A 137,700-nucleotide genomic window follows, 5' to 3' on the forward strand; every position below is an offset into this window, starting at 1 on the left:
TGAAAGTGGGTGGTGGGAGTGACTGAGGGAATACATGTAGGACACTGCCACATCTGGCCAGCAGGAGTCACTGCTGTGGTGGTGGTGATTATACACACAGGACATTGCCACATCTGACCACCAGGTGTCACTGCCCCAAAGGGAGGGATATTCAGCGGGGGGACTGCACCCTAACACACTCACACACAGAGAGCTGGGTGAGGAGGAGTGTGTCTATAAGTTATTTTGCACTTTAAGAAATGAGCCAAATACTGCTGGTTATCACAGACTAGCTTTATTTTAAAATTGTGATGAAGAACACGGTAAGTTACAACCCCCACCTTGCCAACCCCTGCCCCAAGCCAGAGCAGTCTCCTTGATGACAGCTGAGACCCCAGAACATAAAGCCTCCAAAGGAGAAACAGCTTTAATATGAAGCAATGAGAATCCACCTAGGTACTCTGGTTAGGGGTTGTGGGGAAGCAGAGGAAAGGCAAGTAACTGCAATGGGAAAAATCATAATGCACCAGGGAGAAAAAACAGTTACCTACCTTTCATAATTGTTGTTCTTCGAGATGTATTGCTCATGTCCATTCCAAGTAGGTGTGTGCGTGCCGCATGCACAGTCGCCGGAAGGTTTTTCCCCTAGAAGTACCCGTCGGGTCAGCTGTGGAGGCCCCTGGAGTCGTGCCTTCACAGCGATGTATATAGGTCCCTGCTGACCTGCTGCCTCTTCAGTTCCTTCTTGCAGGATACTCCGACAGAAGGGAGGCGGGTGGGTCTTGGAATGGACATGAGCAACACATCTCGAAGAACAACAGTTATGAAAAGTAGGTAACCGTTTTTTCTTCTTCGAGTGATTGCTCATGTCAATTCCAAGTAGGTGACACCCAAGCAGGAGGAGGGGTTGGAGTTCACCGAGTTGCAGACTCAGTGGCATAGCCAGGTGGAGAAAACAGGGGGAGTGGAGATAAAAAAGGCGCCACCCACTTGTACTCACCCAGCGGTGCTCCGGGTCTTCAGCGGCAGGTCAAGTGGCGCTCCGGGTCTTCAGCGGCACTTCCGTGTCGGGTCCTTCACTCGCTCTGGTTTCTGGCGGGACTGAAGGACCCCCCGCCACCAAAATGCCACCGAAGACTGGAGCGAGTGAAGGACCCGCCGCCGAAGTGCCGCTGAAGACCCGGAGCGCCGCCTGACCCGCCGCTGAAGACCCGGAGCACCGCTGGGTGAGTAAAAATTTAAAAGGTGCCAAAAAATTAAAAAGGTGCCACTTGTGCTCGGTGGGGGAGTGGCTGCTGCCCCACTCCCCACCTAGCTACGCTACTGTACAGACTGTAGCACTGCTCTGACAAATGCAGCACTGTCTCTAGCCTGCTGTGTGATGGCGTAGTGCGACATAAAGGTGTGAATAGACAACCACGTGGCCACCCTGAAGATGTCTTGAATAGGAACCTGCGCTAGGAATGATGCAGATGAAGTTTGTGCTCTTGTGGAGTGCACTGTTAATGCTGGGGATGGTATTTTTGGTAGGTCATAGCCATGATCCATGAAGAATTCCTTTGGGATGACACTGGGAGCCCTTTCATTCTCTCAGCAATTGCAACAAAGAGCTGTGTCGATTTTTGAAACAGCTTTGTCCACTCAATGTAAAAGGCTAACGCTTGTCTGACATCCAGGAAATGGAGCATGCATTCCTGGTTATTAGTATGCAGCTTGGGGAAGAACACTGGAAGAATAATGTCCTAATTCGCATGAAATTGCGAAACCACCTTCAGGAGGAAAGCTGGGTGCGGCCGCAACTGCACCTTGTATTTATAAAAGACAGTATAAGGGGGCTCAGACATCAGGGCCTTGAGCTCAGACACCCACCTGGCTGAAGTTATAGCCACTAGGAATGCCACCTTCCAAGAAAGGTAAAGTAGAGAGCATGTTGCTAGGGGCTTGTGAGAGGGCGCTTGCCCTGCACTGGCCCTGAGAGGGTTAAAACCAGCCTAGGGAGGCTGAGTGGCAGGCAGCCAAAGGAGGGGCTGCAGGGGAAACAGCCAATTAGGGCAGCAGCAGCAGACAATTAGGGAAGTGGCAGCAGACAATTAGGGCAGCAGCTGGACCAGCCAATCAGGGCCCAGCCAGCCCATATAAAAGGAAGCTACAGACTAGAGTGAGTCAGTCTGCTGCAGGGAGTCCTAGGGAGAAGACTGGCTTCCTAGAGGGCTACAGAGAGACCAGCTCCTGGGGAGGGGCAGATGCTAGCAGGGATCGGCGGAGCTAGGGAGAGCTCCTGACGGGCTGCAAGGACTTACAGGCTCGAGGCCCTGGGAAGAGGGCAAAGGAGCTGGAGCCAGAGGCAGGGGCAGAAGGAACTGAGGCTGCGGGGAAGTGGCCCAGGGAACAGAGACAGTGAGCTGGAAGGAAGAGGCAGCAGGAAGTTGCTGTTTCCAGGGTCCCTGGGCCAAGGCCCACAGTAGTGGGCAGGCCTGGGCCCTCCCCACACCAGCTGCTGAAGAAGCGGCCTGGCACTGGATTGCTAAGCCACTGCGAGGAGTGGCTGGACTCTTGTTGGAGGAGTCCCCCGGAAGTGGGGAAACAGGATGGTGACATGACCAGAGGGCTGTGCCATGAAGCATACGCTGAGAGAAAGGAGCCGTAATGGGTCTACAGATGGAGGCGAGGATGGGAGAGCCACCACCACCTGAGGATGCACCTGCTGGGAGTGAGCTAATTCCTGAAATACCCAGCAGGAGGCACCAGTGTAGTGACTGACCCCATGACAGGGCTCAAAAGGAGGGCCCATCAGCTTTGAGAGCACCAGGTTGAGATCCCATGGGGGAATCAGCTGTTAGACTATACCCTCAAGTAAATCTTGCCCTTTGAGGAAGCAGCCAACCATGGGGTTAGCGAATACTGACTGTCCAGCTGAGCCAGGATGAAAAGCTGAAATAGCGGCCAGGTGTACCTTTACTCACAATACCACCAGGCCCTGTTGTTTCAAGTGAAGTAAATAGTCCAGGATGAAGGGAATCGATGACTGTAACATAGGAGTGCCCTTCTGCAGTGACCAAATTGAGAACCTCTTCCACTTAGCCAGATAAGTGGCCCGAATGGATGGCTTTCTGCTGCCGAAGTACTGTTTACCAGAAGGTATGATGCCTCCAAGTGTATCAAGTGGGCGATGCAGAAGTCCCACAGCTTGAGGGCTTCCTGATATAGGGGAGAGGAGCGAGCACCACCTTGTCTGTGCTGTTGATGTGCAGCTAAAGTTCTGCCTGGGACCAAAGACCTTGGGTCCTGAGTCTTCCTAGGTGCGCCCCCCAACCCATCGCCAACACATCTGTGACTAGGGACAGCAATGGCTGAGGCCTGGAAAAGGGTATTCACGCACATACTGCTTGCGGGTCGAGCCACCACCAGAGGGACTCGAGGAGTGGGTGTGACAAGGGCAAGTTTGTCTAGGCAGTCTCAGTTCAGCCTGTATACCTGATCTAACCAAGCCTGAAGGGGATGGAGCTGCAGCCTGGCATGCTGTACGACATGTGTGCAAGCAGCCATATGTCCGAGCAGTTTCAGGCAATTTCGCGCCTTAGTAATGGGGAATCTTCTGAGATCCTCTATGATGGCACCCACAGCGAGAAAGCAAGATACCGGAAGGAGTGCTCTGGCTTGAGTGAAGTCCAAGAGAGCCCTGATGAACTCTATCCTTCAAGTGGGGATTATGGTTGACTTTGCCACATTCAGAATGAGGCCGAGCCTGTGGAATGTCATCCGCATCAGGCTTATGTGGTCCTCCACTTGGGCCTGGGAGCGGCCCTTGATTAGCCAATTATCTAGGTATGGGACTACTTGCACTTGCCGCTTCAGCAGGAAGGCTGCCATGAGCTCCGTGCACTTGGTGAACACCTGAGGGGCCGCTGAGAGGCTGGAGGGGAGGACCATAAACTGATAGAGGGTGTTGCTGACCATGAAATGGAGGAACCATCTGTGGGGATGGGATTATGGACACTTGAAAGTACTCATCTTTCAAGTCAAGGGTGGTGTGCCAGTCCCCTAGATTCAGGAAGGGAATAATGGAAGCCAGGGGGAACATGTAGAACTTCTTCATGAATCTCTTTAGATTTCACAGGTCAAAAATAGGCCTGAGCCCACCCTTGGCCTTGGGGATTAGGAAATACCGGGAGTAGAACCCCCTGCCCCTGAACTCCAGAGGGACTGCCTCTACCGCCCGGAGTTGTAGGAGCATTTGCACCTCCTGCACTAGAAGTTGCTCAAGAGAAGGGTCCCTGAAGATGGACAGGGAGTGTAGGTGGGAAGGAACAGAATTGGAGAGAATATCCCAATTCTACCATGCTCAAGACCCATTGGTCTGAGGTGATTTGAGCCCAGGTATGGTAGAAATGGGATAGATGATTCACAAAGGGAGGGGAAGAATCCAGAATTTGAACTGGTGCATCACCCCTGGGTGCATCTTCAAAAGTTTGGTTTGGAGGCTGAGGGCTGCTTCGCTGTGCCTTGGCCCACTGCCTTGGCCCTGTGCCTATTACGCCTACCCCGCTTCCTGTTATAGTCCTGCCTAGAAGGAACTGAATAGAAGCAAGGGGCAGATTGTGGCTTAAAGGGCTTTCTCTGCGGGGCTGGCGTACGAAGCCCCAGAGACTTCAGGGTTGCCCACGAGTATTTCAGGCTGTGGACCCTAGTGTCTGTTTGCTCTGAAAAGAGTCCTGAACAGTCAAAGGGCAAGTCCTGGATAGTGTTTTTGACTTCGTATGGGACTCGGGTTGGAGGGCAATGTCTAGACAAGGCTGCTCTTCCGTCTCTGAAATGATGTAGTAAGCTTCCACACACACCCAATACACCCCCATCCTTAAATACTCACCATCTTCATCCAGGTGTTTATGTACAAGGGACACGTGCATAGGGATGTTCCCATATTGGTCTGCTCTGCTGTTCTGATTGCCTGAATTGGCCACCCTTTCCATTATCTCCTTTATTTAATAAATCAATTAGTTTTAAATTCCAAACATGTTTTGATAACTATGTATCCAGTATTTTTAAGATAGTTTTATTTAATAATAAATTTTAAATGCTATTTTTGTGCATTTTAAATTACATTTGAATTTCCATCCAAATAGAGCTTGACGCAAATAACAAGTAAAAAATTAATCATGTAGTAAATAAGAATGTATCATTCATCATTTTATAAGAAAAATGTAAAAATTAAGAATCTGAATAAATGTAAATTAAGTTATGTAACTGCTTAAATAAATGTGTACAGCTACAATGTAACCTCCTGGTTAGCAAAAAGAAACACCAAATTTAGTGTAAAAGCTCCCTATATAGTTGCAAATCAAAGTGTTATAATGGTTAGCAACTAATGAGACAAAACTTTCTTTAGGAAAATAACTAAAAAGTACAAATGCAAAACATGATTAAAATCTATGATCTAACAAAGTTTCCTGCTTGCTAATTTAGATCACTTTGATTTAAATCAATCCACTCCGCAAGTGTCTCTAGATTATTAAAACTATAAACTTGGAAAACTATAAAAATATTTTTTGTCATTTACATAGTGTTTATTTTTTGGATTTCACTCAGTTGGGGGAATGCAACTAGTCTTGTAGGTTGCCTATTTTGGTTAACATGTACTAGCACAGGGGTGGGCAAACTTTTTGGCCCGAGGGCCACATCAGGGTTGCGAAACGGTATGGAGGGCCGGGTAGGGAAGGCTGTGCCCCCGCAAACAGCCTGGCCCCCGTCCCCTATCCATCCCCTCCCACTTCCCGCCCCCTGACTGCCCCCCCAGAACCCCTAACTCATCCACCCCCCTGTTCCTTGTCCCCTGACCGCCCCCTCCTGGGAACCCCCCCACCCCTAACCGCCCCGTCCCGGGATCCCATCCCCTATCCAACCACCCGTGCTCCCTGTCCCCTGACTGCCCCGACCCCTATCCACACCCCGCCCCCTGACAGGCCCCCCAGGACTCCTGACCCATCCAACCCCCCCCTTGTCCCCAGACCGCCCCTTCCTGGGACCCCAATCCCTAACTGCCCCCCCTAGACCCCACCCCGTATCCAATCCCCTCGCTCCATGTCTCCTGACTGCCCCGCACCCTGAACCTCCACCCCATCCAACTGTCCCCTGACTGCCCCCTGGGACCTCCTGCCCCTTATCCAACACCCCGCCCTTACCATGCCACTCAGAGCGGCAGGACAGGCTTATTGGAAAGCCTGGGAGGTGGGCAGGTGCAAGCTGTGCGCGGCAGCATGGCTGCTGGGGAGGGGGACAGCTGGGGAGGGGCCGGGGTCTAGCCTCCCCGACCTGGAGCTCAGTGGCTGTAGTTTGCCCATCTCTGTACTAGCATTCTGCCATTTGCTGTAAATTCAGACTTTCACTGTGACACCCCACCCAGCCTAAGAGGGCACAAGCCCTACACACCAAGATACTCATCACTAGGGGTGAAACCATGGCCCCACTGAAATCAAACAGCATGCAAACCATAACCCAGAGTTCTGCAATGACATGCATAATATTTCCCACATGCATTATTTAACACTACAGGAAAATATTAGGTATGGATTTAGATATCTAAAGGAAAGGAAACTCCACTCTTGTATCATTCATTCCTGAAGGCACCTATCTTTGAGCTTCTTATATAAAGAAAATGTACCTCCAAATTAGTCTGGAATCAATAGCATTATTTGTTAAAGCTTAAAGTTAACTAGGTGTTTTCATAGGACTGAAAACAATGTTTGTAAAGCATTTTAATTGGGTGACCCCTGGTTCATGTGTTGTGTGAAGGAGTAAATAACACTTTCTTATTCATTTTCTCCCCACCATGCAGATTTTATAGACCACTATCATATGCCCCCTCAGTCTCTTTTCCAAGCTAAACAGTCCCAGTCTTTTTAATCAATCCTCATAAGGAAGCTGTTCCATACCACTAATCATTTTTGTTACTGTCTCTGTACTTTTTCCAATTCTACTTGCAGTTTAGTACATGCCAGATCTGGTAGCAACTTATACCTGCTGCCATTTTTCTCCTCATCTTTTTGGGATGTTGCTGTGCACGAAAATCATCCAAGTTCTGTCTGGTAGACATTGATGGAATTTCTGTGTATGCAGTATGTATGCAAAACTGCAGGTGTAGCGTTTCTATAGGGTTCTATCCTTTTAGATGAAGGTTGTGTGCAGAGCAGGAGGAGATGAAGGCAGTGGTGAGCTGGAGCTGGTTTGCACAGGTTGGCTAGAACCGGTTGTTAAATTTAGAAGCCCTTTTAGAACTGGTTGTTCTGCGAGGGACAACCGGTTCTAAAAGGGCTTCTAAATTTCACCGGCCAAAAGTGGCACCTTAGGCGCCGACTCCAAGGGTGTTCCAGCCCTGGAGCACCCAAGGGGAAAATTTAGTGGGTGCAGAGCACCCACCAGCAGCTCCCCACCCCACCCCTGGCCCCAGCTCACCTCACCTCCGCTCCGCCTCCTCCCCTGAACGCCCCCCCCAGCCCCAGCTCATCTCCGCTCCGCCTCCGCCTCCTTCCCTGAATGCGCCGCCCCGCTCTGCTTCTCCGCCCCCACCCCACCGCTTCCCGTGAATCAGCTGTTCGCGCAGAAAGCCGGGGCAGGCTGAGAAGCAAGCGGCAGCTTCCAGCTCAGGCCCAGGGAGGCAGAGCAGAGGTGAGCTTGGGCGGGGCGGGGCGGGGCGGGGGGGGACGCGAGGAGGGCCGCCCGTGCAGCAGCAGGTAACCGGGGGGGGGGCACGCAGGGGAACCGCTCCCTGCCCCAGCTCACCTCCGCAACCCTCGGCCTGCATGGGAAGCTGCGGCCTGCTTCTCAGTCCTCCCTGGCTTCTCGCCGAACAGCTGATTCGCGGGAAGCCGTGGGGTGGGGGGGCACGGAGAAGCAGAGCGGGGCAATGAATTCAGGGGAGGAGATGGAGGCGGAGCAGAGGTGAGCTGGGGCCGGGCGTGGGGCGGGGAGCTGCCCGTGGGCGCTCTGCATCCACCACTTTTCCCCGTGGGTGCTCCAGCCCCAGAGCACCCAGGAAGTCGGCACCTAAGGCGCCACTGTTGATGTGATCAGTGGGGGGAATGGCCGCTCCCCCTGCTCTCCCGCAGCTATGCTCCCCCACCCCTAGGAGCCAGAGGGACCTGCCGGATGCTTCCTGGGAGCTGCCTCAGGTAAGCACCGCCGGGACTCTGCACCTCGCCCCCCAGCAGGTGCCTCTGGCTCTTAGGGGTGGGTTGGGCACCCACTACAGTGGCCCACAAGACCCTCCTGCCAGGTTCTGGGGGTAGTCAGGGGACAGGGGTGGATGGGGCAGGGGTCCTGGGGGGGCATCAAGGAACACAGGGGGGTTCGATGGGGCAGGAGTCCCAGGGGGCGGGGGTGGGCAACGACCCTCTCATGGGCTGAGGAGGGAACCCATTGTTAAGATTTTGGCAGCTCATCACTGGATGAAGGTGCTATTAAATACGCTAGCAGAAGTCTGAAGGGGGTCAGGTCTGAGACATCTAGGGCCTAGGAGCCTTTGACTGGCACAGAGGATCCACCTGGTTTTTACAGTTTCTGTAGCCAGGCTGACGCTTCCTGTATGTTAGCCATGAGGCTGGGGTTGGGGGCCTATGTTGTTCAGAGATGGGGCTGCGGTCCGGGCTCCGATGAGGGGGCTGATTCCGGGCCACTCCACGGCCTCCAGGACTAGGGACGCACGTACCCTCCTCTTGAGACCGCCACCCACGGTGGCACGCTCCCCCACAGAAACCACCCGAGGCCCCGCCCTTCAACCAAGTGAGCCCCACCCCTCTCCTCCCTCTCCCGTTGCTAGGGAAGTGAGGTCACACAGTTATGGCGGCTCGGGCCCGGAGACGCTGAGGAGATCCGTGACTCTGGGGAATCCGCGTCCATCCGACGGGGAGCGGCGCCGCCCGCTCGTCTCACTGGTTTCGAGCGGCAGGACTGGGGGCTGCAATGGTCACAGCAGTTGCCGGGCTCTGAATTGGCATCCGTGAAGCCGACTTGCGGGGGCAGAGCAGCCGAACTGGGCCGCTGCCATGGAGCTGAGAGTCGGGAACCGATACCGGCTGGGCCGGAAGATCGGGAGCGGTTCTTTCGGGGATATTTACCTAGGTAAGACGTGGACGTGGAGCCTTGTCCTGCAGGGTTCTGTCTCTGCGCTGCTTGGGCAGCTGTCTTGGGGCTCACGGGCCTATCGCGAGGGGTGAGGGCTCTTGGAAGAGTCTCACTGTGTTCTCCCGGGCTGGGATAGGGAGCAGGGGGTGGGGTGAGAGTCCGTTTATCCTCCGGTGCCGCCCGAGCTGTTCAGCTGCCAAAGAAATGCCCCCAAATCTCAGGAAGCTTCTTGTTGCCACATACGGAGGACGGACTAAATTCGCATTGAAGCATCACGTTCTAATTTAGACAGGGCTGACAGCCAGGTCTCCTGGATTCTGTGCTCATTTTTTGCTGATTTACTCCCTCTGTGACATTGGGCAAGCTGTTTTCATACCCTGTTCCACTGTCTTCCCATCTCTAAAACGGGATAAGGATACTGACTTACCATTTGACGACTGCGTCAAGTGACTTGAAAATGAACCATGAATGTTGGTGCTAGATATCATGATAATTGCTATAGAGTTGATGAAATTGCTGTGATTTTGTCTACGTTTCTGATTGGCCTATAAGAAATTAGCCAACTAATGATAATTAGGTCTTGGCAAAAAAAAATCAAACCCTTTAAAAACCATTATAATGTAGTGGGCCTCTGTGACTTTTCATGCCTTGTGTATCTTACTTACCCAGTCTTGTCTTAAGTTCTTCAGGGCAGGGATTGTCTCTTCCTCTGTGTTCACACAGTACCTATCACGGTGGTTCCTTAGTTCTGACTTGGGCCTCTAGATTTTATTAATAATTTAAATCATAAGCAGACTTGAGAAATTGCATCTTTTTAAACACATTTTTAATGTGTTCTGAAAAAAAGGTCTCTGGATTTTTATCTTTGGAAGGCTATTCCAATTTCGATAAGCAGACACCTGTGCAAACATGCTACATATGGGATTTGTTTTCAAATTTTATGTGTAGCATGTTACCACAGATGTCTGCTTTCAAAAATTGGAATAGCCTTCCAAAGATGAGCCAGAAAAACTTACTTCCCTGCAACCACTGCTGGGAAACTGTAGCCACCTAGATTAAAAAGAATATCACTGATTTGTGTGTGTATCAGCTGTATCTGTACACAAATTAATTTACTTTTCTACACTACAATATTTCTTATTGCAGTGGACAGCTGTTCCTCAGAACTAACTTCTAAACTAAAATCACTTGTTCACAGGCAGTGAATATTGATTATCCTTGAATAGAACACGTGAAATGAAATCTCCATGTTTCTAGCTGAAGGTCTGCAGTATATATAGACAGAGATCAGGATTCTATGGGTCTATTAATGTATTCATTTAGAAGGCTGAGGATGGTAGTATATGTTGCTACGCACATGTAATACCAGTGCTCCAGAATCTGCACTGGCTACCTATGGGTTTCTGGGTGGACTTTAAGATGCTGGTTTTGCGGGGCCTGCCTACCTAAGGCCTTGTCTACACTACAGGGGAAATTCAATCTAAGGTACGCAATTTGAGTTACGTGAATAGTGTAACTCAAATCATCATAGCTTAGATCTACTTACTGCGGGGTCCACACTATGCGATGTTGACGGGAGATGCTCTCGATCCAGTGGAGTACAGGAGTCAATGGGAGAGTGATCTGTGAAGACCCACTAAATTGACCGCAGATGCATTGATCGCCACTCTCTGCCTCTCACCATGCAATACTGCCATAGCTAAGATCAGCAGAGGCATTTGAGTTGGAGTTCCCATAGTATATTCAGACCTGTAATTATCCACTGTTGCAGTTCCATCTCTGGGGGTGATGGTAGAGGCAAGAGAGCAAGCCAGTGCTTGTCATCCCTATCTACACTAGAGCTTCTGCTGGTGGAGCTGAACAAGTGAAGTATTAGTCCTGTATTTGCTATCCTGGACAATCCCTTAGAGAGAGTTGTTTGCAGAATATCCTGCATGAGAGTGACCCCTTCTTTTGGTTCAGAACAACCAACTAGTTTGAGTTCACTGTTAGGGCATGCTGCTAACAAACATGATGTTTTGGCAGACATGTGGGGAGAGTTTCAGTTTGAAGGAATGAGGCTAATTATGTAGACTTTTTGGGGTGGGGGGAGAGAATCTGTCCCCACCCTCCCCCCAGGAGCTGTCATGTGATGTTTTTGTGAATAACAATTCTTAGTTTTATTATGTGTGTGCATTCAGCTACCTGGTAGGGTGTCTAGAGCCTAGAATAGGTATTGTTTGTCTAAATGTTGAAATAGAAACAAATATGAGCTGAGTCTACACTGTTTTTCCTCCATGTTGGGAAAATAACATAGGACCTAATCACATCAGCCACACCATCAGAGGCTCATTCACCTGCACATCTACCAATGTGATATATGCCATCATGTGCCGGCAATGCCCCTTCTGCCATGTACATTGGCCAAACCAGACATTCTCTATGCAAAAAAATAAATGGACACAAATCAGATGTCAAGAACACTTCAACCTCCCTGGTCACTCAATTACAGACCTAGAAGTCGCAATACTCCAACAAAAAAACTTCAAAAACAGACTCCGAGAAACTGCAGAATTGGAATTAATTTGCAAACTGGACACCATTAAATTAGGCTTGAATAAAGACTGGGAGTGGATGGGTCATTACACAAAGTAAAAACTATTTCACCATGCTAATTTTCCCCCTACTGTTACTCACACCTTCTTGTCAACTGTTTGAAATGGGCCATCCTGATTATCACTACAAAAATTTTTTTTCTCCTGCTGATAGTAGCCCACCTTATTTGATCAGTCTTGTTATAGATGGTATGGCAACACCCATTTTTTCATGTTCTCTGTGTGTATATATATCTTCCTACTGTATTTTCCACTGCATGTATCCGATGAAGTAGGTTTTAACCCACAAAAGTTTATGCCCAAATAAATTTGTTAGTCTCTAAGGTGCCACAAGTACTCCTTGTTCATTTTTTTAAAACTAGTTTCTTCTCACAATTGTGAAGCCAGTATGAATAGGGCATAACTTAGTCAAAACAACTTTTAAAATTATTTAAAACCTATTTCACTGTCTAACCAATAATGGCTTTTAATATTCACTCTGTAGATTTTAAGAATCCACCCAAATTTTAGATTGGGATTTTGATTTATTTCCCTGACTTATCCTCCTTCACTACAAATATAGGATGTGCTGGGAGGTTAGGGCCCTCTCAAATGACACTTTTTAGACAGGAGTCAGCAGTTCTTCCTCAGTGACTTTGTGCTTTCAGATTCTCTGCCTCATCCTTCAAACTGTAGGTGTTTAGAATCACATCAAGCTGGCTGTGTGGGACTTGCAGGCAGAATTTCAAAATCCAAAGCACTATCTGAAATAAAACCGTTTGAAGTGGGAATTTAAAAAGAACTAAGAGTTTAATATGCCTAAATCTTTTGAAATTGCCCCCTTGAAAGGAAAAGGGAAAAAAAAGTAGAATGGATTCTCAGATGGTATTTTAAATAGTCCCAAGAATGTACAGTATACAGCTAGAGAAGAATAACAAATTTAAAATAGATAGCTGTTCTAAAGTTTAATACGCTAGACCAGTCTTTGGAGTCAAACCAGTATAAATGATGACAAAACTTGGCGCACTGTGTTTCAGACTTGTGCATGGCGTTTGTCAGTTTGGCAACTCCTTATTCTAAGTCAAATGTTCACAACCCCATTACATTTACTATTAAAAATAAAATTTTAAAATCTATACTACTGCTACGTTTGACCACAAACCATGAAGGCCACCCCAAAGTTATTCTGGAAACTTTCTTTTCTTTAGAATTGTAATAAAATGCCTTGCAATTCCCTGATCACTGTCAGCAGTCACACTCCACCACTTGGGAAACACTGTTCTAGAGTATAACCATGTATCATTTAATTCTTACATCTAAATAGGACAGAATAAAACCAAACATTTTCACTGATGGATATAAACATTGAAAAGTATCTAGATTTAAAATGAGGGAACAGGGAAATAGGAATGCAAAATTGTATGGGTTAAAAACATCACCTGCCTTTGTTTTTATTAAGTAAAATAAAGCCTTATAATGTAACACTCACTTTTCACTCTTTCAAAAACTGAAGTTGAGGTTTTTTTATACTGTCTCATTTATTGTCTGTCTTTAAGGTAATAGTTTATTTGGGTTTATACAAAGAGTGCCTATACAAGGCTCTTAGGTGCTCTTTATACAAGTTATGAGGAGAAATATTAAATAGCAGCTTAACATCATATCCAGCAGAACTCGATCCCGTACAAAACACTGTCTCCACATGGATCTCATCCCCATCAAATCCTATCCTTTGCAGCAGCTGATGGAAATATATTCATGTGGCATGCCCTGAAGGTTAGCAGACCAGGACTGTTTCTGACTAGGGTAAGAAAGAAGGCTATTTCTAGAGGTGATGATCCCTAACAGAGAATGCTTCACCACCAGTCCTCTCTCCGTCTGGAATTCTTTTACTGATTGCAGCTGTGGTGGTATGGTACAGGATGGGAGCTCACAAGAGCTTATGCTCAAATAAATTTGTTAGTCTCTAAGATGCCACAAGTACTCCTTTTCTTTTCTCTGATACAGTGGTTCTCATTCTGTGGGCCACCCGATTACCACACAGCTGCAGCCCAGCTGTGTGCTAAAAACTATTCAAAATTTGCCACTCTGGGCTAGCAGGACGTGGGGCCAGCTGAGGGGGAGAGGGCATTAGGCAGCCCAGCCCTGCTGGAGCACTATTGCCAACAGTGGGCCTGGTGAGTTCAGCAGGGAGGCATGGTGCGTGGCAGTGGGTCTTGGGGGGTGGAGGTCTCTAGGCAGTGAGGGGTTTGTGCGGGGTGCTGGGCAGCGTAGGCCATAGTGTGGGGGGGATGCTACAGCACCCCCAGGCTTTACTTGGGGCTCCACTCCTGACACCCTGCACCCGGGGTCCTGGCTGCTGGCCCTGCACTCCCACTCTGTGGAAGTCTCTGGGTGGGAGGTGCTGGGCATAGGGGTCTGTGGGAGAGTTTAGCTGGAGGGGCACTGGGCATACAGATCTGTTGGGGGGGGAGGGGGTGTCTCTGGGCAGGGGAGCACTAACTTTAAGCGTGTGAGAGAAGACTGGTATTTCTCTCCTGCCCTCACTTCTCCCACAACATATAGTCCTCCCATCCCCCATTTCCAGGTCACCTTTCACTTCCTGTCCCATTAAGCCATTAGCACTTTAGAAGAAAAGTGTGCACAAAAAAAGTTGGTAAAATCTGTGAATGTTAAGAAATCTTTTTGGAGGAGGGCTATATTGCAGGAACCCCCTTGCTCAAATTTTGATTGCTAACATTACCCCATTGTACCATGAGCAATAGCAAATTTCAGGCCAATCTGAGCAAGCATATAGATTTTGAGCACTAAGAAGAATCATCCTTTCAGAAGACTTTTCTGTTTAATCTCAACTGTAGTAGAAGTCATGTTCTGCTGTAATATTGTATGAAATTAATTATCAACATCTGCTTTGCTATATCCAGATTCCCAGCAAAGGTTAATCCTGAAAACATAGGAGGCTCTGAGGAGGTATGGAGTGCTTATAGAATCATAGAATATCAGGGTTGGAAGGGACCTCTGGAAGTCATCTAGTCCAACCCCCTGCTCAAAGCAGGACCAATCCCCAATTTTTGCCCCAGATCCCTAAATGGCCCCCTCAAGGATTAAACTCACAACCCTGGGTTTAGCAGGCCAAAGCTCAAACCACTGAGCTATCCCTCCCCACAGTGAGTGGCCCATTCATCTCAATGAGATGTTCTCAGATGAATGGGAACGCCCTGTGGACACAATTACAATTGAAACAATAATTCAGATGTGTGAACTGCACCATTCATCTCTGAGTGCTCTCATCCCACACCCAGTGCTATTTCTTTAAAACCAATTATATGCATCAAGCGTGCACATTCTTAGCTCCTTACCCAGGTCTTGGCACTGTATGCTTCATGCATGCTCCCAGCAGGCCTCTTCTCATCCCTCACTCCAACTCCAGAGTGACAGGTGACCCCCAGACCCCAGCACACCCACAGGAAGGAAGAATATAGGCTAACAGGTGCCCTCTACCCCGATCCCTTCCACCCACCTCCATGAAACCCCTTTTAGTGTGTCTCCCCTCCCACTCCCCCTGACCCCCACCACACATTTTCATTTATCCCCCTCCACTCACTGTAGCCCCAAACCCCTCCCTATGTCTTCACTCCCTAATTTCCCCTCCTTCCCAGGAGGCGTTCATTTGTGTAATTTATTTTCTTTTAAAAAATAGTTTTAGCACCTTCTGAATTTTCTGCTGTACTCTGATTAAATTTTTCCAAAACAAAAACCCTTAGACAGTCAAATTGTAGCAACATGCCAACTTTTTTCCCCCTTCAGATTTCTTCAGACGTTCAGACTTGAACTCATAGTTAAGGCTACAATTTAATTATGGGTATTTTTAGTAAAAGTCATGGACAGGTCATGGGCAAGACTCAAAAAATCATCATAAATACCCCTGATTGAATCTTAGGGGAGGGTGCTGCCTGGCTAACCCTAACCCAGCCACACAGGCCACTACAGAAGTCGTCACAGAGGTCGCAGGAAGTCATGGAGTACGTGACTTCCATGACAAACATAGAGCCCTATTCATAGTGCCAGAATGTTGCTCAATTTCAATGACTGTAAAATGTCCCCTTAAACTGTGCGGGTCCAGAACCATGGCTGGCTCACAGTTCTCTTGGGAAATTTGTCTGCTTCTGTGCAGCATAATCCATTTGGCATTTGAGCATTAGGCTCTTGCCTATCTGCAGAGCCAAAATCTTTTTTTGAATACTGTTTTCAATGTTTCTTCCTTAAAGAGTTAGTGGTTGTCATGCAGTAGCTGGGATAAATGTTGAGTGATTGAGTCCATTTGGCCAATGATCAAACCATGGCTTTGCAGAAAAGTTGGTAAAATCTGTAAATCTTAAGCAAAGTTGTTTTGGGGGGTATATTTCAGGAACCCCTGTGATGGGTTTCCCCAGGGGTGCCCCCTAGAACTGGGGTACCACTGAGCACCCTGACCCACAAGCCTGGGTGCTTTCTCATACTGTACTGCTGTGACAAGCTGCAAAGCCCTCCAGCCTGCACTTTCACCAGCATTCACACAGGTAGGGACATACCCAGCTGCAGTTACACTCAGGCTTTCTAACCCCCAGCTTCCCAGCCTAGTACTCCAGAGCAGTACCATCTTGCCCTGGTCAAATCTGGCCAGTATATGGGTTTAATACCTGGTCCACCTCTCCCTCAATGTGGGGAGAACAATGCACGCTTGTGGTAACCAAGCAGAGATTTTCCCCAAGCACTCCAATCAAAGCTCACTGGTTTATATTAAAACAAAAACAAGTTATTAACTACAAAAGATAGATTTTAAGTGATAGCAAATAGATCAAAGCAGATTACCTGGCAAATGAACAAAAAATGCTAAGTAAGATTAATATACTAAATAGATTGGATATAAATAGCAGATTCTCACCGTAACTGATGGTACAGGCAGACTTAAGAACATAAGAATGGCCCTACTGGGTCGGACCAAAGGTCCATCTAGCGCCGTATCCTATCTTCTGACAGTGGCCAGTGCCAGGTGTCCCAGAGGGAATGAACAGAACAGGTAATCAAGTGATCCATCCCCTGTTGCTCATTCCCAGCTTCTGGCAAACAGAGGCTAGGGACAGCATTCCTGCCCATCCTGGCTAATAGCCACTGATGGACCTATCCTCCATGAATTTATCTAGTTCTTTTTTGAACCCTGTTATGGTCTTGGCCTTCACAACATCGTCTGGCAAGGAGTTCCATAGGTCGACTGTGCATTGTGTGAAGAAATACTCTTATTTGTTTTAAACCTGCTGTCTATTAATTTCATTTGGTGACCACTAGTTCTTGTGTCATGAGAAGCAGTAAACACCACTTCCTTATCTACTTTCTCTACACCACTCATGATTTTATAGACCTCAATCATTTCTCCCCTTAGCCGTCTCTATTCCAAGCTGAAAAGTCCCAGTCTCATTAATCTCTCCTCATACAGCTGTTCCATAGCCCTAATAATTTTTGTTGCCCTTTTCTGAACCTTTTCCAATTCCAATATATCTTTTTTTGAGACGGGACAACCACATCTACGCACAGTATTCAAGATGTGGGCATACCATGGATTTATATAGAGACAACATGATATTTTCTGTCCTATTTTCTGTGCCTTTCGTAATTATTCTCAGCATTCTGTTTGCTTTTTTTGACTGCCGCTGCGCATTGAGTAGATGTTTTCAGAAAACTATCCACAGTGACTCAGAGATCTTTCTTGAGTGGTAACAGCTAATTTAGACACCATCATTTCATATGTATAGTTGGGATTATGCTTTCCAATATGCATTACTTTGCATTTATCAACATTAAATTTCATCTGCCAGATTGTTGCCCAGTCACCCAGTTTTGAGAGATCCTTTTGTAGCTCTTCGCAGTCTGCCTGGGTTTTAACTATCTTTAGTATTTTTGTAACATCTGAAAATTTTGCCACCTCACTGTTTACCCCTTTTTCCAGATCATTTATGAATATGTTGAATAGGACTGGTCCCAGAACAGACCCTAAGGGACACCACTATTTACCTCTCTCCATTCTGAAAACTGACAATTTATACCTACCTTTTGTTTCCTATCTTTTAACCAGTTACAAGTCCATGAGAGCACCTCCCCCCTTATCCTGTGGCAGCTTACTTTGCGTAAGAGCCTGTGGTGAGGGACCTTGTCAAAGGCTTTCTGAACATCTAAGTACATTATATCCAATGGATTCCCTTGATCCACATGCTTGTTGACCCCCTCAAAGAATTCTATAGATTGGTGAGGCATGATTTCCCTTTACTAAAACAATGTTGACTCTTCCTCAACAAATTATGTTCATCTATATGTGTGACAATATTGTTCTTTATTGTAGTTTCAACCAGTTTGCCTGGTACTGAAGTCAGGCTTACAGGCCTGTAATTGCCGGGATCGCCTCTGGAGCCCTTTTTAAAAATTGGCATCACACTAGCTATCCTCCCGTCATCTGGTACAGAAGCTGATTTAAAAGATTATATATCATAGTTAGTAGTTCTGCAATTTCACATTTGAGTTCCTTCAGAACTCTTGGGTGAATACCATCTGGTCCTGGTGACTTATTGCTGTTTAATTTATCAGTTTGTTCCAAAACCTCTTCTAATGATACCTCAGTTTGGGACAGTTTCTCAGATCTGTCATCTAAAAAGAATGGCTCAGGTTTGGGAATCTCCCTCACATCCTTAGCTGTGAAGACCGATGCAAATAATTCATTTAGTTTCTCCACAACGGCCTTACCGTCCTTGAGTGCTCCTTTAGCTCCTCCATCGTCCAGTGGCCGCACTGGTGGTTTAGCAGGGTTCCTGCTTCTGATGTACTTAAAATAAATTTTGCTATTACGTTTTGAGACTTGTAGATTTTTAAGGCACAAGCTACACTTGCTTTGCAGCTTGGAATCCCCAGGTGTTTCATAGACAGGCTAGAAATCCCTTCACCCTGGGTCCAGCACAGGGTGGATAAAAATCAATTATTTAAAAATTAAAAAAAAAAAAAAAAATCGGGTTTTTTGATAAAATGCTTTTTGAGGAAAAAAACCTGTCTAAAGATAGTTTTAATTAAGGTACATTATAGCTCAAAGATATCTCATCATGCAATTGGGATTATAAATTCTAATTCTATGGTATGAGACAATATATTCATGTAATGCTTAAGAAAAGCTTTGTAAATGAGTTCCAATAGTTCATGGATTAGGGACCCAATCTTATGGGGTTCCGGGGGCTTCTGTATAGATTATTTAGGTCAAATCTTTCTTATCTACCCAATGGGACTCAGTGCTCAGTCTAGAAGATACCATCAGAAATGCTTAGTTTTGTAGTTCTCAAACTGTGGATTTGTGTCTCCAGAGATAATATGCTTGTTAACGGCAAAAATATTTTAAAATAAATAAATACTATACAGAGGTGAGAAATAATTAAATAAAACAATTTAAATGTCTATCTGGTGATGTTCTCCTCCTAATACAGCATGGTGAGAAAATCCTCCAAATATTAATGATTAACCTTTGACTTGTGGATAGTTCACCTCCCAATGACTTCATAAATATCTGCTTCAATTACCTTTGGTAAATGAAATAACCAAACAATCATTCATTTTCTGATATAGCTGTAAAACTAATCTGAAAAGTTTTCAAAATAAATCACTTTAAAAATGTATAGTATGTACCTTCTAAAAATGAAACCTACATCTATCTCTTAGTGGGAAGAAGACGTATTAAGGTTATAACAACCAACAATAATGTACTTTTATGTAGAAATCCAGGATTAAATAGAGTCTTCCTGACTAGTGATTTAAATCATGATTTAAACCAATTTGGTTTAAACCAAATCCACCCTGGTCCAGCACTTCTCCCAGTTCAGTCTTCGTTCCAGAGGTGTTTCCAGGAGTCAGCTTGTGGGGAGTGAAGAACCATGGATGATGTCACTCCCTGCCTTATATAGCTTTAGCATATGGTGGGAGCCCTTTGTTTCAAAACCTGGTTCCCAGACTGGTTTGTGGAAAAATACTGACATCCCAAGATGGCTTCCAGTGGCCTGGTCACATGTCCTTGTAGCGTCACAGCAGCCAATACTTACAGGCTGTCTGTAGCCTTCTCAGGAAGGCTCACCAGGTGGGATATAAGCTTCTCATAAGGTCTGCTGTTTTCCCTAATGGCTCATTGCCCTAAATAGGCCCAACCAAACCAGCTATGTAGACTGAAAGCATCTAGTGTAGTGGGTGTAACTTATGTGTAATTACATTTGAAGTACAGATACATAGTATTTATAACTTCAGATACAAAAATGAGGCATGCATACAAATAGGATAATCATATTCAGCAAATCATAACTTTTCCAATGACACCTCACATGACTTATCTTGTACAAAATGCATCATAATTATGCCATAACTATATTATAATAATATTACTAGGACAAATATGGGGTGCAGTCACACCTCCATGTCAGATGACCCCAAATTTGGATCACTAACCCTGTCCCACACCCCATGAGGGACTCCAAATTTCAAGGCAGTCCAAGTAACCATATGGATTTTTAAGCACTTAGAAGAGTCAATATTTAAACAAAATGGAACTCTTGACCTTACCTATGGGAAAACTGGCACTCTACTGTAGTATTGAGAATATAGGCAAGCCAAAGAGTACACTCTCCATTCAAGTGAAGTCCGAGATGGATTAGAAGACCACATAACAGAGAAGTTCCTTTTGTTCCTACCCACACAAATAGTGCCAAAGACGGGACTCATTCTAGGGATAAAACCTAGTTAGAGAACACCAGGGAGAAACTCAGATCAAGAAACAGGTCCAGTCAATTCTTAAAGTAATCAGTCTGACTGCAACTGAGTCAGCATTTACTCAGAGATAGGCCTAGGTGGCAAGATATCTCCCTTTTTAGATACGCAGTTCTAACTGACTTCTCAACATTGGTTATGAGAGTGCAATATGGATACTCTCGGGAGCTCCAGACTCCTCCACATCTCTTCGTCTCCTTTCCAGGCTTGAGGGAAAAGAGAAACCATTCTAAAAGCCAAACCATTCTAAAAGAGATCTTGTACCTCCTGGAACTAGGGTTACTGGAGTCTGTCCACAAGAAGGGCTCTCCTTGCATTTTTTTCATAGTAAGAAAGATTTGGAGGAGTCCTAGCTGTCCTCGACCTTAAGAATCTGAACAAATTAATAAAGAAGATTAAACTCAGAATAGAAATTCTAGTTTCCACTCTGTTCAGTCTCTTCAAGAGATGAGATCAGCGGACCTGGGAGTTTCTCTGCTTCAACTGTAGGAACCTTTACTAGCAATACAAAACATTGCCTTCAGATCTGTTTCCCGTGCCCACCCCTGCAGATCTTTTATTGATAGTTACAATAGCCAAGCTAAGTTCAGTTATACCTGAGCTCACTTACACAACTGTTCAAACAGTGGCATTTTATCAGCATAATCCCAAGGAACCTTTCAGGAGTTAACCTCAGAAAATCTTCTCCATGCTTCCTGCGCATGGGTTCTCAATAAACACAGAAGATTGCTGAACCCCTCACAGAGAACCTTCTGCCTAAGGGGCAAGATAGAAACTTGGAAAGCCAGAGTCTTTCTGAAACAGGAAAGAAGGTTCAACAAGCTTCAGATGCTGCTCTCAGAGGTGTATCAGAACTGTGTCTACAGTTCTGTGGTGTTTTGGTCTCATGTATGTAGAGTGTGTACTCTATGGGCCTGACTGCACATGAGTGCTTCAGCGATTCCTCTTAGAGACTTTTGACCATTCCCAGCCTGAGATGTCACTGTGAAAGTGAAGACACCAGCCAGATTTACTTAGTCAGTTACTTAGTAGAAATAGGAACCCCAGGTGATTCATAGCTTCTAAGGCCAGAAGCAATCAATGTGATCATCTCGTCTGATCTCCTGTATAGCACAGCCCATAGAATTTTCCCCCAAATAATTCCTAGAACATATCTTTTAGGAAAAATTCAGTTTTGATTTAAACATTGTTAATGATGCAGAATCTACCACAACCCTTGGTACGGTTTCATGGTTAATTACTCTCACTGTTAAAAATGTATGCCTCATTTCCAGTTTGAATTTATTTAGCTTCAGCTTCCAGCCATTGGTCATGTTATACCTTTCTCTGGTAGATTGAAGAGCCCATTATTAAATATTTGTTCTCCATGTAAGTACTTACAGATCGTAATCAAGTCACCCCTTAACCTTTTCTTTAAACTAAATAAATTGAACTCCTTGAGTCTGTCATTATAAGGCATGTTTTCTAATCCTTTAATCATACTTGTGGCTCTTCTCTGAACCCTCTCCAATTTACCAACATGCTTCTTGAATTATGGGCACCAGAACTGGACACAGTATTGCAGCAGCAGTCACACCAGTGCCAAATACAGAGGTAACATAATCTCCCTACTCCTACTCAAAATTCCCCCGTTTATGCATCCCAGGATTGCAATAACTCTTTTGGCCACAGCTTGACACTGGAAGCTCATGTTCCAGCTGATTATCCACCACAATCCCAACATTTTTTTCTGAGCCACAGCTTCCTAGGGCAGTGTCCCCCATCCTGTAAATATGGCCTCCATTCGTCCTTCCTTTGTACATTTACATTTACCCATGTTAAAATGCATATTTGTTTGCTTGTAGTTAGTTTACCAGGCAATCTAGATCCCTCTGAATCAGTGACCTGTCTTCATTATTTACCACTTCCCCAGTAATTTTATATGATGGTAAGATCACAATCCAGGACCTGAAATTTTTGTTTATGGGTGCCAGCCGTTCAGGACAGGGGAGCATGATTGGGTCATTGCAATACATAGGAAATGTGAAGGGGTTCAGAGACCAGTTCTAGAACAACTACTTCTGAGAGATAAGAGATCAGGCTGGTTCTCCTAGACTTACAGGATTATGTCTTGGTTTGATCAGACAACACAACGGTAGCATACATAAATTTTCAAGTTCAGGTGTAAATGCCGAAGCAATATAGATGCCCTCCTAAATGGAAAGTTACCATGCCACCCTTAGGGCATAAACTGGATACTGAACACAAAAGTAGACTAGTTAAAGAAGGCAATTTAGAATAGTCACAGAACTAAGGAGTGTTCCAATTGTATTTAGGGAGCTAGGCCATGTCTGGGTGGATCTCACAGTGGCACACTTATCCAAAGTAATAGACTTAGTCATATTAATAAATTCCAGGGCCAAAAGAAACCATTGTCGTCATCTAATCTGACCTCTAGTGTAACAGCCCATAGAACTTCCCCAAAATAATTTCTAGAGCATATCTTTTAGACGAACATCCAGTGTTGTTTTAAAAATTGTCAGTGATAGAGAATCCACCACAACCCATGATGTGATTCCAGTGGTTAATTACTCTCATCCTTGCTACATCTGAAATGTCTCAAGTTGAGGGAAAGATCATGATCCAAAATAGAAAATGTATCACTTGATTACTTCATTTATAACATGAATAAAAATTGATGATGATTTTGAAAAAAAAAAAATTGATGGATTTTCGAATTTTGTTTAAATTATAGTTTCTTTTTAAAAAATAAAACTGTTCAAAATTAAATCTGAATTTATTATAAAATATGTTAGGGCCTAAATTTATCTCTTAAAACATTTAAATAAAAAAATGGGCTGAATCCATGAGCCTCTATCAAAATCTTTTTTATATAATTAAAGAGTAGATTTTTTTCCACATAACTTTTGAGGTTAAGCTTTATAAATATGGCACAGTAGGTCACATACTGTATTAAGGTCTTGTTTTGTTTAATAACAAGAAACTGTATATGTTCTTTTGCTTGTTTAAATTCCTCTTATACTAATGCATCTTGACACAAATCATGTGCAAAAACTTAATTATCTAGTAAATAAGCAATATATCATTTATCATTTTCTAACATACTAAAATATACAATTAATAAGAATCTGAAAATATTAAAATATATAATTGCTTAAATAAATGTACATAAGTGTACCTTCTTTGGTAGCAAAAATATGTACCAAATATAGTTTAAATGGGTGACTGAGTTGTAAATAAACACGTTTTAGTGGTTATATCAACCAATAAGAATGCACCTTTCTTTAGAAAATTATGTACCTAAAGGAAACTTGATTGCAATCAATTATTTAAACTGAGGCTTTCCACTTGGTGATTTAAATCATGTATTTAAGTAGTCTTGATTTAAATCAATCCACCCCATTCCCTTCTGTGACTGACCACTTCCCCCAGTCATCAACAGCTGCTCTAGGTGTAGATTAAGATCTCTTCAGGCTGCTCTTGCAGAATGGGACCTCAGCAGATGAGAATGATTTGACTTTTAGTATGTAAATTAATGAGTTTGACTGTGTATTTTATAATGAATACACAGAATATAATTGAGCTGACCTTATTTTCAACAGAGAAAGCTGTACAACTTATTTTCCTGTAGTGTAAGTCCCCTATGGGCACTCACGGTATGTCTACACTGCCTTTAGACACCCATGGCTGGCACATACCAGCTGACTTGGGCTCATAGGTCTAGGCCTAAGGGGCTGTATAATTGCAGTGTAGATGTTTGGGCTCAAGCTGTAGCCTACGCCCTGGGACTCTCCCACCTCTCAGGGCCTTAGAGCCTGGGCTCTAGCCTGAGCCCAAACATCTACACTGCAGTTAAACAGCCCTTTAGCCCAGCCCCATAAGCCCAAGTCAGCTGATGTGGTCCAGCTGCATGTTTTTAGTACATACCCTCAGAGAACTGAAAATTAACTTAGTAGATTTCCTTTCTAGAAATAACTTCTCCCCAAGTCCAAGACACACTTCTTTGGGTATGTCTGCACTGTAGTGTAAGCCCAGGGTTAGTAGAACTCTAGTTAGCAGACCCTAGGCTTGTTAATTTAGGGCTTGAATGTTTACACTAATTTGTAACCCCAGGTTAGCAATTGTTGAACTCTGGGTCCCTGACTTGGGCTCCAGTGTCTACACTGCATTATGCAGTCCCAAGTCCAACCACTCATATTCCAGACTTTCTAGTCCCCTCCCAAAATGTGGCTGCTCTTGCCCACTGTTCATGGTGCAGCGTGGGAACACTTGGCTGTCCATGGGGCAAAGAAAACCAGCCCGTGGGATTGTAGAATACTTTTGGTGGACTCCAAGCATGAGTCCAATGGGCCTGTGGCAACACTGCAAAGCAATAAGGCTTGAATCTGGGTCCCCGTTTGACTCGGGCTCGGACCCTTCATCCCTGTGGGGATCCTGGGACGAAACCCTAGGTTAGTGTGATTTGTGTGTAGATGGAAGGGGGATTAGGGTTGAGCCTGAGTTCAAACCCTGGGCTGACGTTGCAGTATAGACATATTCTTTGCCGTTAGTAGTTATCTACCTTTCAGCTGTGGTTTTCGTCCTGCTTTACTCAATGTTGCACCTAGACATCTAGTTGGCTAAAATGTATTTTTCAGGCTATGTCTACACTACAACTTACTTCAGTATAACTTACATTCACACCCCTGAGCAATGTAAGTTACACCAACCTAAGCACTGGTGTGAACAGTGCTACGTCAGCAGGGGAGCTTCTCCTACCGACATAGCTACTGCCTCTCGCGGAGGCAGGAGTTAAGACAAAGGGAGAGCTCTCTTCCATCAGCTTAGAGCATCTTCACCAGAAGCAGTACAGCGGTGCAGCTGCTTTAGTGTATATATAGCCTCAGTATCCAGTCATCTGGAAGGACTTTCCATTCATATGGGGACTTAGCCATGCTGGTCAGTGCTTTTTTTTTTTTTTTTTTAAACTGATTCGGCACTAGTGTTGACTGTGGGGGCCTCAAGATAACTTCAGCTGATCCAACATACTAATTTCAGTTTTTCTTTGATTGGGACAGATTACAAGCATACCATTCCATTGTTCGGTGCCCTGTACTGGCTTTCCATCAAATTGCTGATCTGCTTTTGCAGATCCTGATGGTTCACCTCTAAGTTCTAACTTGTCTAGAAACTGCCTTTATTTCCGTCAGTGAAACAAAGCCATTGTAGATTACAGAACTTGAGGTATAACTTTCAATCCCAGCAAGGAAAGGACGGACTTTGACCTGTGGAACTCTATCACCAGAAATCAAGATAAGCTTTTTACCTGTTCAGAACACAGTTCAGGTCCATCTTCTAGAGAGTTGGCTACAAATTAGATGGTGATATTTATTCTTCCTCTAGATAGTCTTAATTCTAGAATGGTTCATAGAAATATATCTTAACCCAAAGGAGGAACAGAGAAGATGGTTCATAATCAGCTAAGTTTTCATTTTAACCTGTATTGTCATGTACAGTAGCAGCATGAGGTATAAATCTGTATATACCTAAAACATTAATGAATGATGTATAGACCACAAATAATGGGACTTTTGAAACCTGCAGATAACACTCTAAAGAAGACTTACACCCACTTGTAGACTTTAATGTAGCACAGCAACCTTTGACTTCGTAGCCTTCAATATCTAATGCATATTGGCTTTAAACCAGTGTTATGTAGGTTTCAGTATCTTTCAACTATCTAAATTTAATGGTAAACGGGAAATATTTTGGCGCTTAAAGATACAATTAGTGATACTTACTTTTCCATATTTTCCTGCCATGACAATCTTGAGTTCTTAATCAAAAATATAAGTAGAGAATATTAGAGAGCTAAATTTAAAAAAATAAAGTTAATTGATCTGTCACAGTTCAGGGCAAAAGTGCACCATTATTGATACTCATGCTTCCAGCTCCCCAGCTGTTGCCTATCTTGGGAGGAGAGCCACATCCCTCTCGTTTCTGACCAGAGTATTTTCTGGGTTGCACAGTGTGACATTATCTGCTTAAAATATGACCATATAGATCATTGTTGCAACCACCGTTATATATTTGCAACAGATCTTGTACAAAGGTTGTCAAGTAAGGTGTCTCTGGACAGGTTATGACTCGCTGAATATAATTATGCTATTTGTATGCATGTATCATTTTTGTATTTGAAGTTATGAGTATTGGCTCTCTACCTGGATTTCAAATGTTTGCTCCTGAGGTAACGCCCACAAGGTAAATAGCTTGCACATCTTGAAGGGACTATTCAAATTAAGTGGCTCATCAAAAGGACACTTAACTCACAATGGAAGACGCTTATCTACACTGAATGGACAGTCCTGTGAATGTTCTGTCTTTGCTATAGGTAATGGCTTCCCACTATGTCTCAGGGCATGTCTATACTGGCAGAGTTGCAGTGCCGCTCAGAGAGCGCTGAAGGGAACCACTGTTGTGTGTTCACACTGTCAGCTGCCTGCGCAATAGTGTGTTCACACTTGCAGTGGTATTTGGAGCATTGCATTCTGGGGAGCTATCCCATAGAGCATTTCTTCCTCTTCTGTTGCTAAGAGTTGTGGGAAGATGGAGGGGGTCGCGGGGCATCCTGGGTCCTGTCCCAATGCCCCGTAATGCATTGCTTCGCATCCCAGCAATCCCTGTGCTTCCATCCACAGTTAGCGCCATCTTTCAGTGGTTTGTGTACTGCGCGCCCAACCTCTTCAGGAATTGCAGGAATGGATCCCGAACTGTTGAGCAGTATGCTGCTCATTCTGACCAACACATCACGATTGGCAGTGGAGTTATTCCTTAAACTACAGAGGCAAGAGGAGTGCGAGCGACATTGATCTCGCCACACGTACTAGCTACGACATGAGATTGCTTGTGGCTTTCACATAGGTGCTGACCACAGTGGAACACTGCTTTTGGGCTTGGGAAATAAGGACTGCCTGGTGAGATCACACTGTGATGCATGTCTGGGATGACGAGCAGTGGCTGCAGAACTTTTGGATGAGGAATGCTGCATTCATGGGACTGTATGATGAGCTTGCCCGCGGCCTGCGGCGCAAGGACAGGAGAATGAGAGCTGCCGTGCCATTGGATAAGCACATGGCGATTGCACTGTGGAAGCTCGTTACTCCAGATGCTACCGATCGGTCGCTAACCAGTTCGGAGTGGGAAGGTCGACTGTTGGACTCATGTTGACGGAAGTGTGCAGGGCCATTAATTGCATCCTGCTCCGAAAGACCATGACATTGTGGATGGCTTTGCACAAATGGGCTTCCCTAACTGTGGAGGGGTGATAGATAGCATGCATATTCCAATTCTGGCACCAGACCACCTAGCCACTGAGTACGTTAATCGCAAGGGGTATTTCTCAGTGGTTCTCCAGGCACTTGTGGATCACCGTGGGCTTTTCACAGACATTAACGCAGGCTGGTCCAGAAAGGTGCATGACGCAAGCATCTTTTAGGGACTTTCTTTGTAGACCAGAAGATCACCGTAGGGGAAGTTGAAATGCCCATTGTGATCCTGGGAGACCCTGCCTACCCCTTAATGCCGTGGCTTATGAAGCCATACAGGGGGCAACTTGACAGCAGCAAGGAGCAGTTCAACAACAGGCTGAACAAGTGCAGAATGATTGTTGAGTGTGCTTTTGGCCGTTTAAAGGCCTGCTGGCGCTGTCTCTATGGGAAGCTGGACCTGGCCAATGACAATATTCCTATGCTTATAGCCGTGTGCTGTACACTCCATAATTGTGAAGGGAAGGATGAAAGCTTCACTCAGGGCTCAACTGCAGAGACTCAGAGCCTGGAGGCTGAGTTTGAACAGCCAGATACCAGGGCTATTAGAGGGGCGCAGCGCAGGGCCATAAGGATTAGGGATGCCTTGAGGCAGCAATTTGAAGCTGAAAGCCACTAATATTTGTTGCTGTGGTTGTGAGTGCAATGCTTGTAATGCTAAGAGGTGATTGTGATTGGTGCAGACAAAGTGGAGAAAGAAGTGGTTCAGGACTGTTTAGAAAAGCTGGATGAGCACAAGTCCATGGGGCCGGATGCGAGGGTGCTAAAGGAGTGGGCGGATGTGATTGCGGAGCCATTGGCCATTATCTTTGAAAACTCATGACGGTCGGGCGAGGTCCCAGATGACTGGAAAAAGGCTAATGTAGTGCCCATCTTTAAAAAAGGGAAGGAGGAGGATCCGGGGAACTACAGGCTAGTCAGCTTCACCTCAGTCCCTTGAAAAATCATGGAGCAGGTTCTCAAAGAATCCATTTTGAAGCACTTTGAGGAGAGGAAAGTGATCAGGAACAGTCAGCATGGATTCACCAAGGGCAAGTCATGCCTGACTAACCTAATTGCTTTCTACAATGAGATAACTGGCTCTGTGGATGAGGGGAAAGCAGTGAGCGTGTTATTCCTTGACTTTAGCAAAGCTTTTGATTTAGTCTCCCACAATATTCTTGCCAGCAAGTTAAAGTAGTATGAGCTGGATGAATGGACTATAAGGTGGATAGAAAGCTGGCTAGATCGTCGGGCTCAACGGGTAGTGATCAATGGCTCCATGTCTAATTGGCAGCCGGTAATGATCTGGAGGATGGCGTGGATTGCACCCTCAGCAAGTTTGCAGATGATACTAAAGTGGGAGGAGTGGTAGATACGCTGGAGGGTAGGGATAGGATACAGAGGGACCTAGACAAATTAGAGTATTGGGCCAAAAGAAATCTGATGAGGTTCAATAAGGACAAGTGCAGAGTCCTGCATTTAGGAAGGAAGAATCCCATGCACTGCTACAGACTAGGGACAGAGTGGCTAGGCAGCAGTTCTGCAGAAAAGGACAGGGGCGGTGGACGAGAAGCTGGATATGAGTCAATAGTGTGTTCAGGCTAACAGCAATTTGGGCTGTATAAGTAGGAGCATTGCCAGCAGTTTGAGGGACATGATCATTCCCCTCTATTCGGCATTGGTGAGACCTCATCTGGAGTACTGTGTCCAGTTTTGGGCCCCATACTACAAGAAGGATGTGGAAAAATTGGAAAGAGTCCAGCGGAGGACAACAAAAATGACTGGAACACATGATTTATGAGGAGAGGCTGTGGGAACTGGGATTATTTAGTTTGCAGAAGAGAAGAATGAGGGGGGATTTGATAGCTGCTTTCAACTACCTGAAAGGGGTTCCAAAGTTGATAGATCTAGACTGTTCTCAGTGGTATCAGATGACAGAACAAGGAGTAATGGTCTCAAGTTGCAGTGGGGGAGGTTTATGTTGGTGGTTTATGTTATGAGGTGGTGGAATCTCCTTCCCTAGAAGTTTTTAAGGTCAGGCTTGACAAAGCCCTGGCTGGGATGATTTAGTCGGGGATCGGTCCTGCTTTGAACAGGGGGTTGGACTAGATGACCTCCTGTCCCTTCCAACCCTGATATTCTATGATTCAGTGATCACGCAAAAAGTCCTCCTTAGTTCTTCGTGGCCGCTTTCTAATTATGCGCAGCCGTTCAGCTGCCGGTAACGAAAGAGGGAGGTGGGGCTCCCAAGCTCATCTCTGTGAAGTTTAAACGCAACGTTTTACAGAAGCAGTATTGTTTGCAACACACACAGCACTGATTCAGTGATTTAAAACACAGCCCGTACTCTCACACCTGTCACTAACTGGCTGACCCCAGGCAAGCACACATGAGCCACAAGACCCCCAAAATGGTGAGTAGCCGCAGCCGCAAGGTAAATCACGCTTCCCGGACCCTTATGTACACTGGGCACTTGGCTCTTGGGGGAGCCAGCACAGTAGGGGAGGGCCTGATAATCATTCCTGTCCCCATACTTACCACAGGATGTGATCATTATGGAAGATATCTTGCTGCTAAGGGTCAGCAGTGGATTGCTCAGTATCTCCATGAGAGTTTCCTGGAGATCTCTGAGGCAGATTCACGTGAAGTGAGGGAGTCAATCAGCAGCCTGTTCGGCTGCTCAGACTAGGCATGCGGTGGGAGACAAGCCTGCTTTCTGCAAACCACCTGCCCCCAACAACTTGCTTCAGCAATTCCCAAAATCAAATCCACTTACCAGGGGCCTCCTCTCCTGTTGCACTTCGCCAGCATCCAACACCTGTGACTGTCTAGCCTCCTCTGGGGTAAAAAAGAGCTCCTGGATGCATGCATCTGACCTCGGAGTCATGCTCTGCCTCTGGGTCACCCTCCACATCCTCGTCCAAGATTTCCTCCTCCTGGCTCGGTCCGCTCTCAACTGGCATGCAAGCCACTGAAGTATCCACAGTGGTCTTCGGAAGTGGAGGTGGGGTCGCCGCCGAGTACTGCATCCAGCTCTTTATAGAACCGGCAGCTCATGGGCGCAGCAGCGTTTGCCTCCCATGCCTTGTGGTAGGTGTTCTGCAGCTCCTTCACTTTGACCGTGCACGGCAGTGTGTCCTGGTCATGGCCCCTTTCTGTCATGCATTGTGAAATCTGTCCATAGGTATCATCATTCCTACAGCTGGAGCACAGCTGGGACTGGACAGCCTCCTTTCCCCAAATGCTGATGAGGTCCAGCTGCTCGGCATTGCTCCATGTGGGGGATCGCCTGGTGCATGGAGCAGGCATAGCCATCTGAAAAGATGTGCTGAGACCACTGCATGCACCACCGAGCAAACAGGAAGGGGACCTACAAAATTCCAGAAGAATTTATGGGGTGGGGATGATGGTTGGTCACCTGAGGGCAGGGTAGTAGAGTTCAAACTGATGACCAGAGGCGAGAACAGGCATTGTGGAACACCTCCTGGAGGCCAGTCGCAGTGCTGTAATCAATCCCGGTGTCTACACTGGCATCGAGCGCTGTAGGCCCAATGCAGAAAGCTGTATGCCTCTCGTTGGGGTGGTTTTTTTACAACGCTGGAACTGCGCGGTTTCTGCGCACTAAGTGGCTTGGCAGTGTGTACACCTTGGGAGATACAGCGCAGAAAGCTGCTTTACTGCGCAGAAACTTGCCAGTGTAGACAGGGCCTTAGTGGAGTCATGCATGGATCTGTGACTCACCCATGTGACTCCAAACACTATTTTGTCACCTGTGATTTTCCATTAGCTTTGCTGAGGGCTTTGTTTGAAACAATGAGTTTCCCTCCACATGGCAAAAGCTATACAAGGCCCTGGAAACACCTCCATTTTGCCTCTTTCCTTCTCAAACCTCTGGACTATGGACTTATACTAAAGGGAGCATTCTAACCAAGGGACTGAGGTCCTTCCAATGATTTGGAAGCAACCAGAGACTTATCAAGCCAGCAGTTTATTCCATCACTGCTACAAGCCTTAACCAAGAACTTTGCATTTATTCTATGTATTTGACTCCTTTAACCGATTTTAACTGTCACCTTTCTTTATTTTTATGAATAAACCTTTAGAATTTAGGTACTAAAGGATCAGGAACAGTGTGATTTTTGGGGTAAGATCTGAGTTGTATATTGACCTGGGTGTGTGGCTGGTCCTTGGTGATCAGAAGAACCTTTTATTTGAGGAGACTGGTTTTAAAGAACAGCTCATCCCTAAGTCTAGTGGTTTTGGTGCCGATACAAGGACTGGAATGCCTAAGGAAACTGCTTTTATGACTTCTTGTTAGCCAGTGTGGTGAAACAGAAGTGTACTTTTGTTGCTGGTTTGGTATATCTCATGGGAGAATAACCTCCAGTTTTGGGGTGTGTCCGCCTTATTTCTCAGCAGTTTGTCCTGAATTTGGTATTCTCAGTTGTGACCCACAAAGGCGAGGTTACGGTGGCATAGTCGGCAGGATCCACAGAACCAGGTCAGTTAAGCTTTGGATCAGATCCCCACGCTATTCAAAATTTGAAATTTGATATTGAGAATTTTAAAGGTTAAAGATCAGTGACCATGAGCCAGAAGGCATCAGCAGAAGAAATCAAACTACAAGCCCTGAGAGAGAGCCTGTGTCTTGAACATGAACAAAGACTGGCAGAACTTTGAATGCAAGAGAAGCAAGCCTTGGCCCAGCTCGAAAAAGAAGCTGGAGGGAGAGCCAAGCAAGCTGGAGAGAGAGCCAAAGAAGCTTACAGAAGGCAAATGGAAGTGCTGCAAGCTGAAACAGAAGTGGACAAACTTAAGCTCCAAATCGAAAAAAGCAATGGAAGAATAGCAGAAACTGTATCCTCTTGAAAGTCCAGTTTATAACAATGTTGGTATGTTGTTTGAGACTAAGAAGTTGTCTGTGTTTAACCCATTATGCTGTGACCAGAGAGAGGGTGACTCTAACCTGGCTAAGGTGGAAAATAACTGTTTGTCTGTGAATGAAGTTTCTGAATGTCTGTCTAATATCTCAGAAGAGAATCTGGATTAGATAAAGCACAGAGAGAACTCACTGGTCAGGAAAATACTTCTCTAGAGCAGATTAAAGTTGATGGTCAGTTTGAAGCCCTAGTTGAGGAAGAAAAGGGTAGATTGTTTGTGGGTGATGGATTGTTGGCTAGTAAAGGTTGTGAAAGTGAGCCTGAACAAGGTAAAAGTGATTTGCTTAAAGTAGCTCAGTATAATGAGACACTATCTGTGGAGAAGAGCATCTGTTGGGAGTGGCAACTTGCCTGTTAAGGAAGCTGTCTCACTTTCCACGTATGTGTGTGAAATCAGCCATGGGTGCTGGGACAAGGAAAGGATCTCTCCAATTGTTTGTCTGTTAAGAATAGCAGTGTGCCTGCTGCAAAAGTGTCTCTCTCTAGCTCTTTGTCTGAAGCCTGTCAACCTATGGTGGTTGAAAATTTATCAGTTGTACCAGAGTTGGTTCTGGATTCAACTGAAGCTCAGGAAGGGAATGTTCCTAAGTTTGTTCCTAGGGAGAATGACATTGTAACTAGGTCATATCCAGTTATAGTCATAACAAAGTCCAGGGACCAGGCAATTCTGGTGCTTCTGTTTTGCCTGTTCCTAGTGTGTTGCTGAGTAAAGATATGACAACTCTGTTTAATCAGGTTGATATCATGACCAGTGCACAAGGAGAGCATGAAGTTGGTTTAACTGTGTTACCCACTAACAGTGTGGATAGCTTTGAGAATGTTTTAAATGGAATGAAGATTGTAAGGGAATTCGACCAGCCCTATGATAACCAACTTGTTGGGAGGATAATGTTGTTGGGACAGGAATGTCTCCATGTTGATTCTATAAATGAACAGTTTCTGTCTCAGGTTCAGAGGGAGGGCTGGGTAGCTGAATCTACAGAGCAGGACAGCAGTGCTGTTAATCTCTCAAATACAGTGGATGGCAGGTAAACTCTCATCTCGAGATACTTTGGATATGTCTTGTAGTCTCTTAGGGTACGTCTACACTACCCGCCGGATATGCGGGTAGTGATTGATCTATCGCGTCACATCTAGACGCGATAAATTGATCCCCGAATCGACGCCTGTACTCCACCTCAGCAGGAGGAGTAAGCAGAGTTGACGGGGGAGGCGTTGCGGTTGACTTGCCGCCGTGAGGATGGCCAGGTAAGTCGTACTAAGATACTTTGACTTCAGCTATGCTATTCGCGTAGCTGAAGTTGCGTATCTTAGTTCAAACTCCCCCGCAGTGTAGCCCTGGCCAAAGTGGACTCAACATCTGATTCCATGTGAAAGCAGAGGTTGGTAATAGACTCAAGGTTCTTTTGTCCTTCCAACGTGCTAGTGAAAATGAATGGTATCTCTTTAAGACTGAGTCCAGCCTTGGAATTGGTAAAGGTTAAGAATCTGAAAATGAGTAAACAAGCTAGTGTCCGTTGTTGTAAATTACCTGACTGACTGAGGGGAGAAAGACTTACCTGTAGCTGTTAGCAAAGAGGACATACCCAGCCAGCCAATGGATTCTGTTACACAAGAGAGCTCAGATTTTGACCCTCTGGAACAGGGAGGAAGGAAAAAACTTAGTCTTGCAAATGGAAGCCACAGGTTAACCCTAAAATGCCAAAACCCCAATGGTATTGAGCCAAAGGCATGGCATAACAAAAATGTTTGTAAATATATGCTTATAATAGATTTGATGTTAATATTAATGCTAATGTTAACTCTTGTAACTAATGTGTGGCTGATACCAAGAACTGTAAAAATATATGATGTGCCTAATCTTTTGGAAAAACCCTTGAACACATTAAGAGTGATACATAAGAACACACTTTATGTTAAAAGGCCTTGTGATACTGATATTTCAAAGCTAGTGCCTATAACCAGTCTTGGAATTTATCTCAGCAGAAAAGACATTTCAGATCTAATGTGCTGTATAAAAAGGGAAACTGAGGCACATTACCATATTGCTTTCCTGGCTAAATGCCAAGATTCCTATGCTATGGAGAACATTAATATCTACATTGACTTGATGTTAATTGGGCTCCAAACATTTGCCAGAGCTTGTATGAGTAAATTAGCTATTTTCATTGGCTCATGGCAAGGTAATATGAAACATACAGGAATTATGCTGCAAGAGCAGATCCAATCTACTATTGGTCTAACCAAGTTTTACCTTGGGTTTGTAAAGGGATTCAGTGATGTTACTTCCATAGTGTTGTTACTTCCATAATGAACCTTACAAAGAAAAGGCCTGTTTTGATCCAACATAATTTTGATAAAACATTTCAGTTATACACTGACACTTCTAATATTGGGGTAGAAACTGTAGTAATACCAGAACCAAGAATGGGAAGTTCCTGCCTTCACTGTTGTTCCCAGCACAGACAGGTTTCCCAAGAACATCTGCTTGCTTTCTCTTCAGAAACAGTTAACAGGTGCAATTGCTAAAGTTATGAGGTACCACACAGCACTTCCTATTCAAGCCCACATTATTCTTAAGTTAAAAAGCATTACAGAGAAGACAATAAAAAAAACCTATATGAACGTTAATAAGCTTACCAAGGTTCACCCTAATTTAGATTCTGGCAGGAGCAGTCCTTCAACAACCTCTGCCCCCCAACCCCATAGGATTCTTTGTGGTTACCAGTTCATCACAGCTTCAGCTCAGAATAAGCACCCAGTCTCATGAGGCCTCAGTAGGCCAAGTCCTTCCAACCCTACCCTAAGGATTGGGGTCCTCTGCCATGGGCCAGTTTATAACCAGCCTATTTATCCAAAAACCCTTTAGTTGTCTCTTGGTTAATGGAGAATCCAGTTTGAACTAGTATATGGGTACCTCTCCATGGTATTGCTTCAAAGGACAAATAATGGAGGAACTAGATTAGCATCCCCCACCCTATTAGAGAAGGTACATACAGTGCCACAATAACACATATACAATAGCATTTTTAATACAATGTACTCCAAAAATGTTAACCCTAACTCAATACGGTTTAACTTTATTCCGTAAAGTTTATTTTAATTCCATAAGGTTCACTCAGGATATTGTCAGTCTGTCATATGATCATTATAGAACAGTCTGTCAGTGTCTTGTTTAATTGAAATTATCAATTTCCATACAGGAAACACATTTGGAAAGAAATATCTTGCTTTTCTATATCGATTGTCCTTTTCTGTTTTTAGGAACAGACATTGCTGCCGGTGAAGAGGTTGCCATCAAATTGGAATGTGTGAAAACCAAGCATCCTCAGCTCCACATAGAGAGTAAAATCTACAAAATGATGCAGGGAGGAGGTAAACTTAAGTTTCTGCTAATAAGAGTATTTTTGTCTGTGTTCATAGATATCAGATACGTTAGTGTTCAGGTTCCCTTTTGGAGATGAGGGAGGTTTCCTTCAGTTTTTCTGTGTTCGAGGATTTGCCCCCAACACTACCATTCACTAATCTAGTCAACACAACTCAGAAAAATGTTAAAATTTAGATCCTTTTCTATGTTCAGTTTTTTAAAAGTTTAAAAGAGATGGTTCTCAGCTTTTAAATTTTTCTGATGTTCTTCCATCTTAAATATTTTGAATTTTTATAAAATGTCAAGTTTTTACCTCCAAAAATTACCTTCAGACAGAACACAAATTTATATAAACAGAAAAAAAAAATAACTAAAGATGCCAACTGCTAGTATTCTCACTTCTGTGTTTTTAGCTTCTTAGAACTAGACTGGGAGAATTCCCTCACTTCTTAAATAATTTTGACCTCCTAAGACGAGGAGTAGCAGAGTAGGACATGAATTTTAGTAGCCACCACATGCCGTCCTATGGTAGGTAAAAATACTGACGTCTTATTGACTTCAGTGGAATGCTGCCCCAGCACAGAGGATTATGCTAGCCGATCCCAACAGAGGTTTGGGGCCTAAACATATAGTTAACTTAGTTTTATTGTTAACTGCCTTAAATAAATAAATACAATCCATTTCAAACACTAAGCCCAGATAAATGTTTTTATTGTGACATGATCATGGTTCTGGAAACCAGGAAATTGAGTTCTAAAGCTTGTTCTGACAAGCACACTCTGTCACTTTGCCTCCGTCACTTACTTGTCACAGGCTCCCCACCTGTATAATGGAGCTATTTACCCCCTTATAGGGACTGTATGAATATATGAAATGTTGTCTAAGGCCCTGATCCAACAAAGCACCAATGTATGGGATTACATGCTAAGCATAATATGTGTGTCAGCTCTTTTTTTTTGAAAGAGGAGGATGTAAGTTTAGATATCTCCTGTTAGAAATTTTGTTAGTCCTTCTGCAGAATCTTAGGTTTATGTTCTCAAAAATCCTTTACATAGTGTAAAATATTATACATCACTGGAAACACAAAATAGCCTTCATTGGGAATATTTAAAATTTTACAGAATAATGTGTTTTTTAAATCTATTTTAAGGGTCTTGAAGATCCATGTTCATGACCTATAGAAACTCAGATGAAAAGCACTGTGAATAAACTATTTTTCTCTGTTCTAGTGGGTATTCCCACAATTAAATGGTGTGGAGCTGAAGGAGACTATAATGTAATGGTGATGGAGTTGTTGGGACCAAGCCTTGAAGATCTATTCAATTTTTGTTCAAGGAAATTCAGTCTGAAGACAGTCCTGTTGCTTGCTGACCAAATGGTAGGAAATTGCTTTCACGCTTTTGATGATGAAATCTACTTGTCATATTAAGGTTTTCAAAGAGCGTTTACTCAGCTATATCCCTTTTCAGGAATTCAGAGGTGGGTGGGGTTTGTGATCTCTTTTAAAGGTTGTAACACTCAAAATTAGGTTTATTTTTGTAAATGCAAAACTTTAAATCAATAATTTTGATGAATGTTTAAATTAAAACAGTTTTTATTGGAATTTAAATATTCTTCTGAATTGTTTACTATCTAGACATTGTTACATTGTGCTAGTGCAAAAGAGCCAGAAAGCGAAGCTGAGTAGAAACAAACGTGAAATTTACTAAGGTGAGGGAACTGGAGAAAGATATGAAAACAATATAGTGAAAAGTAAGCTGTTTGTAAAATCCATTTCTTTTAATAATCTGATATTTTAAATGATAAACAGGTAAAGAAATTTGTTTTTAAGACTGTTTCTAGTAACAGAAATTCATGCACAATGTCTCTTGAATTAATTTCTTCTCTGTATCTAGATTAGTCGAATTGAATATATCCACTCTAAGAACTTCATCCACCGAGATGTAAAACCTGATAACTTCCTGATGGGTCTGGGAAAGAAAGGCAATCTGGTCTACATAATAGACTTTGGGTTAGCCAAGAAGTATCGGGATGCTCGAACTCACCAGCACATTCCATATCGTGAAAATAAAAACTTAACAGGAACTGCCCGTTATGCATCTATAAACACTCATCTTGGAATTGGTGAGCTGGAGGAAGATTGCTTTCTGTCTAGCAAAATATGTATCTGTCATTTTGAGTATTCAGTTAATGAAATATACAGTCTGGATAAATCCTTTTAGCAAGCAGATAATTCTTTTGTAGCTGGTGCATTGATATGTACTATTGGCTGAGCTTGCAAGGCTTACACTCAACTTGATGCTGCCTATTTGTCATGCAATAACTTTTGAATGCTGCATCCAATAAATTCCAAAATTTCAGGAAATATTTCAGGCAACAATATGCAGAACCCTGTTGATGTTTGGGGGGGAAATTAGAAAACTGAAAGGGTGCAAATGTGGGGGGAGGAGAGGCACACAGAGTCCCTGCCTCCTATTTAGCAGAGCCACAAATTCAGACACCTCTGCAATTGTCTATAAATCAAATAACTGATTGATAAGAACCATTTAACACCTTCTGACATAATACCCCTATCTCATTTCTGGCCATCCTCCCAATAGAGTTTAAGATGTTGAAACCCTGAATCTCAGGAAGAAAGAAAAGAAATAACAATAGTGGGGGTGGTTAACTTGGGCTTATGTGTGTGATTTCTTTAGGCTTATGTCTGCAGGTAGGAATAAAAGCAGGAAACTAATGGTTCCAAGGAATTAGCAAGTTTTTGCATAACTGCAAGAGGGATAACTGTTTCTAATTATTGGCAAATTTAAGATGGACTTACTGACCTTTAGCCATATATTATGTATTTGTAAGGCTTTCAGTGACAGTTTGTGGCATAAACATTTTTGTACCTTCACATCAGAACATCAAATCTAACAACTCCACTTTTATACTCTTGTAGAGCAGTCTCGCAGAGACGACTTGGAGTCCTTGGGCTATGTACTGATGTATTTTAACCTGGGCTCCCTCCCATGGCAGGGACTGAAGGCAGCAACAAAAAGACAGAAATATGAACGTATCAGTGAAAAGAAAATGTCTACACCCATTGAGGTTTTGTGTAAAGGATATCCTTGTAAGTTATCCTTTTGATGGTGTATTGACAAAGTTAGCTTTTTTTTTTTTTTACTTGACATTGAATAGTAGGTTCTATTGCTATTTAAGTTTTAAGCTATATTAATTTAGTGATTACTTTGACATCTGTTCATAAATAGGCATATCAAACTCCATGATGGGCTAAATGTTTATGTACATGGACATCACACTTGCTTGTCAGGACCCCTCTCTGTCCCTTGACCAGCTCTCCTCACCTTCAATTTTATATTTTTTTTGAATGTGTATTCACTGGGACTTTGGGATTGAAAGCGGTCTCTCCAGGTCTCCTGACTCTGTACTTTTATCATACTTTGTGCTCTTGTAAAAATGCTGTGCTGTATGAAGATAGACAAAAATAATTATTTATAGGAGTTGACCAGTTCAAGGTTTTCATCCCTTTGTTTGAATAGGCTGGATTGCAAAGTCAGATGCACCAATAGTACCTGCTGTACTTGGGAACATGGAGAATAGAAATTACCATACTGGATTGACTATATGATCCATCTGATCCAGTATCCTGTCTCTGACAGTGGCCAACACCAAATGCCTCAGAGGAAAATGCAAGAAACCTTACATTAGGCCGGTGTTTTCCCCCACATTTGATCTGCCCAGTCACGCTGCCTGTTCCCCCCCCAAAATTTAGTTATCTTCCTAATCTCCGGCAGTTAAAAATTGATTTAAACCCTGACACACAAGGTTTAATCTCTTCCACAGTTTGTTTTATCATTAACTAAAAATGTGAACATTTTTGTTAGCCGTATAAATGTCCAGTCTTTGAATCTTGCTAAGTTCTTGGCCTCAACAACTGCCTATGGTGACACTTCCACAGTTGGAGTTGTGTGAAAAAGATATTTCTTTTCATATGTTTTGACTTTTGCCACCTTTCAATTTAATTGAATGTCCCTTTGTTCTTGTGTTACAAGAGGCAACAGAAGATCCTGATCTATCTTCTCTGTACCATTCAAGTTGTCAGCTTTGTTTCCTTAAAATTAAATACAATGTGAATGCAACATTATGGTTGAAAATATAAAAAATGGGAATCTTGCAGTCTAAAGTTCTTAAGGAACGTTAACTCTGCCACTGTGTGTATGTATAATTTAATGTATTGCATAGAGGGTGTAGCCCTAGTGTGTGTGTGTGTGTGTATATATATACACACACACACTAACTATAACGCTGAATATTCTTGTTATATGTGTAACAAGAATATTCAGAGTTATAGTTAGTGTGTGTGTGTATATATACTGGGGCTGTCAAGCAATTAAAAAAATGAATCGTGCTGTTAACAATAGAATACTATTTATTTTAAATACGTTTGGATGTTTACTACTTTTTCAAATATATTAATTTCAGTTACAACACAGAATACAAAGTGTACAGTGCTCACTTTATATTTATTTTTTATTACAAATATTTGCACTGTAAAAAAAATGTATATTTCAGTTCATCTCATACAAGTACTGTAGTGCAATCTCTTTATCATGAAAGTTGAACTTACAAATGTAGAATTACGTACAGACAAATAACTGCATTAAAAAATAAAACAATGTAAAACTTTAGAGCCTACAAGTCCACTCAGTCCTACTTTTTGGTCAGCCAGTCACTCAGACAAACAAGATTGGTTACAATTTTCAGGAGATAATGCTGCCTGCTTCTTGTTTACAATGTCACCTGAAAGTGAGAACAGGCATTCGCATGGCACTGCTGTAGCTGGTGTTGCAAGATATTTACGTGCCAGATGTGCTAAAGCAGTGGTTCTCAAACTTTTGTATTGGTGACCCCTTTCACATAGCAAGCCTCTGAGTGCGACCCCCCCTCCCCCTTATAAATTAAAAACACTCTTAAACATATTTAACACCATTATAAATGCTGGAGGCAAAGTGGGGCTTGGGATGGAGGCTGACAGCTTGCAACCCTCCCACGTAATAACCTCGCGACCACCTGAGTGGTCACAACCCACCATTTGAGAATTCCTTTTCTAAAGATTCATATGTCCCTTCATGCTTCAACCACCATTACAGAGGACATGCTTTCATGCTGATGATGGGTTCTGCTTGGTAACGATACAAAGCAGTGCAGACTGATGAATGTTCATTTTCATCATCTGAGTCAGATGCCACCAGCAAAAGGTTGATTTTCTTCTTTGGTGGTTTGGGTTCTGTAGTTTCTGCATCAGAGTCTTGCTCTTTTAAGACTTCTAAAAGCATGCTCCAGACCTCATCCCTCTCAGATTTTGGACGACACTTCAGATTCTTAAACCTTGGGTCATAGAATATCAGGGTTGGAAGGGACCTCAGGAGGTCATCTAGTCCAACCCCCTGCTCAAAAGCAGGACCCATACCCAATTAAATCATCCCAGCCAGGGCTTTGTCAAGCCTGACCTTAAAAACTTCTAAGGAAGGAGATTCCACCACCTCCCTAGGCAACGCATTCCAGTGTTTCACCACCCTCCGAGTGAAAAAGTTTTTCCTAATATCCAACCTAAACCTCCCCCACTGCAACTTGAGACCATTACTCCTTGTCCTGTCCTCTTCCACCACTGAGAATAGTCTAGAACCATCCTCTCTGGAACCACCTCTCAGGTAGTTGAAAGCAGCTATCAAATCCCCCCTCATTCTTCTCTTCTGCAGACTAAACAATCCCAGTTCCCTCAGCTTCTCCTCATAAGTCATGTGTTCCAGACCCCTAATCATTTTTGTTGCCCTTCGCTGGACTCTCTCCAATTTCTCCACATCCTTCTTGTAGTGTGGGACCCAAAACTGGACACAGTACTCCAGATGAGGCCTCACCAATGTCGAATAGAGGGGGACGATCACGTCCCTCGATCTGCTCGCTATGCCCCTACTTCTACATCCCAAAATGCCATTGGCCTTCTTGGCAACAAGGGCACACTGCTGACTCATATCCAGCTTCTCATCCACTGTCACCCCTACGTCCTTTTCCGCAGAACTGCTGCCTAGCCATTCGGTCCCTAGTCTGTAGCTGTGCATTGGGTTCTTCCGTCCTAAGTGCAGGACCCTGCACTTATCCTTATTGAACCTCATCAGATTTCTTTTGGCCCAATCCTCCAATTTTTCTAGGTCCCTCTGTATCCTATCCCTGCCCTCCAGCGTATCTACCACTCCTCCCAGTTTAGTATCATCCGCAAATTTGCTGAGAGTGCAATCCACACCATCCTCCAGATCATTTATGAAGATATTGAACAAAACCGGCCCCAGGACCGACCCCTGGGGCACTCCACTTGACACCGGCTGCCAACTAGACATGGAGCCATTGATCACTACCCGTTGAGCCCGACAATCTAGCCAACTTTCTACCCACCTTATAGTGCATTCATCCAGCCCATACTTCCTTAACTTGCTGACAAGAATACTGTGGGAGACCGTGTCAAAAGCTTTGCTAAAGTCAAGAAACAATACATCCACTGCTTTCCCTTCATCCACGAAACCAGTAATCTCATCATAGAAGGCGATTAGATTAGTCAGGCATGACTTGCCCTTGGTGAATCCATGCTGACTGTTCCTGATCACTTTCCTCTCATGTAAGTGCTTCAGGATTGATTCTTTGAGGACCTGCTCCATGATTTTTCTGGGGACTGAAGTGAGGCTTACTGGCCTGTAGTTCCCAGGATCCTCCTCCTTCCCTTTTTTAAAGCTTGGCACTACATTAGCCTTTTTCCAGTCATCCGGGACTTCCCCCGTTCACCACGAGTTTTCAAAGATAATGGCCAATGGCTCTGCAATCACAGCCGCCAGTTCCTTTAGCACTCTCGGATGCAACTCATCCGGCCCCATTGACTTGTGCACGTCCAGTTTTTCTAAATAGTCCCTAACCACCTCTTTCTCCACAGAGGGCTGGCCATCTATTCCCCATGTTGTGATGCCCAGCACAGCAGTCTGGGAGCTGACCTTGTTCGTGAAGACAGAGGCAAACAAAGCATTGAGTACATTAGCTTTTTCCACATCCTCCGTCACTAGGTTGCCTCCGTCATTCATTAAGGGGCCCACACTTTCCTTGGCTTTCTTCTTGTTGCCAACATACCTGAAGAAACCCTTCTTGTTACTCTTGACATCTCTCGCTAGCTTCAGCTCCAGGTGCGATTTGGCCCTCCTAATTTCATTCCTACATGCCCGAGCAATATTTTTATACTCTTCCCTGGTCATATGTCCAACCTTCCACTTCTTGTAAGCTTCTTTTTTATGCTTAAGATCTGCTAGGATTTCACCGTTAAGCCAAGCTGGTCACCTGCCATATTTACTATTCTTTCGACACATCGGGATGGTTTGTCCCTGTAACCTCAACAGGGATTCCTTGAAATACAGCCAGCTCTCCTGGACTCCTTTCCCCTTCATGTTAGTCCCCCAGAGGATCCTACCCATCCGTTCCCTGAGGGAGTCAAAGTCTGCTTTCCTGAAGTCCAGGGTCCGTATCCTGCTGCTTACCTTTCTTCCCTGTGTCAGGATCCTGAACTCAACCAACTCATGGTCACTGCCTTCCAGATTCCCATCCACTTTTGCTTCCCCTACTAATTCTTCCCGGTTTGTGAGCAGCAGGTCAAGAAAAGCTCCCCCCCTAGTTGGCTCCTCTAGCACTTGCACCAGGAAATTGTCCCCTACGCTTTCCAAAAACTTCCTGGATTGTCTATGCACCGCTGTACTGCTCTCCCAGCAGATATCAGGAAAATTAAAGTCACCCATGAGAACCAGGGCATGCGATCTAGTAGCTTCCGTGAGCTGCCGGAAGAAAGCCTCATCCACCTCATCCCCCTGGTCCGGTGGTCTATAGCAGACTCCCACCACTACATCACTCCTGTTGCTCACACTTCTAAACTTAATCCAGAGACACTCAGGTTTTTCTGCAGTATCGTACCGGAGCTCTGAGCAGTCATACTGCTCCCTTACATACAGTGCTACTCCCCCACCTTTTCTGCCCTGCGTGTCCTTCCTGAACAGTTTATAACCGTCCATGACAGTACTCCAGTCATGTGAGTTATCCCACCAAGTCTCTGTTATTCCAATCACGTCATAATTCCTTGACATTATTCCAGGACCTCCAGTTCTCCCTGCTTGTTTCCAAGGCTTTGTGCATTCGTATATAAGCACTTGAGATAACCTGCTGATCGCCCCTCATTCTCAGTATGAGGCAGGAGCCCTCCCCTCACAGACATTCCTGCCTGTGCTTCCTCCCGGTATCCCGCTTTCCCACTTAACTCAGGGCTTTGGTCTCCTTCCCCCGGTGAACCTAGTTTAAAGCCCTCCTCACTAGGTTAGCCAGCCTGCTCGCAAAGATGCTCTTCCCTCTCTTCGTAAGGTGGAGCCCGTCTCTGCCCAGCACTCCTCCTTCATGGAACACCATCCCATGGTCAAAGAATCCAAAGCCTTCTCTCCGACACCACCTGTGTAGCCATTCGTTGACTTCCACTATTCGACGGTCCCTACCCAGGCCTTTTCCTTCCACGGGGAGGATGGACGAGAACACCACTTGCGCCTCAAACTCCTTTATCCTTCTTCCCAGAGCCACGTAGTCCACAGTGATCCGCTCAAGGTCATTCTTGGCAGTATCATTGGTGCCCACGTGGAGAAGTGCTGTAGCTACTTTTAGAAATCTCACATCGGTGCCTTTTGTGTTTTGTCAAATCTGTTGTGAAAGTGTTCTTAAAACGAACATGTGTTGGGTCATCATCGAGACTGCTATAACATGAAATGAATGCAGGTAAAACAGAGCAGGAGACATACAATTCTCCCATGAAGGAGTACAGTCACAAATTTAATTGACGCATTATTTTTTTAACGAGCACCATCAGCATGGAAGCATGTCCTTTGGAATGGTGGCCCAAGCATGAAGGGGCATATGAATGTTTAGCATATCTGACATGTAAATACCTTGCAACATCGGCTGCAGAAGTGCCATGCGAATGAACACTTGTTCTCGCTTTCAGGTGACATTGTAAATAAGAAGCAGGCAGCAATATCTCCTGTCAATGTAAACAAACCTGTTTGTCTTAACGATTGGCAGAATAAGAAGTGGGACTGGATGGACTTGTAGGCTCTAAAGTTTACACCGTTTTGTTTGAGTGCAGTTATGTAACCAAAAAAAATCTGCATTTGTAAGTTACATTTTCACGATAAAGAGATTGCACTTCAGTACTTGTATGAGGTGACCTGAAAAATACTACTCTGAAAACTATTTCTTTTATCATTTTTCAGTACATACATTTGTAATAAAAAATAATATAAAGTGAGCACTGTGCACTTTGTATTCTGTGTTGTAACTGAAATCAATATTGAAAATGTAGGAAAAATATCCAAATGTTTAATAAATTTCAATTGGTATTCTATAGTTTATAAGTGCGATTAATCGTGATAAATTATTTTGAGTTAATCGCGAGTTAACTGTGATTGACAGCCTAATATATATAAACCCAAACGTTTAAAGTATTAAAAAATCCAAAACACTACATGATTCCACTGGACTCCTTGTTGTTTTTGTGGATACAGACTAACATGGCTACCCGCTGATACGTGATATGATTTCAGTGTGGCTTATTCAATGTTTTAAACGTTCCCCATGTTTATTGCCTTTATGTAGATGCAGGCTATGCCACATTTTGCATTTTAGTACATAGATGTGTCCAATAGCAAAATTGAATACTCTTCCATGGAATTTTACATAAATAGAGATTGGCCCTATCCTGAGAAGTACAATATAAATTCAGAAGCAGTGAATGGCACACACAAAATAAGACAGTCTTTCCTATCCACTGTGCTCATTGCTACTGTAGGAGTCTAATCTGTTCTTTCCTCTCCCACCTTCAGCTATATTGGTGGGGACTCTTCCTTCAGATCATGTTCTCTGCTGCTGGCAAGTAGAGTCTCTACCTACTGTGTGATTGATGATGAAATATGGAATATCACACAAATCCTTCCTTTGATGCCCACATCTTTTTAGATGGAGTCCGTTCAGTAGTTTGTTTTCTACCATTTCCTTGCTCCACCCTATCTCCATGCCATTGAGACACAGTACTGTCTCCTCCAAGTCTTAGCATTATGGTTTTGATTTTTCCTTTCGTTCAGGGGATTCTGTGACATTTATATCCTTGAACCAAATCTTAATGTATTTAGGCTTTAAAATTTCTGTAGACTTAGCAGTGTAAATATTACAGTTGCCCCAGGAAAAATTAATAGCTTAGCAACTAAAATGGTGCTGCATCTTTTTGTTTGCTCGATGTGTCTGGAATTGTTGGGAAGATAATGTTACATGTAGAAAAGGATGATAAAACTGTACTATCCCAGAAAACAGTACATTAATTTTGGAACAATTATTTAAAATTAAATATGAAGCTAGTAAACTAGATTTCTCTTGTTACAGCCGAGTTTGCTACATACCTGAATTTCTGCCGCTCTTTGCGTTTTGATGACAAACCAGACTATTCTTATCTAAGACAGTTATTCAGAAACCTGTTCCACCGACAAGGCTTCTCCTATGACTATGTATTTGACTGGAACATGCTCAAATTTGTAAGTAGAGAACATTGCTGACTTAGTCAAAGAGGCCATTGGAAGAATTGAATTCTTCTATTTAGGATAGCTGCTATATATTTTAAGTTTGATTTCTTTACTAACAGTGTATATTTTGACTGTGCTACCCTAGACTCCCTGTGTTCAAACAACATTTCTGAGGGCCCAGCTTTCTTTTGGTGTTTGAGTGCAGTCTGAAAGCTTGAAGATGATTTTCTACAGTGCCTTTTCATTTCTTTAGTAAAGAGAGAGAGAACATTGGCTTGAAGAAATACTGAGATGTTCAAATCAACTAGTACATTCCTTACACTAAGGATAAAATCTTAAGGGGAATTGGAACTTCCCATTATGAATTAATAAGTGGCAAGATGTTAGTTTTCAAATGAGATCACTATTGAAACTCTCTAGTAAATTTATTCCTTAACTTGTAGGTGAAAATGTGTTACATTTAATTCTTTACATTGAAAATCTAATTTCTGTCACTCTCTGGGATCATAGTATGTCTACACTGCAGTGCAAGTCCAGAGTTAGTCTACACTGATTGATTGTTAACCCTATATTAAGATTTTTCTAACGTGAGCTTGAACCTGGGGCTCCAGGATCCATACTGCAGCGCACAGACCTGAGTCAAACCAGCCACATCCCAGACTCCCTGGTGCCTTCCTGAAATGTAGCTGCTCTAGCCCTTTGACTGTAGTGCACTGCGGGAAAACTTGACCATCCACCCTGCAAGTTTGAACATCCCACCAACACGTCTTGCTTATCAGTCTTTTTGGTCTGTGTGGTCTCAGCATCGTGGAGGAGGTGCCTTTTCAGGAACTTATTTTGCTTCTGTTTTCCCTCCTGTGTCAGGAAACGGGCAGAGCTTCCGTGAACCGCTGGTGGACATTGTGGCAGTGTTTTTTGGCCCACCAAAAGCAACTGAAAGAGATTATGATGGACCACGAGGAGGAGGAGAGGGAGTACCCAGGCATGGCAGACCTCTCACTGGCTGAGGCTGTTCATGACATTCCATATAGCTGCTGATGCCCCCTATGTAGACTAGTGCTTTTGGCGCAGGGCCACAAGAACAGACTGATGGAATCACATCATCATGCAGACCTGGGATGACCAGCAGTGTTTCCAGAACTTTTGCATGAAGAAAGCTGTTTCTGGAGTTTAGTGAACAGTTTCCCCAACCCACTAGTGTAAAGACATGCATGAAGCCACCCTTACTGGTCCAGAAGCAGGTTGCTATAGCCATCTGGAAATTGGCTACCCCAGGCTGCTACACCTCCGTTGCAAACCAGTTTGGTGTTGGAAAGTCAAATGTGGGTAAAGTGGTGGGAGAGGTTTCTCAGGCAATCAGGCACGTGCTTTATCCCAAGGTGGCAAGCATAAAAGATATTCCTGAAGTAACTGCTGATTTTGAGAGAATGGGGTTTTCCAGATTGCAGTGGGGCCATTGATGGGTCTCATGTGCCCATAGTTTGCCCTCCTCAAGGAGCACAAGAGTATATAAACCACAAAGGGTACTACTACATTGTTCCCACCATTCTGAGAGGTTTGTTTGTAGATGAAACAGTGGTCTGGGCTCAAGCCTGAATCTGAGACCAGGCTTACATTGCAGGGTAGACATAACCAGTAATTACTAGAAATCACTGTACCAGAATAATGGATGTCTAATACCTAGGGTAGGAGGAACAGGACAATAATTGATAATAAGGGAGAACTTTCGCACAAGTGGCCTTCCCCAAAGTAGGAAATCTTTTGATTGAACCCCTGTGCTCAGAATAATGTTTATTGGAGTTCTTATTATGCTTTTGTACAGAAAGGGTTTTCAAAGTTTGCAGAGCCTGTTGCTCTTGGGACACCTGATCAATGCTGCATTCTGGAGAGATGTAGGGAATGTTTGGGACAATATAATTCTGCTATTGTAGCTCTAATTCTGGTGATCTCCATCCCAGTTTTCTTCAAGCTATTCGTTGAAACAAAATTTCTGATCTTGCTGCTGCCCATCGTACTTTCATTACTATGAATCTCAGATCATTCAAAGAAAAATTTGCTGCATCTCGTTATCAGAAAATGCAAACTACACAAACTTATAAAACATCTACAAAAACAAATAATTTTTAAAACTTTATATTGCATTAGTTCCCATGCTGTGTCACTCCTAAACATAGAAGATGACACACACCTTGTTTGGAAAGGCTTATAATCTGGAAAAAAAAAAAAAAACACTAAGGGAGGAGGAAAGGGATAAAATGTATAAGCAAAATGATCAGGGGGTGACTGAATGCTTCTTGTTATGATTGGTTTTTAAGTGAAATTCTAATTCTCCACCATTCAGCCCCGCATGTATTTCCTCCAGACCAATTCACAGGTTCAGTTGCAGTGTTCTTATGTCTGTCCACCTCAGCATTCAGTCCTTCAGCATGGATGAGCAGTTTAAAGTATAAGTTAAATAAGTAAGTCAGTGATTTTGTCAGCTGCTTTTGTTATGCCTCCGGAAAGAGGTGTATCTTCAAGAGGGATTTAAATGAAAGAAAGGAACATGGCTTTATAGATCAGTTCAGGAATGGAGTTGCATACACAGAGGACAACATAAGAGAGAGGTTGGTGGCAGCTGAGAGATGTGGACGAATGGGGTCAAAGTTGGCATTATTCAAACCCCTAGACATCTTTGACAGAAGAGACAAGAACAAAAAAGTGCTAAATAGAAGTTTGCGGTAATGCCAGCAAAAGTTGATGCAGTACATAAGTGAAGGGAATCATTCTGCATGTTCAGAGGGGGCCAGGGATGTGATCAGATCAACTGGTAAGGAGATCTTAGCAGTTGCATTTTATATGGATTGAATGGGATCTACAGAAATTTGTGCAAGTTACATAACTTAGTTTGCCAGTTCAGAATATTGTTTGATCAATGTCCTACTCCTGGATTTTTTGAAGGTTGGTAGTAGCTTGAACCAGATGCTGTCCTAATGCTGATTCTTGCTTTTCACTTCAAAACTAGATTACTGCAATGTCCTCTGCCTATAGCCTCCCTAAGAGTTTCAAGCAGACTCAGCTTGTGGAGAATGAAATGGTTCAGCTCTTGAGATGGTGATATGCTAAGATTATATTATACCAGTGTTTCATACTTCTGAGTGCAGCTTCAGGTGCTGATTGATGTAAATCTTGAGTGACATGGAACCCTAAAGATTGTTTTACCACTATGTCCTGTCACAATGGCTAAGGGCTTCTCTTCACTACTGGGGTAAGTCGACCCAAGTTATGCTACTCCAGCTAAGTGAATAACATAGTTGGGGTCCACGTAGCTTAGGTTGACTTACCCCAGTGTCTTCACTGCGCTGCGTCAATGGGAGACGCTGTTCAGTTGACTTCCCTTACGCTTCTTAGAGAGCTGGAGTACCGGAGTCCACCAGAGAGTGCTCTGCCGTTGATTTAGCGGGTCTTCACTAGAGCTGCTAAATCAACCCCTTCTGCATCGATTGCATCAGTGTCAATCTCTGTAGTGAAGACAAGCCTTTACATCAGCAGGGTTGTTTCTGGTGTATTTTTCAGACCTAGGAAAAGGGTGTTCTCAGTCAAATCCTTCACCTGTGAATTCACTCCTCTTGTGCTCTGTGAGTGTGATCAGCTTTAGGGTAGAAAGTAAGATCAAGTATAATCAGATCTTTAATTGGTATTTTCCCATCAAAGCAGGTTCTGGGGTTTGTGAGGTCAACTTCCGAATTTTTGGAAGAAGGCAATTACTGTTACTTGTAACTATTGTGAGGTACCCAGATGCCATGACAATGGACATGTGTTAGATAGGATTTCTGACACCACAGTCCTTCTCATAACTATAATATCTGGATGCTATAATGAAATACAAATTAAATTAAATACTGTAGTTTTGATGGGAACTTACAGCAATAGTAACAAACGGTTCTGTTTCACGCTCCATGTGTTAAATGTTATTTTAGTCATTAGTATTTATATGAAATAGAGTACTAAGCTCAATACTCACCCTAATTGTTAACTAGTCTCATGACTTACAGGGTGCAAGCAGAGCTGCTGAAGATGCTGAACGTGAAAGGAGAGAACGAGAGGAAAGATTGAGACATACACGAAATCCTGCAGTACGTGGTTTACCCTCCACTGCCTCTGGGAGGCTGAGGGGAACGCAAGACGTAGCTCCGCCTCCTCCCCTTACTCCAACTTCGCATACTGGTAAGTCATCAAATTTCTGGGGCAGACTCCTCTTACAGACTATGCTATTCTTCAGCTACTTCCTGGTTACTGAAATATACCATTTTGTAGTCCTTCAAAATCAATTTGAGTAAATAACCAGGATTAGGGAGATATTTTGTAAACGTACTCTCTGTAAATGCTGTTCTTTCCATAAACTACTGGAAGAGATTTTCCTTTCTGCTGTGTATAATAATTGCCTTGCTACGTGCTAGTCTAATTTGGATTCTTGTCTTAAATACCTGCTTTGGTTTGGTAACAATTAAACACTTTACTCACTGCAAAAAGATCATCTTTTCCAAGCTAACTTTATAAATAGAATGTCCTAAGAATAAAAGTCATTACATTTGTAAGTGTTTTGTTGAGTCCCCACTTCAGACTAATAAATGTAAAAAATAGTATGTATAGAGATTTTCCCTAATGGTGATTTTATTTTCATTGTATACCAAAATGATTTTCTACTTATGTAAGGAATAACATAAGGTTCTATAGGACTGATCTATTATTTTTTCCTTCCTTTTTTAAAGAGTTAAATACTGAAGTTGGGCTTAGATCTTTTATTGCACCTCAGCATAGTTATCATGAGAAAATAGATTTCCAGCACAGTGGCAAACTGAAATGACACCTTTGATCTTGCTGTTACATAACAGATCAGTAATTCCATACTGACTTCCACTTATTCAGATAATAAAATCAATTTCTTTTTCATAATATTACCTCCGTAGAACCTCACTGCAGAAATCATGTGTCAAGACATGCTGTTACTGAACATATTGGAACAGTAGTTGAAGGGAAGCACAGAGCTCCCTCAAGCCCCATCTTCCTGCTGGAACCGACCTCTCCCTTTTTACTTCATATTATACAAACAAATCTCATTGTTAGTTTTAGGTTGAAAAGTTCACTTTTTCAAATTTTTGATGTTTTAATTCACCTTTGGTCTTACCCAAAATTAGGAATTGCCGAATCAGACCTGTGATCCATCTAGTCCAGCATTCTGTTTCAGACTGTAGCCAGTACCAGATGCTTCACAGGAAGGGGCGAGAAAGCCCGCAGTTGACAGATGAGGGATAATCTGCCCCTCTCTTCCCCCCCCCCCCCCCCATGAAAGTTTTATCCTATTCCCTAATTAGAAATTGGGTTAAACTCTGAAGCACAAGTTTTAGAAACCTTTCATACTCTTTAATATTAGCCATTATAACACTAGATATTCTTTTTATCCATATAAATGTTTGCTCTCTTTCTGAAGTGTGCTAAAGTAGTAGCCTCGTCAACATCCTGTGGCAATGAGTTCCACAGTCAAATTATGTATTAAACAAAAGAGTATTTCCTTATATCAGTATGTCCCCTGTTCTTATGCTATGAGATGGGAAAAACAGAAGCTTCTAATCCACATTCTCTAGACCATTATTTTATATACTTCTATCATGTCCCGTTTTATTAATGTTTCTCTCTCAGACCTCCCTATGGTAGTGGCTACAACAAGGGAATGTCTTAAAAATGCATTTCTCTCAGTCTATTCTGATAACAAATGTCATGAATGCCTCCAGTCTAGGTTGGGGAACACATTTAGGGTCTCTGTCTGTGGTCTTCGGAAGCCTAATGAGGAGCAGTTCCCCAAAAACTTGCTAGAGCTGAGGGCCATCAGGCTGGCTTACAAATCTTTTCACCACAGATCAGAAACATAATTGTGTTGCCTCTGTCTATAAGTAATCGGTCGGTGTGGATGGTTCATTACAATAATATCTGGTCTGCACTTAACACTTAAAAAAAAAAAAAAAGTTGCTTACATCAAATGGAAGGGGACACATCATTGCTGACCTGAATTTGATGGGTTAGTTGTTGTGGCTCACCACTGATCGCATCCGACCAGAAGATTTATAGGTTCTTATCCAATTCAGACTACAGAGTTCAAGAACTCAGAGAGTTCTATATCGGGAGAGGATTCTTGGTGTGCTTGGCAAGAACACACATACTGCGGACAATACCAAATGGATAAAACCTTTATTAAAATTAACATAAAAATAAGAAATGCATTGAAACTTATAACTGCAAAACAGTAAAAGAATTCCAAAACTCCTGCTCGTACCGTTTCTATTAGAAGTACCTTAACCTAACATACTCATACCCTTCCTTGAGGACACGGTAATAGGAGGTGAAGGACCAGCCTCACTCCTGGCATGCCTGATTATGCAATGGTGCTGGCTTCCCCAATGGTTAGGAATGTTTATTATAGTATACTGCACAAGCTGTGCTAATAGCGTGATAAAAGATAGAATAGATAGATGAAAAGGTAGTCTATAGAGTATAGGAGAACTGGAAAAAGCACTCCAAGAAACCGAAGCTTCAGGAGTTAGAAGAGCTTAGAATTTAGAAGAGCTGAACCCAGCAGAAGCTACCTCCTAAGAGCTCTCTTACAAGGTATTTGATAGGATCCTGACCTATGTAATTCAGGCCCAACTTACTATACCCAAATCTTATTTCTGTACCCTACAGAATTAATGGGTACCCTTCTACTATAGAACAGTGGATTATGACACTTACTTTCTAAATATATTCATAAGGATTTATCTCATTCCAAAACTGCCAACCTAGGCTCTCTTGATGACCTCCAAGTTGTGGTGTACCCTGTGGTTACCAACCACCTGTAGAAGCCGAATAAACCTGTGATGTGATGAGGATAGTTCCTCCCTCTGGTTCCCAAAAGTTCAGGGACCAGTCTCATCTGTGCCAAAGGTTGCCAGCCTTTATGCTGACATATTCTTAACTGATTATACTTTTTGCTATATAGCAGATCTTACAGGCCGGTAGGCTTCTTGCATTTCAGCAAAACTTATTATTAGGAAACACATATCTCAACACATCCTAAATGCCAAGGAATTAATACTAATAAAATATAAGAATAAAATGGATTAATTTCAGAAAAAGAAACATATTAATTGATACTGCTGGCTGGATTAGGATTATTTTGCTAGCCATTATATCCTACTATAGGCTACATCATCCATCACAAGTAAGCATTCAGATCTTCGGTGGCTCATGTGAAGATCTGCTTGAGACCAAGCAGAGATCCCATCTGTTTTAGACACCTTTTTTACACTGACAAGAAAGAGCTCCTCTTACACCTTTCCTCCATTTCCATTCATCCTGGAAATATGGAGATTTGGCAGAAGAGACCCAGAATGTTCATAGTCTCACCAATCTGGACACGGCAGACTTGGTTATATCTGAGTTCCTGCATCTGTCGAAAGATGGATAGTCTCTTCCCTCTTCTCCCTGCTCCTCCAAGACAAGATGATGAGATAACTGGTTCTGTGGATGAAGGGAAAGCAGTGGACGTGTTATTCCTCGACTTTAGCAAAGCTTTTGACGCGGTCTCCCACAGTATTCTTGTCAGCAAGTTAAAGAAGTATAGGCTGGATGGATGCACTACAAGGTGGGTAGAAAGTTGGCTAGATTGTCGGGCTCAACGGGTAGTGATCAATGGCTCCATGTCTAGTTGGCAGCCGGTATCTAGCGGAGTGCCCCAAGGGTCAGTCCTGGGCCGGTTTTGTTCAATATCTTCATTAATGATCTGGAGGATGGTGTGGATTGCACCCTCAGCAAGTTTGCAGATGACACTAAACTGGAAGGAATGGTAGATACGCTGGAGGGTAGGGATAGGATACAGAGGGACCTAGAAAAATTGGAGGATTGGGCCAAAAGAAATCTGATGAGGTTCAACAAGGACAAGTGCAGAGTCCTGCACTTAGGACGGAAGAATCCAATGCAGCGCTACAGACTAGGGACCGAATTTGCTAGGCAGCAGTTCTGCATAGAAGGACCTAGGGGTGACAGTGGATGAGAAGCTGGATATGAGTCAACAGTGTGCCCTTGTTGCCAAGAAGGCCAGTGGCATTTTGGGGTGTATACGTAGGGGCATTGCCAGCAGATCGAGGGACGTGATCGTTCCCCTCTATTCGACACTGGTGAGGCCTCATCTGGAGTACTGTGTCCAGTTTTGGGTCCCACACTAGAAGAAGGATGTGGAGAAATTGGAGAGAGTCCAGCGAAGGGCAACAAACACATGACTTATGAGGAGAGGCTGTGGGAACTGGGATTGTTTAGTTTGCAGAAGAGAAGAATGAGGAGGGATTTGATAGCTGCTTTTAACTACCTGAAAGGTGGATCCAAAGAGGATGGATCTAGACTATCCTCAGTGATAGCAGATGACAGGACGTTGCAGTGGGGGAGATTTAGGTTGGATATTAGGAACCACTAGGAGGGTGGTGAAACAATGGAATGCGTTACCTAGGGAGGTGGTGGAATCCCCTTCCTTAGAAGTTTTTAAGGTCAGGCTTGACAAAGCCCTGGCTGGGATGATTTAGTTGGGATTGGTCCTGCTCTGGGCCAGGGGTTGGACTAGATGGCCTCCAGAGGTCCCTTCCAACTCTGTTATTCTATGATTCCTTGTCACAGGAGAACAGCATCTGGTGCAACTGACCGCTGGTCCCTCAGCTAACAGCATAGCTAATGAATTTCTAGGGCTTGATGTTTTATACTTGAGCTGAGGAGATCAAGACAATCCTGTTTGTCTTCTACTAAATAAAACAGGTTTAAAGGGTAGGAATAAATAATCAGTTTTCCTAGTGGAAAGAGGTGAATAATGGGGTCCCCCAGCAATCTGTACTGGGACCTGTATTATTCAACATATTAATGAACGATCTGCAAAAGGCGGTGAACAGAAGTGGCAATATTTCTGGACAATATATAATTATTGAAGATAGTCAAGTCTAAAGCAGACTGCAAGGAGTTACACAGGAATCTCACAAAGCTGGGTGACTGGGCAACAAAATGGCAGATGAAATTGAATGTTAAGTGCAAAGTAATGAACATTGGAAAAAATAATCCCAACTATATATATATGATGGATTCTGAATTAGCTCTTGCCACCCAAGAAAGGGATCTTGGTGTCACTGTGGACCGTTCTCTGAAAACGTCCACTCAGTATGCAGTAGCTGTCAAAAAGGTTTAACAGTCTGTTAGGAACTATTAGGAAAGGTATAGAAAATAAGATAGAAATATCATCATAAGAATCATAATGCTCCTACGTAAATATATGGTGTGCCTACGCCTTGAATACTGTGTCCGGTTCTGGTCACCCCATCTCCAAAGAGGATGTTGAGGAACTGGAAAAGGTTCAAAGAAAAGCAACAAAAGTGATCAATGATATGGAAAGCTTCCATCTGAGGAACTAAAAGGATTAGGGCTGTTCATCTTAGAAAAGAGAGGACTATGGGGGGGATCTGATAGAGGTCTATAAGATCATAAATAGTGTGAAAAAAGTGAATAGAGAAGTGTTGTTTACCCTTTCCCACATAAACCAGAGGTCACCCTATGAAAATAATAGGTAGCAGGTTTAACACAAACAAGAGGAAGTACTTCTTCACATGGTGCACAACTAACCTGTGGAAGTCATACTTTTGGGAATCACAACATTCTATGAGAATGAGTGTTTAAAAAAAACCAAAAACCTGGCTAAGTTCAGGCAGGACAGATCCATCAATAACTATTACCCAGGATGGTCAGGGATGCAACACCATGCTCAGGGTGACCCTAAACCTCTGAATATCAGAAGCCGGGAGAGGTAGATAGGGATGGATCATTTCATAATTTCCCTGGAGCTCTGGTATGGGCCACTGTGGAGACAGGGTGCTGGGCAGGGTGAGCCATGTTCTGAACCAGTATGGCAGCTCTTCTGTTCTTAAATCTTGACCTGGTCTTCTATCCAGTTTAAATGATTGTAGACTTTTCTTTTTCCCTCTCCACTGTAATCAAATCCAACACCTGGTTATTACGTAGGTTAACTTAACTGCTGTTTCTGCTTACTGTCACTGCAAAAGGGACTTAGGTGTTTGTCCATTCCCTGGTGAAACAGTTTTTTTTTTTTTTTTAAAAGGTCTTAACAACTAACACCTCTTTAAATCCTGTTTAACACTGTATTTCAAGAAAGTTAAGTGATCAGGCTAATACACAGCTAACGCCTGTCTCTTTCTCACAGCTAACGCCTCTCCTCGGCCAGTGTCTGGAATGGAGCGAGAACGGAAAGTGAGTATGAGACTGCATCGTGGTGCCCCTGTCAATATCTCTTCATCTGATTTAACAGGCCGCCAAGATACTTCTCGCATGTCAACTTCACAGGTACAGAATAAACACCTTTTTATGGGAAAAGGGAGGGTTTTAATTTGAGAGTACTTATTTTGATCAGGCTGTTGTACCTTCCTATGTCAGTTTACCAGTTAATCAGTGGGATTTCTTACTGAAGAATATTCACTTCCTTATTTTATAAAGGAGTTTAGAATATTTAGATATGTAGTTCCTACCTTTTTGCTTTGTTGGAGGTACCCGAGGAAATATGTTAACACTTGCCACTCATAAGGCTTTTGTCTTACGATATCAGTTTAACATATAACAAAGTATCATATTGATCTCTAAAGAACTGAACAAGGGCAATTTTTTTGTTTAATCTCCATCTTTCTATTTCTTTGTGTACCCCCAGTGGCAAGCCTTTTAATGCCAGGGCTGTATTAAAGAGTCATATGAGAAGATGTTCAGTATACAGTAGGAGCCCAAAGGGTCATATGTGCTATTTGGTGGAATGTGCTATATATTTGTTTCACTAAAGCAGTCAGAACAATGTCCTATATTTGCAATTAGACATGATTACAGGTATTATAATATTCAGGATCTTAAAGGATCTTAAAATTATCTTAGTCATTTTAACTGCAGAATTCAAAAGTCTTGTGCAATCTAGAAAACATGGCTTGCACATTTTAGTGTTTTGGATGTTTTTTTCTGTTTGTTTTTTTACTGCTGAGAGTATCTAATATTGTAGAAATATAGCAATTGCTGTAAATCTGAGGTGTAAATATCGTGTGGTATACTTAGTCAAGATAATTAAGTCTTGAACTGCATTTCTTTCTTCCACGTAATCTTTTACTTTTCTATTCCACTTCTGCCTTGTTCCTTCTTTCACTGTATCTTTCCTGTTTTGATAGCGAGGTAGAAGCCTTAAACATGCTATCAGGTACCTTTCCTTTACAACTTCTGGATTTTTCGCTTAACTCCCAGTACTTGTATTTCCCTTTTTAAAGTGTAAAAGTAAAATTTTCTTAACTTTACTAGCTTTTTGGACATTTTGTAAACAATTGGCTTCTTTCTTCCCATCCGTGGCTTTCTAGGAGAAACAAACTGCTAATTGAGTATTTAATACTTATTTGACAAGCACATCATCACTGTCTTTAGTTAGGGTGACATAATTCTGTCAGAATTCAATTTGTATGCCTTCTGCAGAGTTCACCGTCTCTCTGCATTAATGGACTTTTTAACAAGGTTCAGAATTAACAGTAGCTTTTTAATTAGTTAAATTAATATCCTTTTAAAAATGTATAATGCCATTGTTTTTCCTACACAGTAGACACTCACTAGCTGTTTTTATAAATAGTTAAAATTGTGCCTAAACTGCTTTAGTGACTGTTTAAGTGCAACCTGTATAGGATGGTGGTAGGCTACAGTGTAAATGGTCATACTGTGGTGGTGTTCATTATAGAATTGCCTTTAAATCAATACAGCATTCTTAGTGTATAGAGAAGATGGGAAATTCTAAACCCAACAGAACCTGTATCTTAAATTTTAGTATACAGATGCATCCGATGAAGTGAGCTGTAGGTCATGAAAGCTTATGCTCAAATAAATTGGTTAGTCTCTAAGGTGCTACAAGTACTCCTTTTCTTTTTGCGAATACAGACTAACACGGCTGTTACTCTGAAACCTGTTAGTATACACATGGCTCATCTTAGGGTTCTCTAGAATACAAACTTATCTCCAGACATAAATTAGATTGTGGAGACTTCAGCGATGTATTTGCTTTGAAATATCAGTTATTCACAGTGTCCTTCTATTCAATTAATTGCAAGTAACTCAAAACAAATTAACTCGATTAAACTAATTAATCATGATTAATCACAATTTTTATCGCAGTGTTAATAATAGAATACCAATTTAAATTTATTATAAATAACTTTGGATGATTTATACATTTTCAAATAATTGATTTCAGTTACAACACAGAATACAACGTGTACAGTACTCACTTTATATTATTTTTATTACAATATCTGCACAGTAAGAAAGATGAACAAAAGAAATATTTGCAGTTCACCTCATACAACAGGGGTGGGCAAACTTTTTGGCCCGAGGGCCACATCTGGGAGTAGAAATTGTATGCTGGGTCATGACTGCTCACAAAATTGGGGCTGGGTGCATGGGGGTTGAGGGCTCTGGTTGGGGGTGCAGGCTCTTGCAGTCCAAAAAATGAGGACTTCAGGGTGCAGGATGGGGATCCAGCTGGGGGTGCATGTTCTGGAGTGGGGCTAGGGATGAGTTTGGGGTGTAGGAGGGTCCTCTGGGCTGGGACTGAGGGGTTCGGAGTGCGGGAGAGGGATCAGGGCTGGGGCAGAGGGTTGAGCTGTGTGAATGGGTGCAGGATCCAGCCGGGGGTGCAGGCTCTGAGGTGGGGCTGGGGATGAGGGGTTTGGAGTGCAGGAGGATGCTCTGGGATGGGATTGAGGGGTTTGGAGGGCGAGTGGGGGATCAGGGCTGGGGCAGGGGGTTGTGGCGTGGGGGGAGGCTCAGAGGTGCAGGCTCTGGGTGGTGGTTACCTCAAGTGGCTCCCATAGGCAGCAGCATGTCCCTTCTCTGACTCCTACGCAGAGGCGTGGCTGGGTGGCTCTGCATGCTATCCCGTCCGCAGACACGTTCCTGGCCAATGGGAGCTGCAGGGGCAGAACTTGGGGCAGGGGGCAGAGAGGAGCCCCCTGGCTGCCCCTATGTATAGGAGCCGGGGCGGGGGGGGAATGCCGCTGCTTCCGGGAGCTGCGTGGAGCGGCCCCCAACTGCTCCCCAGCTGGAGCACCAGAATGGGGCAAGCCTCAGAGCCCGCTCCCACACAGGAGCTCGAGGGCCGGATTACAATGGCTCATGGGCCAGATTCGGCCCACAGGCTGTAGTTTGACCACTCCTGTCATACAGGTACTGGAATGCAGACTCTTTATCGTGAAAGTGCAACTTACAAATGTAGAATTTTTTGTTACATTGTTTTATTTTGAGTGCAGTTATGTAAAACTTTTTAGCTCTGAAGGGCAAGGTATTGAACTTTGAGTCCCAGATCACTGACTTGTCTGGTGGACCCGCTAGTTTAAAGCCGGGGACGGTTGGAGTTGTACAGTTGGGGAGGAGGAAAGCGGTGCTTTTTCAGCAGATTTTGGGGGAAAGAAAGCAGCTATTTTGAGAAGTCTTAAATTTGGATTTGTATAAATCCTAGCTGAGATTGTGAGCATAATGTAAGTGAGGTGGTTATATCTGGACATTAAATACAACTTATAATATAGCTTTCACTGCCCCATATGTGGTGATTTTATTATGTTCAGAGATTTGGCAAAGTATAGTTAATATTGTTAAATCCCTTGGAGATCCTCAGATGAAAAGGTGATTGTCTTTTCTTGCCCAATAGGCATTATTTCAGTATGTACTTAGTGTTTAACTCTCAGATTTGATAGAATTTGAGATTCTTTGTAACGGTCGACATAAAAGCAAGTCATTAGTGGGGAAAAATTGCAGTAAGTGGTGTTTTATTCTTATTGCCTTCCATGTCTGAGTGTGTCTTGCTTGTAATGAAGGATTAAAACTCTTGATGGTAAAGTTTCAGAGTGTTCTGAATCCTGGTGTGGTTAATAACTCATTCCAGATCTTTAGCGTGGCAGTAGCTATGGAATGTTTGGCTCAAATTGGTGCAATGCATTTTTCTAAAGCATATTGGGACTTTGTGCCAGCCTGGATACATGAATCCCTTTGCAATTTTGGAGCCAAAGGGAGTAAAGAAAAGAATAATCTATTTTCATACCCTTGTAGCTACCCTTTGTTTAAAAGTCCTGTAGTTTCTCAGTCTATAAACTTACTTACTTTAGTGCATAGTTTAAAACATTTCAGGTCACCGTTAAACTTCAAACATATTTAGCATTTATTGAATTTCACTGATCTCAGAGACTTCCAAAATGTTTTTAGGTATTTCAGATTTGAATCACACTTCTATACTATAATATAGATAATACTACAAGAATAGTTAGGGAAAATGTTTAGTATCAATTTTTGATTTCAAATATATCATGTACAATATTTGAGAGGGTGAATATATTGAACCATCCAGATTTGTTGTCAGTTTCCTCATTGATAATTCCAGGCACAAGATGTTCTTCAAAGCATGTATTTAAGATTATTTTATTTATGGTTAAGGAATCCTGCCTTTTAAATTTCTGATTGTTCCACAGTTGACACTGAAAAATTGGATTCTGGTTGGTGGTGATAGCTCCAAAATAAAGCAGACCGTGTTAAAGGTTCTCATTTGCACTGACACTGCAGAAATAAGTTTCAGATTTTTTTATTTGAATAGTGACTCATGCCTTAGTGTAGGGAATTTTTGTTTTCTAACTGTTATAATCCAACCAGGCCAAAAGAATTTTTTTCCCCATTTAATTTCAAAGGTGCTGAATCCTTTTTATATAAGATAAAATAAACTGATTGGGTATTTGGGATCTTTTTGATCAGGAAAATGTGCCATGTCTCAACTCAGTCAGGGGTTCTCCAGGATGATGTTGCAAGTTACTTTTAATTTTGTTTTAGCTATAAGAGATGAAGATATCTGGAAAGATATAGGTATGTGTTCTTCAAGTAGTCTGTACACATCCCCACTCCTGAGATGCACCAATGGTGCAGCCTGGACCAAAGTAACATTCCAGTAGCAGTGCTTGTCAGAATGCTCTCACACACATGCTGCCCCTCCTCTTGCTGCTACACATATTTGGAGTGAATGGCTATAAAAGGGGGCTTGTCCCAACAACCACCTCAATTCTTTCCAACCCTGATAGCAGACAAACCAGGAATCTGGATGTCTCCCCCAACCTGCATGTGATGGAACAGATCATTCCCAGTGCTGTCTTTAGTTTATTATGTAACAGTTTTAATTTTTATTTCTTTCACTAAGGCTTTCACAGGGGCTCAGATCCCCCGGTTCCAAACTGTGGAACTGAAGACCACAAAGTTGGGGTTCAAGAGATATGCCTTTTGCCCTGCTATCTTTCCTATTTCAGATGCATGTGTGAATTGTTTCGCCTTCTTGGAGGAAGGTCATTCACTATTTTAATCCTCTATATGCAGCAGACTGAGCACCAGAGCTAGCAAGAAGTTTCAGAATCAGCTCCAAGCATTGCTACTGGAGGAAGCATTAGCAGCTAAACTTTCTGGCTCCAAGCCAAAGGGATCCACAACTGTTAGAGACCTGATTCCCCTCTGACAAATGGTGGGTCCAGAAAGCCCAACAGTTCTCTGGTGCAGGTGTCTATCTTCTTAACTGGAGCCAGTCCTAAGGTGCCAGTCAATGTGAATCCACTTTATTGGATTATACTGTGCAGAAATCCCTAGTCTCACAGTTTCAGACTCTTCTGAAAGAGACAGACTATGAGAGCATGCCATTAAGGAACTTGTTCCTTACAACAAAATCCAAAAGTGTTCCTTCAAGGTGGAAGCTAGAGGCAAATCAAATGGTGATATAGAGCAGTGGTTCTCAAAGCCGGTCCGCCGCTTGTTCAGGGAAAGCCCCTGGTGCGCCAGCCAGTTTGTTTACCTGCCGCGTCTGTAGGTTCGGCCAATCGCGGCTCCCACTGGCCGCAGTTTGCGGCTCCAGGCCAATGGGGGCTGTGGAAAGGGCGGCCAGCATGTCCCTTGGCCTGCTCCGCTTCTCGCAGCCCCCATTGGCCTGGAGCAGTGAACTGCGGCCAGTGGGAGCCGCGATCGGCTGAACCTGCGGATGCGGCAGGTAAACACACCGGTCCGGCGTGCCAGGGGCTTTCCCTGAACAAGCGGTTGACCGGCTTTGAGAACCACTGATATAGAGGACCAAGGTTGTACTATAGAGCCATACCCTGCCCCTGATCCAGGGCCAATGGTTAGCTTGAAAATTAATCAGAAGCCTAATAAAACACATATTGCTTCCTTCAAACTGTTGGATATTGCAAGCTCTATGATTCAGTAGCCATCGTTTTGTTCTGTGTTTATTCACTAGTATTTCTAGTTCTTCCTGTTTATTCCCCATACCTCTTGAATTAGTATACAGACATCTAAGATAATGATGTGATTTCCCCTCTCTGTTCCCTCATCTCTCCTTTATCCTTGCTATAATTGACCATGCTCCCCCTAGATTCCAACCCTTTTCCCAGGTATCCATGTTTGTGATTTACTTATAGGCTTTTGTCTCCTGTCCCCATTAAAACCAGTTTAAAGCCCTCCTCACTAGGTTAGCCAGTCTGTAACCAAAGACACTCTTCTCCTTCCTTGATAAGTGGACTCCCTCTCCGCTCAACTGTCCTTCTTCCTAGAACAGTATCCTGTGGTCAGGGAAGCCAAACCCCTGTGTTTTGAGTGTTAAAATACTCCTAAATCATTAATGAAAAGCAACAGAGCACTCTCTCTGGCTTGCCTTAGACATACTCTCATATTAGAAATCTGTAGATCTGCCATTTGGCGTCTAGATCAGATGCTCAGTTGGTAAGACAGTACTGCAATCCTTATTTAACCATCCCAACCATGCAGAGGGAGGAGCACTACTTGCCAAATTCCTAAGAGTGGGAATATACAAAAAAGGTACTCTAAGAAGAAATGAAAGCTACTCACCTGTAACCAGGGTTCTTAAAGATAACCTCTGCACATTCATACTCCCAGCCCACTTTCCCTTCTTGTTTGGAATGCTGATTTCAACTACCTCAATCTGGGAAAAATTATGGAAAAGCTGCTACAGGTTTCCATTAATAAAGAATTGAAGGAAGGCAATATAATGCTAGTCAACGTGGTTTTATGGAAAATACGTCTTGTCAAGCAAATTTTATTTCATTCTTTGAGATGTTTGGTTGATAAAAGTAATTGCGTAGATGTAATATACTTAAACTTTTGTAAGGCATTTGACTTAGTACTTCATGACATTCTGATTAAATAACTAGCCCTATACAACATCAATGAAGCACATGTTATATGGATTAAGACCTGGCTAACTGTCAGATCTTCAAAAAGGTAGCTGTCAATGGGGAATCATTAAATAGAGGTGTTTCTAGTAGAGTTCTGCAGGGATCAGTACTAGACCCACTGCTATTCAGCATGTAAGTTAATGATCTGGAAGTAAATATAAAATCACTGTTGATAATTTTCAGGTGGCACCTGTCCAATTTATTTGAATATTAACATTTGGTAGACATGCCTGGTCGGTCAAATGTGGGTATATAGAAATTTCACTCAATTAAATGAAATCACTTGCAACAACATATTATAGGAGGTGCAAAGATGTTCATTGTGTAATATGGTAACACCCTGTTAAATAGAAAGCTCTGACAATATTCCTGTGTATTAGCTTTTGTTTAAAGAGACAACTTTTGTAATGATTGTTTGATATTTACATGCAAGGATTTGTAAACTAATAAAAACTTCCTCAAATAATATTTTTAAAGCATTTTGGAAGAATTGCAGATAGCGCAAATGTTGGCAGAATGATTGATAAATAAAGGTGAGGACAGGGCAGTCATACATAGCTATCTGGATTGTGTGGTAAGCTGGGCCCATTCCAACAAAATGAGCCAAATGCAATGTCATACATCTGGGCAGAAAGAACGCAGTCCATATCTAAAGAATGGGGGGCTGTATCCTGGAAAGCAGTGACTCTGAAAAAGGTTTTAAGGGTCATAGTGGACAAACCGTTCAATATGAGCTCCCAGTGTGATGCTCTGGCAAAAAGCCCTAACGTCCTTAGGGTATGTCTACACTACGAAATCAGGTCAAATTTATAGAAGTCAGTTTTCTAGAAAGCGTTTTTATACAGTCGACCGTGTGTGTCCCCACACAAATGCTCTAAGTGCATGTAGTCGGCGCAGTGTGTCCACAGTACTGAGGCAACCGTCTATTTCCAGAGTGTTGCACTGTGGGTAGCTATCCCACAGTTCCCGCAGTCTCCGCCGCCCATTTGAATTCTGGGTAGAAATCCCAGTGCCTGATGGGGCTAAAACATTGTCGCAGGTGGTTCTGGGTACATATCGTCAGCCCCCCCTTCCTTCCCTCCTTCCGTGAAAGCAAGGGCAGACGATCATTTTGCGCTTTTTTTCTTGAGTTACCTGTGCAGACACCGTACCACAGCAAGCATGTAGCGCGCTCAGCTAACCATCACCGTATGTCTCCTGGGTGCTGGCAGACGCGGTACTGCATTGCTACACAGCAGCAGTTTATTGCCTTTTGGCAGCAGACAGTGCAGTATGACTGGTAGCCGTTGTCGATGTAGTCCTGGGTGCTCTTTTAACCGACCTCGATGAGGTCGGGGCGCCTGGGCAAACATGGGAGTGACTCAGCCAGGTCATTTCCCTTTTAAGTTTTGTCTCATGGCGATTGAGTCCTACCGGCAGTGCACTGTCTTTTAATCAGCAGCCAGCAGAAGAGGATGACCAGCAGTCATACTGCACCGTCTTCTGCCGAGCACCCAGGAGATGACGATGGCTAGCGGTCGTACTGCACAGTCTGCTGCCAGCAAGATGTATAAAGATAGATGAAGTGGCTCAAATCAAGAAATAGACCAGATTTGTTTTGTATTCATTTTCTCCTCCCTCCCTCCGTGAAATCAACGGCCTGCTAAACCCAGTTTTGAGTTCTATCCTTGAGGTTTTGAGTTCTATCCTTGAGGGGGCCATTCAGTTTCTCGCAAAGCCACCCCCTTTGTTGATTTTAATTCCCTGTAAGCCATGTCATCAGTCGCCCCTCCCTCCGTCAGGGCAATGGCAGACTATCGTTCTACGCCTTTTTTCTGTGCAGACGCCATATCACAGCAAGCATGGAGCCCGCTCGGATCACTTTGGCAATCAGGAGCACATTAACACCACACACATTATCCAGCAGTATATGCAGCACTAGAACCTGGTAAAGCGAAACCGGGCGAGTAGGCGACGTCAGCACGGTGACGAGAGTGATGAGGACACTCATCCTCAGGAGGGCCAAATCACACCTGGAGCTGCAGCTAGCGAGAGATGTCAAGAGTAACAAGAAGGGTTTATTCAGGTATGTTGGCAACAAGAAGAAAGCCAAGGAAAGTGTGGGCCCCTTAATGAATGAGGGAGGCAACCTAGTGACAGAGGATGTGGAAAAAGCTAATGTACTCAATGCTTTTTTTGCCTCTGTCTTCACTAACAAGGTCAGCTCCCAGACTGCTGTGCTGGGCATCACAACATGGGGAATAGATGGCCAGCCCTCTGTGGAGAAAGAGGTGGTTAGGGACTATTTAGAAAAACTGGACGTGCACAAGTCCATGGGGCCGGATGAGTTGCATCCGAGAGTGCTAAAGGAATTGGCGGCTATGATTGCAGAGCCATTGGCCATTATCTTTGAAAACTCGTGGCGAACGGGGGAAGTCCCGGATGACTGGAAAAAGGCTAAGGTAGTGCCCATCTTTAAAAAAGGGAAGAAGGAGGATCCTGGGAACTACAGGCCAGTCAGCCTCACCTCAGTCCCCGGAAAAATCGTGGAGCAGGTCCTCAAAGAATCAATCCTGAAGCACTTACATGAGAGGAAAGTGATCAGGAACAGTCAGCATGGATTCACCAAGGGCAAGTCATGCCTGACTAATCTAATCGCCTTCTATGATGAGATTACTGGTTCTGTGGATGAAGGGAAAGCAGTGGATGTATTGTTTCTTGACTTTAGCAAAGCTTTTGACACGGTCTCCCACAGTATTCTTGCCAGCAAGTTAAAGAAGTATGGGCTGGATGAATGCACTATAAGGTGGGTAGAAAGTTGGCTAGATTGTCAGGCTCAACAGGTAGTGATCAATGGCTCCATGTCTAGTTGGCAGCCGGTGTCAAGTGGAGTACCCCAGGGGTCGGTCCTGGGGCCGGTTTTGTTCAATATCTTCATTTAATGTGTGGATTGCACTCTCAGCAAATTTGCGGATGATACTAAACTGGGAGGAGTGGTAGATACCTTGGAGGGCAGTGATAGGATACAGAGGGACCTAGACAAATTGGAGGATTGGGCCAAAAGAAATCTGATGAGGTTCAATAAGGATAAGTGCAGGGTCCTGCACTTAGGACGGAAGAACCCAATGCACAGCTACAGACTAGGGACCGAATGGCTAGGCAGCAGTTCTGCGGAAAAGGACCTAGGGGTGACAGTGGACGAGAAGCTGGATATGAGTCAGCAGTGTGCCCTTGTTGCCAAGAAGGCCAATGGCATTTTGGGATGTAGAAGTAGGGGCATAGCGAGCAGATCGAGGGACGTGATTGTCCCCCTCTATTCGATATTGGTGAGGCCTCATCTGGAGTACTGTGTCCAGTTTTGGGCCCCACACTACAAGAAGGATGTGGGGAAATTGGAGAGAGTCCAGTGAAGGGCAACAAAAATGATTAGGGGTCTGGAACACATGACTTATGAGGAGAAGCTGAGGGAACTGGGATTGTTTAGTCTGCAGAAGAGAAGAATGAGGGGGGATTTGATGGCTGCTTTCAACTACCTGAGAGGTGGTTCCAGAGAGGATGTTTCTAGACTATTCTCACTGGTAGAAGAGGACAGGACAAGGAGTAATGGTCTCAAGTTGCAGTGGGGGAGGTTTAGGTTGGATATTAGGAAAAACTTTTTCACTAGGAGGGTGGTGAAACACTGGAATGCGTTACCTAGGGAGGTGGTAGAATCTCCTTCCTTAGAAGTTTTTAAGGTCAGGCTTGACAAAGCCCTGGCTGGGATGATTTAGTTGGGGATTGGTCCTGCTTTGAGCAGGGGGTTGGACTAGATGACCTCCTGAGGTCCCTTCCAACCCTGATATTCTATGATTCTATGATATGGACACAGACTTCTCTCAAAGCATGGGCCCTGGCAATGTGGACATCATGGTGCTAATGGGGCAGGTTCATGCGGTGGAATGCCAATTCTGGGCTCGGGAAACAAGCACAGACTGGGGGGACCGCATAGTGTTGCAGGTCTGGGACGATTCCCAGTGGCTGCGAAACTTTTGCATGCGTAAGGGCACTTTCATGGAACTTTGTGACTTGCTTTCCCCTGCCTGAGGCTCAAGAATACCAAGATGAGAGCAGTCCTCACAATTGAGAAGTGAGTGGCAATAGCCCTGTGGAAGCTTGCAACGCCAGACAGCTACCGGTCAGTCGGGAATCAATTTGGAGTGGGCAAATCTACTGTGGGGGCTGCTGTGATGCTAGTAGCCAATGCAATCAAAGATCTGCTGATATCAAGGGTAGTGACCCTGGGAAATGTGCAGGTCATAGTGGATGGCTTTGCTGCAGTGGGATTCCCAAACTGTGGTGGGGCCATAGACGGAACCCATATCCCTATAGAGCACCAAGCCGGCGAGTACATAAACCGCAAGGGGTACTTTTCAGTAGTGCTGCAAGCACTGGTGGATCACAAGGGACGTTTCACCAACATCAACGTGGGATGGCCGGAAAAGGTACATGACGCTCGCATCTTCAGGAACTCTGGTCTGATTCAAAAACTGCAGGAAGGAACTTTATTCCCAGACCAGAAAATAACCATTGGGGATGTTGAAATGCCTATAGTTATCCTTGGGGACCCAGCCTACCCCTTAATGCCATGGCTCATGAAGCCATACACAGGCAGCCTGGACAGTAGTCAGGAGCTGTTCAACTACAGGCTGAGCAAGTGCAGAATGGTGGTAGAATGTGCATTTAGATGTTTAAAAGCACGCTGGCGCAGTTTACTGACTCAGTTACACCTCAGCAAAGCCAATATTCCCACTGTTATTACTGCTTGCTGTGCGCGCCACAATATCTGTGAGTAAGGGGTTGACGTTTATGGCGGGGTGGGAGGTTGAGGCAAATCGCCTGGCCGCTGGTTACACACAGCCAGACATCAGGGCGGTTAGAAGAGCACAGGAGGGTGCGGTGCGCATCAGAGAAGCTTTGAAAACCAGTTTCATGACTGGCCAGGCTACGGTGTGAAAGTTCTGTTTGTTTCTCCTTGATGAAACCCCCTGCCTCTTCGTTCACTCTACTTCCCTGTAAGCTAACCACCCTCCCCTCCTCCCTTCGATCACTGCTTGCAGAGGCAATAAAGTCATTGTTGCTTCACATTCATGCATTCTTTATTAATTCATCACATAAATAGGGGGATAACTGCCAAGGTAGCCCAAGATGGGTGGTGGAGGAGAGAAGCACCAGGAGGGGTGGAGGAGGAGGGAAGGACAAGGCCACACAGCACTTTAAAAGTTTAAAACTTATTGAATGCCAGCCTTCTGTTGCTTGGGCAATCCTCTGGGGTGGAGTGGCTGGGTGGCCGGAGGCCCCCCCACTGCGTTCTCGGGCATCTGGGTGAGGAGGCTGTGGAACTTGGGGAGGAGGGCGGTTGGTTACACAGGGGCTGTAGCGGCTGTCTGTGTTCCTGCTGCCTTTCCTGCAGCTCAACCATACGCTGGAGCATATTAGTTTGATCCTCCAGCAGCCTCAGCATTGAATCCTGCCTCCTCTCATCATGCTACCACCACCTTTCAGCTTCAGCCCTCTCTTCAGCCCGCCACCTCTCCTCCCGGTCATTTTGTGCTTTCCTGCACTCTGACATTGTCTGCTTCCACGCATTTGTCTGTGCTCTGTCAGTGTGGGAGGACAGCATGAGCTCAGAGAACATTTCATCGCGAGTGTATTTTTTTCGCCTTCTGATCTTCGGTAGCCTCTGGGAAGAAGATCCTATGATCCTTGAAACACATGCAGCTGGTGGAGGAAAAAAAAGGGGACAGTGGTATTTTAAAAGGCACATTTTATAGAACAATGGATACATTCTTTCACGGTAAACCTTGCTGTTAACATTACATACATAGCACATGCTTTTGTTCCAAGGTCGCGTTTTGCCTCCCCCCAGCGCATGGCTAGCCCCTCCCCGTGGCTAACAGCAGGGAACATTTCTGTTCAGCCACAGGCAAACAGCCCAGCAGGAACGGGCTCCTCTGAATGTCCCCTTAAGAAAAGCACCCTATTTCAACCAGGTGACCATGAATGATGTCACTCTCCTGAGGATAACAGAGAGAGATAAAGAATGGATGTTGTTTGAATGCCAGCAAACATACACTGCAATGCTTTGTTCTACAATGATTCCCAAGTACGTACTACTGGCCTGGAGTAGTAAAGTGTCCTACCATGGGTGGATGGAATAAGGCTGCCCTCCCCAGAAACCTTTTGCAAAGGCTTTGGGAGTACATCCAGGAGAGCCGCAAATGCCAGGGCAAATTAATCATTAAACATGCCTGCTTTTAAACCATGTATAGTATTTTAAAAGGTACACTCACCAGAGGTCCCTTCTCCGCCTGGCAGATCCAGGAGGCAGCCTTGGGTGAGTTCGGGGGGGTACTGGCTCCAGGTCCAGGGTGAGAAACAGTTCCTGGCTGTCGGGAAAACCGGTTTCTCCGCTTGCTTGCTGTGAGCTATCTACAACCTCATCATCATCTTCCTCATCCCCAAAACCTGCTTCTGTGTTGCCTCCATCTCCACTGAAGGAGTCAAACAACACAGTTGGGGTAGTGGTGGCTGAACCCCCTAAAACGGCATGCAGCTCATCATAGAAGCGGCATGTTTTGGGCTCTGACCTGGAGTGGCCGTTCGCCTCTCTGGTTTTCTGGTAGGCTTGCCTCAGCTCCTTAAGTGTCACACAGCACTGCTTCAGGTCCCTGTTATGGCCTCTCTCCTTCATGCCCTGGGAGATTTTTGACGAATGTTTTGGCATTTCAAAAACTGGAACATAGTTCTGATAGCACAGATTCCTCTCCCCATACAGCGATCAGATCCCGTACCTCCTGTTCAGTCCATGCTGGAGCTCTTTTGCGATTCTGGGACTCCATCATGGTCACCTCTGCTGATGAGCTCTGCATGGTCACCTGCAGCTTGCCACGCTGGCCAAAGAGGAAATTGACATTCAAAAGTTCGCAGGCCTTTTCCTGTCTACCTGGCCAGTGCATCTGAGTTGAGAGTGCTGTCCAGAGCCGTCACAATGGAGCACTCTAGGATAGCTCACGGAGGCCAATACTGTCTAATTGTGTCCACAGTACCCCAAATTTGACCCAGCAAGGCCGATTTCAGCGCTAATCCCCTTGTTGGGGGGTGGAGTAAGGAAATCGATTTTAAGAGCCCTTTAAGTCGAAAAAAAAGGGCTTCGTCGTGTGGACGGGTGCAGGGTTAAATCAATTTAACACTGCTAAATTCGACCTCAACTCCTAGTGTAGACCAGGGCATGGATTTATAAACAAAGGAATAGAAATTAGGAGTTGGGATGTGTGTTTACCTATGTATGAGAGTGATACTGGAATACTTTTGTCCCATTTTGGTGTTCGCATTTCAAAAAGGATATTGAAAAATAGGAGAGGATGCAGACAAAAGCCTCAAATGATTTGAGGGCTGGAAAGAATGCCTTTCAGTGACACATGGAGCCCTGTCTGTTTAGCTTATCGAAAAGTTCAAGAGGTGACTTGATCACTATGTATACAAGTTCCTTCATGGGGAGAAAATACTTGCTACTAAAGGACTCTTAAATCTATCAGAGAAAGGCATGAGAAGAACCAGGGACTGGAAGTTAAAGCCAGACAAATTCATATTAGAAATAAGGCACAATATTTTAACAGTGAGGATTATGAACTACTGGAACAAACTATGAAAGAATGTGGTGGATTCTCCATCTTTTAATGTCTAGAAATCCAAGACTGGATTCCTTTCTGGGGGATATGCTCTAGTCAAACACAAGTTAATGGTCTGCACAGAGGTAACTGGAAGAAATGTTCTGGCCTGTGTGAAGCAGGATGTCATACTAGATGAACTAATGGTCTCTTCTGGCTTTAAAATGAATCTATGAACTTCTGGATCCGAGAAGGTGGTGGAAGTACCTGAAGCAGTCAGTCAGCATGCCATCCTACCTTTTTATAGCTACACCCTTTGAGTGTTAAGGAGTAGTGATGGAAGGATAGTGGGTGCATGAGCGCTCCCACAGGCACTGCTACTAAAAGTTCCAGTCCAGACTGCACAATCGGGCACATCTCAGGCGAGTGAACGTGCAGAAGTTGTCTTGAACTCCAGTGACAGGTGTATAATCTTTGTTTCTCTCCATACAGGGCTCAATTTTGTAAGACTGTTTCAATAGAACTTCTTACATGCTTAAAGTTAAGCACGTGCGTAAGTGCTTTGCTGGATGCAGAGTGCACAGCACTTTGCAGGATCAAGCTCTTGCACAACTCCTATTTATGCTAATAATAGATTGAGAATTCTCTCTGTAGTTTGGAGGAAAAGGTTTAGAATACTTACAAGAATAAAGGAATATTGGAATAAGTCTCTTTGACAAAGGAAAATGTTTTTAAATCAGTGGCCAGCAGTGGCAATGAACAGTCTGTGTTATTACCACTTTATTGGAATAAAACAGAGGCTGGAACAAAAATGCACTTCCAAAATACACTTCATTCTTCACTTCCTGATGAGAAAACCTTTATTCATATGTTAATCTTTATAGGGATCATTTTCTACATAGTTCCTCAAACCCTGAGATTTCAGCTTTCTTTGAGGGGAAAAAATTTTTTTGTTCCTTTTAAAATATCTATTAGTACAGAAACAAGTCTTGTAGCAATCTGAAATTGAAGTCCTTGGAAAATATATCTAGGTTCAACTGCAAATTTAGGTTGGATTTTGTAGTCAACTTTATATATTTGGACAGTAGAACTGTTACAATTTGCTGTCTTTTCCCCCACCTCAGAATAGCATTCCCTTCGAACATCATGGCAAGTAGCTGCTCGTCTCCTCGTTGGAAGGCAGCACTGGGTGAGTCCCTTCTTGTTAGACCCAAATCATTTTGGATGGGGTGGGATTAAATCCTGTGGAAACATCAGATTTGGCACTTCCTCCTCACATTAACTCTTACAATTGTATGCTTTATCTCTGTGCCCTACGCTCAGATGTCAGGTACTTGACGTGGCATTAGGATTCCTTCTGAATGTAAAAGTAAACATCCTTCTAAGAGTTGAAGTATTTACTACTGTTCTTCCTAAATTGTTTAGTAGAATTAATTGGTGATTTGGGAAGCCCCTATGGCTTTTAAGGCATTGCTAATAAAATAAGCAGATCAGCAACTCTAAACCATCTAACGATCCTAGAACCACTAGTTACACCATAATTATGCTTACAATCTCAGACATCCATTCTAAACTAGACTGAGCTTTTAAAATTATGAAAAGATTACTTGTTCTGTAGACTTGTCATGGAGAACAAAATTAACTAATTCAAGTAAGGCTTTATCTTGGCATGAGTGGTAAAAGTTATTAAAGCATCCTTCATTTTTCTGTGTTTTTTAATTCTCTTCCATACCTTCTGAGCTGCCAGAGATTAAAAACTTTTTCAGATGAACTTCTCTTTAGTGTATCTGAAACATTAGCACCTTGAATATAGGCAGACTTGAACTTGGATACTCAAAATCCTTTGCCAGTGGATAGTGAAATAATTTCTGCATTTATGTGCAGTTTTCTAGTATTTAAGCCAATTGTGTTTTAGCAATAGAAACATTTGTGGGTCAAAATCTGTACCTCACTGTTGAAGGATACTGACTCTTAAATAACTTTAGAAGCTTCTTCTTTGCTTTGCTATATATTAAAAAGGCAATCATATTTTTCTGTTCCTTGTTAAATTACGTAGTTCTTTCCGCTGCTTTACTTTCTCTATAAAGTTCCAGCTTGCACTAATCCTACATCTGCAGTTGGTGTAGCATCCTTCTCTTCCTCTTTTTTTATTTAATTTTCTCCAGTTCTGTGTACTTGGCTGACTCCAGAAGCTGCTGCTTTCTTAAATTGTTGTAATATTCAAAACTGTCTGCAAATGATGGTTTACTGCTTTAGAGCCCCAATCATTAGGCCTTACTCAAGCAAAGCGACCATTGAAGTCAGTGCAAATCTTGCATGAGTTATGACAGCAGGACCCAGCCAGATCAAGATCTTGTCTGTTGTGCTTGGCCTTTATGTGCCAAAAATTTGGTAGCTACTTAAGACTGTTTGTCATTTTTAGAGTGCTATTGCTGCTTTGACATTTGTAACTTCTTAAATTAAAGGTACTGATGTGTGATGCCTTTAACTCTCTGTGGGCACTGTTACTTAAGACAAACTCAAGCGAAGTAAATAATATTGTGAAATGTGTTTAATATGGCATCACCAGTAAAAATCCAAAGAGCTCTATCTTTTTTAACATATTTTTAACTTTATTCTTCGATTTGGGTTTCTTCAGTCTTGAATCTCTATCAGTTTTATTTCAAGAGCTCAGCAGTTTAATCTGGTTTTGTTCTTTTTTGCGTGCATGTTTTTGCTCTGATTTATTTGTTCTTCAAACTCTCTGCTTGTGGTGAAGAGGTCATTTCCTGTGTTAACCTTAATACAGAAGGAAAATGCAGATAACGTGATGTGGCTACAGGTAGGTATGAAATAGCCTGTGTAGTCCATTGGATTGTAGATTCTAGAAAGATAATTTTTTCCTTTTACTAGGGTTTTTATGCCCAGATGTTTTGCAACAAGTGGATGAAACAATTTTGGTAGAACCATCTACGTGCTAGTTAAAACGACTTGTGCTGATTTTATCTTATTCTTTGGCTCTGATAGATTCCTGCTCGTGTGACTACCAGTGTTCTCCAGTCTGCTGTGCACCGATGAAAATAATTTTGCCATAGAGGGCAGTTAATGCATGGCTGATCGCCTATGTTACCAATGGCTTTACTAGCAAAAATACCCCAACCTAGAGCAGAAACATTACAACTGGAGCTTTCCGTGCCACTTACAAAGAGATACTTGCAGGAACATGGACAGACTCCAACAGCTGCCATTAAAAGAGGCTCTTGCCAGAAACCCAATGACCTTAAGTGAACTCTGTAGTAACAGGGCTGGAAAAGGAAGAGATGGTTTACAGAGTTAATCGCCTGTTATTGAATAGCCATTTCAGTTCTCCCTCCACAGGCGGCAGACTTTACCCCTTTTTATTATTCTACTGTAACTATAAATCTTTTACCTGGTTGGTTTAAGAAAATTTTATATCATTTTGCTAAGATTATTGGCTTAATTCTGTGTAAAGAATTCTGTCTTGCTTTTGTCTGATTTAAAAATGTCATATATGAACAATCCTGAATTAAAGACAATGACTTGAAATTTCTTGTAAAGTTTAGTCTGGCAGGGAATATGTAAATTAATTAAAACCATCTGATTTTATTTAAACTGTTTACTTTTTTAGGTATAGTCCCATTCAGGATGAGGGGTGGGGGAGTTCTCCTGAAAGTTTTTTAATGTGCATTATAGTTTTATTACTTTGCTTCTTCCACATTTTAATGGAAATCTCCATGCAACACAGAAACACTTTTGAATTTTTACTCTTCTCTAGTATAGTCAGAGAAAGCAAAAGATACTGGATAGAAGTGTCTGGGCTCTTTAGAGATGGTGATATTGAAAGATAACTTATTCCTAAAGCATGTGAAGAATAAAGAGGCAGAAGGGCTCTGATATTTAAGAGGAATTTGTTGGAGTTTAGAGATGGTAAGCATGGCATGTGGTTCTCCTTCATTTGAGGAGGAGGATTGTGTATAAAACACTCTTCCTTGGTAAGATCTAGTTTTCTACATTGAGATTGGCTGGTTTGAAGACCATTGCAAGTGGCACAAGAATTACTGCCATTGCAGACTGAGTGAATTGTGTACAGTTGCTTCAGCATCCACATACATAAAAAAAAGTGATTCTGGTCTGCTGTGTATTGCCAAGACACAAAAAGGAATTATAAACAAAATATTCCTGCTGTGAAATCCTGAGAACTGATTCTCAGGCGTGAATTACATTCTTAATATAATATAAGTTGTATATTTCTGGGATTGCTATTCTTTATCTGGTGTTAAATGACTTGTTCATATGCTTAGAATGTCCAAAATAAAAAGTGTTCTTGGCAGATGTCCCTATTAAGGAATATGGAAGGATCTTTATATTGTTTCTAACTTAAAACATTTTCATAAAGGAATGCTAAATATTTTATCCTTGCAGTAACTAGAAAAGTTCAATTATTAGTCATACTCAAGCAAAGTAATGTCAATTTCCCTCTTGAAAATGGAAGTGCAATACATAAGTGTTATTTGAAAGATTCCATTCTATTTGGAAACATAGGCTAAAAACAAATCCATTAATATTTTCCTTGTGCCTCAAACTTTTTTAGGATAGTTTTGCAAATTCTTTTTCTATCCAAAATCCACGAACTAAATCTGTCAGTCACTTTTCTTGAGATATTTCAGAATGCTAACTAATTGCTTGTGCTTGCTCTAGATCTCAGTGGGGGAAACCTGTGTTTCGGGGGAGTGCAATGGAAAGGTTTAAAAGTTTAGTCCATGGATAATTTTGCATAACAGAATCCCCTTCTAAGTTACTGTAGATTTCAGGACTTAAGGCATGTGCACTACCATTTGTACAGTTCTACAGTTCACTGTGCTTTCTTTGTAAATATGTGTGGTTAATAATGTAATGTTAGAGAGACTTACAAAGGCAGCCTTTTCTTCCTGTCCTCTGTATCTGGAACCTTAAATTGCTGTACTGTACTTAAAAGCTGACTGATGCAAATTTCTAGAATTGTACTTGATTGTGGGCTATTCTTGCCCTTTCACAATAGTTATATCCCGTCACCTGCAAAAAATAGTTAGAAAGTCTGTATAAACCTGTGTATTGGTAACCAATATCTCAGAACACCTCATTTGTACTATCACTGTATTTGTGTACTTTACCAATTGTGTAAATAATAAATTCATAATGACTTCTACTTTTTTCTTGGTGAAATTTGTCTTTTTAATGGATTCTCAGCACATACACAGGCAAATTCTCATTCCTCCACAAATGCTGAGCATTGAAAACTAGTGCCTACAATGATATTTCTTAAAGGTAGGGAGGGGCAAGGACCTTGTGATGGCCATATTCCCTGCACTGACCAGCAAAATTGGGTTGGCATGTCTAGGGGAAAGTATATATTGAAAGTGACACATGCTCCCAGAAGTGTGGTGACTGTCTCAGCCAGCTCTGGAGGGGGGGACTTCTGCCCCAACCTAGTCCTCTCCTACTACAAGTGTTGATTGAAAAGCCATGATTCAGCTTTGTGTTTTTGTAGATTTAGAGGGCTATGTCAGCTTATACTAAGGACCTAGCCCAGCATATATAACACTTAGTACCTGATCCAATGAAGTTGATGGGGAAAAGAGTAATAAACCAATAACTACAGGTAGCCCATGAGGAAAATAAGGACCTAACTGTATAGTAGTAGCCCATTTCTTCTCATTGAAATTAATGTCTTTTTCCCCTAATGGTAAAGTATTATTTATTTACTATAAATATAGTAAACTAATATAGTTTACAGACTTATAAAGAGCAGCTTTTTGCAAATGTTTGGTATTTGTTGTGCTTTTGTCAACAAGTATAACCTTGTATTGATATGAATCTTGGGAAAACAATTGCTTTTGAGCAGTAAGACTTACAACTGACTTGTAGGAGCTTTAGGTGAAAAGATGGAGGATGTTTATTTCATATCACTAGTAATAATAGCTAGCTCTTAGATAGAGCTTTTCAGCAGTAGACTGCAAATGCATCTTTAAGGTATTTATCCTTGCAACACTCCTGTGAGGTAGAAAAGTATTTCCCCCATTTTACAGATGAGGAAATGAGGCAGAGAGGCTAAATGACTTCCAAAGGTCACACACAGGAAGTCTGCTGTGGTGCAGAGAATTGAACTTAAGCCTGCAAAGTCCTAATAGGATGTATGTTAGTTCTGATGCACATTTATTACAAATCATTGTTTTTTGGCATTTAATCTTCAAAATTATAATTATTCACAAGTTTCTTCAGGTCATGTGTGTCATTTTTGAAAGAATTCTTAATTATGTTCTGCAAAAGCATGGAAAGGTGGTGTTTACTTTGCACATTCATAGTTGAAATGCATGATTTTTTAAAAAAAATCCAGCCTTGCCATAGATGTAGTACTCAAGAGGAACAATCTTCTTTGACTTTTTTTTTTTTTTTTGGAACATTGACTTGGGCACCATATACACAGCAAGCATAACCAAACCTAGTGGTAACTGGGTTCCCAGATTCTTATAGGGTATCAAGGTTCTTAAAAATAGGTTATTGCAGTACTGCAATTCATATTGTGACTTTTTCCCCGTCAGCTATCCAAGTGAGAGACAGACACACACAGCAAAGTTAAGGGTCCAGATCTAATGCATCTAATGGTTCTGAGGGAGTTGGCTGATGGGACTGCAGAGCCATTGGCCATTATCTTTGAAAATTTGTGGTGAGTGGGGGCAGTCCTGGACTATTGGAAAAAGGCAAATACAGTGCCCATATTTTTAAAAAGGGGAGACTACAGGGAACTACAGATCTGTCAGCCTCACCTCAACCCCTGGAAAAATCATGGACCAGGTCCTCAAGGAATCCATTTTGAAGCACTGGAGGAGAAGGTGGTGATCAGGAACAGTCAACATGGATTCACCAAGAGCAAGTCATGCCTGACCAACCTGATCATAGATTAATAGAATAGCAGGGTTGGAAAGGACCTCAGGAGGTCATTTAGTCCAACCCCCTACTCAAAGCAGGACCAATCCCCAACTAAATCATCCCAGCCAGGGCTTTGTCAAGCCTGACCTTAAAAACTTTGAAGGAAGGAGATTCCACCACCTCCCTAGGTAATGAATTCCAGGGTTTCACCACCCTCCTAGTGAAAAAGTTTTTCCTAATATCCAACCTAAACCTCCCCCACTGCAACTTAAGACCATTACTCCTCTTTCTGTCATCTCCTACCACTGAGAACAGTCTAGATCCAACCTCTTTGGAACCCCCTTTCAGGTAGTTGAAAGCAGCTATCAAGTCCCCCCTCTTTCTTGCACAGACTAAACAATCCCAGTTCCCTCAGCCTCTCCTCATAAGTTGTGCTCCAGTCCCCTAATCAATTTTGTTGCCCTCTGCTGGATGTTTTCCAATTTTTCCACATCCTTCTTGTAGTGTGGGGCCCAAAACTGGACACAGTACTCCAGATGAGGCCTCACCAATGTTGAATAGAGGGGAACGATCATGTCCCTCAATCTGCTGGCAATGCCCCTACTCATACATCCCAAAATGCCATTGGCCTTCCTGGCAACAACAGCCCACTGTTGACTCATATCCAGCTTCTCGTCGACTGTAACGCCTAGGTCCTTTTCTGAAGAACTGCTGCCGAGCCATTTGGTCCCTAGTCTGTAGTGATAGGAGGGAAGAATCCCATGCAAGTGCAGGACTCTGCACTTGTCCTTGTTGAACCTCATCAGATTTCTTTTGGCCCAATCCTCCAATTTGTCTAGGTCCCCCTGTATCCTATCCCTACCCTCCAGCGTATCTACCTCTCATCCCAGTTTAGTGTCCTCTGCAAACTTGCTGAGGGTGCAATCCACACCATCCTCCAGATCATTAAAATGAAGATATTGAACAAAACCAGCCCAAGGACTAAGCCTTGGGGCACTCCACTTGATACCGGCTGCCAACTAGACATGGAGCCATTGATCACTACCTGTTGAGCCTGACAAGCTAGCTAGCTTTCTATCCACCTTATAGTCCATTCATCCAGCCCATACTCCTTTAACTTACTGGCAAGAATACTGTGGGAGACTGTGTCAAAAGCATTGCTAAAGTCAAGGAACAACACGTCCACTGCTTTCCCCTCATCCACAGGGCCAGTTATTTCATCAACGAAGGCAATTAGATTAGTCAGGCATGACTTGCCCTTGGTGAATCCATGCTGACTGTTCCTGATCACTTTCCTCTCCTCTAAGTGCTTCAGAATTGATTCCTTGAGGACTTGCTCCATGATTTTTCCAGGGACTGAGGTGAGGCTGACTTGCCTGCAGTTCCCAGGATCCTCCTTCTTCCCTTTTTTAAAGATGGGCACTACCTTAGCCTTTTTCCAGTCATCCAGGACCTCCCCCGATCGCCATGACTTTTCAAAGATAATGGCCAATGGCTCTGCAATCACATCCGCCAACTCCTTTAGCACTCTCGGATGTAGCGCATCCGGCCCCATGGACTTGTGCTCGTCCAGCTTTTCTAAATAGTCCCGAACCACTTCTTTCTCCACAGAGGGGTGGTCACCTCCTCCCCATGCTGTGCTGCCCAGTGCAGCAGTCTGGGAGCTGACCTTGTTCATGAAGACAGAGGCAAAAAAACATTGAGTACATTAGCTTTTTCCCCACATCCTCTGTCACTAGGTTGCCTCCCTCATTCAGTAAGGGGCCCATACTCTCCTTGACTTTCTTCTTGTTGCTAACATACTTGAAGAAACCCTTCCTGTTACTCTTAACATCTCTTGCTAGCTGCATCTCCAGATGTGATTTGGCCTTCCCCATTTCACTCCTGCATGCCTGATCAATATTTTGATACTCTTCCCTGGTCATTTGTCCAATCTTCCACTTCTTGTTAGCTTCTTTTTTGTGTTTAAGATCAGCAAGAATTTCATTGTTAAGCCAAGCTGGTCGCCTGCCATATTTACTATTCTTTCTACATACCCGGATGCTTTGTCCCTGGAACCTCAATAAGGATTCTTTAAAATACAGCCAGCTCTCCTGGACTCCTTTCCCCTCCTGTTATTCTCCCAGGGAATCCTGCCCATCAGTTTCCTGAGGTTGTCAAAATCTGCTTTTCTGAAGTCCAGGGTCCATATTCTGCTGCTCTCCTTTCTTCCCTGTGTCAGGATCCTGAACTCGACCATCTCATGTTCACTGCCTCCCAGGTTCCCATCCACTTTTGCTTCCCCTACTAATTCTTCCTGGTTTGTGAGGAGCAGGTCAAGAAGAGCTCTGCCCCTAGTTGGTTCCTCCAGCACTTGCACCAGGAAATTGTCCCCTACACTTCCCAAAAACTTCCTGGATTGTCTGTGCACTGCTGTATTGCTCTCCCAGCAGATATCAAGGTGATTGAAGTCTCCCATGAGAACCAGGGCCTGTGATCTAGTAACTTCCATTAGTTGCTGGAAGAAAGCCTTGTCCACCTCATCCCCTGATCCGGTGGTCTATAGCAGACTCATACCACGACATCATCCTTTTTGCTCACGCTTCTAAACTTAATCCAGAGACACTCTGGTTTTTCTGCAGTTTCATACCGGAGCTCTGAGCAGTCATACTGCTCTCTTACATACAATGCAACTCCCACACCTTTTCTGCCTTGCTTGTCCTTCCTGAACACAGTTTATATCCATCCATGACAGTACTCCAGTCATGTGAGTTATCCCACCAAGTCTCTGTTATTCCAATCACATCAAAATTCCTTGACTGTGCCAGGACTTCCAGTTCTCCCTGCTTGTTTCCCAGGCTTCTTGCATTTGTGTATAGGCACTTGAGATAACTTGCTGATCATCCTGCTTTCTTAGTATGAGGCAGGAGCCCCCCCTTTCATGTTCTCCTGCTTGTGCTTCCTCCCGGTATCCCAGGTCTCCACCTACCTCAGGGCTTTGGTCTCCTTCCCCCGGTGAACCTAGTTTAAAACCCAACTCCCTAGGTTAGCCAGCCTGCTTCCAAAGATGCTCTTCCCTCTCTTCATTAGGTGGAGCCCATCTCTGCCTACCACTCCTTCTTGGAACACCATCCCATGGTCAAAAAATCCAAAGCCTTCTCTCCGACACCACCTGCGTAGCCATTCGTTGACTTCCACGATTCGACTGTCTCTATCCAGGCCTTTTCCTTTTACGGGGAGGATGGACAAAAACACCACTTGTGCCTCAAACTCCCTTATCCTTCTTCCCAGAGCCACGTAGTCCGCAGTAAGGTCATTCCTGGCAGTATCATTGGTGCCCACATGGAGAAGTAGGAAGGGGTAGCGATCCAAGGGCTTGATAAGTCTCGGCAGTCTCTCCATCACATCGTGAATCCTAGCTTCTGGCAAGCAGCAGACTTCTCAGTTTTCCCGGTCGGGGTGGCAGATAGATGACTCAGTCCCCCTTAGGAGAGAGTCCCCGACCACCAACCACCCGCCTCCTCCTCTTCGGAGCGGTGGTCGTGGAACCCCCATCCCTAGGACAGTGCATCTCATGCCTTCCAATCGGTGGAGTCTCCTTCTGTTCCCTTCCCTCAGATGTATCATCTAGTCCACTCTCCGCATTAGTACCTGTGGAGAACATGAGAACAGTTGCTTACCTGAATCTGCGCTGCTGGTACATGGACACTCCCCTTTCTTCTTCTAGAGGTCACATGCTGCCAAATTTCTTCACCGTCCTCCTGTCCCCGCAGTGCAGCCTGCTCTGAATCTTCAGAACATTGTGCCCGTAGAAGCATATCCTGACGTCTGTCCAGGAAATCTTCAGTTTCTCTTATGCAACGCAGGGTCGATACTTGTTTCTCCAGACCTTGAACCTTCTCTTCCAATATGGAGACCAGCTTGCACTTTGTACAGACAAGGTTGCTTCTGTCCTGTGGAAGAACGACAAACATGGCACATCCAGTGCAGGTCACAATAGCTGAACGCTCCCCAACCATATTACCTTCCTTCTACGAGCTTTCTCAGGAGTTGTAGTAACTACTCAGAGAAGCTGGCAAGATGTAAGCCCCAGTGGGCTCTCCCCAGGGGAACTCCCAGGCAAACTCCCTCTGTTAGCCTCTCTGCTGTTCGCTGTTCAGCTGGTTTGCAGCTGACTGGCTTTTTATAACAGTGGCCTTCTTTGGTGAGATAACTGGCTCTGTGGATATGGGGCAGTGGTGGATGTGATACATCTTGACTAGCAAAGCTTTTGATACGGTCTCCCACAGTATTCTTGCCATCAAGTTAAAAAAGTATGGATTGGATGAATAGCCCATAAGTTGGACAGAAAGCTGGCTAGATTGTTGGCCTAAAGGGGTAGTACTCAATGGCTTGATGTCCAGTTGGCAACCGGTATCAAACAGAGTGTCCCAGGGGGGTCGGTCCTGGGGCTGGTTTTGTTCAACATCTTTATTTATGATCTGGATGATGGGATGAATTGCACCCTCAGCAAGTTTGCAGATGACACTAAGCTGGGGGGAGAGGTAGATACACTGGAGGGTAGGGATAGGGTCCAGAGTGATCTAGACAAATTGGAGGATTGGGCTAAAAGAAATCAGATGAGGTTCAACAAGGACAAATGCAGAGTCCTGCACTTAGGAAGAATCCCATTCACTGCTGCAGGCTGGGGACCAACTAGCTAAGCAGCAGTTCTGCAGAAAAGGACCTGGGGATTACCGTGGACAAGAAGCTGGATATGAGTCAGCAGTGTGCCCTGGTAGCCAAGAAGGCCAACAGCATATTAGGTGGGCTGTATTAGTAGGAGCATTGCCAGCAGCTGGAGGGATGTGATTATTCCCCTCTATTCGGCACTGGTAAGGCCACCCCTGGAGTATTGTGTCCAGTTTTGGTCCCCCCCACTACAGAAGGGATGTGGACAAATTAGAGAGAGTCTAGCAGAGGGCAATGAAAATTATTAGGGGGCTTGGGCACATGACTTATGAGGAGAGGCTGAGGGAACTGGGGTTATTTAGTCTACAGAAGAGAAGAGTGAGGGGAGATTTGATAGCAGCCTTCAACTACCTGAAAGGGGGGGAGGGGTTCTAAAGAGGATGGAGCTAGGCTGTTCTCAGTGGTGGCAGATGACTGAACAAGGAGCAATAGTCTCACTGTGTAGTGGGGGAGGCCTAGGTTGGATATCAGGAAACACTGTGTCACTAGGAGGGTGGTGAAGGACTGGAATGGGCTACCTAGGGAGGTGGTGGAATCTCCATCCTCAGAGGTTTTTAAGGCCCGGCTTGACAAAGCCCTGGCTAGGATGATTTAGTGGGTGTTGGTCCTGCTTTGAGCAGGGGGTTGGACTAGATGACTGCCTGAGGTCTCTTCCAACCCTAATATTCTATGAAATCTCCTTCATGGAGTAGAACAAAACCTTCATATATTTAATAGTGGCCCCCAAAGATACTGCATGGCATTGCGACAGCTGTCACATCATCATCTGGGCTTCATGAAACAGATGGAGACACATGAAGAATTGGCTGCATGTGGCATTGAAGCATGTGATATACAATCCTAAGTACCGTACGTCCTATGAGAAGGGCCTGGCAGGATTGGGCTGTGAATGGGTAGTGATTGTATTTAATAGGGATTTGTTCATTTGGGAGTTTGTAAATATTATTGTTCATTGCATATTAATGTAAAGAAGGCTGTACAGTGATAGCACCATTATATGCTAAGACAGTCTAATAGTTGGGGGTCACTTAAAATAATTAAACTTTGATGAGGCAGGCTAACAATGATTTTCTAATTTTGTCAAGACCATCACTTTTGTGGCAGAATGTACAGTAGGTAAGAGACTTGTTTAAGAAATTCAACCTTATCTATGAATTTCCTGTTTCTAACATTTGGCCATGTTAAATACTTGGGCTATGGGGGCAGGGACTGGCTCTAGCCACCCAGCTTTCCTGTCCTTTTCATGGCTTGCAGTGGAATTGAAAAGAATGACAACTAACAGCCTATGTAAGGAATGCACTGTTTACAGACACTGTGTTGTCCTAAGTACACCAACATAACCCCCACACCTCTTGTTAAGGTGATTTTATTATAGCTGCATAGCAGAGGAGTTACATGGGCAGGGGGAGTATTTCATTGTGTAACTTCCACTTTTTTGTCAACAAAAAGTGGACTTTTATCAATAAAACTGTACGGTGTAGACAAGGCCTTGGATGTTTTTTCCATGTATGTATGTAGCGCTTGCAGAAGAGGTGAGGACATGTCTCTTCAAACTTCACGTCCTCTCTTTCTCAATACGTTAACACTTTTATGTAGTTACATTGGTGCACCTGGACTCTCACTATAGGACAGTGAATTTTAAATTGGCATAGGGAAAGTAGTAAACTGTCACCACCCATTTAAAACAAAAATCATATAGCCGTTATTGCATAGCTGTAGGCTGACAAAACTATAGAATTCCCGTTTTCTGGTTTCATCAGCACACAGTTGCTTCAAGCTATGCATTCCATGTTCAGCAGCCCTCTGTGGGAAAAGCCCAGTATAAAATTTAGATATCAAATAACTTTTCCAATACTGATTGCTACTACTGTTTTGAAAATATCAAACTGGTGGGCATCATAATCTCTTCCTGACTGAACAAAACTTTAAATAGATGGTTGTAGTGGTTGTATATAGCGAATAAATGTCATATCACATTAAATGTTTTAAACAAAACTAGATTTTTCTTGTTATGCCACCTCTCCAATACAAGAATGTTGCTAGTAAAAATAAGGTGATTCTAACAACGTGTTTCTCCCACATTTAATAAAAATTTTTAAACTTTAGCTGAGATTTAGAGAATTCAAAATTATTTTGACTGAGCAACAGAGCTTGAACTGTTCACAATTTTTTTTTAAATTGGCCCTTAGCTTTATAACAGATCCTTCCTTTGCCATCTGCACTGCTGCTATCTGCTTCACACTCATTCAATACTAAAATTATCTGTGGGAAAACAGAAAACATTGACAACTATCTAATTTTAATAGTGTTCAGCGATATAGCGAGCTACTCAATATAAACAAAAATCTAGATTTAACCTAATTTGAGGGAAGCATAACTCAACAAGAACTTAGTCCTACAACAGAAATTAGGTTCCAGAATTTACGGATTTAGACAAATTGATATAAAGGCTCCAGAGTGTTTTGCTACTAGGAAACATAGTATGCCCATTATTAAATTAACCAGTAAAATTTCAATTTCTATTTTTACAAAAGTAGTAACAAATAATCACTGGAATTACAATCACTGTGAAATACTGAATGAGCTCTTGCTCCATATCCATACCACAGCCTTCTATTAAGAGAACATTAAAAGACTTCAGCTTCTATCAGCATCCATTAGTGCAGACCCTAGTTCTGTAGAGTCCCATGGATACCACTAGCAGATGCCAATGCAGGACTGTTGCCTAAAGATGCACAGTTAAGTACTCAAGTTAGGCCCTGTTAGTGTTAAGTTGCATGCACACTTTTCATTGCCCCTTCTATGCATGCAGCTTTATGAAAGACTTTAAATGTTACATGTGCTTTCAGATACCTTAGATAAGTTATAGTGTGGACATACCCTTAAGTTATGCCGACATAGCCTATGTTGCTTGGGGGTAGAAGTGGGGTAAATAAATCACTCCTCTGAGCAACATAATTTACAACATAAGCATTGGTGTTGATAGCACTATATCAACAGGAGAGCTCTCTCCCATTGGCATAGAGCAGCTACATTAGAGAGCTTACATAGCTGCATCAGTGCAGGAGTGCCCCTGTGAACTCTCTAATGTAACTGTATCCTTAGACTAATTTTGTCATCCTGCTGCGTGACATACGTTAACAACTAATTGTCAGGGTTAGGAAGAAATTCCCCATGGACCTATACCATCCTCTGAAGAATGTTAGCACTGGTCACTTTTAGACAAGCTGAACTAGACAGATGGTCTGAACTCGTATGGTAATTTCTGTGCTCACACTGTACAAGGAGAACCTTCTACCTATAATCTCCAGTATAGACTTTACAGCTGTAATATCTCCATCCATGTACTTTACTTCTCTGTGCCTAGGTGTTAGGCTTCACAATGAGGTATTCCTACTGTCCATAAGTAGGTGTTCCATACTGTCCAGGCCTGTTCTGAGCCTAGGCTTAGGACACCCTTCAGGGAAAAAACCTTCCAGAATTCTCTGTCTCCAAAACTGTGCTGATGGAAGAGTCCAGGGCTCCCTTTGCAGAGGAGTTTTCCATATGATTTAAAAATCTTTTGTAAAATAAACTTGTTTGTTGGCTTCAAGGTTTTCTCAAAACCACTAAACCCAACGTTTTCTTTTGGCTTTCTGAGGAGCGTTTCAAGGGCAGCAGCTTCCCATCCAACTCAGAGATTGCAAACAGAGAAAAGGGGAGGCAAAACAGCAACAAATATGCCCAATTCTTACCCCACCACCACCCCTGGCAGGGCTCTGGGGGTAAAGGTGAGGTATCCAACTGACATGTTGGTAAGGAAAGATGATGCAGTAGGCAGCAGGGCAACAAGACCAGGAGCCAGGAGTATGTGACTATGGGTAAGTTGGTTTTTTCCCTAAATTTTTCTCATTACCCTCACTGTTAAAATATGGCACTTTATTTCTTGTCAGAATTTGTCTAGCTTCCACTTATGCCTTGTTGGATCTTCTTATATCTTTTCTCTGTTAGACTGAAAGCCCAAGATTAAAATTTTGTTCCCCATATAGGCACATATAAAATCGGGATCAAATCACACTTAAACCTTTGCTTTAAAAAGCTAAATTGAGTGATCTCTTTGAGCATGAGCCTTTCATAAGGCATGTTTTCCAATCTTTTAGTCAATCTTGTGGCTTCTGTCTGAACCAGCTCCAATTTACCAACATTCCAGTGCCAAATACAGAGGTAATATAACTTCCCTATTCCTACTTGAGATTCCCCATTTATACATCCAAAGATTGCATTAGCCTGCGTCACACTAGGTGCTCCTGTTCAGCTGCTTATCCATCAAAATTTTCAATCTTTTTCAGTGTGTCTCCTTCCCAGGACAGAGATCCCCTTTTCTGTAAGCATGGCCTACATTCTTTGCTTTTATATGTAAACATTTGGCTGTATGAAAACACAGTGTCTACCTGCGCCCAGCTTACCAAGTGATCCAGCTCACTGCATCAGTGACATGTCCTCCTCATTGGTTAACACTCTCCCATTTTTGTGTTATCTTCAAATGTTATCAAAGTTTTCATCCAAGTCACTGATAAAAATATGAAATAGCATAAGGCCGAGAATGGATCTCTGTGGAAGTCCACTAGAAACACACAGGCTTGATGATGATGATTCCCCATTTATCATTACGTTTTGTGACCTGAGATAAGGTGGGTGAGGTAATATCTTCTACTGGACCAACTTCTGTTGGAGACACACAAGCTTTCACACTACACAGAGCTCTTCTTCAGGTTTGGGAAGCTTATTCAGAGTTGCAGCAAATCAAGATATAAAATCTTGGTCCAGACTGTATTATTATAATCTCTTGGTGAACACATTTTAATGTTCTTCAGCAGCCACCTAATGATGTGGTCTGAAAAACTAGTCAGTCGCTATCTATACAGAAGTACGCGTTCGCTTAAAAATATATACAAACTTAATTATAGGCCATATTCACAGAGAATTTGCTTCTAACACCCCCACACCCCTGCCCACTCTGGCCTCTGTGTACCATTTTTTTTTTGCTGCTTCCTGATGACCCTGGGCATAGGATGCATGCTAGAGTGGACCTGAGGGCAGAGGATGGGGTGGTGGGGATGTTGTTGGGCTGTAACTCACACCATTGCAGTCATTCTTTCTTGCACTGCAAGCTGTAGGCAGCCTTGGGGAGGGTACTGTAACTTAAAGCAGCCTGTCCTCACAGTGGCTTAAGTTACACCAGAAGATGATGTGGCCCTTGCAGAACCCATAATTAGGAAGGCACAAAAGTAGCTCTAAAACCCCTTTGCCCTCCTCTCCTTGGGCTACCCCCCTTTGAGACACAGCACAGAACCTCAGCCAAAGACACAATGCCTCAATCTACCAAAAATAAAACACTTTCCCTCTCCTGCTATCCCAGTTTCCTCACAGGAAAAGCTTGTGAGAACAGATAGGCTTTGGAACATGCCCTGAAGCCCAGTGAATCTGGACTCCTTTGGAGCAGGAGGGATAAGTAGTTTTCAGAACTGAGGCTTCCTCAACTGGGAATCTCCAGTACTATCCCCTCCCATTTAAATCTAGAGGATGTTTGTTTGATCAATCCATCTGATTGCAATCATCAGAGTATCATATGAGGATAGCAACAGGTCCCTATGGCAGCCAAACAGTCAAAACACTTTGGGCCTCATAGGTCAAAGGCAGTTCCTTAAAACATCACCTGGAAACGAACTGGAAGCCAATGCTGACTACAGCTTACAAGCTTAACATGCTCTCTACAGAAAGCACTGTGAAAATGTGTGGCCTCCTCCTGGGTGCTCCCATGTAGCTTCAGGACAGCCCTGCAAATGGCCCCTTACCTCAGTTTCCCTTTTGGATAATCTAAAGGTCTCTATGCCAGCATGTCCTCAAGTTTATCAACATAATGAAAGATTGCAAAAGTCCATAACCAAAAGTTCCACAACATAATCAAATCTCCTCCCAGTGCATGTAGTCTTTTCTAGTCCATCAACAGAGAACGTACCAAATGCCAGTGTCTTCCACCATGCCTGGACTCTTACTCAGTCCGCCTCTATCCCTCTGCCAAGACTGCTGCCCTGAGCCCTTCCTTCTGGAATACAATGCTGCTCTTCCCAACAGGAGCTCATGCAGCCTCTCTGCTAGGCACCTCCTATTATTCCTCTCGGGCACAGCTCACCACCAAGGACATGCCAGCAAGTAAGGCCCACTGCTGCTCCCCCTGCCTTCAACCCTCTCCTGCCCTTGGCTCCAGGTCTCCAGCCTGGAGCCAGCAGGCATCTCCTGTGGCTCCACCTGTCTTTAGTCCTCCCACCCTGGCTCTCTTGCTTTGCTGCCCTTTCCCAGGAACCATCTCTCTGTGATCACTCTGATCTCCTGTTCTGTCTCCTCTGAGTCAGTTTGTGGTCTCCTGACTGACTCTCCAGGCCTCTTACAGCTTCCTGCTGCTGTCCTGCTCTTTTAATTGGCCCAGATATGGAGTACCTAGAGTGGAACAGGAGAACTGAGTCCAGTTTCCTTGAAGGGACCAGCTACTCTGAAAGAACTGCCATATTCTATACTAGCTCCAGGTTCCAAATGGTCTTAAGGTGTAGTCCCATCTAACGTGCATTCTGTCATTAAATTGGAAGGTGACAAAGATCTGGACCACTGTGCTAAGGTCCCCATTTCCAAAGTAAAACGTTGTTACCTAGTAGTTAAGTGCAGATGAGGACAAGCATTCTATTCCTATGATGCTATAGGCAGTATCCAGCAGCAAATGAACAGCCAACAGACCCCATAAGTTGTAAACCTGAGTATCAAAGAAACTCCTCACTCAAGGTAGCTAATTTTCCATAGCTTATTTTCTGACACCATAACATTGACAACAGAATAAATATTTATTCACTACATTTACAACAGTTGACTATAAAAGCATAAAACAAATATAAATATAAATCCACACATCTTACATTAAAGTGCATTTACTAAAAAGCAGGGACAAAAAGTGATCTTACTTGTGTGAAACTGACATGCATGCTCCCCTCCCAACACAAATAAAACAGACACAAAAATTCTGCACTTACAATTTTTGTAGCGTACAAGAGCTTTGTTCTTCTGGAAACCCTCCATCACCACAGCCTGGCCTTAAACTAAAGCTGCTTTTTGGGAAATAAAAAAGGCATATGCTTGAGTGCGATGGAGGTTTGTTTCTTTTAGAAAGAATTCACATACACTCTACAAGAGTGGGATGGTTTTGTTTGTTGCTTCGATAGGGTTTAATATATATTAACATTATTGACAGTTAGGATTTTCCAGTCCTAGATGCTAGACATCCCTCATTCTCAGCTCTAGGAGAGCTGGCTAATTTACTAGCAGCTAATGTTGATTCTGTTGCTACAGTATTTATAAGAAGGAAAAACAAGGCTCCTGCTCACTATTTTAAAGGACTGTTGCATTATTTAAAGATGTTTGGTTCAATTGGTTTTCTTGTATTGCCTCCAAGTGGATACATTATGTTATGTTTTTATTTAGAACTAGAATTAAAAGTAATTAATACTTGCTGTTGCATAGGAGGTGGCAATGCAGCCTTGGTAACTCCTCACTTCACCTTGAAAAATATAGAATGTAACTGGCCGCTGCTCCTCCACTTTACTTTGGGTTTGCATAGGTTAGGTTTGTGTGCACATGCACACACACAAACCTATGTAGATACACTATATTTCTTGCATAAGGAAATAATTGAAGGGCCCAAGATCAAGACAAAATCCAATCTAAAATATTTAACCATAATCTCTATTGTAAACAATATACAGAAGGTACAAAGGTGAAAAAAAACCTTAAATTATAATGTACTGTATATTGTACACCAAAAGAGCAAGTTTTTTTCTATTCCTCATTATTTTCAAAGAAAGCAATGTAAACTCCTTTACTTCTACAATATTGCACTTAGATTTTGCATCTGTATATTCAGACGGTTTTCCCCCATAAACCAGTTAAATATGTTCCCAAACCATAGAGCCAGAGAAATTATAATTGTTCAAATATTTTGGGATGCAAAAAAGAAGTATTGGTTTCTCTGAAATTTGTGAGTTAAAAAAATATATTATTTTTCAAAGTATAAGATGTGCTAGTCTGCAAGACCCTGTCTCCTATGCCCTTAAGATTTGCTAATCATGGAATGTTATAAAAATACATCGTGAATATATGGTGGGCTACTGAATTCAATCACATAAAGGTTACATAAGTTGACCACATTGAGGTCTTGTGCTACTATTGAGGCACTGTGCCCCCCCAGTGAAGTAGTTAAGGGCTACACCTCATGTTCCAACTTTAAAAAGTTGGACCTATAGCATGTGGAAGTTAAAACAGAAGTAGCATTTCAGAGTAAGTGTTTTTATAAAGAGATTTATTGTCAATTTATAGTAAATATAATACTGGGTTAGTTTTTCAAGATGTAATGGCTCTAAGGGACCATTTTCCCCTTTCCCATGTCTTGACAAAGCCCTGGCTGGGTTGATTTAATGGGTGTTGGTCCTGCTTTGAGCAGGGGATTGAACTAGACCTCCTAAGGTCTCTTCCAACCCTAATATTCTGTGATTCTCAACCAGGGATACATGTGCCCCTGAGGGTCCACAGAGGTCTAGATATTTGCCTAGTTTTACAACAGACTACATAAAAAGCACTAGCGAAGTCAGAACAAACTAAAATTTCATACAGACAATGACATGTTTATACTGGGCAATATACTATACACCAAAATGTAAGTAAAATATTTATATTCCAATTGCTTTATTTTACAATTATATGGTAAAAATGAGACCGTAACCAGTTTTTCAGTAATAGTGTGCGGTGACAGTTTTGTATTTTTATGTCTGATTTTGTAAGCAAGTAGTTTTTAAGTGAAGGGTAACTTGGGGGTATGCGAGACAAATCAGATGCGTGAAAGGGGTACAATAGTCTGGAAAGGTTGAGAGTCACTGATCTAGGTTGTCCTCCTGTATAGCTTGACAAAGCCCTGGCTGGGATGATTTAGTTGGGGATTGGTCCTGCTTTGAGCAGGGGGTTGGACTGGATGACCTCCTGAGGTCCCTTCCAACTCTGATATTCTACGATAGCAAAGGCCACCACCACCACCCAGCAACTGCCCACTAAACGCAGCTGAAATGAGACACAAAAGTGTTACAACCCACAAGAGACTAGACTTGTGTGCATATGGGCACATACTCTGCAGCTTCTCTTTTCCCCAACACTATTTTCATAATATATTTGAAGGATTCTCTTTATTCATATTAAAAAAAAAAGTGTTCTGCATAAGGCTATGCTTTAGTCATGGGTATCTTTAGTACAAATCATGGACAGTTCACAGGCAATAAAGAAAAATTTACAGCCCATGACCTGTTCATGACTTATACACATGACTAAATCTTGGGGAGCAGGCACTGCTAGAAGGAGAGCTTGGGGGCGGGGGGGTGGCGGCTGCTGCTGCTGGCGGGGGTGGAGACGGGGACCCAGGGGGAGGACCCGCTGTAGGGAGGTGTCTCAGGGGGCTGTTGCTCAGTGTTCTGACAGTGGCTGCTTCACTGCTCACATGGTCCCCAGGGCCAGCTCCACTGGCTGCTGCTCAGGTGGTCCCCAGGGCCAGCTGCCCGGGGCAGTCCAAGCAGTGGCTGGCCCTAGGACCACCTGAGTGCCTGGTTGTGGAGCTGTTTCAGCAGTGGCTGGTGTGGCTGTCTCCAGGGCTACCTGAGCAGCAGACCCTGGAGCTAACTGCTTGAGCAGCCCTAGGGTGAGCCACACTGGCCGCTGCAGAAGTCACAGGGGTCATGGAAAAATCACAGATTCCATTACTTCTATGACCAACACAGAACGTTGCTTCTTTGTTTAATAAGAGCTGAAACACTAGAGGCCACTGTCCAAAACACTGACCTGTATGGTAAGAATAGCTAAGAGGAAGCCATGCCATGTGGTCTGAGGAGTTTCCTGGGACTTTTATAGCAAATGCAGGGTCTAGAGCATTGATTGGTGGAGCTGTGTGTGTGTGTCTATTTGGGGTGTTTTTAGCGCAAGAGGAGTACACACCAAACAGCAGGTCCCAGGGCAAAAAAGCCAAGGACAGAGACAGAACAAGCTCCGGGAGTGTGGTATTCAGAAAAGCTAAGGCCAAGTTTACACTGTAGTAACTATATCAACATAGCTATGGTGCGCTAGCCATGCTGGCATAACCCTATAGCATAGCTACAGTGACAAAAAGTCCCCCTCTCTCCACTGTAGGAGCACCACCTCCCTGAGCAACCATAGCTAGACTGACAGAAGAACTGTTTTGTCAACCTAGATGCTTCTATAGTAGGAGGTTAGGCTGGCATAACTATGTTGCTCAGGGAAGTGGATATCTCCCCACCTCCCAAAGTGACATAGCCATGTTGACCTAAATTTTAAGAGTAGACCAGGCCAGAGAGAGAGTGCTTTTGGGCTAAGTGATTGGAAATGTGGCTTAGACTTGTAAGCAGGGACATTGTCTCTTATTGTTTGAGTCCTGCTTCATTTAAGGAAACAGGACTTTGTACATTCTTTGTAAATAAAAGATTGCATCAAGTGAACCACCTGACTCCATCACCAATTTTGGCTCTGAATTGAAATAACCTGCTAGACTCCAAATTTTTAATTGAACCAATCAGGTCAAAAAGGGGTGTAATTCAGGCATAGGGCCAAATCCTGCTCACCTTACTTATTCAATTAGTTCTATTAAAGTCAGTGAGACTATATACAGGGATGATATCAGATAGATTTTTCCCCTAACAGCATTACAGAATGAAAAGAGTAACTCAGGGAGATACTCTTAATTAATTTTCAGTGCTCTGCTTCTTCACATACCCTAAATACTAGTAAAGTCAGCATATTGCTGTACAAAAGTGAGGAGTCAATCTCATGCTGACATCTAATAGCACAGGACGTAACAGCTGCTAAAGTTGTGAGACTTTTCAACCAATTTCAGAAGCAGATGCCTGCATGTGTCAGCACAATAGTTACAGCAGTGCACATAGGCTGTAAAGAAAACAAGGTAAGCCTATGTAAGGATTAATACTGCTTGTTTCATTTTCTTTAGGTGCTATTTAGGAATAGCAGTTATGTGATTTGTTAAGAACAGGGTCTCTGAGTGCCTTTCAGTGTACAGTATTTATAATAAAAATCCCAATTAATAAAATTGAGTTTAGCTAAAATTCAGAAATACTTTGTTTTAAGTAAATGTAATAGATATTATTCTTATTATCCAACTTAGATTAGGGCTGAGCCAAAGGAAAAAAAAAAAATCTAAAAAACAGTAAAAGTAAGATGTTTCAAAAACCTACTGGAGACCAATAAGTTCCTGAGAATTCCCCCCCCCCGCCCCATATCACATTCTTTCTCCTTGAGAAAGAACACAGAAAGGGAAGTTACATTTAATTGCACCACAAAAACACAATTAATTTCACCCCACTGAATGAAAATGTTCATATAATTCCTCTCTAATACAAAATATATTTCCTTCCAAGTGAGAATTTTCTGGTGATGCATAGCAGGATTTCTACATGTGGTTACAAAGGCTGCTTAGTTTACTTAAAATGTTATACAAGCAGAGCTCCACATCTCACTGATAAATCCAGTTTTAGGTGAAAAGAATTCCTAACAAAGCTTCCAAACAGTGATTTGATTAGCTGATTGGCCCCCAGTTGGTCAAGCAGATGGCCCAGCCCTAAACTAGTTCAGTTTCTAAAATAAATAGTGTTGAAATTCTTTCACTCTTCCCTAAATGCTTTGCCACTCATCCTGTGTCACTCACACACACGTTTCTGGGTTAGTTACAACTTCCCCATTTTTTTCAGGTTCATCTTTCAGAAATTGTTCTACTTCAATAGAGTCCACCTTGGCATCTTCAGGTGTTTTGTCTTCGGATTTGTTTAACTCTTCTCTTTCTGCTGCCTCCTCTTTTGTTTGTGGCTCTTCTGATTTTTTCTTAACACAGAAGAAGTTTCCTAAAGCCAGTACAAGGGCTGAAGTAACAACTTCAACTCCAGCAATAATAAAAACAAACATATACCTGCCTGTTGCATCCAAGAGTTTGCCTGAAAGACAAAATTCACAGGTAATTAACAAAAATGCTTCTCTTATAATGAAGTTAATGAGATTAGTTTTGTTTAAAAAAAGAAATTTCCAAAGGATTCTTGAAGTGAAAAATCTTACAGGAATACTGGCATTTTGAGGTAAGATTTGCAAAAGTGCCTACAATTTGGGAACATAGGCCCTACTGAAAGTCTGTTCCCAAATCACTTAGGTGCTTATGAAAAATTTACCCTTGAAGTCCAGTTAATTTTTAAAATGAGTCAAAATATTGTCACATACATTATGTGCCCTTGGGTTCCTGGCTAATATCGGTCATTTTACAGTTGCACTTTCCTGTTTTTTAAAATGTTTCTTCCCCTCCCCAGTTTTGTGTCAAAGACCCACATTAACAAAAGGGGATAACTGCCAAGCTAACTATGGTGTGAGGTGGGGTGAGGGTGTGTGAAACTGACTGTATACAATGTGCTGTCAAATGGACAAGGTAAGCAAATTGGAAAAAAAAATAGCCAATTTCTTTCAATTCTATTAATCTTACATAACAGTTTATAACAAAAGACCAAAAAAAAAAAAAAAAGTGATTTATAAAGGATCTGATTTTGCATCCTTGCCTTCACCATGCTTCTCTGTTTGCACATGAAATTTTCCAGGCCCATTGTTTACATTTAGAAATTTATGTACCTGATTGCACTTGTGAATCACAGAACTGGAAGGGACCGCCAGAGGTCCTCTAATCTTGTCCCCTGCACTCAAGGCAGGACTAAGTATTCTAGACCACCCCTGACAGGTGTTTGTCCAACCTGCTCTTAAAAATTCCCAATGACGGAGATTCCACAGCCTCCCTTGGCAATTTATTCCAGTGCTTAACCACAGTTAGGAAGCTTTTCCTAATATCCAACCTAAACTGCCCTTGCTGCAATTTAAGCCCATTGCTTCTTGTCCTATCCTCAGAGGTTAAGAACAATTTTTTCCTTCCTCCTCCTCGTAACCACCTTTTATGTACTTGAAAACTGTTATGTCCCCTCTCAGCCTTCTCTTCTCCAGACTAAACAAACCCAATTTTTTTCCCCCAGTCTTCCCTCATAGGTCATGTTTTCTAGACCTTTAATCGTTTTTGTTGCTCTTCTCTGGACTTTCTCCCATTTGTCCACATCCTTCCTGAAATGTGGCACCCAGAACTGGACACAATACTCCAGTTGAGGCCTAATCAGCGCGGAGTAGAGCAGAAGAATTACTTCTCGTGTCTTGCTTACTACACTCCAGGATGACGTTTGCTTTTTTTTTTTGCAACAGCATTAGTTTGAGATCCACTGAGTTTGAGATTTAGTTTGAGATCCACTATGACCCCCAGATCCCTTTCTGCAGTACTCTTCCAAGGCAGTCATTTCCCATTTTGTATGTGTGCAACTGATTGTTCCTTCCTAAGTGGAGTACTTTGTATTTGTCCCTACTGAATTTCATCCAATTTACATCAGACCATTTCTCCAGATCATTTTGAATTTTAAACCTATCGTCCAATGCACTTGAAACCCCTCCCAGCTTGATATTGGCTGCAAACTTTAAGTGTACTCTCTATGCCATTGTCTAAATCATTGCTGAAGATATTGAACAGAACTAGACCCAGAACTGATCCCTGCGGGACCCCACTCATTATGCCCTTCCAGCATGACTGAACCACTGATAACTACTCTCCGGGAACGATTTTCCCACCAGTTATGCACCCACCTTACAGTAGCTACATCTAGGTTATATTTCCCTAGTTTGTTTATGAGAAGGTCATGCAAGACAGCATCAAAAGCCTTACTAAAGTCAAGCTATACCATGTCTACCACTTCCCCATCCACAAGGCTTGTTACCCTGTCAAAGAAAGCTATCAGGTTGGTTTGACATGATTTGTTCTTGACAAATCCGTGCTGACTGTTATTTATCAACTTATCATCTAGGTGTTTGCAAACTGATTGCTTAATTATCTGCTCTATTATCTTTCTGGGTACAAACTTAAGGACAACCCGGAGAATTACAGACCAGTCAGCTTATTTCCCTTTTTATAGATTGGCACTATATTTCCAGTCTTCTGGAATGTCTCCTGTCTTCCATGACTTTTCAAAGATAATTGCTAATGGCTCAGATATCTCCTAAGTTAGCTCCTTGAGTATTCTAGGATGCATTTCATCAGGTCCTGGTGATTTGAAGACATCTAACTTGTTTCAGTAATCATAATCTTATACATCCGTGTGTCAGAAGCTGTTCCTACAATTATGTGGCTCCAATATGTAGGCACAAACAGGGAGAACACTGGCTTTTAAAAATATGCTTCAAAAATTTGTAGATGCTTGTGTTTTTATAGTAAATGCATTTTTAAGGCATTTAACAGAAATAACTTTTGTTGTCATCAAACATAAATATACTTTTTGGGAGAGTATTTTAACACTTTTTCAGCTTATAGAATAGGGTTTAGGAATGCTCTCATTATGTCAACTTTAAAATCTAATGAATTGCTTAAAATGTCCTGAAACTTGCAAAGCAACACACACAAAACAATCATAATAAGCTGGGATAGAGCTGACCATGATACAAGGCAACTATTGATAACTTTCAAAATAAACTATTTGCATGGGCAAATAAAGACTGTACTACTTATTCCTGCCTCTTTTCACTCCTGATAGCATTTTCCCTTCCACCCAGGTGCTGCATTTCATATGCATTTAGATTGCACTTTCACTTAGTAAGCAGAATCTGGAGCACAGAACTGACTCACAGTTCAGCTTCTTAATTCAATTAAATTCAGGTGGACTCAGGGTAGGAGTATTATTGAAGTGGTGACTGGGCCCTCAGCTGCTTGGAAAGGTTTTCTGGTTTTACGAGAGACTAAATTAAAGAATAGATACTCTTTCTTCCCCACTCCCCAAAAACAAAAACACCTTACAAATAAAATAATTTTAGAGGGAGGTTATGTTGCATGAAGTCACCACCATATTTTTTTTTTTCAAAAATTAATATGTCACGGTCACTTAATTTGCAGGACTGTGCAGAGCACTCTGCATAGGCTTGTAGAGGAGTCGGGGGTGAGGGGGAGAAGAGAGAAGAAAAGATGGATGGAGAACATTAGACATAAAAGGATAATGCAACGTGGGGCTGGAGTACCTTCCTCAAACAGAGCACCTTCATGGGGAGAATCTTTGAATCTGACTCAGTTTTGGCCTCAACAACATTCTGTGACATTGAGTTCCACTGTCTAATTAAGTGTTATGTGAAAAAATAAGTTTCCTTTGATCAGTTTTGAATTTTCCACTTCTCACTTCCTTTTAATTTCTCTTTGTTCTTGTATGATGAGATAGGGAGAACAGAAGCTCTCAATCTACCTTCTCTATGTAATTCATTATTTTATATACTTTTACCACATCAGCTCTTATTGTCTCCTTTCTGAGGGAACAATCCCAATTTTTTCAATCCCTCTTTATGAGAGTTTTTTTCATGACACCAATTATTCACCTCATGTAGTTTTCCTCCTCCTTCAAATCCCCTATGGGGAGGTAGAACTGTTCTATTAGGTTTTTAAGTAGGGAGAGAGATTTCAGAGATGGACCTGAACAAACCCCCAAAACCAAACGGTTCTGAACTTTAGAGAAAGTTGTGAACTTTCTGGCTTAGGCCCATCTCTGATTCTAATAGCAATAAGTCATGTGATTATATGCATCGTTAAATCAATGGTGTTTACTTCTTGGGTGACTGATGTTACTTGGCTTTCTATTTCTTGCCTCACAACACATAAAGTAGGCACCACTGGTTGACCACCACAAATGGTGTTAACTCAATTGAATGGAATATTTACCTGCTGATGGTGGACCAATTAGAACAGCTACAGCTTCAGCCAGAAGCACCAAGCCAATGGCACTGGAAAACTTCTGAGTACCAACAATAGCCATGAGAACTTCAAACTGAAGAGCGCCTACCATTCCATAGGAAATGCCAAAGAAAATGCAGAAGACTGCCAAGCCACCATAATTGTTAGACATGGAACCCAGGAGATCTGTAAAACCATTAAAAATCATAGCAAAACTAAAGAGATAGACACAGCGTGGTCTGACCCATTTCAGACCAGCTACCACTCCACAAATAGGCCGGGCAAAGATATCAACGAATCCAAGAATGCTCAGAAGAAAAGCTGATTTGGTGTCTGGATATCCCAAATCCTTGGCATAGCTCACCACAAAGACTGGAGGCACAAAGAGGCCCAGCACCATGATGGAGGCAGCCAGAGTGTAGATTAAAAAACCACCATCTTTAAAGACACTGAAATCCAGAAGCTTTTTCTTGGTTTTCTTCTCAGTAAGTTCTTTAGCAACTTCAGATTTCTTAGGAGGCTCCAAAGGCCTCATTAATGCCCCACAAACACAGCAATTGAGCAGCATTCCGCCCAGTATAAGGAATCCCCCTCGCCAGCCATACTCATGTTGCAGTATTTGCCCCAGAGGAGAGAGGGTACAAAGAAACACAGGACTTCCAGCAGCAGCAAGCCCATTAGCTAAAGGGCGTCGTTTGTCAAAGTAGCGATTTAACATGATGAGCGATGGCTGGAAGTTGAGTGCCAGACCCAAACCTGAAACAGAGAGCACACACAAGTCAGGCCTCAGCTACAGTGTCTATATAAAAATCTCTACAGTTACAACATTCTTTGATTCACGAATAAGGACAGAAAAAGGTCAGGCTTTTCCTAAGTCAACTGGAAGAACGATTCCAGAATAATCAAAAACCATTAAAAATGTTCCATCATAATATTAGTCCTGCACGCAATGGCTTACACAACAGAAGGGTTAACATTTGTTAGAACTAATCTGACTAGTTCCTTCCAGGTTGAATTAGGCTTTTCAAAGAAGCCTATTTTTGGGGATCTAATGCTTTAGGTGTTTGCCATGGATACCAGTGCGGATATTGGAATTGGAGATGGAGCTAACTTGCATATTGTCAGTCACCCACACTTACTTACCTGTAATGACACCTGCAGTGAGATAGAGCTGAATGATGTTGGTACAGAAAGAAGCGGTCACCATCCCAAGTGAAGCAAAGAGCCCTCCAACCAGCATGACTGGACGACAGCCAAACCAATTGACACACACGCTACACAGGGGACCTGAGCAAGGGGAATGAGAATATGCTTGATACAGTAACCAGAACAATCATAACATTCATAAACCAGTCAGAGAACACTTCAATCTCTCTGGTCACGCAATTACAGACATGAAAGTTGTGATATTACAACAAAAAACTTCAAATCCAGACTCCAGCGAGAAACTGTTGAATTGGAATTCATTTGCAAATTTGATACAATTAACTTAGGCTTGAATAGAGACTGGGAGTAGCTAAGTCATTATGCAAGGTAACCTATTTCCCCTTGTTTTTTCCTACCCTTCCCCCCCCCCCCCCCCCGACGTTCTTGTTAAACCCTGGATTTCTGCTGGAAATGGCCCACCTTGATTATCATACACATTGTAAGGAGAGTGATCACTTTAGATAAGCTATTAGCAGCAGGAGAGTGGGGTGGGAGGAGGTATTTTTTCATGCTTTGTGTGTATATAAAAAGATCTTCTACACTTTCCACAGTATGCATCCGATGAAGTGAGCTGTAGCTCACGAAAGCTTATGCTCAAATAAATTGGTTAGTATCTAAGGTGCCACAAGTACTCCTTTTCTTTTTTCAGAACAATCCAATTTCTCTATTGATTTAATCTATAGATTTGCATTTCTTCCCTAAGCATGGGAAGAAATGCAAATCTATAGATTAAATCAATAGAGATATGCATGCTTAGCACTTTGCAGCTTCAGAGTGCTGTGCAACTATCTTCTTCTACTGAGGAGGATGAAAAGGAAGTTACATTATAGACATGGATGGATATACCCAGGGAACTGACAATTCATATGTTGCCCCATAATTAATTTTTTTCAAAATGCTTGTTTTGCATGCAGATTAACTGTGGGCACTTAAGATTCACATTGGGAAGCAAACAGACAAATAAGACCTTTCCTTCTAGACTACACGGTTTTAAAAATAGATACTATTTACCTGTTCCATAAAGCATAGCCAGTAGAATGGAGGAGATCCATGCTGTGTCACTGTATCCAACACCAAACTCCCGGATAAGCTCTTTAAAGAAGACACTAACGGCCTTTGGAAAGGCATAGGAAAATCCAGTGATGACAAAGCCTCCAAAGAGAACGGCCCAGCCCCAACCCCCGTCAGGGGCTTTGACACCAGATGGAGCATCATCAACTACCACAACTCCCATAGTGAGACTCAATGGGTTGCCTAAGAAATAATAAAAATACAGTTACTAGAATCCATAGATACATATTGGAATGATAATCCACTCAAGTTTATTCCACAGGAAGGAGCTGTTGTACATGTAGACACTTGAAACAGGTGAGAACATTTTAAGTATAGTGGCTGAAGACTTGGGAACAGAAAATCTGTAGCCATTGCACAGAAATGTAATTAGCTGGTAGAATTTTAAGTGGCTGTACATTATAGATCACCTGAAGTTAAAATAGAGAGGATTTCAGCCAAACCAATCATTTTATAGAAGAAAAACCTGAGAAATTGCAGCATTGCTTGGTTTCTCTTTACATATCATAAAGATGTTAGGCCCACTTGCTATACAGGAAACTCAGCTTTCCTTATGCTGTGAGGACTGTTTGTCAATGGTCTTATAAGACCTTAACAGCAATGAGGAGTCTGGTGGCACCTTAAAGGCTAACAGATTTATTTGGACATAAGCTTTTGTGGGTAAAAAAAAGCCCACTTCTTCTAGTCTTTAAGGTGCCACTGGACTCCTTGTTGTTTTTGTGGATACAGACTAACACGGCTACCCCTCTGATACTTACAAGACCTTGATGCTAGTGAGGAAGGGTGGTTCAGTGCTTAGGGCTATAGCCTAGTATTTGGGAGACCAGGGTTAAAGCCTCTGCTCTGCCACAGGCTTCCTGTGTGATCTTGGACAAGTCACTGTGCCTCACTTCCCCATCTGTAAAATGGGCATACTAGTACCTCACATGGATGTTGTTAGGGTAAATGCTTTATAAAGCTTTTGAGGCACTCAGATACAATAGTAATGGGTGGGGCGGCAGATAAATACAAATAGATTAGATAGACCGACCTATAGTGATGACACACCCGCAGGCAATTTTCAAAGAAAAAACAGTTTTAAATCATAGCAACCGTGATTCTGCAATAGGATTGTCTGTATGGATATTGCACTATTTTGGACTCTGGTCACAACTGGGAGCAGTGGTTCCTACCTCTAGTGACCCATGTACATAATAAACCAGACAACGTAAGTAACCATTTAAAAAGAAACAATATAGATTAAAAAGGATCAAGAACTGAGGGGCAAGAACAAAGGAAGAAACTGCCCCCACACACTCACCCCCCTTAGGTTGTGGGCCTGAGAAAGAGTGACAGGATGAACAGTGATACTGTCAACTGTGACAGAGAAGCATGGAGAGATTGAAAGGAGAGAGGGCCTGTGGGTTAGGTACTAGGCTGACACTCAGGAGCTCTGGATTCAGTTCTTGATTCTGCCAGACCTTGGGCAGGTCACTTAGAGACTTGAGGTACAGAGTGTTTATCTGTGAAGTGCAGATGATAATACTGTAGCCAACCAGGCCTTGGAGTGGTCAGGCCTAGTGGTTGAAATGAGCATTTTCCCTGCTGGTTACAGCTGGATCCAGGGTGAGTAGAGTCCAGGAATGAGCCAAGGGTCAGCGTTACAGGCATAGAAGCCAAATGTCAGCCGGAAGGTCAACCAGAAGCATAAGCCAGAGACAGAGCTGGGGATTGAAACCAGAAGTCAGAAGCGGAAGGGAATAGGGACTGGAACAGGGACTAGTAGCAAGTTGAAGCTGGATTGGAAGCAGGTTGGAGCAGGGCTGGAACAAACAAGTGCAGCTGCAGGCATAGTACACACTGAACAAGCTGCTGATCTTTATTTGTGTCACATCAGCTTCATCATGCAAGGCTATGACATCCACTTGCTTCAGTCATTTTTAGCTAAGGTTTTTTTTGTTCTTTATTATATCCTTTCCACTCAGGCTAGTATCCTTAAGGACATGCAGTGTGGCTTTTTTGTACTATTCCATTTCCCGGACAGTCTCACTAATCCCTTTAGGAAAAAATCAAACTGCAGAAGCAGAACATTGTGCAACACTATCAGAACCCACAGTATTTCAGGACTAAAGTACAACCATTGTAAGTGAAGGACACTTAAAGCAGGGATCTCAAACTCAAGTCACCATGAGGGCCACCTGAGGACTAGTACGTTGGCCCAAGGGCTGCATCACTGAAACCTTTTCATACAACGATACAAAAGTATAGTAAAATAAAATAATATAGTATGCTATTAAAAGTCAATGTATTAACTTTTAAAAAAGTGTAATGAGAAGCGGGGTTTTAATAAACTATAAAATACTCAGTACTGCACTTCACTCAAATGACAAAACACGCATTTACTTTTAGAATTACTTCGGTTAAAGGCCACCCCCTGCCCCACTCCCACTCCACCCCTTCCATGAGGCCCTGCCCCAGCCCTGCCTCTTCCCAGCCCCCATTCCAACCCCTTCCCCAAAGTCCCTGCCCCAACTCTGCCCCCTCCCTGCCCCTATTCCAATCCCTGCCCCGGCCCCACCTCTTCTCCGCCTCCTCCTCTGAGCACTCCATGTCCCTGCTCCTCCCCACTCCCCCCCCGGAAAGTCCTAAGCACCACCAAACAGCTGTTTGGCAGCAGGAAGTACTGGGAGGTAGGCGGAGGAGCAGCGCGCTCGGTGGGCCGGGGGGAGGGGAGCCTGGCTGCTAGTGGAGTTGGCACCTATGGTGGGCCACAGGAAATAACTCCACAGGCCGTGTGTTTGAGACCCCTGTAATAAAAGTTTGCCTAGTGATGCTGTCTCCCTCCTTAGTTATGGTTGTGATAAGGAATTTTGCTTAAATAGGAAAAAAAACAAATAGATAATTCAGTCCCTCTGCCCATACTCTGCAGAATTCTACCCTCCTCCCTCATACATTGGGTTTAATCACTGGAAAGGGGGACAGACTTTTTGTGGGAGCCTCTTGCTAGAATACTTGTGGTACCTCAGTGGTTCATTAAATTAATTAGAATGCATTAGTGCCCATTTAAGGTTTGTTTTGGTTTTGGTTTTTTTGGGTCACAAATAGATTTCCATTCAGGTGAACTGTCAGAATCCCCACTGTCAAGGGAAAGTCCCTCTAAAACTATATTTATCTTATTATATGGTATTATTACATTATATGGACCTGCTTGGGGTAAGTGGCATACGATCTTACATAATATTTGGCACGAGTGCTCAAAATATGGCATGAGGGCCTAACAAAATAAGTTATGCCAGCAAATTATCCTGAAGACACAATAACCCTCTTAACCAAAATTTGTCATAATTTTAATGTTAAATGTCAGATAAGCTACAATGTATACTATCAGCATCATTGCACTTCACAAAATTCAAGATAACAAAGCTAAAGATGGAAACTAGCTCAGCCTGAGGAAGTGTTCAGACTCCTGCATTTAGTATCATGCTAAAACAATACATTGAAACTTTCTAGCCCTAAATAGCTTTCCCATAGAAGGAGTTTTGTGTGTGTGTGTGTGTGTGTGTGTGTGTGTGGTGTCACAGGGCAAGTTATTCTTTTAAAGGCAGGCATAGGTCCAGCCCATCCTATTCTGACTCTTTAAGGACATGCAGTGTAGCTGTACATGTGTTAGTCGCAGTATATTAGAGAGACGAGGTGGGTGAGGTAACATCTTTTATTGGCCCCTGGTTTCTTTAAGGACAGGCATTCTGGGACTTGTAGTTGCATGAAGAGTCATATGACAGAAGTCTATAAAAAAGGGAAGGGGAGGGTAGGAAAGGAAAAGGAAAGAGGGGCAGGGCTATTATGCTCCACTCAGCATGAGGGAGACCCAAGTAAGAAACCCATAGAAGGGAGCTGATGGAGAAGGCTCTTGAGGAAACCTGTCTGGAAGAACATTGAGGAAAGGGTTGGGGAGGAGGCCTAGAAGGATGGCAAGCAAGTGCTTTGGAGATAAGTGAAGCAGGAATTATTTTTTGGGTGGAGTGGACAGCAGCTACAGAGCCTAAAATAGAGGGAGGGTTGCCAACCGTCATGATTTTATTGAGAGTCATGTGATAGCTAGTGTTTTTCTTAAAGCCACAGTTCTGGGAATCAAATGAATGTCAGAATCTCAACTTTTAATTTCAAAAAGTAAGTTTATAGCTTTCATAATTGCAGAGAGAAGCTTGAAAACAAAAAGCTTAACAGCTCAAAACCCAGAAGGCAAATAAAACCCAACTTTAAAAAAAAATCTCTCTTGATTTTGGGGCCTAATGTATGATTTTTGAAAGCTATAGATTATACACCATACAGAAGAGGTGTGGAAATGCCTCCAGCCATGGTAGAGCATGATGGAGCTTAAAAAGAGGAAGCCTTAGACCAGAGGGAGAGACCGAATGAAGTAGTGTTACACTCCAGGAAAATGGAGAAGATAAGGCCCCACCCCCAAAGGGAGTTCTGTGACTAAATGAATATACTGGGTGGAAAACAGATTTATATTTGTTCAGACTTTTGCTACCCCAGAAGGGGTGCACTACTTATTTGGACATATCACCCAAAAAAAAAAAAAAATTGCCAACCCACCAAATCACCCTACCATGCAAAGGACATCTGAAGTGGTGAAGGAATCTGCATGCCAGAGAGATAAGATTCCCATTACTAAGCAATACTTCTGTTCTCTTATGAAATATCAGACAGTGATTTTTGATGCATTATGTACTTGGCTCACCATGCCTTATTCCTGATAAATGCACTTCAAAACCAGAGTGTGTTGACATAGCTATCTTTTTGGTGCAGATTTGCTGTCTAGACAGCTGCATGCTGAATACATGATCATTCTTAGTCTGAAATGAGTGTCCTTTCTATGACATTTAGACTAGCACTCTGCTACTTAGAAGAAAGAGTTTCACATTCACGTTCCAGAAATAAATCTGGCAGTGATCATCACTGATCTATTTCACAGGTCTGTTCTTTAAGGGAAAAGCTAGCACCACGGGTTTTTTTTGTTCTCTCCCCCCCATTCCTTTTTTGGAAGTTCAATTGCAACAAATACTTGGTGTTCAGGAAGTTGTGGATCTAGAACCTAAAACCAGAATACAACCAACAGGCTGTGAAGCATAAAACCCCAAGAAAGTAAATGTACTTTAAAACATGGAGGCCAATATTTTTAAAGGTACAGTATGTGCTTCCTCAGTACCTTTTGAATGTTTAGTCACTTCTATTTAGAAAATAAGGGCCTGATCCTGCAAACAAACACTTAAACTAAAACTTAAACACAGTAGTACAAATTCAGCACATTTATCTTACACACTTAACTTTGAAATTTTGGGATGGAATTTCCACCTGGAATATAAACTGAAAAATTAAATCATTTGCGGAAGAAAGAAAACAAAATGCCTTGTAGTGAGAGGCTTAAAGGATTCAATCAGTTTATTTTATCAGAAAAAGATTGATACATTACTTGATAACAGTGTATAAGTACCTGCATGGGTAATAAAGGGCTCTCTAATCTAGAAGAGAAAGGCAGAACAAGGCATTAAATATAACCACACACTGAGAAATCAGTCTATCTCGTGTCCAAAAAAGTTCCTGAGATACTAGTATACCAAAGATGTATGTCACTCAGGGGCATGCACAATGGGGGGCAAGCAGGGGCACACTCCCTCCCCCCCCCCCCCCCCCGCAATAATCAGTGGGGGCCCAGAACTCCTCCAGGGGAGAGCCAGCACCTCCAGCCCAGAGCCCCTTCAAAAGCAATGAAATTTAAATTCCGGTGCATGCCCAGCTTCCTAACTGGGGTACATATAGTCTCTTCACTCATGTTGACTTTACTGAGAATTAATTTTGCACAGCAAGTTAAAATTCATTAATGTATTTAAACTTGTTGGTTTAATACATTTTGCTACATAAAACTATACACCATTTTGTTGCAGTAAATATGTTGCCATTCATTTATTTTGTCATAAGATTAGGTGATTTGGAATATTTCATTCATCATACATGTTTTTCCAAAATATTCTTCTTGACCAAATAGCCAAAGTTGGATTGTATTTCCAGTACATCTGCTAGATCGGGGTGGGCAAACTTTTTGGCCTGAGGGCCACATCGGGGTTGTGAAACTATACGGCGAGCCGGATAGGGAAGGCTGTGCCTCCCCAAACAGCCTGGGCCCCACCCCCATCCACCGCCTCCCACTTCCTACCCCTGACTGCCCCCCTCAGAACCTCAGACCCATCCAACCCCCGCCCGCTCCTTGTCCCCTAACTGCCCCCTCCCGGGACCCCCTGCCCCTAACTCCCTCCCCCCCCCAGGTCCCCACCCCTTATCCAATCACCCCTGCTCCTTATCCACACCCGCACCTCCTGACAGGCCCCCCGGGACTCCCAGGCCTATCCAACCGCTCCCTGTCCCCTGACAGGCTGCCTGAGACTCCCACACGTATCCAACAGCCCCTGACTGCTCCCCCCAGAACCTCCACCCCATCCAACTGCTGCCTGCTCCCTGTTCTTTGACTGCCCCCTGGAACTCCCTGCCCCTTAATCCAACCCCCCCACTCCCTGCCCCCTTACCATTCCACTCAGAGTGGCAGGACTGGCAGCTGCACTGCCCAACCGGAGCCTGCCATGCTGCCCGGCAGGAGCTCACAGCCTGGCCGCCCAGAGCGCTGGCGGCATGGAGAGCTGAGGCTGCGGGGGAGGAGGGACAGCAGGGGAGGGGCCAGGGCCTAGCCTCCCCAGCCGGGAGCTCAAGGTGGGAGTTGTTTCCATCATGACATTTTTACAGGAATTCAAGTTTAATTTCTGTCATTCGTAACAGACTTTCTATCTTCTCTCCCTCCCCAATGTGCTGTAGATCTGGATACCCAATTTAAAACAAAAAACAAAAACACAAACAACTTTTCCTATCACAGACAGGTCACTACTATTTCCTGTAGATATGGTTTCATGTTGCCTGTACGGTTTCTTTGGCGAATTTTCAAAGCTCTTTTAAGGGTAATCCTCTGTAAACTGACATAATTTAGTCACGAAAATATCCATCTGAAAAGCCGCACAGAGGCAGATGGATCGTTAACTTATCACTGTTAAATGGTAGCACACTAACTCAGTCTAGAAAAAATAAAGACTTCTGTCAAAGCGTTATTCTGTTTCCAACTCCATTTAGTCAAACTGCTACAAGGATAAACAATGGAAGTATGAATAATGGAGTAGTTGACTCTCTGTCTAACAAAAGAAGGAACCTTTTTCAGTTGCTTCTGTGTTAAGAAAATGTTTTGCTTTCAATCCAAGAAAACACTGTAAAACATGCACTCTATCTAGGAAGAAACTAGTGATTTCCCTTCACATACAGTCCATCTGCCAATTAAAGTTTCTGCCAACAGATCAGTGCCTTGCTTTTTACACAGTATAGCTCCAAGTTCTTCCCCAAAACCAGCTGCCAAAACCCTCAAATTCATGCCCAAACCACTCTGTCATGTTTTATTCTTGCATGCACTGGCAGAGCCTAAGGGCCAAATTCTCTTCTCAGTTACACTGAGATTAGAATTAGGCCACAGGAGACTTTGCCAAGGATAAGCCTATCAGAGTGAAGCATTCAACACCCATTATGCAAACAAAAGATACAGTATTGCTGCAACTGATATGCGTAACACTCCCAGTCCCAAAAAAATCAGGAATTCTATGCTTAGCTGAAAGAATATCTATTCTCTGCAGAAACATGAGCATCCATCCACCTGTGCACACTTTGTGCAAGCTGCTCACTCACATCAGGACCAGCATGTACCTGTAAACTTATTCTGATCCACAGTTGCAAGGGCAGAAGCCCAACTACCAGAACTGTTCATTGCATTCATACTGTAGGTGGAATACAGGTATTCCCACTTCTTTGGTTTTGCCTCACTATATGAGGGATAAGAATGCTACATAGTGAGTCAGTGTGTTTTGGTATTTCATTTTTATAAAACTTTTGTAGTTTTCTCCCCCCCAGCCTTCTATCTAAAAAAAACACCTCATTGGTGACAGAAATGGAACCAGGCTACCATTCTGGTAAAAATGGAAGCTCAGCAGAGAATGCTGCTGACCCAAGTTGTGCTGCATGAAGGTTCCTAGCGAAAGCAGTCTCTGGAAGTCAGGACCCCAAAAAGTTTGAACTTGGCAGCAAGAAAACACTTCAAAGTCAGTTACTGGAACAAGAGGACAATGTTCTAAACATCAAAGGTCTCACAGATCGTGAGGGAGATGGACAACTATGACCTTGAAATCCTGGGCATCAGTGAGAACAGACTAACAGGTGGGAATAAGAAGTGCTTCAAGCAAGAGAAGAAACATCTAATCTATTCAGCTTGCAGTGCCACCTGTACATTCAGGAGTAGCAGCACTCATTAAGACAGATGTGGGGTGGGGAAGGGAAAGAGAGAATCACCTATCAACCAATGCCTCATATGTCAGATTCCAAACCAGATTCCTAAAGATGTCAATCATACAGTGCTATGCTCTGACAGAGGAATACAGTGATGAGGATAAAGATAAGGTCTATAAATGCCTCTGAAGTGTAATTGAAGGTATTGAGGTAAAACTGAATATGGTTAATGGAAAAACTGTGAAACAAGTTGAAATTATTAAATTTATTAAAGTTATTAAAATTATTAAAAATTGGACAGCATAGTTGATGTGAATCGGTTATGGGATGGTCACCTACCACGAAGGGAGTTCTGAATGTAATGTTACATCCTATAGTTGTATTATGTAGACTACAAATTGTTTGTCAATTATGCTTTTCATAAAAAGAAAAGGATACTTGTGGCACCTTAGAGACTAACCAATTTATTTGAGCATAAGCTTTCGTGAGCTACAGCTCACTTCATTGGATGCACAAAAGCTTATGCTCAAATAAATTGGTTAGTCTCTAAGGTGCCACAAGTACTCCTTTTCTTTTTGCGAATACAGACTAACACGGCTGCTACTCTGAAACCTATGCTTTTCATGTGTTTTTGAACCAAAATAATGTATTTTAAGATTGTGAAGTATTCAAGAGAAAATGAGAATTGAAATGAACTTGTTCAGCAAATTATAAGTATGATAAGAAACTTGTAAATAGGCCCTGAAATGAAGTATAACCATAGGAATAGCCTCCTTTGAGGACTGGTGAGCCAATGATAGCTATGATGCCTGAAAGACAGGGGTAACCTAAGCCAGGCCCAGTTGTTAGGAAAGGAAAGAAAAGAAAAGCAGTGGAATGCAGGCTGCGCTGCCAGGACACGGTCACCAGAGTAAATGCAGCCTAGAGCAGTCAAATCACACTGTCCGCTGTGTAACCTTGAAGTCTGCACATAAGCAGAAGAGACTCCTGGCCTGAGGTATGCAGGTCTCAGGATCTTACTTATGGTTATGGTTCATGTGAAACATACCTGTTTACCTAAAAACAGTTCTTGGCTGGTTGATTAGTTTAACCTAACAGTTCAGGCGGTGTTAGGTAAACAAAGTAACCAATCAAGAGTTCACATGGCTATGTATTGATTGGTCAATTGCTTTAACACACTCTCCCCTTCCCTCCCCCCTCCCCCAATTTGTTGGGGCTATCTGCTGGTCAGGTTACACCACCATGACTCTGCTAAACAGAGCTCCAGTGTCTAAACTCACACCTTTAACAATTTGTTAAATACTTACCTGTGTTCCAAGAGTCAGTTTCCATATGGATCAGGAGATTAGCAGGCAGAACCCAAGGGCATTACTACCACCTAGAGCAGGGGTGTGGGAACTGCCGGCCCACTGCTTCTTTTCATCTAGCCTGCAGCAAGTCTCTGCACCGTGGGCTGGACACCCTGAGCCTCGGCACTGCCCTGCAGGGTTGGAGCCGCGAGCACCAGCTCACCCCTGCAGCCCCTAGGTGGAGGGGCGATCAGGGAAGCACCGCGCACTGCCCCCAGCACTGGCTCTGCAGCTCCAATTGGCTGGGATCTGTGGCCAATGGGAGCTGCCAGGCCCCTCTGCCTAGAGGCCGGATATGCCGGCCATTTCAGGGAGCAGAGCTGAGCAGGGCAGGCAGGGAGCCTGCCTTAGCCCTGTTGCACTGCCAACCAGGAGCCACTCAAGGGAAGTGCCTCCCAGCTGGAGCCTACACCCCACACTCCCTCCAGCACCCAGCCCTGAGCCCCCTCCTGCACCCAGGCTCCTACCCAGAGACTGCACCCCAAACCTCCCCCTGCACCGCAACCCCATCCCATCCCCAGAGCCCACACCCCCTACTGGAGTCACACCCCCTCCTACACCCCAATTCCCTGCCCCAGCCCTGAGCCCACTTCTGCATCCTAAACCCCTCATCCCCAGCCCCACCCCAGAGCCTGCACCACCAGCCAGAGCCAGATCCTCCTGCACCCCAATCCCCTACCCCAGCCCTGAGCCAGCTTGTGCACCCCAAGCCTCTTGGCCTCAGCCCAGAGCCCCCTCCTGCACCCATCTCTGGCCCCACCCCCGAGCCTGTGTTAAGTCCCCAGCCCACCCACCCCCGAGGTGGTATGTGGGCCCCCAACTGATTTTTGCTGTGGGTCAATGGCCTCTGAGCTAGAGGGACAAATAGGTAAGTAGCCCCCAAAAGATGGGACACCAAAACATGATTTACGCCTTGTGATGGGTGACTAATGATAAAGTAGGATGTGAGAACCAATGAATGGAAAGAGCACTGGGGCAGCATAGATTGGGAATCATTAATCAAAATGATGAGACTCACTGAATTGTGCTTGGTGTCTAACCTCCTTGCAAGCACCTTGTTCCCTCAAAGACATATATAGAGAAACATGGAATTCACCAGATGGCAAACACACCAGATTGATCACATTTGCATCAGCTCAAGATACAGTTCATCTGTCCAGGATGCAAGAGCACTTCAAGCAATGACATCAGAAAAACAAAACAAAACAAAACAACCAAACAAATTTTCCATTGCCAAACTGAAATTAAAACGGAGAAAGATCAACTTTAAACAGAAAGTAGCAAAGAAAATCAACAGTACAGAACTGAAAGTAAGAATACTGCATGAAATTTCAACTTGAACTAAGGCTGTGGTCACCAACCAGTTGATTGCGATCAGCTGATCGATTCTAGAGGATCTCCGAGCTGATCGCAATCTCTAGCAGTGCAGCGTGGCTGCAGCTAAGACAGGCTCCCTGTGTGCCCTGGCCCCACGCCCTCCCGGGGACAGCCCTGTGGTGGTGGGAGGAAAAACAGGGAGGGGTCTCCCTCTGAGCACTGCTCCTGCCTGCAAGCACCACCCCCAGAGCTCCCATTGGCTGGGAACAGGGAGCTGTGGCCAATGGGAGCTGTGGGGTTGGTGCTTGCAGAGGGGCAGCGTGTGGAGCCACGTGCCCCCTTCTGTCCCCAGGGGCCACAGGGGTGCATTGGCCCCTTCCGGGAGCAGCATGGGGCCGGGATAGGCAGGGAGCCTGCCTTGGCAGTGCAGCGCTGCACTGCCAACTAGGAGCTGCCAGAGGTAAATACTGCCCAGTGGGAGGCCATATCCCAGCCCCCAGCCCTCCCAGAGCCAGCATCCCATATCTCCTCCTGCACCCCAAGCCGCAGCCCTGATCCCCTCCCAGAGCTTGCACCCTAAGCCCCTGCCCCAGGCTCAGCTCAGAGCCCACACCCCCTCCTGAACTCCAACCCCAGCCCAGTGAAAGTGAGTGAGGGTGGGGGACAGCAGGGCGGGGCTTTGGGGAAGGGGAGAGGTAGATCCTGGGTTGCCCTTAAATTCAAAAAGTGATTTTGAGCATAAAAAGGTTGGAGACCATTGAGCTAGCTTATCAAGAATTACTCTAAAAGCATCCTTCAATAGATTATTAATTTGATTAACCTCAGAAACACCTGCCCAATATCCGTTACAAGTGGTTCCTTTCCTTGACATTTCCCGAAGCATCACAAGTTTAGAGTTAAAAGGACACAATCCATTATTTAACACCACACTAACTCACTGCAGAAAACTTCAGCTGACCCTAGTGTGGAGTTGGTAAGCTGAAAGTTCAGAGTAAAAACAGAATGGAAAATAAAGTACAAGCCTCGCAGGATAATGACATTAATTTATCCCAAATAAAACCCTCTTTAATGTTGTTTAGCCAGCACCTGTGGCTAACCCAGAGAAGATTCTGAGATGTTTAGCCAAGAAATCATGAGCGTTTAATATAAAATATTAATATTTACCAACACTGAAGAAAAATGGGACATGCTCAGAGATGGTGATTCAAGCAGCAGCCATCACAGATATGAAAATAGACAAAGCAAGAATTGGATAAACCAAGAGATGTGGTATCTCCTAGAAGAAAAGCACTGAAGGGAAAAGTCCCAAACTCCTTTTACTTTTTCCAATATTTAGTTGAAGTACAAGAAAGCAAACAAAGCAGTGAAAAACACAATGAAAAATAAATGGAGATACGTTGAAGACCTAGCTCAGGGGTGGGGTATGGAAATTGTATGGTGGGCCATGAATGCTCACAAAATTGGGGGTAGGGATGTGGAGGGGGGTGAGGGCTCTGGCTGGGGGTATGGGATCCAGGGTGTGGCCAGAAATGAGTTCAGCGTGTGGGAGGGGGGCTCCAGGTTGGGGTGCAGGGGGTGAGGGCTCTGGGGTGGGGCCAGGGATGAGGGGTTTGGGGTGCAGGAGGGTGCTCCAGGCTCGGACTGAGGGGCTCGGAGGGGGATCAGGGCTGGGCAGGGGTTTGGGATACGGAGGAGGGGTGTGAGGGCTTTGGGCTGGGATCAATGGGTTCGGAGGGCAGGAGAGTGATCAGAGCAGTGGCAGGGGATTGGGGGGTGCGGGGGGCTCAGGGGTGCAGGCTCCAGGCAGCGCTTACTGCAAGCAGCTCCTGGAAGCATGTCCCCACTCCAGCCCTTAGGCACAGCTGCGACCCCTGCAGCTCCCATTGACCAGGAACCGTGGCCAATGGAAGCGCCTGCAGATGGGGCAGTGCACGGAGCCACCTGGCCGTGCCTCCATGTACTACATAGGAGCCGGGGCGGAGGGGACGGTTTCACGCTGGCTGCTTCCTGGGAGCCGTGCGGAGCAGAGCAAGCCCCCAACCCTGCTCCCCGGCTGGAGTGGGGCAAACCCCCGACCCCGCTCCCCGGCTGGAACTGAGGGCTGGATTAAATGGTTTGATGGGCCGGATGTGGCCTGCAGGCTGTAGTTTGCCCACTCCTGACCTAGCAGCTGAAGGTGAAACTGCTGCTATGATAGGAAACCACAGAGTTGTTTACCAATTGACTAAAGCCATGTGTGGAAATTTCAAAACATGAAATGAGCCAATAAAAAAAATAAAGATGGAAAAATGCTTACAACTGAAGTAGAACAGAACAACAGGATGCGTGGAACATTTCAAATAAGTCCTCAGACAAGCCCTACCTCACCATCAGAGTTCAGTTAAACAGGCAAACCTGATCAACTTGACATTAACATTGGTCCAACATATATGCCAGGCAGGAGTCAAAAACCTGAAACAAAGTGTTGGGAAATGATAAAAATCACTGCAGCAATGCTAAAAGCACTGGATACTAACACCCTAACAAAATTGGCAAAGCTGTTCAAGAAAGTTTGGGGAAAAAAAGAGACCCCTTGTGGCCAGTGAAAACATGGGATAATTGTCAGAATACCCAAAAACAGTAATCCTAATGACTGTAGAAACTGGAGAGGAGTCTGTGTTGTAGGGAAAGTTTTCTGTAGTGTGGTACTACACGGGATGAAAAAGGCAGTGGATACAAAGCTGGGGAAGATCAGATTTTCATGTTAAGGACATCATAGAAGGATGTCTAGAATGGCAGGCTCCCCTTATCAATTTAATTGATTTTCAAAGGCATTTGACAATCTGTATAGGCATGCATTGTGGAATATTCTGCAGTCTGATGAAGTTCCAGCTAAAGTCATCAACATAATCAACCTATGTATACGCAAAAAGAAAAGGAGTACTTGTGGCACCTTAGAGACTAACCCATTTATTTGAGCATGAGCTTTCGTGAGCTACATGCATCCGATGAAGTGAGCTGTAGCTCACGAAAGCTCATGCTCAAATAAATGGGTTAGTCTCTAAGGTGCCACAAGTACTCCTTTTCTTTTTGTGAATACAGACTAACATGGCTGTTACTCTGAAACCTATGTATAGTGACACAAAGTCTGCTGTAAAAGTGAACAACCAGTGTGGTTCAAAGCTGCATTCTATCTCTCCTGTTGGTTGGCATTGCCATAGACTGGCTGATGAAGAAATGTATTAGCAACACAAACACTGGCATAGCATGGGTAGATAGCAAAGTCTAGGCATACTAAACATTTGCCAGATATATCATTCCATTCAATAACACCCCCAAAAAGCTACAAAGCCAGTCACCTTGGCAAAAAGAAGCAGGCCAAAGCAGGGCTCAAAATTAGTTATGCCAAAACAAACATCCTTGAAACCTAGATGTCAAGCAGTAACATCATACTGGAAGGCAATAACTTGAAGGAAGTAGAACAGTTCATTTATCTGGGTAGCACCATAATAGCCAACAGATCTCAAAAAAGAAGTCACATCAAAGTTAAGAAAAGCATCCATAGCATTCACTACACTCAACAACATATGGAAATCAAATATATACAGTACCAAAACAAAACTGAGAATTTTTAATTTAAATATAATCTCAGTGCTAACATGTGGCTGAGAGTTGGAAATCTATTAAAAAGTTAGAAAATGAGAGGCTTTTGAAAATATTGCCTTTGAAAGACTCTAGGTATTGGATTGAGAGACTTTACCAGTAAAGAGACCCAAGAAGTTACCAACCTGCAGCTTGTTTTCATTAGAATTAGAAGGAAGTATTGGACAAATTGTGGCATGTACTCTGGATGCCAAGACACAAACTCCCACCTGAAGCTGTCAAATGGAAACCACCTAGTGTGGAGAAACAAAATAGCCCAAGAAAAACCCTTAAGAAAGCTCCTTATAAGGGGGGGGCAGAACAGCTGCTCTCAAGACCATGAAGCAGCTGCTAATGACAGACAGATGGAAGAGACTTGTTACTGCCCTGTGTGCCAACATTGACACAAGAAGGCTGTACTAAAAATAAATAAATAAGATAATAAAATACAGGCCAGGTCCTGGAAATAGTTTTATTTCCCTGCTTGCCTGGCTGTTGAGCCAGTGAAACAGACAGCAACTTGACTGAGCTAAGGCACTACTCGCAACCAGGCCTGTCACATGTTACCACCCAGCCCTTCCCTTACCCACTGAAGGCCTCCTGTCTTCAAGTCTTCTGCATGTAAAATCAGATCCAGGGAGTGCCAGAGAAGATTCAATCAAGCAGCGCTGCAGGTGGTGATCTGACATGTGAGCCACCTGTAAGCAGCTACAGACCCATCCTCGACCACTATATGCACTTCTCCTCACCTCCCCTTTATCAAAGGCAAACATCAGATTATGGCAGAAAATTTGAGGAGGAGAGGAAGGGACGATCAGATCTTCAAAGGGAAAATAAAGGACACTTATGACATGGTAAGAGAGGGCAGTGAAGGGAACAGATTGTGTGCGATTATCATGGAGGACAGGTCCATCAGTGGCTATTAGCCAGGATGGGCAGAGATGGTGTCCCTAGCTTGTTTGCCCAAAGATGGGAATGGGTGATAGGGGATGGATCACTTGATGATTTACCTGTTCATTCCCTCAGAAGCACCTGGCATTGGCCACTGTCGGAAGATAGGATATTGAGCTAGATGGACCTTTGGTCTGACCCATGCACAAGAACGGCCATACTGGATCAGGGAGGTGGGTGTAGCAGGGTGTGATGAAGTGAAGAAACAGTCCACCAGCAGGCACAGCTTAAGGACAGCCTTTGGGCCTAGCTAGCCCCGCCCCATTATATCTGCAGCCAATGTCAGGCCTGGAGTGGGGTAAAAAAGGAGAGAGTATGGCCCAGTTCAGAGCTGACTGGTGAAGAGGCAGGAGCTAGCTACTGCCCCATCTGATCAGAAGGGCCACTCGCTTGACAGCCACAAGGGAGCATATTCTGTCTACCAGCAAAGGGATGCTGCGAAGGAGAGCTAGGAGTCTTTGGGGTGTGATCATCCAGTTGCCAGAGACATTGTGGGGTTTGGCTTCACCAAACTTATAGTTGGCATGTCTGAAGGAGCCTGGGACAGTGTCAGGGTGTCACCCAACATCCATGAGAGGGCACCATTGGAGGCAAGCCACCACAGTAAACTGGACAATGGGGTCACACCCCAAACTGAAAGGACTCTGGTAGGAAGTAGTCCAGGGCAGTGGACTTAGACTCCATGCTTAGAATGCCCCGTTCAGGGGTCAACTCACCCAGGGACCTGGTGGAATGAGAGGGCCTGGGTCTCCCTACCCCCACTGTCTGAAAAACTGAGGCACCTTGACCAAGGAAACAAGTGGCTGGAAGTCAGGTGCACAAACCACTAGGCTGCCTGGCCCTCCAAGCACTGTTACACATGGCTTTGGCAATAGGGGAAGAGGTGGAAGGAGAAGTCTCAAGTACTCTCTCATAAGCTGAGCTATCCCCACCTCACCTTCTCTCCATTCGGAAGGAAGCTGAACAATTTACAGTAAAAAGCAGGATAGAAGAAAATAATCCTTATCACTCAATTCCTTTTACCTTTTTCTCCCAGTATCAGCCCCTTTCTTCTCTGGATGCCCAACATCTTTAGAAAAGAAAAACCTCCTATGCTCCCATCTTGTCTCTGATCTCCACACTCTCCTAGATTTTCTATTTGTATTTTTGATCCTGTTACTACTTTTTCCCCCACCATACTTCCCTCTGTTCATCGCTCCCCTCCTTTTTCCTCTTCCAACCCTAAACTGATCTTCCCCTCGCTCTGTCAGACTCATTTTTATTTTTTTTTAAATTTGCTGTCAGTCCTTTGTCACCCCCTCCTGCTCTCTCAACAGAGGCTCCCTGATGCCCTGGCCTGTTCACTGCTGATGCAGGGACAGCAGCTTCCAGCAGATGGAGGAGATGTGACTGAGCAAGGCTCACTGTTCCCAGAACGATGCCTGTATGTAGATCTAACTTTGCTGGGTGGAGATGGCTAGCTCAAGCAAAAGTCTGGCTTGATGTGGGAAGAGCAGAGATAGGGCAATCCTGATGGGCAGCCCCTTGAGATATACATGTTCCCAGCAAATATGCTATTCATTTTTCTGGCCTAACCAGCCAGCACCAGTGGCTCCTTCCAGTCTGCCTGGGTTACAAAAAACAGGGCAGAACAATGGATTTTTCTGAAGTCTGTAGGGACAGATCACTGAAAGCAGGAGAAGTCCTCATTTTTGAGGACACAGCCATCCTACTATTTAGGAGACAAAAGGAAGCCTTTAGAGAGGTAGCCGTGTTAGGCAGCGAGCTACAGGAAGAAAGGGAGATTCATGAAGAATGGGGAGAGGCGTCAACAAGGAGAAAATAAGGAACAGAAAACAAGCACAGGAGTTCTGAGAAAGAACAGTACAGAAACGAAGAACAGGAAAAGAGGAAACAGTAAGAGGAAACCCAAAGCACGTGCGCCTGCAGCGGGAGGCCGCGGAGCCTCTAACGTGGCTGAGAATGGGCGGAAGCAGCGACGTGCAGTTTCTCCCACCGCGGAGTGGAAAAGGGCCCAGTTTTCATTCGCGGAAGCGAGAGGCCCGGCTGCCTTTCCTCGTGCGCCCCACGAAACCATCTCCGCCGCCAGTTCACGCCGCAGCGCCCCGGCTTCCCCGGCCGCCCCCGGCCTCCCGCTGGCCCCTGGGATCCGCTGCCGCCCCAGCAGCTTGGCGCAGGGGGCAGAGCGCTGCTGCGGGGCTCGGCTGGGGGAGGCTCCACGTCGGGCTCAGGACAGCCCTCGGGAGGCGACACTCGCTAATGCGCTCAGCAGAGGCGCAGCTGACACTCGAGCGCCCGGCTGCACTGAGACGTGAAGGACGTGACTCAGGCAGACGGGAGCTACCGTAATTACCAGATACGCCCTTGCCATACAAACCGGACTCCTAGAATGACCGGGGGATTCACGCTCTCACCACACCGCCCAAAGCTAATGTAGTTACCAGATAATAGCTCTCTCTGCCTCCATTATTCACCCCCGTGTTACCTCAACACACCCTGAATCTGCCTGTTAAAAAGAATACCAGCCTCTCTTTCCAGTCACCGTCAGCACAAGGAACCAACTTTCTAATATTCATATATGCAACACTAAAGGCAAATTAGTACCTATGGGTTAATTAAGATATGTAATTCTTTGTGTATAAACAGAGCAACTGTGAAAGGAATCCACATACAAACAGCAATCAGTAGCTATTACATTTGCTTTATTCTAGATATGATCTTGATTGTTTACAATCCATGCTGTACTGCATGCTTAGTATAGAAAGTCGCTGCTCTACCAATGGGCTGAAATGGAGCATTCCAGGAAGTAGATTTTTCAGCCACGGAAGAAATTAGATTTACAGTAGCTCTATCAAAGTAATAGGGACTCATCATATGGATTGATGGGATACCTCCAGATCTCATTAACATTATACAACTTGTATAAAGAGAACAGCAAAGAATTAGGGGTGCTGGAACAATTTGTATAGCAGGGGTGCTGAGGGTCATTGAACCACACTGGAAACCACTTCAAGCCAAGGGGTGCAGCAGCACCCCTAGTACCAGCACCTGTGCAAACAATCACATTTACAACTGACAGCTCCAGAAACTCTGCTCATTTTCTAACAGACAGGGCCCCTCAATCAATCCTCCTCTTGTGTGGTGATCTAGCCTTTGCAGAGCAGGCCAAACCAGGTTCACTATCTTATTCAGAAAAGGAGGACTTGTGGCACCTTAGAGACTAACAAATAGGTGCCACAAGTTTTTAGGTTTCAGAGTAGCAGCCATGTTAGTCTGTATTTGCAAAAAGAAAAGGAGGACTTGTGGCACCTTAGAGACTATTTGGCCTGGTCTACATAGGCTGGCTAACCATGTGTGTGCACTTACAAAAAGGAGCAGTCTTTGAAAATAGGCTAGTTTTCTATTATAGATTTTCATAGCTGCTGAAGACCCACAACTTGAACTGAAATCAAGAGAGCTGCAAATACCCAGAACTTCTAAAAATCAGGCCCTTAGGTTCCATAGGGAAACAGCAAAGTCAATGTACTCTTTCCCCCCCACCGACCCCCCAAAAAGTGTCAAAGTATATAGCACTAGCGATCAAAATAAAACAGCAATTTTTTTAAAAATTGCTCTAATGATGGATTCACACACATCTGTGAGAGACGGATATTAAGCCATTGCTAATTCTCCATATTAAATATGAATTGATGTTAGAAGTCTAAAAACTAGGAGCGGCGAGCCTCATCTCTGTAAACTTAGAGAAAGCAGATAAAGACAGAAAGCGGTCTACTAGATTAAATACCTTCCATCAGGGACAGTGTGTGTGTTAGAAAGGAGATTTACTAGTCTCACCCAAAATGTCTTTTCAACAATAGTCACAACACAGTGTTAAGATCTCAATGGCCACTGGTTCCCTTGTCTAGTTCTTCCACTGTTGCTAGCACCAGAGGAGCAGCACTGGTGGTAGCCATGGCAGTGACATTTTAAGGGAAAAAAAATCTAGTACAGACAAGAACTAAACTAACTGATAGATTGAGGATGAAACATCCTCTACCAGCAGGTTACTCAAAAATTGTCCATTACAGGGGTTCAAGCACCTTTCTCTGAAGTAGCTACATCCGATGAAGTGAGCTGTAGCTCATGAAAAGCTTATGCTCAAATAAATTGGTTAGTCTCTAAGGTGCCACAAGTACTCAACTCCTTTTCTTTCCGGCTGTAGTCAGAGATTTTTTAGGGGGGGGGAGGGAGAGAAACCAACCATCAGACTAACTAGGCTTATGTCCATCTCCAAGGAAAGCTGGTCTGATCCAGCCCACCAATTCCTATATGCGTATGTGTTATGTTTACACTAAATTTCACCTGTTAAAGAATTGCATGCCAGACTCCTTGTTGCTTTAGTAATATTATCCATGTTTAATCATATATAAAAATAACCAAAAGGGAGAATGGGAAGGTTTTATATTCTTCCACTCTCCAAATTATGTCTGCCCTGTTCCCTTAGAAACCAGTGCAGGAATAAATACAATGGAACATTAGCTGATTATTCACAATAATATGCAGGATGCTGTCGGTGTGTAAGAAGTGTTGGCTTACTGTATCCAAAAGGAGAAGCTTTGTAATATAAAAGATTTTTAAAACAGAGCAGTTTTACGATTTGCAAGTCAACCTGACATCTTTTATTGCCTGCGTAGCAGTATCCCATGGTGCAGGGATTAAGGCACAGATTTTTAAAGGTATTTAGGTATTGGGCCACTCAGCGTTCCAAGGCTTAAGTGATTTAGGAGCCTAAGCCTCAGTTCCCAGTGGGTACCAAAAGGAAAGCGGATCTTTTATGAGTAGCATTAGAGTAGCACTGAGAGTAGTACCAGTTGAGCTCAGGACCCCATTGTGTTTCTTGGTGCTATACAAATGCAAAGGAAAGATGGGCCAAACCTGACAGTTAGGAGACCCAAGTTTAGTATATTAAAGATTGGAAGTTGCTTAATAGTATGGTGATGGGAGGCATATAATCCCTAGGTTGATAGAAGAGATGGTACCTATCCTGAAGATCTTAACCTAAATGGACAACAGAAAAATGTATTATCCCCAGTTTACAGATGAGGAATGGAAACAGAGATACTGACTTCTCCAAAATCACATGGGAAATTATGACCTCTATTAATGATCTGGAGGATGGTGTGGATTGCACCCTCAGCAAGTTTGCAGATGACACTAACTGGGAGGAGAGGTAGATACGCTGGAGGGTAGGGATAGGATATAGAGGGCCCTAGACAAACTGGAGGATTGGGCCAAAAGAAATGATGAGGTTCAACAAGGACAAGTGCAGAGTCCTGCACTTAGGACGGAAGAATCCCATGCACTGCTACAAACTAGGGACCAAATGGCTAGGCAGCAGTTCTGCAGAAAAGGACCTAGGGGTTACAGTGGATGAGAAGCTGGATATGAGTCAACAGTGTGCCCTTGTTGCCAAGAAGGCCAATGGCATTTTGCGATGTATAAGTAGGGGCATTGCCAGCAGATCGAGGGATGTGATCATTCCCCTCTATTCGGCATTGGCGAGGCCTCATCTGGAGTACTGTGTCCAGTTTTGGGCCCCACACTACAAGAAGGATGTGGAAAAATTGGAAAATATCCAGCAGAGGGCAACAAAAATGATTAGGGGACTAGAACATATGACTTATGAGGAGAGGCTGAGGGAACTGGGATTGTTTAGTCTGTGGAAGAGAAGAATGAGGGGGGATTTGATAGCTGCTTTCAACTACCTGAAAGGGGGTTCCAAAGAGGATGGATCTAGACTGTTCTCAGTGGTAGCAGATGACAGAACAAGGAGTAATGGTCTCAAGTTGCAGTGGGGGAGGTTTAGGTTGGATATTAGGAAAAATATTTTCACTAGAAGGGTGGTGAAGCACTGGAATAGGCTACCTAGGGAGGTGGTGGAATCTCCTTCCTTAGAAGTTTTTAAGGTCAGGCTTGACAAAGCCCTGGCTGGGATGATTTAGTTGGGGATTGGTCCTGCTTTGAGCAGGAGGTTGGACTAGATTACCTCCTGAGGTCCCTTCCAACCCTGATATTCTATGATTCTATAGAGATCAATTAATTTTCATTAGACGTCCCTCTTTAAAGCAACCCTCCTCCTACTGACACTTTTCAAGTCTATGGAGTCAGCCCTGCAACACAGCATGAATCTACCTCTATTCAGACACTTTGCTGAATTAGTTTTATAGTAATCAAGATGTGAAATTAAAAATTCATGACTTACTCCAATAGTTTCCCAGAATTATCCAGATCCAAACTCTAATCTGTTCAGTCTGTAAAGTGGTCTTCCCACTCACACAAATCATCCTCCTCAAAGGCCACCACTGATGTCCTATCCACAAACCCCTTCTAACTACCTCTAAAACTTTGTCGCTCCCCCATGTCCACTTGAGCCTTTTTTGTGCCAATTCTGGCTTCCTTTCCGCCATGAGAGGTGAATTCTTCACTTCTGTTCTTTGAAACAGTTTTCCAGTTTCTATCATTCCCCTTCTGTCTCTTAACATCCCCCAATCTGATAAAACCCCAGGCACAAATTCTATGCTGTCTAGCTGTTCATCATGTCCCACATCAGCCCATTTCCTGTCTCTATTTACCTTCACACCATCTTATTGGGACACTTCCACTGATAACTACAGTAATATATACTGAGATACTCATCTGAACAATACGTTACTAAACTGTATTGAAACCCACCCTATGGATGCTGCTCCTTTTGAAGATAGGCAGTGCTGATCATTACATCATCTGGGATACTAATGGGAATTACAGGAAGTACTCCTTTCTAGACATGGAGCATGTTACCACCAAATATGTGCAGCCTACGCTCCTCCAGAAACAAAACTAACTGGAGACCCAAATATAAATCTGGCTCAATACACTCAAGTGTTGATGTAGATTTCTTTATATCAACAGAGCTAGAAAAGCATGTGTCAATTATTTTCTTTAACAAACATTTATAGTTCAAGAACACCCATAAATCCAACTATCACTCCATGAACCCTTAAAGTGTAATTCTGTAAACAAGATGTCATGGATCTCTTAGCTTACTGACATTCACTAATTTGTCAAATGTGCTTAATGTACAAATAAGCAGATTTTCCCCCTAATGCCTGTGTTTTTACATCACACCCACCACCATTGTATCTAAATGCCTTACTTCTCAGCATCACAAACTCACCTTGGGAACTGATAGTCAATCCATGCCCTTTTTGTCTTTGTACATAATCAGCTGAAGACTAACTTATTAAAGACACGTGCATAGCCCCACTGAAATGCCATTGCTTTCAGTATGTTTGCAAAGGTAGAAATTACTGGACCTGTAACTAGAGTGCAGTACATAACTGTGCTGATGGTACATGGTCACTTGCTGGAGGATTCTCTGCTCCTTGAGGTCTTTAAACTACAATTTGAGGACTTCAATAGCACAGATATAGGTGTGAGGTTTTTTTTGTAGGAGTGGTGGGTGAAATTCTGTGGCCTGCGTTGTGCAGGAGGTCAGACTAGATGATCATAATGGTCCCTTCTGACCTAAATATCTATGAATCTATGAATCTATGAGAAGGACTAGAAGTCCATGTCTTACAGCTATCCTGACTCTGCAGTGCTCCTAAGAGTAATAAATAGTATACAAAATTGTCAAACTTCTTCATAGCAGGGACTGCCTTTATCCTGTGTTTTATGAAGCACCAAAAAATAAATAAATAAATAAATAAAAAAATATCAGTGCCAAATAATAAATACTAATAAAGGCTCAAATCCTGCAAACACTTATGCACATTTGATTACTCATTCTGAAGATCATGGGACTACCCAGGTATACAGAGTTGTTCACATGCATAAGTGCTTGTAGGATCAAAAGCAGATATGACTGAATATACAGGAAGAGGTCTGTTGAGTAAGATGGTGTCATTTTACACAGTCACTTTTCAGCATAGAAGTAGAACTCTAGCTTACAGTGTCACAATTTAAAGTCTGTGAATTTATGCCTCAAAAATGTACACTTCATTCACAATTTAAGAATGCATACAACTGATGTGAATCATTGTCCTAAAATTACTACTTCCAACTTAATTACTACACAAATATATTGTACTAACCCATACACATGGGCTTCTGTTCCAAACTCTTTCAAACTGCTGATCTGCCATTCCAAAATAATTGAACAACCACTCCCTCAGACACAGATATTGCAAACCTTTAAATAACTCACTATGTAACCCTAAGAGGACTATAAATTAAAAGTTCTGTATTAAGCACTCATGCATCAGTCAAACTCAATGTCCATTTCTGCCTGTGTTCCAGGACCAGTGCTAATAATCTTGTCAAATGAGGAAATGGAGCTGTTAAAATTTCTGTCTTTTGCCTTTTTAAAAAGCCAAATAAAATAAAGAATAAGGCAAAATAATAACTCAGTGTGTGAGCAACAGCCAAACCATTTGTTTGCAAAGTCAGTGTAGTAAAGAAGTTTCAAATCAAAGCAAATGCCCTGAATCTGTACAAAAAGGAGGGCATTCATGGGGGGGGGGGGAATAAGGAGGGGAGGAGAGTGTGTGTGTACATACCTACCTACAGATACATCCTAGCTCTTGACAACCAGAAGAGGTTGAAGTTGTCTCATGCTGGTCACCAAAAAATTAAACACCAATATCAACAGCCACTTTAGAAGATGTTGGCTCAAGTAGCCAATGGTGTTCACATGCTGTGCTGAGATAATTTCTCAGCTTTATAAAGGAGCATATTGGTAGGGCTCTACCAAATTCACGGCCATGAAAAACATATCACTGACTGAAATCTGGTGTGTCCCCCCTGACATCTGGTCTTTTGAGTGCTTTTATCCAATATTATGCAGATTCCATGGAGGAAACATTGGGGGGTCCTAACCCAAAAAGGAGTTGCAGGAGGGTGGGAGTGAAAGGTTATTTTGGGGGTGGGGGGGCGTGTTATTGCCATCCTTACTTCTGCACTGCCTTCAGTGTTGGGCATCTGGAGAGCAGCAGTTGTTGGCCAAGTGCCCAGCTCTGCAGGCAGCAGTGCAGAAGCAAGGGTGGCAATAACATACCACGCCATGCCAGGCCATCTTTACTTCTGCACTGCTGCTGGCAGTGGCTCTGCCTTCAGAGCCAGCAGCAGTGCAGAAGTAAGGGTAGCAGTACTGCAACCTCTTACAATAGCCTTGCCACCACCACCCCCACAACTCCTTTTGGGGTCAGGACCCCTACAATTACAGCACCCTGACATTTCACATATAAATATCTGAAATCATGACATTTACAATTTTTTAAATCCTATGACCATGAAATTGACCAAAATGGACCTTGAATTTGGTAGGGCCCTACATATTGGGCTTTACTCTGATTAATCTTCTATTAAACTTATTTTGCAGATTTTTCATTGATCTGAAGATGACTTCAGAATTTAAATCACGCTAAAATAAAAAATAAGAACATAAGAACGGCCACACTGGGTCAGACCAATGGTCCATCTAGCCCAGTAGCCTGCCTTCCCACAGCAGCCAATGCCAGGGAAGATGGTTGGATGGAATAAATCCTCAGCTCCCTGATCTAGGTATAAAACGATCAGAAGCATCACATGAAACACAGAAAACAGGAAGGAATCGGTGGCCAAAGGCATTTAAGTATCACATTATATATGCACCTCTTCAGTACTCGCTGGTGAGGGACATCGGCTGATTCGGACATAGTCCTAGCCTCAGATGAGAGCACTGGGAATAAACGTTCCCAAGACAGAACAGTCTTACCAGCTTCATGGTGCGGTGCTTATGTTACAACCACGGAGAAATGCTCCGGATTGTTCTACTCTGAAGAATAATGTAAAGAGCTAAGACAAGAGACTAGATATAAAAGCCTCTTTCTTACCTTGTCCAACCCAAAAACGGAACAAAACCACTTCCGAGGCTAATTTTGCACATTAATTTATCCAACGCAGACCGATGCGTGCTCCTTCCCAAGCGCCGGCCGAACCAGACGGGCGCAGAGCGCGCCAGCCGCTGGAGCCAGGGTCGGGAGGAGCGGGAGGGGGATCCCAGCTCCAGAAGGGGGAGCCGCACAGCGCGGGGCCATCGGCCACCTGACGTGCAGGTTGGGCACCGGAACATTTCGTGCCTGCGCCACGCCAGCGGAGACATTCCGTTCCCATCGCTCACTGCACGCGGACACGCGCCCCCCCCCCCCCCCCCGGTGTCTCTGAGCTCCCCAGGGGGCCAGGCTGCCCCCGGGGAGCGGCTCGACGCAGCACCCGAAGCAGAGAACCGGGACAAAGGAGTGGCGAGGGGATGCGCCTCCAGCTGGCGATCGTCCCCCGGCCCCTCCTGCTGCGCAGAGATGCCAGCCGCCCCCGGTTCAGCTCGCGGGAGGGAGGAAGGCTTTTTCGAACAGACTGGTCGAGTCCTGCCAATTAACAGGCTCCGCTCCACAGCCCCCGCGCCCCTTCCCGGGCGCAGCTGCCCAGGAGCGCCGAGGGAAAGGGGATGCGCGGGGCGCTCCCAGCCCGGACCCTACCGGCCTCATGACCTCGCCCAGGCTAAGCCGGAGACCCCAACACACTGGGCTCTGGCCCGCGTCGGCCCGGATCTCTCCCCGGTTCTGGAGCGGCTGATTTCCTCTGCGTCCCCCCGCGCCGGCTGCAGCGCCAGGATCCCTCCTGGGGAGGCTCCCACCCGCGCGGGGGCTCGGGGAAGCCGCCGCCGCCTGCGCGCCGGAGCGGGCAGTCAGCGCCTCAGCATCCCGAGCGGCTGCGCCCCGGCTCCCTGGGATTCACCTACCTGGGACGAGCCTGCGCTGGTCTCAATCCCGGTTCCGAGACCGACCCGACCCGCTGGCTTCGTCTCGGCTTCCGGGCCGATTTAACGCCTCTTACTCAGCAGCAGCAGCGGGCGGCAGCCGCTAGATTCCGACCAACGTCAGAGCAGCCGGGTCCAGATACCTGACGGGTCCTAGCGCCTCCCACCGCCTGGTTAATTCAGAGCCAAACCAGCCCCCAACCTGGGCCCACCCAGGCCACAGCCAGATTGGCCATAACCATCATCATAGCATCCACGGCTACAGATTCGGAGCCACCAGGGCCACCTAACCAGAACCATCCGGCTCAAGGCCAGAACGCGAAGGTCTGGGTACAAGCGGGTCCAGAGCCTTAGGACCTAATACCCTGAACACCGGTGTAGAAGTCAAAGTCCTAAACTCTCCGGGTTTCTGGGCACTGGCTCCCACCTCATCCTAACACAATTTCCAAGCTCCAGGGACACACCACTTTGGGTAGCTGGGACTCCTGAGTTCTCAGACTGCCTCTGACACTTACCTATTTGCTGTGGGTCTGAGCATATCACTTACCCTAACATGAGGATTAGGAAGCTAGGCAGTAGATCTTCGCATTAAAGGGACCTTAGATACCTAGAGTTATTATTTCAGTGTCTCATTATATCAAAACTATCCAGGCTCTGTCACACCCAAACTGGCTGCATTAGTCAGTGTGGGGATCATTATACACTCAAAACAGGTGATTCTGATCCAGTTAATTCTCCCTGGTTTAGCTGTTAATTCTGAGTGGTGAGCTCTGCATTTCAGGAGCCCTGTTACCAAGGTTAATGCGGGGGGTGGGCAGGTGTGCTGGATATCAGAAATAAAACAAGAGTATTTTAAGGGCTGGGAGATCAATATGTTGAGCAAAAGTCAGAACTCATGAGCAGTTGCATGGTCAGCTGTATCAAAATTCAAGATTCTAGCTCTAATCTGACCAATTAAAGCATTTTTTTAATTAATTATTTTTAGGACACAGGCAAGGTGAAATTTAATGGGGTTGGTAACACTGTATCTTTTATCTGTGACCCCTCTCCCCACCCAAGCTGCAGTCTTCTCTGGAGCTGTTCAGAATTCACCTTTCTCCCTGGAATATCTGTTGACAGACCCTTTCCTATGCAAGCCTATTTTATTCTTAAGGTAAAATAACTACAGAGAAAACATATTAAAAAATAAAAAACCCTACATGCATGATAATATGCTTACCAGAGATCACCCCAAGCCTAACATGGGCTCTGGCAGGAACAGTCCTTCAAAACTCTACCCAAGGGGTTCTTTGTAGTTTCAGGTTAATCACAGCTTCAGCTGAGAACAAGCCCATAGCTTTACAGGGCCTCAGTAGGCCTAGTCCGTCTAACCCTTCCCTAAGGACTTGGGCCCTGCATGGACCACAAGTCCTGTCCTTTTGCTGGATCACAAACATAAGAACATAAGAATGGCTATATTGGGTCAGACCAAAGGTCCATCCAGCCCAGTATCCTGTCTGCTGACAGTGGCTAATGCCAGGTGCCCCAGAGGGAGTGAACTTAACAGGTAATGATCTAGTGATCTCTTTCCTGCCATCCATCTCCACCCTCTGACAAACAGAAGCTAGGGACACCATTCCTTACCTATCCTGGCTAATAGCCATTCATGGACTTAACCTCTATGAATTTATCTAGTTCTCTTTTAAACCCTGTTATAGTCCGAGCCTTCACAACCTCCTCAGGCAAAAAAAGGCCCTGACCCTGTTTGAAACTAAAAATCCTTTATTTGTCTGCTGTTCCCTGCATAATTCAGTCTGAAATTGTATATGTGCCCCTCTCCAGGGGGCAGTTTCAAATTGCTGCTAACTGAAGGACTTTGTGACTGGAGGACTTATAAGAAGTGGAAACTTGGACAGATGACTAGGGAGGAGTATAAAAATATTGCTCAAGCATGAAGGGGTGTAATCAGGAAGGTGAAAACAACTGGAGTTGCAACTAGCAAGGGATGTGAAGGGTAACAAGAAGTGTTTCTACAGGTATGTTAGCAACAAGAAAAAGGTCAGGGAAAGGGTGGGACCCTTAATGAATGGGGGAGGCAACCTAGTCACAGATGATGTGGAAAAAACTGAAGTACTCAATGCTTTTTTTGCCTCAGTCTTCACAGACAAGGTCAGCTCCCACACTGCTGTCCTGGGCAACAAAGTATGGGGAGGAGGTGAGCAGCCTTCAGTGGTGAAAAAACAGATTAAGGACTATTTAGAAAAGTTGGACATGCACAAGTCCATGGATCCAGATCTAATGCATCTGAGGGTGCTGAGAGAATTGGCTGATGTTATTGCAGAGCCATTCGCCATTATCTTTGAAAACTCATGGCAATCAGGGAGGTCCCGGACAACTGGAAAAAGGCAAATATAATGCCCATCTTTAAAAAAGGGAAGAATGAGAACCCAGGGAACTATAGACTGGTCAGCCTCACCTCAGTCCCTGGAAAAATCATGGAGAAGGTTCTCAAGGAAACCATTTTGAAGCACTTGAAGGAGAGTCATGTGATCAGGAACAGTCAACATGGATTCCCAAAGGGCAAGTCATGCCTGACCAACCTGATTGCCTTCTTGTCAAGGTTCCTCCCCCACTCTGAACTCTAGGGTACAGATGTGGGGACCTGCATGAAAAACCTCCTAAGCTTATCTTTACCAGCTTAGGTCAAAACTTCCCCAAGGTACAAAGTATTCCACCCGTGGTCCTTGGAATGGCCGCTACCACCACCAAACTAATACTGGTTACTGGGGAAGAGCTGTTTGGACATGTCCTTCCCCCCAAAATACTTCCCAAAACCCTGCACCCCACTTCCTGGACAAGGTTTGGTAAAAAGCCTCACCAATTTGCCTAGGTGACTACAGACCCAGACCCTTGGATCTTAAGAACAATGAACAATCCTCCCAACACTTGCACCCCCCCTTTCCTGGGAAATGTTGGATAAAAAGCCTCACCAATTTGCATAGGTGACCACAGACCCAAACCCTTGGATCTGAGAACAATGAAAAAGCATTCAGTTTTTTACAAGAAGACTTTTAATAGAAAATAGAAGTAAATAGAAATAAAGAAATCCCCCCTGTAAAATCAGGATGGTAGATATCTTACAGGGTAATTAGATTAAAAAACATAGAGAACCCCTCTAGGCAAAACCTTAAGTTACAGAAAAGATACACAGACAGAAATAGTTATTCTATTCAGCACAATTCTTTCCTCAGCCATTTAAAGAAATCATAATCTAACACATACCTAGCTAGATTACTTACTAAAAGTTCTAAGACTCCATTCCTGGTCTATCCCTGGCCAAGACCAGCATACAGACAGATACAGACCCTTTGTTTCTCTCCCTCCTCCCAGCTTTTGAAAGATCTTGTCTCCTCATTGGTCATTTTGGTCAGGTGCCAGCGAGGTTACCTTTAGCTTCTTAACCCTTTACAGGTGAGAGGAGCTTTCCCCTGGCCAGGAGGGATTTCAAAGGGGTTTACCCTTCCCTTTATATTTATGACACTTCTACAATGAGATAACTGGCTCTGTGGATGTGGGGAAAGCAATGGATGTGATATATCTTGACTTTAGCAAAGCTTTTGATACAGTCTCCCACAGTATTCTTGCCAGCAAGTTAAAAAAGTATGGATTGGATGAATAGACTATAAGGTGGATAGAAAGCTGGCTAGATTGTTGGGCTCAGCAGGTAGTGATGCATAGGTGCCGACTTCTCCTTTTTCTCATGGGTGTTCGACCCCCCGCTCTATCTTTTGTCATTAATAAACTTGTTTTTGCTTTATCTAAACCAGTGATGATTTAGTGATGGGATGATTTAGTTGGGGATTGGTTCTACTTTGAGCAGGGGGGTGGACTAGATGACCTCATGAGGTCCCTTCCAACCCTGATATTCTATGATTCAGTGTGTTGGAGTGAAGTGTATGGGAATCATAATTCAGGGGGAGAAAGCTGTTGCATATTTCTCTCCACATTGAGGGAGGGGGTGAACTTTATGAGCTTATGCTGTACAGTTCCCAGTGCAGCGCAAGACAGTATAATTTGCGGTTTATACTCCAGAGGGATTGTGTGCCTGGGCAGCTGGGAGTTGCCTTGGCTGTAGCCTTCCTTTGCAGGGGCTGTTCAGAGAGCCCGCATGTAATTGCAGCTGGGTGTGTCCCTACCTGTATGACTGCCGGTGAAAGTGCAGCTGGAGGGCTTTGCAGCTTGTCACAGCAGTTCAGTGTGAAAGGGAGCCCAGGCTAGCGGGTCAGGGAGCTGAGTGGCACCCCCGTTCCAGGTGACACCCCGGGGGGAACCCATCACAGACTTACTTTAGAATCTTTGAATTTGATTCATTATTCAATAGGGAGCCAGTGTAGCCAGCGGAACACTGGAGCACTGAATTTACAGAAGCCTCTTTCCTGTGCTTGATCCTATGTTGCTTCCCTTAAAAAAGACAGAATGGGAGGTAGGGAAAGGGTGATTATTTTCAATTCAGGACAGCAAGGATAACTACAAGCATGAGAATGATCTGCTTACCTGGATTTTCAGAGAAAAGTCTTGGGCAGTCAGAAAGAAGAAGAGGCTTATAGGAGGAGGTGGCTGCAATTGGGACAGATCTTCAGTCCTGCAGAATCTGGAAGTCCCATATGGCAGAAATCTTTGCTTACTGAGGATCTTCTAAGCCTGGCAGAAGTAGACCTGTCCTTTTGTGTATCTTAGGACTTATCTGCATGGCGTGTTTTTGGCAGAATATGCTCTTGTTTATAAACTTTGTGGAATAACAAATCCAAAATAAGTACATCCACATGTCTGGCTTTAATCTACTCCCTCTGAATCAGTAAGTCTACAAAGTGCTGATATTTTTTTCTTCAAAATAAGCATACAGCATTCTTGGCAGGTGTCCTATGGTGCATTGTCCCACTGCTTGGCCCTTCCTATGCATTCTAGGAATTATTGTGTCACATTGTGGGATACCTACTGGAAGCTATTGAATACCTACCGGAAGCAATTGGAATATGGACCCTGGACTTCGGAAAAGGAGACATTGACTCCCTCAGGGAACTGATGGGCAGGATCTCCTGGGAGAATAACATGAGAGGGAAAGGAGTCCAGGAGAGCTGGCTGTATTTTAAAGAATCCTTATTGAGGTTGCAGGAACAAACCATCCCGATGTGTAGAAAGAATAGTAAATATGGCAGGTGACCAGTTTGGCAGTGAAATCCTTGCTGATCTTAAACACAGAAAAGACGCCTACAAGAAATGGAAGCTTGGACGAATGACCAGGGAGGAATACAAAAATATTGCTCAGGCATGCGGGAGTGAAAGGCCAAATCACAATTGGAGTTGCAGCTAGCAAGGGATGTTAAGAGGAACAAGAAGGGTTTCTACAGGCATGTTAGCAACAAGAAGAAGGTCAGGGAAAGCATGGGCCCCTTACTGAATGGGGGAGGCAACCTAGTGACAGAGGATGTGGAAAAAGCTGATGTACTCAGTGCTTTTTTTGCCTCTGTCTTCACAAACAAGGTCAGCTCCCAGACTACTGCATTGGGCGGCGCAGTATGGGGAGGAGGTGACCAGCCCTCTGTGGAGAAAGAAGTGGTTCAGGACTATTTAGAAAAGCTGGATGAGCACAAGTCCATGGGGCCAGATGAACTGCATCTGAGGGTGCTAAAGGAGTTGGCTGACGTGATTGCAGAGCCATTGGCCATTATCTTTGAAAACTCATGGCGATTGGGCGAGGTCCCAGATGACTGGAAAAAGGCTAATGTAGTGTCCATCTTTAAAAAAAGAGAAGAGGAGGATCCAGGGAACTACAGGCCAGTCAGCCTCACCTCAGTCCCTGGAAAAATCATGGAGAAGGTCCTCAAGGAATCCATTTTGAAGCACTTTGAGGAGAGGAAAGTGATCAGGAATAGTCAGCATGGATTCACCAAGGGCAAGTCATGCCTGACTAACCTAATTGCCTTCTACGATGAGATAACTGGCTCTGTGGATGAGGGGAACGCAGTGGACATGTTATTCCTTGACTTTAGCAAAGCTTTTGATACAGTCTCCCACAGTATTCTTGCCAGCAAGTTAAAGAAGTATGGGCTGGATGAATGGACTATAAGGTGGATAGAAAGCTGGCTAGATCATCAGGCTCAACGGGTAGTGATCAATGGTTCCACGTCTAGTTGGCGGCCGGTATCAAGTGGAGTGCCCCAAGGGTTGGTCCTGGGGCCGGTTTTGTTCAATATCTTTATTAATGATCTGGAGGACGGCGTGGATTGCACCCTCAGCAAGTTTGCAGATGACACTAACTGGGAGGAGTGGTAGATATGCTGGAGGGTAGGGATAGGATACAGAGGGCCCTAGACAAATTAGAGGATTGTGCCAAAAGAAATCTGATGAGGTTCAACAAGGACAAGTGCAGATTCCTGCAAGTAGGATGGAAGAATCCCATGCACTGCTACAGACAAGGGACTGAGTGGCTAGGCAGGAGTTCTGCAGAAAAGGATATAGGAATTACAGTGGACAAGAAGCTGGATAAGAGTCAACAGTGTGCCCTTGTTGCCAAGAAGGCCAATGGCATTTTGGGATGTATAAGTAGGAGCATTGCCAGCAGATAGACAGACGTGATCATTCCCCTCTATTCGGCATTGGTGAGGCCTCATCTGGAGTACTGTGTCCAGTTTTGGGCTCCACACTACAAGAAGGATGTGGAAAAATTGGAAAGAGTCCAGCGGAGGGCAACAAAAATGATTAGGGGACTAGAACACATGATTTAGGAGGAGAGGCTGCGGGAACTGGGATTGTTTAGTTTGCAGAAGAGAAGAATGAGGGGAGATTTGATAGCTGCTTTCAACTACCTGAAAGGGGGTTCCAAAGACGATAGATCTAGACTGTTCTCAGTGGTAGCAGATGAGAGAACAAGGAGTAATGGTCTCAAGTTGCAGTGGGGGAGGTTTATACTGGATATTAGGAAAAATATTTTCACTAGGAGGGTGGTGAAGCACTGGAATAGGCTACCTAGGGATGTGGTGGAATCTCCTTCCTTAGAAGTTTTTAAGGTCAGGCTTGACAAAGCCCTGGTTGGGATGATTTAATTGGTGATTGGTCTTGCTTTGAGCAGGGGGTTGGACTAGATGACTTCCTGAGGTCCCTTCCAACCCTGATATTCTATGATTCTATGAATTCTAGGATTTAGAGTTAAACAAGCAAAATACCATTATTCCTTTCTTGAAATCCCATGATTCATCCATCTTTTGTGGTTCAGCACCATTTTAAAATTGATGTCAGCCACATGGAGGGAACACTGTTGTGATCCTGACATCATTAACATATAGAAACTACTGCACTTGTATTTGTAGTTGCACAGCTGAGTGGCTTTGGCTTTGCAAGTCAGCAGCACCAATCTGGGTAGTGGAAGAGAAGAAAGATGACATCAAGCAGCTACTTGTGGATAAACTTTCCCTGCACTAATTCATCCCCAAATGGCCTTAGTTAAATTTCAAAGTGTATTATCTAATTTGCAAAAAAAAAATGCCAGAAAACGGCGGGGGGGGGGGGGGAAGAGGGATTTGTATTGTGTGGACACAAGGCATTTTAATCCAAAGAAACAAACGTTAACGTGGTGGTGGTGGGGGGGGATTTCCATATAAACAAGGCTTCAGGTGTCGTGGGTGGTAGATGCTTCCAACTGCAAATTTCTCCTGCATCCATCACCCATATCCTGCAGTTTATAGGTGACTTTTAGATGGTGCTTCTCAACTGCCTAGAGTTCCTCATGGACTCTTAAGTATTTGAGCTGTAAACAATATTTTCCTTTTAACTTGTGAGGGAAATATGCCTTTTTTCCACTTGAATGGAATACACATGCACTATAGATATATTTACTTTGTTGTGCATTTTTAGAATTATAACAATAAAATTTTACACTATTAAATGATTTCACTCAGTGAACTTTGTTGCAACTATTCAGTAATGCTCTCACACATGCACTGGGGGCCTGTGATGAGGTGTGTATCCTACACAGGTCCTTAAGGGGTTAAATTAGATATGACAGGCCAATTAACATACTTGGCAGCTCCTGTCAGAGAAAGCCAGGGAGCCAGGCTTAATTGATGAAGCCCAGCTGAGGAGAGGTTAGGTGATTATAAAGCCTGGAAGTTTGTAACAGAAAAACAGGCTGTAGGAAGAGAGTTGGTATTCAGGGGGTGCTATGGGGGGGTGCCTATCCTCATCCTGGTTTCTTACAGGATGTCTGCTGGTGGTAAGTGTTCTAGTCTCAGGTGGAGTGCTTAACTGCAGCACACTCTGAGTGTGTAATGTGAGTTCTGCAGAGGAGAATTGCTGCTCCTAGCTTGTGCCCTGGAGCAGGGAATTAGTATTTTGTTTATAAACAGAAGCAGGATGATTAAAATAAGAAAGGGCTGGTGTGATGCTCTGTACCTCGGGGGACCACCCTACACCCCCATGTTCATCTTTATAAAATGATTGTGTGGTATCTAATGTGGTATCTAATGCAAAGTTTGTCAAGTGTCTTCAGAAGGCTCATGATGTACTGTAATTCCTATTCTTGTTATAGTGATGTAATGTTATAGGTTATAATTTCATGTATATAGTTATGAGCCTGAAAATGTATCCTCATGGCTTAAAGCAAGCCAGACAAAAACTCTCCAGAAGCAGAGGGGTAATTCACACCTTATCAGGGCATGGATGGTAGTGACTCTGGGAAATGTGCAGGTCATAGTGGATGGCTTTGCTGCGCTGGGGTTCCCTACCTGTGGAGGGGTGATAGACGGAATGCATATCCCTATCTTGGCACCGGACCACCTTGCCAACCAGTACATAAATCACAAGGGGTACTTCTCAATGGTGCTGCAAGCACTGGTGGATCACAAGGGACGTTTCACCGACATCAACGTGGGATGGCCAGAAAAGGCACATGACGCTCGCATCTTTAGGAACTTCAGGCTGTTTGAGCAGCTGCAAGAAGGGACTTACTTCCCAGACCAGAAAATTACCATTAGGAATGTTGAAATGCCAGTAGTTATCCTTGGGGACCCAGCCTACCCCTTGCTCCTATAGCTCATGAAGCCGTACACAGGCAACCTGGACAGTAGTAAGGGGCAGTTCAACTATAGGCTGAGCAAGTGCAGAATGGTGGTAGAATGTGCCTTTGGACGTTTAAAATCTTGTTGGTGCTGTTTGCTGACTAGGTTAGACTTCAACTCAACCAATATTTCCATTAAGAAAAGGAGTACTTGTGGCACCTTAGAGACTAACCAATTTATTTGAGCATGAGCTTTCGTGAGCTACAGCTCACTTCATCGGATGCATACTGTGGAAACTGCAGAAGACATTATATACACAGAGACCATGAAACAATACCTCCTCCCACCCCACTCACCTGCTGGTAATAGCTTATCTAAAGTGATCATCAAGTTGGGCCATTTCCAGCACAAATCCAGGTTTTCTCACCCTCCACCTCCCCCCCCCCCCCCAAACTCACTCTCCTGCTGGTAATAGCCCATCCAAAGTGACCACTCTCTTTAAAATGTGTATGATGGAAATGGCCCACCTTGATTATCATACACATTTTAAAGAGAGTGGTCACTTTGGATGGGCTATTACCAGCAGGAGAGTGAGTTTGGGGGGGGGGGAGGTGGAGGGTGAGAGAACCTGGATTTGTGCTGGAAATGGCCCAACTTGATGATCACTTTAGATAAGCTATTACCAGCAGGTGAGTGGGGTGGGAGGAGGTATTGTTTCATGGTCTCTGTGTATATAATGTCTTCTGCAGTTTCCACAGTATGCATCCGATGAAGTGAGCTGTAGCTCA

General features: G+C 43.8%; 2 protein-coding genes across 4 annotated transcripts; one reads left to right on the forward strand and one right to left on the reverse strand.

Annotated features, from left to right (window-relative positions):
• The first annotated feature begins 8,816 nt into the window (after positions 1-8,816).
• On the forward strand, positions 8,817-76,857 carry CSNK1D (casein kinase 1 delta). Of its 3 annotated transcripts, none has more exons than XM_077833000.1 (10): positions 8,817-9,093; positions 35,977-36,087; positions 37,309-37,457; positions 37,975-38,203; positions 39,018-39,188; positions 46,577-46,725; positions 50,748-50,919; positions 56,975-57,114; positions 72,793-72,857; positions 74,427-76,857. In XM_077833000.1, exons 1-9 carry the CDS (start codon positions 9,018-9,020, stop codon positions 72,823-72,825), a joined length of 1,230 nt encoding a protein of 409 aa, XP_077689126.1. In that variant the 5' UTR covers positions 8,817-9,017; the 3' UTR covers positions 72,826-72,857; positions 74,427-76,857. The 3 variants fall into 3 exon arrangements, with proteins under 3 accessions (XP_077689126.1, XP_077689125.1, XP_077689124.1); XM_077832999.1 differs by having other exon boundaries at positions 74,675-76,857; XM_077832998.1 differs by lacking the exon at positions 72,793-72,857 and having other exon boundaries at positions 74,675-76,857.
• A 17,856-nt stretch (positions 76,858-94,713) lies between these two features.
• SLC16A3 (solute carrier family 16 member 3) lies at positions 94,714-127,931 on the reverse strand. The gene is made up of 5 exons (XM_077833194.1): positions 127,863-127,931; positions 101,415-101,657; positions 100,341-100,484; positions 99,186-99,953; positions 94,714-95,358 (listed from the first exon to the last, which is right to left on the reverse strand). The coding sequence occupies exons 2-5, from the start codon at positions 101,635-101,637 to the stop codon at positions 95,072-95,074; spliced, it is 1,422 nt and encodes a 473-aa protein (XP_077689320.1). The 5' UTR covers positions 101,638-101,657; positions 127,863-127,931; the 3' UTR covers positions 94,714-95,071.
• Between the last annotated feature and the right edge of the window lie 9,769 nt (positions 127,932-137,700).

The sequence above is a fragment of the Eretmochelys imbricata genome, chromosome 14 (assembly GCF_965152235.1).
Source record: "Eretmochelys imbricata isolate rEreImb1 chromosome 14, rEreImb1.hap1, whole genome shotgun sequence".
Lineage (NCBI taxonomy): Eukaryota > Metazoa > Chordata > Testudines > Cheloniidae > Eretmochelys > Eretmochelys imbricata.

Excerpts from the sequence above, each read along its gene's own strand:
- SLC16A3 (XM_077833194.1), bottom strand. The coding sequence starts at position 101,637 with ATGGGAGTTGTGGTAGTTGATGATGCTCCATCTGGTGTCAAAGCCCCT. Across the intron at positions 99,954-100,340 it reads CACTGCAGGTGTCATTACAG|GTTTGGGTCTGGCACTCAAC; the intron begins GTAAGTAAGTGT and ends TCTCTGTTTCAG. Across the intron at positions 95,359-99,185 it reads AATTGGTCCACCATCAGCAG|GCAAACTCTTGGATGCAACA; the intron begins GTAAATATTCCA and ends TTTGTCTTTCAG.
- CSNK1D (XM_077832998.1), top strand. The coding sequence starts at position 9,018 with ATGGAGCTGAGAGTCGGGAACCGATACCGGCTGGGCCGGAAGATCGGG. Across the intron at positions 46,726-50,747 it reads ACTGGAACATGCTCAAATTT|GGTGCAAGCAGAGCTGCTGA; the intron begins GTAAGTAGAGAA and ends CATGACTTACAG. Across the intron at positions 50,920-56,974 it reads TACTCCAACTTCGCATACTG|CTAACGCCTCTCCTCGGCCA; the intron begins GTAAGTCATCAA and ends TCTTTCTCACAG.